The following is a 123,179-nucleotide window of genomic DNA, read 5'->3' as shown; positions in this document are numbered from 1 at the left end:
GAGAGGAGATGGAGACAAGGGATGGGGCATGGTGGGTTTTTCTTTCTTTGTCTACTCATTACTGCAACCCCTGTCTTATCATCTTCACAGGACCTTGGAATCAGAGCTTTCAGAGTAGGTGAACCTGTGCCCAATTTGGACTGAGTCACTACAAGGCATTATTTTTAGTAATTCAAAAGCCAGAAAAGAGAATTAAGCTCAACAAGGTGAGTTTTTTATGTCCAGGGCCTTTCAGAGACCAGCCTCACCACCAGAAAATAACTGTATTAGTAAGAAAAATGGTGATGCAACAGAGTCAGTTGTAGTAAACATCTGAAAACATTCCTTAGGGTTTCTTACTTGTAAATTGTACCATATATTTGCCACCTTACATTCATCACCATTAAAATTGGTGGGCAAGCCTCCTCTTACCTTTGAACGAGCCAGTTGTGTTCTTCTGCAGAAGGAATAGCATTACAAGTTATGAAGCAGGGAATGAAAAGATTGTCTCAGAGAAGAAGAAAAAGAAACTTTTTTTGAAAAGTGTGCTAACACCACCATAAACAGCTGCTTGCTGGCTCCAATCTAACCTTTCCCAGGGAAGGCCTTTCATCTCTGATGTGTTCCACTGTTTTTCTTTGGAAAGGAAACTGCCATTAAAAAAAAAAAAATCTTGTTTGGTGAAACTGTATAGGTTTTATTTACAGGGAGCAAGGGGTTACAAACTTACGTTGGTCTTATGAACTCTGCAAAGGATGCGTTGCACTTGAAAGCTCGGTGTTCATGGTGGACACTTAGTGAGGCTTCATTTTCAACTGTGATGAAACCCACGTTCAGTGACTTAATTACAGCATTGTTAGTGCTAAGTGCTTTGGGACTTAAAAACAGCTCAGCAGACAGCCACGGCTATTACAGTCAGCAACGAAGAAGGAACAAGACTGGGGAAAGGACACAGGCGGTGTTACCAGGTGACGTTCCTGCTGATCCATGGACACGCTAAGCCCCAAACTGCAAGGAAGCAGAAAATGAGCTATGCTTGTTGTCATAAATTTTATGTGTTAGACCTACCTCTGATTAAACAAGATTATAAATTATGTGGAAAACCTGATTTTGCTTTTCAATTCTCTCTGAAAAGTATGTTAACGTGTAGAAAATTTTGTCTCTTGCGTCCTCGCTCCTGTTTTAACCTAACTTCTTTTCTGCTAATTCAGGACCAGGCACGTTCACCACTAAGATGCGCATGGTAAGAGACAACCAGCAAACAGGAGCAGGTTGCCTTGAGATCTTCACACGCCAGGATCATGTCATGGTTTGCAGTTAAATCTAGAGGGTGCTCTGTCCTTATAATCTTAGCTTGTCTTTTGCTGCTATTGAAATATTGGATGTGTACTGCATTTCGCAGCCAGTATAGGTCCCGCGTATGGAGAGGTCTATTCTGTAAGTGGGGTTTTTTTGTCATGGACAAATGATTAACAGATAAATCAATTGTGTCAAAGGTTGAGCAAGCCGTATCACGTAGGCACATCTTGGGTTCAGTCTGGGGCAGTCATCTGAAACAAAAAAAGAAGGCAAAAAAGGCAAACAAAAAGCTTTGCACAGCCTAAGCCATCTTTCCTAACAGTTTGTCCTCCATGTCTAGAGGGCATTTAATCATTGACTGTGTGTTCAGTAACTTTGGGTTAAAAAACTGGCCACCTGAAATACAGTCTTTTTATTCAGAGCAGATTCCTACAAGGACTCAGTTAATGTGCTTCTCTGTGTGAAGTTGTTATCACCAAGCTGCTGAACTAGAAAGATGCAGCAGCCAGTTGCTTATTTTGCAGAGACGTGGCTCCACAGTCAGAATAATGTCATTTGTAAGGTAACTATGACACATTAAGAGGTGTAGCACTTGGCCAGGTAATGATGCTGAGGTTGTCAGGTTTGTTTTGTATTAGTGAATATGATTCATTTTATATATAGCGTCCATCATTCCCATAATGAGCAAATTAAAATTTACTTATTCTTTGTATCATCAAAGGACTCAGAGACTTATCCCAGGGTGAGAGACTGTGCTGCTAAAAGCCGTAGTTGTACACAGAGTGAGACTGCGCCTCTTCAAAGAACCTCGGCTTGTCCAGCAAGAGGAAGGGTGGGAAAACGCAAAGATATTCATAATTTTGTACGGGGAAACACAAATTCAGTGAACTTTTCTCCCTCTAAGGCACTCATTGTAGGTTAAGACTAATTAGGATAATGAAGGGAAAGACTGTTGTGTCTCAGGAATCCAAAAGCCATACCTGAAGTGAGAAGCGGCAGGACGTGAAGGCTCCCTCAACAGGCAACCGAAGAAAAATTCTGCAGTTTTGAAGATCCTGATCTGCCTTTGAAAGCCCAGCTGAACTGATGGGAATCAGCCCTTGGTAAGTTCTCTGCCCCAGTTAGGACCATTCAAGAGAGAGAATGACCCAACGTAGTAGCTAGAAAACACCGAGACATTTAATTTGATACCCTGACAGGTCTTGCTTCCATGGGCTCAAGACTTTGTGTATGTGGAGCAGAGAATCTCTAGGGAAGGGCCCAGCCAGGGCTGGGGCTCCTGTCTTCCCCTGCAGCATGAGCCCGAGCCTGAGCCCCGGTGAGAGACGGCAAAGGGCACGCACAGGGATGAAGGCTTTCCCTGAGCCTTGAGAATGACTGCTTATGCCTTGTGCCTGGCCTTCCTCTGGAAGACATGAGAAGCAGAAATAAATAAATGATTTTGCACTCTATTCCTAGAAAGCTGACTTCAGTTAACTTATTGCTTCCTTCTTGCCAAGACTCGAGTATGTTTCATTTGTTGAAATATTCATTTTTTCCCCGTCCCTTGAAAGGAGCATTACAAATGAAAGCGTAAATTGCTTCTAGACAGATCTTTGCTTCCTTCCCGCTTGCCTCCAGAAAGCTGTGTGCTAACATTTGCAAAGTTTACCTTGTGAATCTGCCAGGTAGTGGGTCATCTGGTGTTTACAGTGTGGAAAAACAACCCGGTAATTTATCTTGAGCGGTGGTGGTTTCAAATTGCTGATGGTACCTTGGAGCGATGAGCACAGCACGCACCGCGTTTGCTCCGTACCCCGTCAAACTGTTGCTGCTTTATGCCGTACTCGGCATCCTAACCGTTCATTGCTTTGGGTAAGTGAATGTTTCTGAAGCCATGTCCATGGGGTGGTATGACAAAGGGTGAAAATCAGTCCAGACTCTCTGCTTTCACATTGTATGGCACATAATTGCTGTCTTGAGCGATTTCTGTATTTCTAATGAATAGTGAAAGGCATCATTTTGAAGTTAACGTAGTGCAATGTGTCTGCCTTTAGAAAAGTAATCCTGTTTGATAATCTGAGATGACAAATTGCCACGGTCACGTTGTAATGTGGAATTCTGTTTGCAACATGCAACCTCCTCCCATGCTAGCTGCCCGACAGTGTGCTGGAAAGACAGGGTTTTGTTTTCTTTGAGTACCTAAATGGCAAGAATCTGGCTGATGGTTTTTCTTTCTCTGCTAGCTTAATAGATTTTGCTCTTTCGGAGGACTGTGGTCAATCAGTGACTGTAATCTTTCCAATCTAACTATATTTTTCCACTGTTCTCTGAACTTTGAGCTCTGATTTCATGCCTCAGTGAGCTGATGAGTTTTTGTAATTCCTTTATTCCATGTGATTTTTAATATGCAGTAGTAGGAGCCCCTGGCCAGGCACTAAATCATACTTAAAGCTTTAGCTGATTCTATTCCTTGTCTTGGTAGAAGAATTGGGAACACTGCTGTGGTAGTTTACTTGTCAAAGTGGTTATGAAAAGAAACTAATTGTCAATGTTTTACTAAAGCTTCCCACGTAGATTAGGTCCTACAAGGAAGCATTTGTCTGGGACGAGGATTTAATCAGAAATACTGAATCCGCCAAAAGAGTGGGCAGCATTTTAGTCGTGGTGTCGTGGAAACCCTGGAGACAGTTGTCATGTGAGGGGGTGAGAGAGGGACTGGGGGGAAGAGTAAAGGCTCACACTTGGGGTTCAGGTTCATTACTGGGATGAATGGGTTTAATGGTTAATGACTCTCTATTGTGAACCGAGAACAGAGTCTAAGACTAATGGGTTTGGCCGGCTTGAGGAAAAATAGGCTGCTTGGCAAAGGGAGGCACTTAAGCTCGGTTTTCAAAAATGCTGAGTGTGCGCCAGCCCTTACCATTGTGAGTGGTGTTTGTCGTGGAGGTGTCCGACCTTGGAGCTCTTGGTCGTGTACAACAGTGAGGTACGAAAGTGCTGCCCGTACACCAAGCACCAGGGAGTGATGGGACAAGGACAGCGACTGATGGTGCAGATTGTACTGCTGGCCACTTGGCCAGGTTATTTGGTAGGGCTTGCGCAGCTTGAGATGAAGCTCGGGTTGGTGGGACGTGGGTTGAGTTTCCCATGCTGGCTAGACCAAACGTGTGTCCTGCAGTCACCCCTCCTGAGTGCTCTGCAGACTTACTCTCATGGTAGTGGTGTAGGGGACTGCGTCTGTTCTGGGGCACTGAAGAGTGGGTCAGGTTTCATACCGAATCAACGCCAGTATGAAACGAGTACTGAAATCTGGAGGTTGCACGGAAGATTTGATGAGGTCTAACAAGTGTTAGTTCTCTTTGGCGTGTAGTTTTGCACAGGTATAGGCCAAGTTGCTCTGTCCTCACGGCTCAATGGTTTCACGCCCTGAAGCTCTCCTGTTGTTGAATGCAGTGGTGAAAAGGAGGCCCTTAACCTCAGCGGCACCAACGAGAGCGTGGCCAACGGCAGGCGTGCCCGGTCTGTGAGCAACCTGCCGCAGCCCCGCGACTGCACGCTCTCCGCCTGGTCCTCGTGGAGCAAGTGCGATCCCTGCCAAAAAAAAAGGGTGAGTGTTTGTGGTCTGGGCACAAAGTGTGAGAAACCGGGAGGCAGGACCTCTTCCAAGCCTTGTCTTTTGTGTCCGTGGGGTTGGGCAAACGGCGGGGAGCTGCCGAGGAAAGCCCTGTAGAGGTGAGACTGCGGGCTTTTGCTTCCAGGTGGCCTTTAGCTCTTCAGCTCGCCACCCACAGTAACTCCAGTGCTTTCCAGGCTGCTGCCTCGCTGTCCTGAGAAGGTGTAAGCCCAGGCTTGGTGAAAACACAGGCAGAAAGCCCAGGCTTTGCAGGGACTTTCTCTCCAACACAGTCCTCTTCTTCCAGCATCAGTGCGAGGCACCATCCCCGCTAATGGTGGAGACACTCGGTGCCTCTCAGGATTAAGATGCTTTTTCTTGTCTGTCAATAAGCATTTTCTACCCGAGAAGCCCCATCAAATGGAAGTAATGATCCCAATAGTGTGAAAAGCAAAAGCCCCGCTGCTTGCTAGAGGGACCTCTGCTAACGAGTTGGTGAAGCCATTCCCAGGCTTAAGCAGGAATAACCAGTGATGGGAGTTGGGAAGAGTGAAGCTTCGTATCAAAGAGTTAATCTTAAAAGCTGGGGAAAAAAAGGAGGGCTAACATATTGGATGGAGTAATTGACTGCTTCACAGCAGTGTTGTGGGCGGAAAAAAATCCCTAATGATACAGAGGGCCAAGTAAATACACTGACAGAAAATAACAAGGGATGTCGTTACCAGTGCTAATTGAAAGAGAGGAGATGTAACTGAATCCTTCCTTACTCTTGCAAATGCCCGCACTACCCTGTCAGGCTCATTTAAATAAACTGTCAAAGAAAAGCAAACTTTCCTTCATCCCTTCCAATCCTCAATCCTTCCTTAATGAAATTAAAACTGTCGCAGATCAGAAGCCTTTGAAATGAGGCACGTTACCAGCATCACACTTCTTTGCCTACACTTTTTTTTTTTTATATGACAGTACTCTTAGATCACGTCTCCCTGACGCAAAGTTTGTTTTTTAACTAGGGAAGCGTAAAATTCACAATTTCTATACACTTGAGTCAATATTTTTTATTTCATCACAGTACAGATTTGCCCGCCTGGAACAACCTTCTCAGTTCAATGGAGATCCCTGTGATTACTCTGACAAAGAAACCGAAGACTGTGTTACGAATAATCCTTGCAGGAATAAAGTTAGATGTGACGGGTTTGTGTGTGCAGTTACAGGTAAGGACTTTGGGAGTGAGAAGAGGTGGTGCTCAGACGGCATCTCCGACACCAGTACGCTGAACTGTCTGCTTCTACAAGAGTTTGCTGGGCCACAGGGATGTCAGGAGTTGACCCGGGTCCATCCACGCTTGTGTTGTATTTGCATCAGTGATTTTGAGTGAGTCTGTTAGCCAACGTCTGTCAGTCTAAAGCATGTCTTTAAAATCTCCAAATAGGAAATTAAAACCCAGTTATATCAGTAAAAGCTGTAGCACAAGTGGATCTGACAGCAACAGCAGAACGTGCTCTGGGCATCCTTGACACATGCCCAAGAGCACAGCAGGTTATGATAGTGGTCCTCATGACATTTCCCTCCATCCCCTATCAACGACTAATTAGTCAGGGACACTGTAAGCAGTATGGGGAAGCAAGGCAGCAGTTAGCTGTAGCCAAAATTTGAGCAGCCTCTGCTTTGCATCTGCACCCAGGCAGCGGAAAGGAAAGTGTGCAGGGAGCAGGGTGTCGGGGCAGAGGGGAGCTCGGCACTCTGATCTCTGTCCCCCAGGCTAGTGTTTTGGTGAGACTGAAAAACAACTCAGTAATTATGGACATGGGAAGGGGGGGGGAAATAATACCATACACAAGGTCTGCTGAAGAGTCTCCAGCATGTTTGTTTTCTCAAAACTAAAAAATTTTAGCAACAAAAAAAAATTCTATTCTTTTTTATACTTTTAGTTAAGGTGGGGGTGTTTTCTAGGTTGAACAAGGAATTTTAAGATTATGAAAGTTTTGAGCAAAACTGAGCAGATGGGAGTTTGGTGATCCATGCAGATAGAGAAGAAATATTTTCCAGCTATATTTGAATGATATGTTACAGGAGTCTTACTCTGTTTCTAGACTCTTGAGTCATGGAGTGTGATAATAGATTGGTTTACAACTAATTTACACCTTGCATCCTAGGGAGATGCATTGCACGGAGGCTGCTTTGTAATGGGGATGACGACTGTGGGGACCAGTCAGATGAAAAAAACTGCAAAAAAGCATTCAAAAAATGTGACCAGAAGATGGAGCAATACTGGGGAATAGAAAATCTGGCAAAAGGGTAAGTCAGTGACGTTCATGAGATGTTTTCTTACTTAAGGATAAGAATGATCTTACGTGGCTTCAGACATAAACTGAACGGAGAAAAGCTGTAGCAATTGCTGTATCCGGGAGTTAGTTAGGATCCGACAGCCTTTGGGGTCCTGATCCAAAGCCCAGTGGGAAAATCCTTATTGACTCCATGAGTCATTCGGAGAGAGGTGAGGTGAGTAAAAGTCCCAGATGTATACCCTGTGGAGATCATCAGCTCAGCTTGCAAATGTCCTGCAAGAGCCTGTGCATGCTCTTTGTGTTGCCAAAACTCGGTGAGTGAAGAGGGAAGTGTCAATACCAAACATTTCTCTAATGGCTACAGGTACTTGCACTTGAATTAATCAGTGGGAGAGTTCTGGTAATCCAATTATTTTGCACAGCTGTAAATAAAGTTAAACTTTGGCCTAATTCAGTCTGTGGGGAGCAGGAATGTCCTAGCCTTTAGGAACTGAGAGACTGCTTCAAGCTGTGCTTTCGAAAGAAAAGCAAAGGAAGGTTTGTTAAAATCTGAGGAAAATGTGATATCATTCTTTATAGAGTGACTTAAATCAGCATCCTGGACTGCCTAAAATCTGAACCTGCCTATGGATTTGTATTTTTGCACAGTGTATTGGTTTGGGGGGGGTCAAAATTTCTTGGATTTCTTCCATGACAGTGAGAGATGGTGGGATTTGCGTCCTTTGCGTGAGCGGGGTAGGATTAACCTGCATGCTAGGAAACTCCAACTTTGTGGGTATTAAAATACAAGTCTGAACTGATCCAGCTTTTACAGGCTAAGACTGTGGCAACTTTCAGTAAGATCAGACTGGGTGAAAAGAGTTTTTTCTCATTCTGCAGGAAAAAAATGCTTTTTATATAAAAAAAAAGGAAAAGAAAAAAATCATATTGAAAGGAAAAAATTATAATTTCCTCCTTATTCTCTGGAGACATGGCTGCTGCACATGTCATTGCTAATGCTTTGTACTTCTGAGTTTAATCAAAATTAAAAATAATGTTGGACAATTATAGGAACATGCTTCTCAACTCTTTGAAGCTACAATTGCTCAGTAATTTGCTTTTAGTGGACTTCCCTTCTTCTCAGATTGTTCTAAAATTAGAGTTAATATTTTACAGCTTCAGAGTCATTATCATGCAAGTCCCTCTCCCCAAAATAAGGAGAAGCAGATCTAACAGAAACCTGGAACGCTAATAGGGACACAACATGGACTATTAGCAATTTATCTTTTCTTTGGTGAAGTTTCATCTAATGACTCTTGTTACTATTTGAATATGAGTTTGTGGAGGTGAGTGCCATGTCCTCAGCTGTGTGCCACGAGGGTGATGTGAGGGTGTCGGGACAGTGAGCAACAGAAGGATTTTTACTGCAACAGATCCTACCAGCAGCAATAGGAAAAGTAAATGATGGGGTTTAATCACCTCATCTAAAAAGGTTGCAGTGCTACATCCTTTCTTAGAGCAGACAGGTTAAGATTACTGTCCATCATCCACTAAAACCAAAGGAAAACTTCCCAGTGATTGCAAGGATTAGTTGAACAATTGCTTGAGTACCTTTATTCTTGTTCCCTGACAGAGTGAAAACTGTCATCTACTCATCTCTAGTTGATCCTTGACCAACCTGGCAACGATTATGACTGATAAACCAGAACAAAGAAATGTGAATTAAAAATTAGCCTGGACTGATGTCATGGGTTGGCAAACCTGTTTTTGAAGATGCTGCTGCACTACTGCGGGCATGCTTGGGGTGGGCAGCCCTGGGGTGGGGGTTTGGCTGGTCCAGTTTGTTCTGCTCTTCCCAGAGATTTCCAGTAAAGGCTACAAAAGTTACCAGTGCTTGTGGCAGTAATGCTCTGGTGTCACTCGTAGCTGGGTGGTGAAAATTGCCCTTCGTATTCATCGAAGTGTCAAAATTTGACTTTGTCTTTTGCTTTCTTGTTAGTCAGGTTTTTCTGGAGCAACTGGGTTGGTTGGACAGTGAAAGAGGCAAAGCTTTCTTTGGGGGTTTCAAAATAAAGAAGTATGAAACAAAGCCTTCAGCCAAACAAAACAGTCTTTTGCCTTTCTCAGCCACAGCATTTGATGTTTACCTCTAAATTGATGATAAACTGAATACTTTGCTGTTATGCTTCATGTACAGGTTAAATATCTTCACAAACAACTTGGAAGGATTAGTTCTTGATCACAGATACTATGCTGGGGGATGTTCTCCCCATTATATCGTGGACACAAGATTCAGAAAGCCATACAATGTAGAAAGCTATATACCAGAGGTACGTGTCAGATTTGTCTGCAAATAAACTTACATACATATATTCCAATAAATTTAGTGCACAGTACTGGTAGAGCTTCATTACTAAATCATTTTATAAAGAACTACAAAATTTGTGTGACCAAATGGGATGAGACTGAATTTAACCCTGCTTCTAGAACACCATCATACCCCATGCATTCTATGAAGTTGGATATGTCCCCTTGGAATACCCACGTGCACTGGAATAGATGGCAATGTTCCCTTGGACCTTGTCATTGCAAAAACTGAGCCTAACCTTCCTGGTGCCATGTGTCCAAGAGGGCCCAAAAGCCACCGAGTGGGCATGGGGAGGTTAATTTTAGACAGGATTGTAGAGTGTCTTGAGAGCCAGGCTGGGAAAGCTGTCCTTGTGCAACAGCCTGGGATTTAGCAGCACACCATGTGCTTTGTGTGAAACCTTATTTCTGTGGTGCATCAAAGCTTTATTTCAAATATTATGTATCTGACCTTAATGCTCTTGAAGACGTAGCATATTTTGAGTGTTGCCCACTAGGAAACCTTTTCCTTTTAGAATTCATACTTTAATTGATGCCTGTTTTTAAGATTTCACCTTCTTTGCATAAGATTGACATATTAAGTAGAAGCCTGAGGTCCTTGCAGTATGGAGGAGATAGTAGCTTTCCTGCTGCTGTAAATCAAGTATTCTTCAAGTACCAGTGTTAATAATAATAGTGCTTTGCAATTATACAAGGCTTTTCATCTTCAAAGTGCAAGCATTAATTCACAAGTATATTTGTATCTGTATTCCTTCCCCACGCTTCAGGTATACAATCGCTATGCAGGAAATTAGACGTGTTGTTTTTGCTTTCTGTTTAGACCAAAGGCAAATATGAATTTACAATGACTGAATATGACTCCTACTCAAATTATGAAAGCAGTGTCCTGAAGGCAAAAGCTTCACAGTCTAGCTTCAGCTTTGGTATAAAAATACCAGGACTGTTTGAACTTGGTTACAATTCAAACGACAACAGGTTCAAGAAGTTCATTCAAAGGATGAAAAGATTTTCTTCAACGGTAAGCACTGCTCCACTTAATTCTCTGCTAACATGTTATCGGTATGTGTGTGTATATCGGTTTGATCCTCATCGTCAGGTCAGCAGCCATGACTAGGATCAATGAAATCTTTCCTCCCGATTGGGTTTTGCAGTTTGCATTGGTCAAGTGTTTACTAAGGCCACAATGCCTTCATTTGTGTTTACAGCACCCAGGAGCTTTTCCATTCACCATCAGCCAGGAACCGCACTGCCTAACCTCCAAAATCAGCCACAATTGTGTGCAGTCTGTCTAGTGTCCTGCTGGGCATCCACATTTGGATGTTCGTAGTGAGGACATTTAAAAAAATATGAAACTAAGTAGCCGGTTCAAATGGCCTCCCCTCCATACAGTGAACTCGGTAGTAGGAGATGTACAAGTGACACTCCTAACAGGGTCTCCATGCTTCACCCCAACCACGGGATGCTGTGCACCTTGCCCTGCCCTTAAAAAGTTCTTACCCCTGATGCCAAAGCAGTCTGGCAGGTGGGAGGTGAGTGGGTGCAACCAACAATGACTCCTCCAAGGGAATCTGCGCAGGTAGGATCGGGGTTTAGCTAATGAACCCAGGAGGGAAGAGTTCCCTCTGCCCCACACGTGAGTTAGGGTGACTAATAGAGAAATCTGGGGTTAAAGAAGGGCAAATAGGATTTTCTGCAGTTCCAGGAATTTCTGCACCTGTACACACAGTCCAGAAACTGGTCCGTGGTGTGGACGATCTGTGCGATCACTACAGAATATCATCTCACACGTGAAGTGCCATCCCTCTTTTAGGTGGGTTCAGCAAGGCAGGAGCTGTCACTTCGGTAAATGATAATGCAAAGAGCGAAGCCAAGCTGTTCAACTGTAGGGCAGCCTTGACAATAACGTAGAACAAATACTGCTAGCAGGCCTTCTGTGGGTTTAATTATAGACTAACACATGCCATTTTACTTCGGCTGCTGTGATCTATCTGCCGAGTACATCATTCACCAGATCAGGGGGCACACAACACAAAATACGGATGGTACAATCGCTTCCAGTCTTGTCTGTGGAGATTGGGCCGCAGCTGTGATCTGATGCACACTTTAAGCTGGTTGGAGATGCTTTAATCTATAACTCCTAGGACTGCTTTATGAGATTCAGTCTGAGGTAGAGTGCACCATCATTTGATTTCTTTTTTTCATCTGTTATTGCTGTAAACAAACCTAGCTCTTGTCAATGGTTTAATAGTATCACTGATCTATGTCTCTCCCCTCAGTATAAAGTGCACTCAAGAATGGCAGAGTATTCCTTGTTGCTATTAAACTTGCATTTGCTTCCTGCATAGAGGCATTTCCGATGACAAGATCAGGCGTATATGAGAAACATTTGCAATAGATATCCACAAAGAAACCCAATACTAAGTCTTGATTTTATTATTTAAGCTACAGAGTTCTGTATTGAACCCCCCCTGACGTGCTTGTCCTGCTGGCCCAATCAGCTGGACACTAAATCCTTTGAACATGACGAAAGATGACTTCTGTTCCTGACTTTTATGCCAGAAAGGGGAGATATGATATTTATCCATGTACACATCTCTGTACAGAGACTTACAAATACATGTGTGTGTGTGGGTGTTTGTGTTTTCTTATTTCCCTTGAGTTTTGTTAATGGCATGTTCTGTGGAATATAAATATTAATTTGGATCAGCCAGACAATTACCATTTCACATATAAATCATCATGACTTCAGATGTCAGAATTTTTCGGGAGAGAGCACGTGAGAGACAAAGGCTGGTCGACATTATTAAGGGTAGAGCAGTCTCATGGGATGCTGCATGGGTTCTGGGTCTGTCAGAGCAGAGCCTGGAGCCTGCCTTTCCCCATGTCCCAGTCGTGGCCTGAGCCATCACCTAACCTATAATGGGTGTCTGTCCCTCTTCCTTCTTCCCTCTCTAGTACCAGTCAGAATCCTGATTTTCAGAAACTTTATTACTAAAACTTTCAGGTTTGCTAAATTAAAAGATTTCCGGTTGCAAACTGTGAAATTGATAAATCCTGACCAGCGTCAATTGTTTAATAGCAAATAACTACACGTTGTCACAAGAATGACATCCCTCACTTCTTCAGGATTCTCACGTGTTTCTGCACTTCATGTAGTCCAGCAAATTCATTCACGCCCGTTCTGAGCTGGCTGTTGCCGTTTATAAGCTGAAGCCCCGAGCCCTGATGCTGCATTACGAGTTCCTGCAGAGACTCCATCAGCTCCCGTCAGAGTACAGCTACGGGGAGTACAGAGAGCTCTACAGAGACTACGGGACCCATTACATCACGGAGGCTACCATCGGTGGCATCTACGAATATACTTTAGTCATGAACAGCAATGAGCTCCAAAAGGCAGGTACGTGCATCTGATGGTTTTGAAAAAGCTTTGGGGCCAGCTTTTTGGTGGGAAAACCCCTCTGCAGGCACCCAGTGGTGGTTCAGGTCTGAGGTTAGAAAAGGGAGATGGTGGAAGAAGGAGTCAACAACATCTCAAGGAAAGCCTGCAGGAAATATGGGAGTAGAAGTGCTTTGTGGCAGTGAATAAAGAGCCTGGTTTTCAAAGCATGCTCAGCATCGTGGGCTTCGTCTAGCTCTCAAGCTGTGGGTGCTGCCAGTTCACAAAAAAGGGCCCTGTAGCAAGTATTTTAGACGACAGGGTTTGGAGGCTGACAAGATGTTGAGATGAATGAGAATCGTGTAGCTTAATGCTTTTGTTAGCTTTGAAAAACTTCACCTAGGTTCTTTTTCCATTGCCTTTCAAATGACAGTTTTGAAACACCTTTAGCCTCGAGAGCTTTTCCAGCATGTAGGAAACAGTAAATAATTTGCTGTGTGACTCCTGTGCCTGGCATTGCTCTTGCTCTTTGACTCTGGCTTCCTTTTTTGCGAGAAATGATGATTGTTGTGTAGGATAGAGCGAGCCGTGTGACATTAATCAATAGCTGCACTCTCTTATTTATTCATTGGCATAGGAGTGAGTAACTGCCTTCGCTGTCTATTTGCGAAAGCATTTAGTGGACTCTGCTGTGTGTGATGCTCAGTCTGTTTGCTCTTCTGCTGTCTAGGAAGGTGCTTATCCTGTAGTCAGATGCAGCCCGGAGGGACAGAATTTAGATTCAGGTTTCAGATATTCAAGACATTAGCACTGCCCAATTTCTCAGCCGTTGGTGTGGGCCCATCACAAGCCACGTTTGTTTGAACTAATGTGTATTATTGTTTGCATCAAAATGCTACCTGTTGGTGTCTGCTGACCTAGATCAGGATCCTGCAGTAGTACCAACATTTTCACACTGTCCCCAGTGCTGAGCTGGGCTGTAAGTTCTCACCAGGGTTTGGTAGGTCCAGTTGGAGAATTCAGGTTTTTCCCTTCGAATCCATCATTATGTTTGGACTGCCTGTGCTGGAAATCAGGTCTTCTTTTGCAGATCTCGTATCACACACCATGTCACGTGGGTGGTACTTGCACTGCTCACACGTATAATGCAATACGCCAGATGTGTCTGTGGTTCATGATTTGATACTTTCTGTGGGAAAGATGGCAGGAGAGAGGTGTGGATTGTGCCATACGAGGACGTCATAAAATAGTGGTTCCTGCCTTCAGATGCGTATGGGCTATAACATTAATAGGGGCCATGCTGCATCAACCCCAAACTCAGTGCATCCTCTTTCCTGATCTAGAAACTGGCCAATATCATGTGTATGAGAAGAGCATAAGAACAGGACAGCCATACAGTAATACTGGCGTTGTGAGCTCATGTAAACATTTGTATCATCAAGACATGAGTTTAACTAAAAAAGTAAAGAATTCAGGGAAACGTTGGGGGATTACAACAAAAAAGCAGAGAAAGAAAAGAGAGACTTCAGTATCATATCTGGTGTTTCACCATGATAACTGCTTAAATATTCTTGAGTGTCAGGGCAGCAAGGAGTTTGGAGAAGGACTTTGGGGAAAAACGTATGAAGGATTTGCAGATTTGTAGGGCAAATTCTTATATGCCAAGAAAAAAATGGAGAAACTTCCATGAAACAATTAAGGCTCTTCTGGCAGCAAAGAATTGGAGATGTGAGCTAGTAAAGGAAGGAGAAGCTACTTCATCTGTTACTCTTAAAAAGCCTGGCTCCTGATGATGGGGATGGGTGGTCGGCAGTCCTTTGTCAAAGACATTTGGTGTTTAAGTCACAGGCCAGGTTCCCACCCATTGCAGCTCTGCATAGCCCAGTACAGCTGAGTGGGTAATTAAAAGCCTCCTCTTCCAGCATTTACCTTGCATTTGCACTTGGTTTCAGAGTTCTGTAAAATGTAGAGATTTCATTTCATTTCATATGGAACTGTTAAATACCCCCCAAAAGGCTTCTGCATTTCATCTCCTTTTTTCCCAAAGGAAAAACATTTATCAACTCCCATTTTCTGTGTATATGGACATAAAACATGGAACAGTTGCATTAAAACGCTACAGTTTTTTGGTGTGTATTTAAGGTTATTCTCTGAGCGATGTCCAGAAATGTGCACAGCATGGCTTTAACATTGGTGCAAGTATTTGTGGTGTCTACGTGAAGCTTGGAATAACTGCAGCCGGCTGTAAATCCCTTTTAAAAGAGATTGGAGGTAAGCATGAAACATTTCTGCCATTTAATTTCTAGCCTTTGTCATAGTGAAAGGAAGATTTTGTGATCTTGCCTGCCTGAAATATTTCCCCACTCCCTTACAGCCACTTTTGAGTCTGCTGGCTAACCCTAGCCAAGCTTAACAGAGGTGTAACTGTCTCAAAGCTTGGTTTTTTGCAAGACTTTCTTTGCTGGGTAGAGAAGAAATATCTGCTTAATGTCCCAGGGAAAAACAGGGACAGATCAACCATTACCTCCCTGGCTGGTGCTGTGTTCCCAATCCACCCACCTCTCAGCAGGGCAGCCCAGCATGCCGCTTTTTGCACCCAAAAAAGCGCAAATGGAGAAAGGAGGGAGGTAATGGTGTTGTGGGAGCTGGGGGTGTTGCAGTGGGAGGAGGGTGCACCTGAAGATATGCCGAGGAGAACAGGCAATATTCATGGTGATGAGGAACATCGGGCTGTGGAAGGACCTGCAAGCTTATAACCGTAGGGAAGAAATTTCGGGGGAGAGGTACAGGGTGCGGGAGAGGAGGATGGGGCTATTGCTGCAAGGGAGCAAGAGGGGCACAGCAGCGTAGGAAACCGGGCTTCAGGTGTGAAACACGTGTGGCCTTTTTCCTTTGCCCTCTCCATGGGATGGGTCATATACAGGGGTGTTTTGCTGTTAGCTTATATCTCAACTCCAATCCACAAAGATATACCCGAGCAGAGTTGGCCACTTTCTGAATGCATTTTTGCAGACAGCACCTCCAAAAAACAGTATGTGGAAGATTTCATCGTCCTTGTTCGTGGCGGAACAAGCGAACACATTACCACATTGGCTTACAAAGACCTGCCGACGGCTACGCTCATGCAGGAGTGGGGAGATGCTGTACAGTACAACCCTGAAATCATAAAGCTAAAGGTACTGTATCGGTCACTTCTTTCAGCCTCGCTTAGCTGAGCTCCTTGGAGAACTCTGTGTTTAAATAAACAGGACTTAAAAAAAACCCTCAGGGAAATTTCTAGGGCAAATAATAGACCTGTATTGTGCAGCATAGATTCTCTAAGACTGGCTATTCAGAAAATCAAAGGTGTGACGTGTTAAAAAGGGTGGTGTGGTTGGAAGTATGTGAAGTAAACAGCTTTAACCCTTCTAACTTGGCTGTGCAGATGTGATCGCTTGCTGCCTACCAAGTAGATCAGACGATCCGCCTTCTGTTTTACCAATGTATCACTTCTCAAAAATACATCTGGCAGCATATATTTTATAAGGACATTTTTTTTCTTGAAATTTCTCCTGTCTTCTGTGAGCACCAGTGGCTATTTAGCAACAATTCGCTCTGGTTCAGAAGGTCAAGTAGTTCACCATGCTTGCCTGGATGTTTGTGCAGCTTAGCTAAACCTTAAAAATATGAGTTAGGTTTTGAAGAGCCAAGGGGTTTTGATCCTGAAGAGTTTTAGAAATGCAAGGCACTGTAGAAGTAAAAAATGAGCAGGAGTATGTAGCAATTCCTGCCTCATCATTTTTAATGTCAAAGTAAGTTCTCTCTGAGTGAATAGTACAAAGGTGCAAGAGAACATCCTTTTAAACAGGAGTTTGGACTAGTAGTGGTGGAAGTTGATTTTATTATTATATAATCGGTTTTCATTGTAAAATTTAATTTTAGGCAAAAATATTTATTTTTGTAAAAGGTATTTTTTTCTCATTGAAAATTCTGACTTTTGATTTTAAAAAAAGAGGGGAATTCTAAAAAATACGAAGCAAAGCAAAAATCAGTAATTTGGAAATACGGCCAGTGCCTGTCCGGTGCTCACTGCAGCGGAGGTGCCTTTCCCAAGCCCCCGGTTCACTGTGGATTGACCTTCCAGAAACGCGCTGGGAGGTCTCTGGGCAGGAGACAACAGAAATGCAACTCTCTGCCCTAGATCCCACCTACAGAAAATTCTCCCACAAGAAATTGCGACGTTCTTTGTCTTGCCTGGCATCAGTGACCAGGCTGCTCAGTGAAAAAAACCCAGATGGATGTAATTTGGATTTGGTATCTATAATCCTTCATTTCCATACCGATATCCCTGTGGGGCTTGAAGATCAAAAGTACCAGCAGAGTGTGACTAAATGTCAGCACAAGAATGCTTAGTTAGGGAAAACTAAAGCAAATCAGTTCATAAATCATCTGCTGAAGGGGCTTGGCAGGTCACTCTTAGTGTGTTTCCTCATTTGTACGATCTGAATTCAAAAAGCGAAGTATGGATCACAGATAATTGATGAAGAGTGGATGTGCAGCAGCAGGAAATGAGCATTTTTTTATTGAAACATTCTTCTATTTCTTGTAGCTTGAGCCTGTGATAGCAGTAGGGTGATCTTTCATGCCTACTGTATTGCCATGGCCTGTAAGGCAAGCATCTCTATAGCAAAGATGGGAATTTGGGATGGATCCTCTGATGACATGTGCCAATGTCATCCCACTGGCACTAGTGGGTGACTGGCCATATTGAGACCACACTTTAACTTTCCCTTGTTCTCAGGAAAAAACTTAATGAGTGGGTCCGAGTCTCCTTGGTCCCTATTGCACGTTCACTGTGTTGTGCACCCCTTTATCTTCCCCCACTGACCCCATCTGCAGATGAAGATCACAACCCTCTCCCTACTGAAGGCAGTGGAAATCCTCATCTTTGCTTCATAAAGAGAGAAATCAGCCTTGAAATGCAGAAGTGGTTAAGGTGAAAGTGCAAATTTGAATGCATGTGACCGCATGCCTCTGGCCGTGCTGTGGGGCTGGAGGAGGAATGAGGGAGATTTTTGTGGGTGGGTTTTGGGGGGACCTTTTTTAAATCGGAGTAAGAAAGCAGTCAGGAAACATAAGTTCAAGAAAATCTCATCTAAAAATGTCAATATCAAGAAAATGGATGAGAAGGGACTTAATGAAACTTTGCCCATTTGTCAACTACCGGTATGGCTGTTGTATTTTGTTATGCATTTGCAGCTGCTTTGGTGTTGTAAACCAAGGGGAGGATCCCTGTAAGTATTCCTCACATCGCTGCCTTGTTCACGAGGTTTAAGGAAATACTAAGGGGAAACCTGGAGCCCATACCACGAGGCCTTCGTTTCCCTCTCCAGCTGTGCCACCACTGAGCCCTGTGATGCTCACACCATCTTGAACTTGGAAACAAATGCAGTTTCTTCCCTCCCTTTAGGCAGAGCCTCTGTATCAGCTGGTGACTCCAACTGATTTTGCTAATGCAGTCACAATAAAAGAAAATCTGCGACGGGCTCTTGATGAGTTTCAGCTGGAGACCAGTTCTTGTCGCTGTGCTCCCTGCCACGGCAATGGCATCCCCTTTCTGCAAGGTAGAAGGATTTTGCACCTCTTCTCTACCCTCTTAAGAGAAGTGAGCTGGGAATTTGTGGGGGGTGAGGAAGCATGGCAAGTAATCTGCTCTTTAGTTTCTCCTGTCATTTCTTTTTCAGGTAGTTTATTTTTTTTAAAGTTGGTCTATTTGTAGAGTGCTACCGGTAAGTAAAGATAGTAAAGTCAAGGGATGTGTCTTCTTAATGGGAGTGACCATCTGTATCAGTTTTGTGGAAAAATTTGTTCCTTCTCGATTATGCATTACAAAAAAACCTTGACATCTTTAGGTCTCCTCCTTTGCTTTTAAGATTGCTGCCAGCCTCCTAGAGAAGTGACTACTGTCTCAGCATTAATTAGTGTTTGTAAAAGTGTTTTGAAGATGAAAAGCACCATATAAGTGCCAAGCACAGTTATCACCGTCACCTCCCCCCATTTCTAATAGAAGCTGTCCTCCTTTGTAAGCAGGCTGTGATTTAAAAAATGAAGGGGAAAAATAATCAAATTGAATGAAAACTGCACTGCCTAAACAGAGATCTATGATGTGATGAGAGCTTCTAACAAAGGGACCATTTTGTCAAGTGCCTAATTCCAATCTGCATCTGCAAAAGTCCTGATGAGAATCGTTATCATCTAAATGTATCTAATGCAGAAACCATGGCTTCAGGTACCAGCTAGTTGATTGTAGCACTTAAAGGACTCGTCTCATGATTACCCTTGTTTAAATAACTTTTTAGGAGCTGAGGCAGGTTAGCGTTTCATTTAGGATCTTCTCAACAAGAGGTTTTAAATGACCGTTTATTTTCCGAAGCGGGAGCTCTCCTCCGGGGTCCTGCCGTGGGATGCACACCGCAGTCCTGGGCAGCCAGAGCAGGGTTACGTGGACTTTTTCCTCTGCCCCAAAGCCAAGCTGGGATGCTCCTGTCCCGGGTGCTCATTCCTGCTGCTGCAGTTTGCTCCCTCTCAGCTATACCAAGATATCTGCTTTGGAAAGGAGCAGGGGGACTGCGCGGTACCCTGGCTTGCTGAATTACTGCACCGGTGCAGCTGGGATCGAGCTGCAGTGCCGCAGCAGGAACAAATGGCCAGGGAGGCGAGAGGGGCGGCAGGGTAGTCACAGCTCCTCTGCTTTATTGCTATTTTATACTTTCACCATCGGAGAAAAATGCTGATACCATTTCACCTGCTGTCCCTTCCTCGCAGAAGATGAAGCACTGAAAAGAAATGGGTGTCTGCAGGGAAATGTGACTTGAAGTCTCTAATCCCACCATCTCTGCTTACTTGCAGGAACCAAGTGCGAATGCTTATGTCCCCTTGGCTACAGTGGCACTGCCTGTGAGATCAGCAAGAGGAAAGGTAAGAGGGACCCCAAGTCCGAGGAGACAGTCCTAGCTGTATTTAGGAGCGTCCGGGGATGGCAGCTGATGGAGTAATGCCCAGCGCTGGCTGTCCCCACTCTGCCCAGCCCAATGCACGAGGGGTTAGGGTCCTGCAAAGCTGACAGATATGCTTTGCCTGCCCTCTTCTACGTTTCTTTGCGCTCACGAGGAGGTGACTTTACTTTTGCAGTTCAAAGCTGCATAAACTCGCCTTGCAATTGTATCAAAATACGAACTCCTACCTAATTTACAATCCATGACAAGCCTCAGGTCTCCTCTAACAGCTCTGTTTCCTAAGTTTTTCCCTTTGATACAGCCAGTGTGTTGCCAACTGTTTTCTCCCAGATATGCTACCATGCATTTTAATCTTAAAATCTTATTATGTTGTTTCGAAGCATTTACTAATGCTTCTTGGTCACTTTATATCGCTGCTGTCTCTTGACTGATGTTCTTAACTCCTTCTAGTTTAGGATGATCTGTGAATTTAATCATTTTGTTTACTTCTTCCAGCTCATTAATTTAGATGCTAAATAATACCAGATCTCAAGCACCCAGAGCTCTGGCACCATCCCACAATTTAATGCACTGCATTTATCACAGCGCTTTGTTTACAGTCTTTTATCCGGTTCTCATTCTGCGTGACTGTGTCCTAACTAAGCCAGGCTGAAATACATTTTAAGCCAAGATTTCACCAAGCAGAGGGTCAATTTTGTAGGTGTTTCTGAGCAAGTCCACGGAGCCTTAAACTGTGGAGTCACTTACACCTTGTTCCAGTCTGCTTACCGCACACGTAATCGCATCTGACCCTCCCAAAGACTCACATCCATCCACTTGTCAACATGCAGCTTCCTTTCTCACTCTCCTTTCTTCCTTTTATGTATTGCTCCCATGTTCGGCTCCATGATTCTCAGGATTTTGAATTTATGTCACTCACGTGCTCAGGGTCCAGAAGAAACAGTGTAATAGGAAAAGCAATGGATAGAAAGCTGAATATTCAAGCTGTTGTTCATTGAAGAAGAACATGAACATTTCCCCTAGCACCTCAAAATGTGGCTGACATGAGTTTAGTTGCTGTTTTTCTTACCTAGGCTTGGACTAAGACAGTGAGAGAAACGCCCTACAAGCAAATATAAAGCTAATTGATTTTTTTTTTTCTTGTCCTTGCTGCATAAAATGTAGTTCGAACAAACACCAGAAATGCTGAACAGAGAATTAATATCTTTAAAACAATCACTCATTGTTAATGACTCAAGTATATTGTTAGTGGTATGGACAGGGACAGAGCTGTTTGTGTTTAAATATGATTCATGGAAGCTGACAGCTCTTCCCATGGAAAGAGCTGCTTTATTCTGACAGTCCTTTCTGGCTTTGGGTTTTTTTTCCAGATGCTGCTATTAATGGAAACTGGGATTGCTGGGCCAGCTGGTCTCCGTGTTCAGGAGGTCAACGAACAAGGAGACGACAGTGCAACAACCCTGCCCCACAAAATGGTGGTTCGTCATGCTCAGGGCCAGATACTGAGACAGTTACTTGCTAGAGGGAATTGTTAGGAACTTCCACAAAACCGATGAGCAGTTTGCAAACTGAGTGGGAAGATGTTACCTGACTGCTTGCTAAGTTGCCTTCGCTCTGCTTATGGGTCTCATCCAAGTGCATTGATGTTGGAAACATTTCAGAAGGCGTTGGGAGCTGGGTGTGTGTTATGAAGCACACCTTCGGACATGCTTTGCAATTGTCCCATGGGATTGAATGTGCTTACTGTTCTTAATATTTTGACTTTTCACTGTCTTTATTGCAATGGGCTAATTGAGACAAGCTTTATCTCCTGCCTTATTTGGTAGCTGCATGATTTTAAGTTTTACTGTCTTGTTTTGGAAGGTTCCTTTGAGATAAGAAAAGACCGTTTGATCTTACGTGCACCAGAATGTGCGCTAATATGCAGCTTCTGTGAAGACAGCTGTGTCACGTGGAGCAAAATACAGCATATTAAAGTCTAAATCTCAATGAGCACAATAGTATCCAATGTGACATTTAAAGCCGCTGTGCCTCGCTACTCCAGTTTCCCAATTTATCCTATTTAACTTAAATTGTCTGTTGTATTAGAAATTGTCTTGAAGGAGTGAAAACCAAATTGTGAAGAACAGTCTGGTGACGCCAAAGCGTTGTTGGACTATATAGCACTTGTACTTCTGCCACAGCGATGGGCTTCCTCCTGTGCGTTTCTGAAGTAGAACAGATACAGCGAGAGTATCGGGTACGCCCCGGTACGCTCAGATACACGCGTGCTCTGGTTCCTTGGGAAGGGGGAGGAAGGACAGAGGGATGCTACTGGGATGGGGAATTGGAAAGCAGCTTCTGCTTCTTCTGCTGCTTGGGGGTATTGGAAGGCAGGAGAGATGGCTACACTTGCAGGAGAGCCTGCACCCTGACTAGGGCTGTCACTCCAGGCTGCCAGGACCCTCCACTGGAGTAGGATGAGCAGCCAGCTTTTCTGTCATGGGCAGAAGAAACGGAACATTTTGGAACAAACATCTTTGCGCGTCCCCTGAGGTCTTCTGCCCTTAGTAGTCACCTCTGCCCCAAACAGGTTCTGGTTCATCGGTTTGATCCCGTGAAAGCCTGCATTTCAGCGGCTGCATTGCTAGTCCACTCAGGTTAGGACATCTGAGATGGAGAGAATTTGCTATGAAAAGAGCCAAAGCAAAGTGAGTGGTTTGCCCTTTTGTTACTGTCCCTGGGGCCATGCATCACAATCCAGGTCAAACAAAAGAGGAACTTGTAATATTGTGCACCATTTCATGACTGACCTGAGCCTGGATCATTCCAGGGACTTGCCTCCTGCAGCTTTGTTGGTGGTTAATGATTATTGCAAAGACATGTGGTGGGGCGTGCCGTAAAATAACTAGCAATAGCTTTGCTCCAGAAAAACGCTTCCACCAGTGCAAAGTTGTTCGTAAGTGTTGTGAGTCTTCTGACATCTGCAAGGTCAAACATTCTTCCAAGGGTTTTTAGCAATGCTGGTGATGATGGGTTGGTATCACCAGTTTCTCTCCATTCAGACTGACGTTGTCTAAATGTAATTCTCGGAAGAATGACTCAGGCTCTCTGACATCTGAACAATGGAACATGCATTTAGTTGTAGCCCTCATGCCGCCTCCACACTTATTGACAAGGTTTCTGTGACAGCTTTAAGAAAGGAAGAGCACATTGCATATGTAAAAGAAGAGTGCTCTGTACTCATTATGGGCTTCGTAATTGAGCTGCCAACCCAAAACATTGTCGTTATCCACTGTGTAACTGTGATATCTTTTGTGTGATAGAAATTTGCCAAGAGATTCATTTTGGGTCATGGTCAAAGAGGTCACTGCTTATGTGAGGTATGATATTCTTCAGAGCTTTTTCAAAGACACTGTAGAAGCTGTGCAGCAGAGGACCCTGATCATGGTCCGTGGGTGCCTGTGAGGACATGTACTGCAGTGCGGTTGCCTGCCCTTCTTAAGCAGCATCGATGTAATCTGATTAAGGAACTTTCTCAGATGGGTCGAGTGGCTTTTGTAAATTTGACCACCTTTCCTGACTATCAAGCTGGAGTAAGCACTCTGACACGTAGCCACGGTGCGTCTATCCACTGCTGCGGCAAGCAGAGCCAAACGTAGCAACCTGAATTTGGACTGTCGTTCCCAAATCAGAAAAGTCCAGGTTTTTTTAAGTGACAGTGCCTGGGTTTGGATATTTGGGGTTTTTTTGAGGAATTGAGGAGAGATTTGACAATCTTCAAGATCAGCAGGATAGTCTTAACTCAAGCATGATTTCAGTAGTGGTTGAATATTGAGCCTATAGGCTTAGAAGCCTCCCATAAAGGACATAACTTTATCTTGTCCTTGTGATTTTGTGCTTTGATTCAACTAACTAATGATTTATTATGACCTGGAGGGTAATAAAAAATACTATGCTGAAGCTTTTATTGTTTCATTTTGGTATGCATTAAATTTTGGTACTATCTTTTACTGGTGTTTCTAACTTCCACTTTCTGTGTAAGTTTAGATTAATAACCCACGTATGAAAACTCGGGAAGGCTGCAGGCAGGTTGTGTGCATGTTCAGCGCTGGTTGCGCTGCTCTAGCCCATTTCTCTGGTTAAGACACTTGTCTCAATGGGCTTTACTACATCCCATATTATATTTTCACCAGCAGTTTGCTTGTGAAAAAAAGAAACTCAATAAACATGGAGAAGCTGTATTTTCTCTGCCTCCCTGCTTGAAGACATTGCTGCTGTGATGTGTGCTGGATCCGGTCAACATGGCTTAGGAATCTCCCAAAAGGGTGTTTTAGGTAAGTCGTAATTGTCGCATCCAGCTTTCCCAGGACAAAACCAGCTTGACTCTTGTAGTCCCTAACATCTCCATCAGGAATGGGTAAATCCGACCGGTTTCCAGCCTGGATTCACTTGCTCCTTGTCTTTTCATATCACGTAGACACTTTACGTTTACGTGTGAGGCTGGAACGTGGTCTAAGCTGTGGCTGGGCACTTGCAAACCCTGTGGTTGCTGTAGTATTGCTAAATTACTTTACCGTGCTCCTCTTTTTCCTGCTATCAGATGGATATAGTTTTTCCTTCCCAGGTTCTCTCCCAGACAGAGAGATGTTGTTGAAAGCGACCCAGTGAGTCCATGCAGAGGTGTTAATGGTCCCTGGATTTCCAGCTCCTGGTTCTTCTACCTCGATGGCTAAAAAGCCCAGCGAGCACCCAAGACAACTGCCAGATTTCAGGTCAAATTATGCCTGCAGATTTGTCTTCCTTTTATATCCTATTTTAACACCGCCCTGCTTCTGTAAATCAACAAAACTAGAGATGAAGACAGTGATTATTACCATTATGAACATCTTTTTTTTTTCTTATTTGTAGTGCAGCACTAAGAGTCCTGCTGTGCTGGGCATGGTAGAGCAGCACAGCAAATGCCAGTCCCTCCCCAAACTCTCCAGGATCTGGTATTTCTTTTGTTTCAGGTTTTTGGGGCTAGGATAAAATGTTTTGTATCTTCCTGTGCCTCTGCATTACACTGTATAAAAAGGCAGGCAGTAATTTTTGAGCTGCTCCTGCTGGGGAATTTTTGTCTGCTCTAAAATGGCAGGCTCACAGGGACGCCGGCGTGCGGATAGTCGGCGTGACATTGACCCCGAGGTAGAAAACAGCTCTGTCTCAAGCACTGCCCTTATCTACTCTTCTGTTAGCTGGTTATCTGGAGTCTGCACCTTGCAACCTCAGGTGTATTGTCATCAATCATTTGCTATTTTCTTTTGCGTACTGGTTCCTCTCTGCCCTTCCTTTGTTAATAACCCAGTTTGCCTATATCCATAAAAATATCTGATTGTGATACCATTTATCCAAAGCACCATACATCCATCATGTACTTATGAGCGAGATAAACAAGGTCTCCTGGGAAATATGCCGCAAGAAATATATAGGATAAATAACTATATCAAATGTATGTCAGTGTGCAAGAGGGGAAAATCCATTCATTAAAGCCAGGGTGGAACTGCAGTGTTTTATTGTACCCTCTAAGCTTTTAGTTTAAGTAAGAAACGTACATTTTTGCTGCTTATCTCATCTAGCACAACTCTCATGCTGGCCACTTCAGCATGAGATATATTAGCTTCTTTAACTGGCATTGTAAATGTGTAATTGCTCATAATCTTTTTTTTTCCAGACCTTACAGGCAGCTTCTTCCTTTCTTTTGACTTCAGCTTCGCTGCTCCGAGTTTCAGCCGTGCGGATGTCTGAGCCCTGGCTGCGGCGCAGGATTGGAATGGGAGGAGAGGGGCCGCTACCGAGCTGCCTTCGGCATTTGAAGGAAACCCTTGGGTCTGTATTTCATTGCGCTGGATTGCAGGGTGAACGATGGAACTCCGCCCTGCGCGTATCCTCGCTTTCATTTCTGTACTCCAACACTGCGATGTTCAACGTGGAGAGTGAACAACTGCAGGCAAATGCCAGCTTTTTTGCTCTTATTTATATGTGCTTCATGGTGGTATTTCACAGGCGGTTTCTTTAATCACTTGGATTTATTCTTTTTTTTTGCGGTTCTCCAGTCTGTGATCTGTCCTTCTAGAAATGGCTCTAAAAGCGGAGGATGCAGGTTGCCTTCCTGCAGGCCCCATCCCTCCTCTGCCCCCAAGGCATCAGATCTTTCTGTTCATTATTTCTTCCCTCTGGTCACAAAAGAAGCATACTTGGCTTTCTAACTAAGGTGACTTTATACTCATTTACTTTCAGGCATTTTCCTGAGTCCTAAGCAGTCGGTGTAAAAGTAAGAATCACCTATGAGCCAAACTAGTCCTTAGTGTAAGAGCACTGTCTCCTGCTTCTGCATAACCTGCCAGCCCAACACCAAACAGTATTGATGAAACCATTGATGGGAAAACTTGTTTTCATCCTACATTTCACATTCTTTTGGGATGTCTAAATCATACCAATATATGGGTGCTTCATGCTGCTGCATTTTCCCAACATAGAAGGCATCAGATTCAAGCCCTTGGGAGCAAATTCATCTCTGGGTGAATGTCACCTCTACCTGGAAAAGCAAAGTTGGCAAAAAGGCTACAGCTTTACCGCTCATCATAGGGACTTTTCACAAAACAATTACATCTCAGTGTTTGAGACAACACGATTTGTTGTTTTCATATACAAAACCAGCCTGTAGTTTCATTTTCAAGCAAAAGAGAAGTGGTGAAAAAATTGTCCTTTTGCAAACACGCGCACAAAAGAAAATATGGGGCCATATCTTCAGGTAGTATAAATCAGCTGCAGCAAGGAGCGACACTGATTTACATCAGCTAAGTGTCAGACTCTAAATCACCACTGACACGCTGTTGAAAAACAAGCATTTCCAAGAATCAGAGCTATAGCTGAGCAATTTCTTTCACTAAACCATGATTCCTTTCTACTCCCTCTTTCCATTCAAATGTATATAGAAGTGCTCCTTTGTGCTTTGAGGTTTTGTTGCTGTTGTTGCTTTTCATAATGACCGATTCCTTCTCAGGGCTTTTTTTTCTTCTTCTTCTCCCCTTGTAATGAAAAGCACAGTAAAATGAAGTGCCATTCGCCTTCCGTCCACCCCAGGTTTTTGCGGCAGTTCATTAAGAAGAGGGAGCTGCGGGCTCTCGCCGTGGTCTCTGGACACAGTTCAATTCTGTGTGTATTCTTGTGCCGAGATTTACGTCTTACATTCAAAAAAGCCCCTTAAATCAAGCAGCCTGTTAGCATCTTCTCCAGCTCTGGGTGCCTGGGAGATAAAGCGCCTGCGTGCTAATAGTCAATTCATCACTGATCTCAAAGAGGAGTAACCTTTGCATGTGTGTGAACATCCTCTGCAGGATGGTTGTGTTCGAGCGTATCTGTTTATTATTTTATTTATTTATTTAGGAGTCTTCGTCAGTTTACGTTCACGTTTCGCAATGATGCTTCAGTGTCTTTAGGCTTAAGCTTCCTCCCATGCAGAGCAGCATATGGCTTTGCTGCAAATGCGGCTCTGGCCAATATGCTGGACTTAAAAATCTGACAGTGCCAACTTATAAAAGTTTCATGCTACATATGTCAATACCAACTGCATAAAAATGCAAGGATCATGAGCTTTTAATGTGTTTTCCAAAGGCAAATATAAAAATTTCTGCGAGTCAAGCTTACTTATGTAAACACTTTTAGTAAATTTATTTCGTGACGCGTTATAGCCCCATGGTCACCCAGCAGCAAAGCCACCCGTGTGGATTCTCCACCGTCTCCCGTATCGCAGCCGTGCCGCTGTGAACTGGTGGGGCTCCCATCACGTCTTGCGGTGTGAGGGCGAGGGGACAGCCGGGCGTGCGTTCAATCAGCGGGAGCAATTGCTCTGGACAGGGGTCGGGTTTTATACAGCGAATCCAGCACGTCTCCATAGGTATGGAAATGCAATGCTTCACGATTATTTCTCCCCAGCGTAATTCCGTTGCAGGATTATGCCCGGAGTATTTTTAGCCTAGCGCAGACTCCAAGCGGCTCTCGACCACGTACCTGTGGGGAGCGGTGCCGTCCCGTGGGTTTTTAGCAGGCTTTGCTCTGCAGGTCCTTCCCCGCGCAGGGCTCCCCGCCGCGCTGCGGGGCCGGGTTGGTGCACTGCCGGCTGCGCCGCGTTCTGCCCGACTGGCAGGGAGCCCAGGGGGACCAGCAGCTCCAGCGCCCGTTCGTCTCGCCGCCTGTAAACATATTAAAAAAAGAAAAAAGAGGGGGAAAAAAAAAAAGTGTTTAGGTCTGAAGTGCTACATAGGGCCTGACTGCAGCGGCATACTTTGGGTGGGAGCAGGAGAGGAAGGTTGAGCTGAATGCCACCAGCGGTTTGTGACTTTGGCTCTGGCTGTAACCTCTGCTGCGAGCGGGACAAGCTGGTCCGTCCCAGCCGTGACCAGCACGCAGACGGCTGTTGAGATCAAGGTGCTTTGAAGCCAGGGGAGATGAAGCAGCATCACATTCTTCAGACACCAATAGCTGTTTCTTTTTCCTTCTCTGCTCGTTCAAAAGGCTGCGGCTTGGCTTTCCTTTCCCAAAGGGCAGCTGACAGCTCTCCCTGCACTAACTTTCTCCCCTCCGACCAAGGCAGAGGGACAAAAGTCTCCTACCATCGTGGAGGTGTTTTGAAAAGTCTGCCCGTTCCTTTGGAGATGGGTCATTTCAAGGCTTTTTCATTACAGTACAGACTAAGTTGTCAGGAGCGTTCGATACTATGGATTATGGCAGCGCTCCTGAATGATGGGAATGCTTGATGGCTGTCATTTACTGTCGTTTTTTATTTACTCAACTGGCCTTCATGCCTGGCTTGGGCACTTTATTAATCCAGACAGCACAAATGGATGTGTGTGCTCTTACTTAGTGCTGGGTGGAAAGCTGGCTTTCCCGTCTGCTGAAACATGGTGCTTTAAAAAAACAGGGTTTAGTCTTAAATGAGTTTTGGAACTCAAAATTTGAAACTAAAAATTGCCCATGAGTTGGAAGTGTGTCTGTCCCCACTGTTGCTGAAGATAGGGAGCACAGGGGCTGGCCAGTTCGGTGGGTTGCTTTGGGGCCAGGTCCTGACCTTTCCAAGCTCCTCATTTAAAGCAGATTCCTTGGATTTGGAGACAACTCGAAGAACCTGAGATTTTTAAAGAAACCCACTTTTCAGTCACTGAAGCAATGCTTTTGAGTTCAGCTTCATAAACCGTCTACCCAGCTCTGCTCTAACTCCTTATCTCATCACAGCTTTGATTTTCCAGCGGTGAGACCCTAGTTATGAGCACACAGTTGAAGGCCTGGAGCGTTGCCTGGTGGAACTGCTCTGAAGACAGATTTTTCTGCCAGCTTCATGTGTTGAGATTTGGATTTTTTTTGTCATCGCAAATCGGGACAAAAATATCCAGAAAGAACTGTGACATTTTTTGAAATAAAGGATTATGTTCCAAAGTTGGCTTTTTTTGCCACCCATTTAATTTTTTAAGATAGTATATAAAGTGATAAAGAAAACATAAATAAAAGCCTGTCACTTTGGAAAAAACACATTTTTTCTCTCCCAAAATAGATACTTCCCTCTAGTTAAAATATTTCCCTATGGCGGGGGTGGCGGGGCAGGGAATCTGGCAACGTGGCAATTTTTTACTAAAACAGCATTTTTAGTGGCACGCTGCTTGAGCACCACTTTCCCGTCGCTTAACCTGACCCTTTCAGCCTGCCTTCCCTCCCTGCCTGTCGAGGTCTCGGCTCTCACTCTTGTAGCAGGCATCCTTAGCGGGATGCCGCAAGCGCTCCGGAGAATCGCCATCCCAAGAATGTGACGTGCCGGTCAGTGAGGACCAGATGACGGTCTCGTTTACAGTAACGAGCTGTGTCCATAGAGCACCACAGGCAGGCAGAGCCCACCCCTTGGTGGGCAATGTGGGCAGCCGGGCTTTGCCAGGGGGCTGCCACCACACCCCAGCTCTTTTACAACGTCAGTAAATCTCCAGCTATTACACACATCCTCATTTCCACTAATTTCTTTATCATAATCACCTGAGCTGCTAATTTAAGTCTCTTGCAGGGCTGCTTAGGATAGCGTCGCAACAAAAGCGACACAGAAGCGAAGGCTTGATTGATGCGTGGATGCCAAGAACTGTTGGTTAACCACGTGGAGAGGAAAACCCCGTCCCTTCGCTGCCTTTTCACCCTCCCCTGCTGCAGGTACACGCCGGGGTCTTACCTCGGCGCTTCGTCTGCTCGCAGGCAGCACCTCCGTAACCTGATCGACACTGGCAGAAACACGTGTCTCCCACCAAAATGGGTTCACCGTTGTTCTGGCACGGTCGGCAGCGGCAGGGGTGGAACTCCAACAAATAATCGTCCAAAGCCCGTTTCAGATTTTGCCGTTTGGTTTCCATGTTGCCAAGGTTGCTTCTGCGGAGAATTTCGTGGATGGGCTGCAGCTGCGTAGGATGGAGATGAATAGCATGGAGACAATTTCAGCTGGGCATCAACTGAGATGCTACCACACCGCAGTCAGAGAGCTGTGACATTGCTGGATAAACTCAGGGCTCAGAAAAAACTCATTTGTCTTTCTCGACAGCTCCATGTACATCATGCAAATGTTTACCACGACTGATGGGCCCCAGTGAGAAACCACCCTTCCAAAACCTTCCTCATCTTAGAGGTTTGTGTGGGATTGGCTTTTCTGGCCATGCTTTGGAGTTTCAGTGTGGATTCAAATGATAAATTAAAACACCCCAGTAAGCCCATTTTTTGACTGATTTCTTAGTGCTGTCATGATCTCAGAGATTCTTGCATGCTTTTTGCCTTTTTGAACATAAATGTTTTGGTAAGAGCTTTGGACGGTGGGTATCATCAAAAACTTAATCTGGTCACTTAATGGTGACCAGATTGTGAACCATCCAGTAAATGCTGACCGTGGAGAATTTTACCTACCTACTTTTTGCCCTTTGATGCAGTGAAATAATATTGTGCCATCTACAGTTTTGAGAATATAACATGCTCATAATATTTCCAGTAGCAAAATCCAGTTCCTATATACCATTCAGCAAAAATAGTCCAGTTTGGGCAATTGTAATTATAACTTGCCCAACTGAATATTAATATTCAACTGAATATTAAAGCTAAAAGCTCAGGGCTGGTTTGAGGACACATATTTACATTTATCCATCCATGCATCTGTGCAAATGCTGCATGTCTTGGCTGGGAATCAGTGGAAACCAGGCCCAGAGAAGAGCTGGGCATCATCTCATTGCACAAGGTGCACTGAGAACGATTCATGGGGAGGATCAGCCAAGTTTTGGGAACAGCTCTTAGACAAATTTGCACAAGCCTGTTTAACAAACGAGAGGGAGCTGCAGATAAGAACTGCTGAAGTGGACATGAGCACTTATCAGCAGCTCTGGTTGCACAGTGACTGCTGAGCTCCGGAACAGCCAACAGAGAGGTCAGCGCATGGTTTACTGGAAAATTGCAATCAATTTTGCCCTGAATTGATGGGAACTTGTGCAGAAAGGTGAATAACCTGCAGCTGGAACGCTTCTATCTTATCAGGGCTTTCTGCTGCCAGGGTGCTGCCCAGGAAGGTTTGCAGATTCTTTCTTGCCCTACCAATAACGTAGCTAATTCCTGATTCCATTTTGCCTTCTCCCACCCTGTGTCAGAACCAGGAGCAGGTGTGCTTTCAAGTGAAGATGAGAGGGATGGAGTGGCAGTGTGTCCCTGCCATGACTGAGGTCCTTCCCCGACACCCCACAGCTGCACTCCCGGACCAGCGACCGTAGCATCTCGGGGTAGATGTGGTGCTCCTGACCGCAGCCGAGGAGGTGTGCTCACCTCCTCGCGCCCCTGCCGTCTCTGGCTCTGGATTATTTGTTCGTAGGGTTGCTCTTCTCTCTCCCTTTCCATCCCCTCTGCTTGCAGCCGTCTCCTCCCCATCTCTGAAGCCCTGTAGGATGCTTCAGTGATTTTTCCATTTTATGGGGCATCCGATAAAACAGAAGGGAGTAGAGCTTGGCTGATTTTTATGGCCACGGACCCTCTTTTCAGAGCATGGCGAAAGACAGGACCCACCTGACAAAGCAGCCAGGATCGCCCTGCTCTAAAAACTCCGGGAAGCGCTCACAGCTATACCCATCGCGGTCTGCAGAGGTTAGGCATAGCTACTGCGGCTCTGAGGCAGGTGAAAAGCGGGGGGGGGTCGATGCAGAGCCTTTGCTGGGGAGGCAAGACTCCTTCCCCAGCCCCTCGTGAGTCCCCTGCTTATACGGGCGGGCGGACAGCGTCGGGGAGAATAATAGGGATGAATGCCGCCGCGGAGAGCCATTCATCGGGAAGCTGTTTGGGGACACATCAAAAACTTAACTCGGCACTAATCCAGCATTAAGCTCCTTGTCCATCTCCCTGCGGATGCAGTCGGTGGGAGATGTACTCCCCATTGTGAAATGAATAAGAGGTTACCAGATCAGTGGCCCATTACATTTAATCTTGTTCTGTGATGGGATCACAATAAAAATACGAAATGATCTGCTCGACTACACTTTCATTCCTTATAGCAGCAGAGTTTCTTCAACTGCAGAAAAGCCTTACCTCAAAATCAATAACAGCAGGATTATATTTTAATGACCTTCCCCAGTGACGATATATATTGCCATCCCAACTGTTTAAGAGCCCTCCGCTGTAACTGGTATCTCCACCTCTAATCCGGGGAATAATGTCTTCCACAACTGCACTGTTGCTCTCAGCATCTGAAAAGTTGAATTACACCCATATTATTTAGTTACCGCTTCCACACATACACTAGAAACTGCTTAATGGAGGTGAGATCAATCGTGCAAGGGGCTATCAGTGAGCGGCACTGATGCTGCCTCTGAAATCGATGGCAGCTCAGCGTCCCCTGCTCGCGGGGCGAGCCCTGCCACGTTATCACAAGGCAGTCGGTGACAAGTTGAGCATCCCAAATGCTCTAAGCTGGTAAGACCTGAAGAGCCTGCACGCCTCCAGCCTTGGTTTCTAGTTAGCACGTGGGCAGTAGATCACGCTGTCTATAGCCGGTTAAGTGATTTACAAATCTGGGGCTTCCTAGCCTCTTTGAGTACTTTTTATAGTCAGTTTTGACTTTAATAGTTGCCACGTTGCCCTCGCCATCCATGCCCAGTCTGTCGTGGCTATGGGGGCTGCAGCCTTCCAGCCACACCGCTGCCTCTATTTACGTGTGTTTCTAATCCAGGTATTGCTGCCTTAATTCCTGCTCTTTCAAGAGCGGTCGGTACTCCTGGAGACTTGGACCCAAAGTCACATTGGTCCCACAACTGGGCCTGAGCTATGGCTGGGGATGGCACCAGAGCTCCCTTCTCTGGTGACCCTACTTGAATCTTCATGCCCAAGTGATCAAAAGAAGTGATGCAAGATGCCTTACCAGACATCTGCCCTACTATCATACCAGTTTTCAGAAATCCTCTCTTCGCACAGTAAGAGGGTGACACAGATGCTTCCAAATGTAATTTACTCTCAGTGGCTGTGAGGCCAATTGAGTAGCCAATACAGGCACTTATCTCTTCAGCACTGACGTCTGCAAAACAGAAGGGAAACCGGTAAAATCAGTGACTTATGTGAGTAGAAGGATGTTCATTTTCCTACTTGTTTTTTTTTATCAACAAAGAAAACATTCCGTTATTTGTATGGCCTGTTTTTCAAAGTCGAGAGCTATTCTGGACAGAGGACAGCCTTTAGACTTGCAGTGGAAAAGCCAATATTTTATTGGGGTATATTGGGCCTATCACATAATAGGTGAATAGGGAAATGTCCTTACTGTAAAAGTTGTTTCCTTAGAAAGTATTAGAAGGAAGTAAAAATCTTAACACAAGGCTTCAGTCATTTATTTCCTTGTTTGGTCTATTTATTTAAAAAGACGACTTTTTTTTTTTACAGACTAACTCATAACTAGTGTAAAGTTGGAACAGCAGCAGGAATCAATAGATCCTCGCTAATTTTCCTAAACTCAGGATCTGACCCATGTATTAGTAGCTTAAGTAGCATCTTAAGTAGCAACTTGCAAAAGGTCTGTCTGCTGAGAGCTGCCAAAGCCTTGCTACCTGCTGCTGAGCTGCTGCTGCCAGCACCGCCACATACATCATGAAAATATGTAACTGGAGACCCATGAAGCGACTGCAGAGGGGAGAAGGGAACTAATGAGGTGGTTTCACCAAGGTAAGCAATGCGCATATTTCATACAGCCTGGTTTTATGTACACACTTCAGTGTACCGCAAATATAAGGCTGTCTTCTTTAATAGTTAAAAAATCCATTGATTTCAATAAATACGGGTATTGTAAGTAATAGGTAACTTTTCTATTGCTCTTTTTGTCAGAGGACCTTAAAGTGTTTTACAAAGCAGCCCAGCAATCAATACCGCGGTATTGAAAGGGAGGCACAGGGGTCAGCAGGATTTGTGCATCGGGGCTTAATGGTCTCAAGATTGAACCTCCGGCCGAACCCCAGCCCAGAGCGTTGTCTGCTGAACTGCCTCACCCCAGCCCCGGGGAGCAGTGGCTTGTCTTGCTTGTGTTTAAAATACTGGTAAAACACCCATCGCTCTGGTTTTGCTCCCTTCCGCACGCCCCGCAGGAGAGGCTCGCTGGAGCTGCGCGGGGCATGGATCGGCTTGGTGGGTCCCGAGCGGCGGAGGTGCTCGGCATCCTGCGAAAGGGGCTACAAGTCCTGGATTCGAACTGGTGAGAGCTGAAGCATGCTCAAGACTTCAGGGGGAATTACATCCCATTGCAAAACTGGGCCCTTGAGAAAGATTAAATGTGTAGCACTCAATTACTTCTACTAAACTGTTCAACAGTTGTAAACACAGTGGGTAAAGTTCATTCACCCAAAGCAACATGAGTGATTGCTTATCTTGGTGTTGGAGTGCCATAAAATTAAACTTGAGGAACACCCTGATTAATTGATTCGCCATGGTTCCTGTTGAGCAATTATGTTCAGCGAGGGTCTGTCAATACAATTCGCTATTGGTTGCAGCAAGATCGGTTCTTGATAAATGAAAAGTGGTTATCATTGCAAGAGGGTGGTCATAGAAAATATTGGCACTTGAGGGGGGAGCCCTGATAGGTTTTTTATATGATATAATTTGCGATAGTTAAATGTGCTCGAGTGATAAGATTTACTGCTGCATTTGGAATTAATCAGAATATATGAAGACTCTTTTTCATTTACTCTGTGCATAATGTTTCTCCCATAAATGTTCTTGTAATGTGTGAACACATTATACTGTTTTCTGCTAAATAATAGAACCATAACAATCTATTTTAAAAACAAGTAATGAAAAATATTGATGGCGGAGCAACAAGGGACCTTGTTCTGACGTACATATTTATTTCACTCATGACCACATCCATACAAGCCCTTGCAGGCTGAAAGCTAGAAAAGGGTCTGGCAGCAAAACTGCAGTCCTAAGCTCTGCACCAGCGAGTTGTGGTCTCGTCCTGGGTAGCTAAACCCAGAAGGTGACTTCATTATCAAAATTCAGGGTTCCTAGATGCTTAAAGTCCAGCTCATGCCTATGCCTAGCTAGAAGCTCAGTGACCACCCAAGCTGTCTCATTTAGGGAGGACTCAGCCTAGGGATCTTTTTCCTGGGCATGTGCTTTAGTCACTGGCCTAGAAAAAAGGAGTATTTTCTCTTCCAGAGCATTTAACCCGCAGCCTCATGGGCTAGGTGGCCTCTCAGGATGCAGCGGTTGATCCAAAGCAGATGCCCTGCCACTCAGCCCTGTGGGGACTCAGCGGTACATCACCAGGCATCTGCAGAGCTTCAAATTCATCTTCTGAAGCTCTAATTTTAAGACTTGAGTGCTTATATCCTGATCCTGATCATTCCTCAGGGAAGGTGGATAATCCTCTTGCAAACACAGCCTTCAAGCATGGCTGTGATCGCCATTAGAAAAAGCAGGGGGGTTTAGTAAATGCTTTTAGACAGTGACATATCAGCCACTGCAGGTGGGTCCTTCTGGGTCTACGTTGTGTGATGTAGAGCACTGCTGACTTGGTAAATGTGGACTTTCTAGCAGAGTTTGGGTTAGGTGAAAATTACAGAAGCGTGCTACATTAGAATGAAAATTAGATGTCTACTGGGGTACATTTTTGTCTTTTGCTGAACTTCAACATCCTTCTTTCCTAAGATAAGGCATCTCGTAGCAGTAAATCTCTTCCTTATATACACAGCAAGCGCAAGATAAAGCAAAATAATAGCCTTCCTCCACATGTTCTTGATGCATTCTTCCTCTAAAATTGGCAGCCTGCTTCCTGAAGACTTGCTTGCCAAAATCTTGTTCACTTCTGTATCACTCACTCTTCAAAGTGAAGAAATGATTTGAAGAGGCATCATGTTTCCAAACATTAGTAGTTCAGGAACTTGATGAAAATTCTCTCAATCGATAATTTCTCGTGGAAAAATTGACATAGTTAACAGTCAGTATGGAGTGCATAGTTATCCTTGTGCTGATGGTACCAAACCATTTCAGAACAGAGGCAGAATTTGGGGCAGAACCATGGAAATTAATGGAATTAAAGGAATTACAGCAATTTGCACCAACTGCAGCAATATGGACCTGTTGTCCAAGATCACAATTTTCTTTTGCATAAATGTCCAGCCTGGAGTTACCAAGGCAGTGTTACCCTCAGCAGAGCGGAGCGATGGTCCTCTGGGGAAATGGGATCTATTGCATTGTCAACACCTTTGCAAAAGTTGACAATCCATTTAGTGTGCTAAAGTACCATATTATTGTTCTGCATCTTATGTTTTTGATTAGGAAAAATGTTATGCTTTGGCTCGCCGGTAATGGCTATTCTTGTGCTCTAGACATTTGCAGTGGATATTTTATGTAACTTAGATTTAGAGGTATGGCTCTCCAGCCTCATACACTCTAATTTGTTGAGAACTGGAGCTAACAGAGGTCTCTCAGTCTTCAGATATGACACTAACCAGAGTAAAGTGGCAGAGGCATTGCCAAGTGCAATGCATTATTTCCTTTCACAGAAAATTGAAACCCTCACTATTAGGAGGCTAAACCATGAGTACGCTATCTTTCTTCACTCTGGATGAGTTTGCAGTCCTTGAGCGTTCACGAGAATGGCCAGAACAAAGACTATAAGAAATAGGAGAAGTTTAGAGAGGTCTAACAAGTGACACTGAAAGAAAGGGAGAAAAAGATGGTCAGGTTCCTTCCCAAACTACCAAAATCTCACTCAGATTCTTCTGAAATTAGATCAGGAAGCACATTTTGTGACACTCAGGCTTATCCCCTGCTATGCGGCCAGTAGTGCATGTGGATACCCCTACGCCATCCCCACTGTGCATTTTTGGGCTTGTGATGAGTGTGCGTCTATCATGTGATGGGACATACCAGCCAGCTCAGCAAAGAGGTGCTGATGAGCACCCACCCTCCCAGGGCCCAGGGCGATGATGACTGTGGGGACCAGACAGAGCCAGATGAATTATTCTGGTGGACTGGACCCACCCCACGGTCACCAGGTTGGAAATGCCTGGTTTAGAGCAGAAAGTTGTGAACAGAGAATATTTTCTAACCTTTTCTTCTCATTTCCTCCTTGTTAATGACAAAGATGTACTCAAAGATGCCTCCCATAGTGCCGGATGCCATGAAATGGGTGCCGTAGTTGTTGATGAATTTGGCATACATGCCATAGTTGTAGGTGTCCGGAAGCTCCTGCAGGGACAGCAGCACATCTTCATCCAAAACAATGTTGTCCCTTCTCATCTTGAAACGGGCTGTCTGCACCTTCGTCACACCTCTAATGAATGCAACCTCCTGCAGGTAAAGAAAAGAGGAGCTGCCACTCAACATTCATTTAAAAAAAAAAAGTAATTTCTAGTCTTTAGGTTTGCAGAGGAAAGCCTGAATCTCTGATTATCGGTGTATGTTGAAAGCATGAAAACAAGCCCGTGTTTAAATTAAATCGCTGGTGATTCTTTTTTTAAGTGTCTCTTTCTTGCGTGCCATGGGTTTGGATGCTATGGGGTTTTTACTGATGCGTGAATACAATCAGAATCAGGCTCCACGTGATTCCCCTCCACCCTCCGTTTCTGCTATTTCTTTTTTCTGGTTTCCTTTCCATGCTGTTTATTCCCTTTTGCTTTTTTCACAGCCTTGACCAGCGATGCAGGACAAGGGCTCAGGGCAAGCGCAGCCCAGCCCGGCAGTGGGAGAATACCCCGGCCAGGAAGGTGCTGCCGGGGGGAGGATTCCCTGGATATACCACCAGATCCACAACTCCTCTTCTAGATTAGCCATTGCCTCGGACAAGGCGCCGGTGCAACCAGAACAGCCCTTTAAATGATTCCTCCGATAATTGATCATCGTTTAGCTGCAAACATCGTGTGAGTCTAGACAAGGGCACAGTAAATACTATAATGGTGCCCATTTGAAACAGCTTTTAAGGGCATTTTAAGTCAGAACACCATCAAAGTAATTCTTCTTTATTGTTTTCTGTCAGCAGCCACGAGAGAAGTGGAGACGGGGCACGGTAAATGTGGGAAATACCAGCACTTGTGTTATTAGATTGGAAAGAGGTCATCACAGCTAGTCCATGATGAAAACCCACTGTGAGAAATACACCCTATTACTGGGTTCTCTTTTTTCAGTGCGGTATTTTAACCTCCCATAAAAAGTAGCATATTTCCCCATCATAAGGCAGCTTGTATTAATTTGAACAAGATATATTTGCTACCAGAGATCATTCCCTGAGGACAACTGTTTTGATCAACATCTTGATATTTCCTCCTCCCTCATCGTCACTTTAAGCATTTTTTTATTTATGTGCTTAATGTAGCCATGAAACAGGATGGGGTGAGATGACATGTGTTGTGGTACTTCGTAATTCAATTTTATTCCCACTCCCTGTTTGCTAAAACGTAATAAGAACAACAAACAGGATTACTAACGATCATACATTTGCAATTACATGAACAAATTAAGGTACAATTACTATGTGTTAAAAAATGCAATTGAGAGAATAAACTGACATAAGTTAGAGCCAGACCATGCGATGCACAGATGACATGACTGGAGCATGTGCATCACTGATTTTTTTTTTTTTTTTTTACCTTTGCAGTGTATTGCGTGAAATTCTTCAAGGATCCTTTGCCACCTGATAAAGTGAAGCCCAGGTTTAACTGGACAACTGATTTTTCAGGAATAATTCCAATGGTAAAGCCTGTTGTTCTGGTTTTATCACGTTTAAGGGCATCAAGCAGATCCTTTGAATCATCGTAAAACTCAAAAGTGAATCCAGAATCAGCATGAGCCTAAAGTGAAAGGAGCAGACATTAATTTTTCAGGTACTTCCCTTCCTTTTTAATCTCTATTTCTTTAAGGAGGTGATGGTGCCTCTGTTGAAGCCCATGATGCTCCTGACAGCACTGACATTGACTTCAATGAATGTGGAATAAAGAATTGTCATGTGCCGTTTCATTTGGAAATATGTGAAAAATGTGGATAGAGCCATGCGTTTTGCTTTATCCATCTCCAGGCAGGGGAAAGGTTTGTGTTTAGCCACTCAAAGCAGTACCATGACAGCCAGAGCTGGTAATGGTACCTATTAAGCTAGCTCGACACTTCCCATTATAAAACCCTCCTTCCAGTTCCTTACAGCTCTGCCAAATCCTAATGATTTGGGCTGAATTTCTTCTCTCCAGTCTGCTTCTGGATGAATTTATTTAGGAAAAAATTCAGCAGCAGTGATCCAGCCACTTGCGATGGCAACGCTAGAAAACAAACATTGTTTTGCCTGTGGTTTAGAGAAGTGACCTTTTCCTTGACAGCTCTACTTTGCTGGCACGTGGAATTGAGCAGCCTTGCTGAATCCAGGCTGTGCCGTTTGCCATCTCTATAAAAAGCCAGGTAAATTACCAACACTGAAAAAAAAAATCTCACATCATTGTGAGTGACTTCCTAGACCCCAGCAGGTAGACGCTCCTAAGTGAAGATGCATATGGAGCATGCTCAAGTGTCCCTCAGCACCTGAGCATGGTGCAGATGTCCTTCGGCTGCTAGCAGCAGATAAGAGGGAGAAAAAAACGTGGTCCGTGTGGTGGGTCTGTCTGGGTTCAAACTGGGGACTCAGGGGCACAGGAGACTCTGCCTGCTGGGAGGACGTGAAAGCCATTTGCATTGAGCCTGTGGCTGTAATATTCCCCTGGAATAACGTGGTTTTATTCATTCACGTCAAAAAGCGTGATAAATGTTTAACGGTGTGGCCAAGGCACCCGCTTACGATGTGGGAGACCCAGGCTGAATCCTTGCTCTACTTAGTTCAGTCTCCAACATCAGATGTGATCCCCCAGAGTACAGGCATTGCGATACGTGGTGATGGCTTTCAGGATCTCTGTCTCACTCAGAATTTGGATTTATGTCCCTTGTAGCCATACCATAGACTTAAAATGCTTTCAAAGATTGAACCGGTAGCATTGTTCCCATTTTACACATGGCCAACTTCATCCCTAGAGAGGCAAGTGGCTTGTGCGAGCTCTACAGCTCATTAATAGCAGAATTTAGAGAAAACCCACTTCTCTTGGCTCTGACTAGGCCAGAGTAAGCAGTGGCGATGCCTGGGTGATAAAGCACATTAGTTCCTTGATGTGCCATAAAACAGCATTTATATCAACAACAATTGCCTGTTGTCTTGGGGACAGCTGGAGAAAGGTACCTTGAAAGACAGCCTATAGTGAATGATAAAATGTACCTAATATCTTTATAAGAAGTTTGGCTTTTAGCTGGGAAAACATTGCTAAATTTGACCACCCGAAGTACTTACTAGGAATTGGTATATGTGAAAGTTGTAAGGTTTGCGGAAATACTTCTCATCGTCTCCGTAGTACAGATGTTCACATGCAGCATCGTACTTTAGCTCCCGCCACTCTCCGTTGTAGACATACTCACAGTGGCCTCCAAAAAAATTAGGATCATATATGTACTGGCTCTCTTCCTGTGTTAGGATATTGTATCTTGGAAAGAAGTAGCATTCAGAAAGTTATCCGTAGCTCCCATTTTATTTCCCCAACAGTCTCTGTCACTGTTTCTGTTCTCCTGACACTACAAGTTATCTATCCTCAGGTATCTGACTTTGAATTTGAATAGCACCTAAAATCTAAGGGTTGGGTTTGTTATCTCCTTGCTATCTCCTTCCCAAAGCTAACAGTAGACAAACAGCCATTTTATTTCCAAGACATTGGTTTGGACTTACGTGCTAGAAGTGGAAGAAATCAGTTAAATTGTCCAGTCAATCCCAGCAAGTACGGATATGAATGTCCCAAAGTCCTGGAATTCCTCCAGGTCCCCCATGAGCCTAATGCATCTCACTGTCACAGAGTGTTTCCTGGCATTCCCTGTAATTGTTTTCTATCTTAATTTCATCTCCTTCCTTTTAATAATGGTCCCATTTCTCAGGGGAGTTAGCATGCTCCTTAGACTTGCAGTCTGCTTGTGCTTTGCCAAGTCTCTCACTTCTTATTTCCTTACGCCTCTTTCTTCCTGCTCTCCAGCCATCACAGCTGCTCCCCTCCAAAATCCAACCTATTACTTAATATTCCCTGTAATTCCATGGCCCAAAGTGAAAGCGTTATTCAAACTACACAGCAGCATTGCTCCTCACAACGGGGAATCATCTTTAAGACTAAGATAGTAAATGCTATTGCTTTTGTGTGTTCTGCGAGAGGAATGCTTCGGAGAGCAGTATTAAATGGGGTGCTTGGTGAAAATTAATATACGTCTTGAAAAACTTTTGATGGACTCTCCCAGGCCCTGGGCCAGAGAACCATTTATCTTGCGGACTCCAGAAAGTGTTGGATTGAGATGATGGGAAAGTTATCTAATGGCTGACTACGTTCTCATACTGTAGCCCATGTTCTCCAAGTGAAACTAAGCAGAATCTTGGTTAAAACACAAGATTTAAAACAAGAATGTCACAACAGGCAGTTTGCCTTTAAACTCGTTCTGGATTCCTCTTTTCCATGTATTACCCAACCAAAATTTGAAACTGAATACAGTAAAATTTTTCATGGGTAGGTGTATTTGCCCCGCATATATTCATGTGGAGCTCAGGCTCTCTGCCTTGAATCTGCGCTCTGAAGTCCTGAATCCTGGAATTAAATCTTCTCCTTAAGGATGAACGCCACCAAGATTGATCTATCTCCGAAGTCTACTGTTTGCTTTAATATATTGCTTTTATCAATTGGAGAAAGTTGTAACATAACTGGACTCGGAGAACTGGAATATAGTTTTACTTGAGTATAAAAAGGACACTCTGAAGTGTCTCTGTACTAAAGCACAGAGTGACTGAGAGAGACCGAGGTCAGATAGTAAATTAAAGACAGAATTTGAAATAAAAGCTGGGATGAACCCTCCTGCCTCCCTTATTGCTACTCATGGTCAGATGGGACAGTAGCTCTCCTTTGAGGTTTGTACAGCACCCTATCAGTTCCTGGAGCACTGCTATTACTAAAGAAGAGCAATATGAAAACGCGAATCCAGTTTTGGTTGTCAGAGTAGCGGCTATTGATTAATTACTCACCCTTGGGCTGCTTTTTCAGACCCTGGGATTGGGAACAGATGTTCACAAGGGCTTTCAATAGCTTCATCGTCACAGTTATCCTCATCAGACCCATCTCTGCAGTCTCGCTCTCCGTTGCACACAAGATGCCGTTTAATACAGCGACCTAAAGCGCACAGGTACAGGCCATCGCTTAGCCACCCCTCAGAAAAACTTTTTGTCAGCTTGCACTGATCGTGCTCTTTTCCACCCGTATCTTGGGGCCACAAGAAGTCACGCTGGGTGTTAAACACAGCGCTCTTCTGTTGGGAGCTTGCTTTTCCCAGCTTCTTGGGGGGGAAGCTTTCCTTTGCAACCTGGAGCGAGCACAGCTCAGAATCCAAGCTGGCCATTCCCTTGGGCTCCCATGGGATGGGAATCAAGTAGAGGTCACCTCACTGGCCTGATTTTATTATCTACCGTCATGCTTTTGGAAGGGAGCTACAGGAAGCAATAACTTCTCTACTTGGCTTGGGGAAGTCAGCTCTGTCTGGTTAAAGTGCGGTTTTGTCTCTTCCCAGTGCAGGAGGTATTTGGGGAGTTTCTTGCAATAATTATAGCTCAAGAGTGGATGTTTGCAGGAAGGGCAACTTGAAAGTGCTTTTGCTTCTGGGAGTGAGGAGAAAGCCTTGACATGACGTTCTTGGCAGGAGGGAACTGGTACTGCTGCACTTGCCTCAATGGAGTGACGATGACCTCCTCCAGCTGATGAGCTGGTCACAGAGCTGGTGCCTATTTCTAAATTTCAATAGGATTTTCATTAAATGCTCAAGACAGGAGTTTGAGCCATTTGTGTAAAAACAAAAATCTGTCAAGGCTAGTCAAACTTTCAGAGAACAGCCGTATTATATCCCAATCCTCAGAGCTGGGGATGGCTAAAAATAAATAAATCACCCCAACAGATTGCTAGTGGGATTCATGATTGAACTATGTCTCTTGCAGGGGGAGAAAGTGGAGTGTTGTGGGAGCGGTGGTACCCATGGAGGGGAGCGCGAGCGTGTAGCACAGCAGTTGGAGCAGATTATTTCTACTCTCTTTGTTCCAGTGAAAAATTAACCTTTTCCATGGCACACAGCCTTCTTTTCTAGCCGAATCTAAGCGTAACATGGACAGATTTCTGTAAAAGTGGGGAAAAAACCAAAGTTGGGGAAATTTCCTGCTTTCTCTTGCACCTTGTCACCATCCTGCTGGCTGGCTGGCAAAGCCCTGCCCGTGGCAGGGGACTGATATCACCCCGGGTCTGTCCACCCAGCACCAAAACCTCTTTGGCAGGAATTCGTGCCTGGTTCACCCACCTGTCTCCTCGCACCGAAAATCCTTCCCACAGTCGGGGGGGCCAGCGCACGTCGTCTCGGCACGGCAAGCTTGCTCGTCCCAGAGGTGCCCCGCGCATCGCTGCCCCGCGAACCCCGCCGGCTGCACCAGCCTCCGGTACCGGTGCTGAACGGCACAAGAGAGAAAAACGCCGCCAACACCTAACTTGTGTCCCCCAGAGACATCACCTCCACAGGCTATAAAGCGATTAAAACTATCGCTTATATCTATATCGTTATTTTTTTGTGTGGCCCAAAGACTTTGTACATGATAAATGGAGAAGGAGAGTCAGCAGAGGGGTGGGAGCTCAGGAGATTTGCTTGGAGTTCATACAAGCGAATTTAGGTGGGGGCTGGAATGACTGTTTTTAAAAATCTCTTCCCTATTTTATACCTTGGAAATAATATGGAATTTTTCCAGTTACACATGCTTTGCCCTGGAATGTAGCAGGCTCAGATGGACACAGACACTAATTACAACACTGATCCCGCAACATTTCTGATGGATTATTAATGAGAGTTGCTGCTCTTCAAATTAGGAAGAAAAAAAAAAACAGGAAAGAGGAAAGAGCCAAATCATTTACTGATTATAAGCAGAAGAACAAAGAATGCAGGGATATAAACTAAGTAGAAAGCAAAATTATGTCAGGTATTTGAAAATAAATTATTGAATTATGAAGACATATGTAAAATGGTATAAAAAATGTAAAATGAAAAAAAACCCCAGGAGCTGATGAATGAAGGCTGCTTCTAATTTCTTTTCATTGGAATATTTGCATTAAGAATCAGGGGATAGTTAATTATATCTGAGACAGAAAAGGAAGAAAGTCTTGGGCAAATATTCTGGCCTGATTCTTCCACCATTTGCCTTGATTTTACATTTTGCTGTTCTGCTGCCTTAAACGAATTTATTCCCCAGTTTACACCAGGGCAAGTAAGAGCCTCTCTAGTAGAGGAGCATCTCCATCATATTTGGATGAGTTTACTGGATGCTTCAGAATGATGAATATGTATAATATATATAATTAATGTGTGTACATCCTCATCACAGACACATCTGAAGATAAATGAATACATTACAGTGGAGTCTTACTTTTTTCTCTTGGCAAGGAAAGCAATCAGTCCATTCTGACCACTGGCTCAGCTGACAGTCGACAGGAGCCGGAAAATTAACATCTCTGCTGCTTCTTCTAAGAAGGGGAAGAGATAGCGGTCTAAGGTCTTTGAAGTTGCGTTTTAAGGAAGGCTGGAGGCTAGCAGGGAGAAAATTATCTGTGTGCATGTGGTTTTCCACCAGGAACTTATTTTGGAGGAAATGGGAAGCGTCCCTTAGCAGAGGTGGCTGTACTACCCGAGATGCCCCATCTAAGTATTTCACCATCAGAATTGGTCAGGGGCAGCAGGTACAGGACCTGAGGATTTTGTCTTGGGTTTCCTGCTCTCCCAAGAGATCCTAGCCCTTTCCAATAGGTAGATTGCAATAAAATATATGTACGCCATATATATAAGACCAAACACACTGAGTAAACAGAAGGAATGTCGAGAAGAGACAGGTTTTAAGTTTATCACCTTGGGCCTGTTCTGAAATCTATTGATTTCACTTTCTTTACGCTGTTGTGAACTCACGGTCAGTATTTTTCCAGACAAGTATGAAATCATGATTCCCACAGGTGGTGGGAATGGCTGCACCAAGAGTGCTGAGAAAGCCCTTGTATCAGACTCTGCACATACACTGAATATCACTATACAACGGCAAGAAAATACTTCTCTTGCTACCCAGCCCAGTCGTTGCGATCTCTATTTCTGTCCCTACTCCAACAATCTTTATTTGTATAATACATTTCTTTGTCTTGAGGAGCAATCTGTGGCGTGCTAATGCAACTCTGTGTTTGCCACAGCCTTCGAAGCATTTTGAGGGGTTATTCTGAGCCAAGACATTATTTTTATTATTTTGGTGATTAACTAATGAGCAGTCTGTTTTACTTACTAAACTGGAGTCCAAAGAGAAATATTGATAATTAGCAGAGGTACGGAGCACATTGGGGATTCATCAGAGGCTATAGAAGAGAGACTTACTAAATGAGAGCCACAACAGCTCAGCAAGGGAGCCCGTGGATGCAGATCAGCGTGTGAGATAAAAACCCACCGTGTCTCCGGGAAAACTACAGGAGACTGCAGACAAACACGGAGCGGGAGGACGCACATGTATTGATGCTTTTTTGCTCTGACAGGAGGATTTGTGGGCTGTATCCTTCAGCACTTCACAAAGTACTTAATTGGCTCACCTTCGATTGGATTTTACATTTACCTCTTCATTATTCTGCCTTGTTTGATAAGTTCATCAAACATCAAAAATCTCGTCTTTGTTCATTTTCAAAAGGGATTATCGGAATAAGCCTTCATAATTAAGTGTATCACTACCACATTTTTTTTCCTTTCCACCTTCTCCTTGTCTCCGTGTTCCAATTATCACCGATACCTTTTTTTTGATCCTTCTAAATCATATTTGCCTTTAGAACAAGCCTGAAATTAATAGCTGTAGAAAAAAAAAAATCCAACCATTTTCCTATCATGACACTATAGCTTTAGAAAGAAAGTAACTTGTTTATTCCCTTCCTTCAAAGCCTAAGTGACACTCGTATAGGTTAATAATATTGTTCAGGGAAAAAAATTGAGGTATGAGGATCTGGCTTAGATTGAAAATTGGGTTATTCACACGCACTTGTTAACTTTACATTGTCAAATGCAAAAATTATTATAATGAAATAGAATATGAAAAATATTCACTCGTAAATCATCCTGTACAGGGAATTCATTTTAAGTACCCAAACCCAGTATGGTAATTTTAGTAAGGAAGTTTAAGAAGGCTTAATAGTCATCTGTAAAAGAAAAACCATTGTGCAAACAGTTCATATAAGAAGGAATTACGATGCCTAGCTTGGGCTTTGGACAACTGCCAACATTTTTTTTTTCCTGGTAGCTGTTTACAGAGAGCACAGTGTGCACATGCCTCAAGTCAGGACAAAATTGATGGGCTGACTGACTTGCCCGTAATTTCTATATGTAAAGTTGCGGGGGGGAATGGACTTACCTCTGGGAAGGCAATGCCTCGAGCTCCCTGCGTGCTGTAGCCGTGGCCTGACGTGCCGTTAAAGCCAGCGAGCATATAGACAGAATCAAAGGAGAAAGCTGACACAGGCTCCACCGCATTGTTTCTCCATATGTAAATGTTTGCTATAGATCTGCTGCAAACAAAAGCTTTAGGCTTCAGGATGCCGTGGGGCAAGCACTGCTAGAAGGAGCACGGAGCCCACCAGACTCCAAAACACTGCCGTAAATCATTGACAACAGCACAGAGCAAATCACAGAGAATCAGGACACATCCAGGAGGCCTTTGCCCTTTTGGAGACAAATTCCCAGTTTTCTGGCAAGGGAATATATTAAACTGTGCAACTGTTTCCACATTAAAGTCAATCACGTCCTATTGCAGCAGTGTGTTTCTTGTCCAGCCTGCACTCTCCTTTTAATTTGAAGGAGGAGGAAAATCATTTTATTTCCCACAGTGACTTAACTGTAATCTTGGTGCATCTGGTTGCTGACCAGGGAAAAGCTTCCCAGTACAGCAAATTGAAGATTATCATAAAGTTGTGTTATGAGGAACATGTACCTTCCAGATAGGTCAAGGAAATGTCAGTTCAGCTTCTTCCCATTGCCATCCCCATAAGATAGTGTCCCATCTCCAAAGCTGATGTGAGTTATCAGCTGGCTTTTGGATGGCCCTACACAGTCACTGCAACACGAGAATCTAAATCTTTGTTTTCTAAAGTGATTTGGGCTGAGGAAGATGCGCCCTAAATCTGAAATTGTGCCTTACCCATATGCTGTGCAAACCCATCTGTTAGTGGTGGCTCTAATGCTTTTAGCTGGTTGGGATCTTAACATAGAAGTAGTGGATGTGCACAAGTATAAGAAAGCAATGCTAGAGAAAGCAAGAACACCATGGGTTATTTATTATTAAGATAATAGTCACAAGACTAGAGTATTTAGTTTTCATGTATTGGAAGAAAGAAAAAACAGCCATTGGAAAGACACTTGGTCATGCTATAGCCCGAGTTGCCCCATACCTGTTTCCTCGAGCTTACACATAGCCTGCAAAATTCCCCCCAAGGGCTCCTCTATAACTTCATTAGATATTAGTTTAAAGAAAGAGTAAGAGATCTATGGAGACTTTTGAGTTCAAACAAGGGTCTGTATGTCCCTGTTTTTTCTTCTGCGTAAGTGGGCTGAGATGCTTCATGCATAAATGAAGTGTTCCCAGCAGACAACTGGAAGCTTGAACCTCAGTAAATTCAAGAGAAAGTGTAATTATTGTAGGAAAATCTGGTCTTGGGCTATTACGGCTATTAAGCAGACAGTCAATTGTCCTCTGTCCACAAAAGACTGGGATAGAAGTGTCACTTTGTATATTTCCCAAATTAATTGCAAAGCTCATTTCAATAGCTGGTATTGTAAATTATCAAAATAAAAGGACTTCTTACCATGTTATTTTAATGTAATTAAAGTTCAGAATGACCCTGGGGCTCGTCTTTGCTAAACATGAAGAAATGTAGCACATGGGTAAACTCTGTAGTGAAATGAAATGAAAACTGCCTCTTTGTGACCTTCGAGAGTATGTTAATGTAATCCCTTACCTGCTAACACACTTCAGATGAGTTCAGAAAGTCCTTCTCCTTTCTTTGCCTACACCAGAAGAACTCAAAGAAGGGGTTTAATTTTTTTTTATATACTATTAAACCTAAATTGCTTTTGCCTGGGAGAAAGCAGGGGATTGAAACTGGCCTGAGGCGATCCCCACCGTCACCTCCCTGTTAGATATTACAGCCTCTCTGCACGTTGCTGCTAAGACAGAAGGACGTAAAAAGGTTTTAGCAATGCTTACAGAGGTCTGGTGGGGATGGACCCCACTGTCCCCATGGTGGGAGCCTCCCTGGCCCTCTGCCAAATCTGTCGTCTTCCAAATCTTCCAGACTTCTGCCATCCTTTGATATAAATGGCTGCTTTGCACAGTCAAGTGCCTCCTCAGCATCTAAGCAAGACTGTCAAAGCATTATATCTTTTCTTTTCTGATAGCGGCGTCAGAAACACCCCATATATATAATGAAAGTTATTTGTGGCACGTCTCCCAGGTAAAAGGCTGGGCTGGTTTGTGCAATCAGGCACGACAACAATTTCGCACCGATAGGTGAGGTCGTTTGGGGGGGAGGCGTGCGAGAGAGATTTAAGCGGCAAGCAAGGCACACCACATTAGAGGTGAAATTAAAGAACCTTTCTCAAAGGTGTTACATTCCAAAAGTGATATATATAAAAGTTATGGTTCCATTTATAACATTATGAATTGAACTTGTCTAAAATGTGTGTTGGATCCTTGCCTCTAAGCCTGAATTAACTCCCTGAACCTCTGGCTTGCAGTGCTAGCCATGCCGTCGATAGGGATGCAGTCACCTTCAGGATGACGAGCCGTGAAGTGATGTCTTGGGGCTCTTCGAGAGCATGGAAATACGGGCTGTGAGCGGGCTGGGCTGAGCAGCGAGCTCGCTGCAGCAAAGCCCGGGTAGGAGTTTGCATCCTCACTTTGGGACTATTCCCATCACAAAGCTCTTTTCCCCAACACTGAAGAACCCGTCACTGCCAGCCTGTAATTAGGAGACACGTAACTCCTCATTTACAACTCTTACGTATCTAAAATCAAGGGCAGATTAACTCAGTGTGAACAAACTTGGGCACCCACTTTTCCTCTCTGATAGCAATACAGGAATTTGTTCCACTTCAAAAAGTCTCCACTTCAAATGTCTTTGGCCCAACAAGGGGAATTAATTTCTGCCTGCAGAATGCATTGATCTTTTAAATAGCACCTGAACAGCACATTCAGTAATGTGGCTGTCTACACGAGCCTAGCTCCAGGGTGAAGTTATATTACGAGAGCTAACATAACGTTGTTGTTGTCCAGCAATTTGCATTTGTACTTTTGTTATATGTAGATTTTTATATTTAGTATATTCATATGGTTTTTGCTGCAGGGAATACAGTTACTTAAAAGAATTATCCTTTTCTTATGCCAATATTCTATATATAATTTTTTGTAGTACATTACTCATGCAATACTGTAGATCTGAATTTTGTTCCTGACTTGAAGACCACGAACAACTAATGACAGTCCTGTTCTTTTTTATTCTGCTCGATACACCATAACCTCAAAGTTGTATCCGAGCTTCTTGCTGTCGATGTGACTGACACCTGCCATGTGCTGTTTGTTCTCTTGTGGTTCCCCAGGGAAAAGTGCAGAGCAGACAGCCTTTCATTCAGGGGTAGGGTGGGGGTTTTTTTAAAAAATAGAAAGATTGTTGCTATGTACAGAGGTTATAGAGATGTTAGATATGGCAAGATGAAGAAATTGTGCCTAGCAATTGGAGCTCTGCCCTTGGAAAGTTCGCCGTTTCACACATGCTTTCACAGCACACATGGGCTTTCTCAGCTCATCCTCTGCAAGCGCTGGAGAGCTTTCTCTGCACGGGAGCATGGTAAAATAATTTCTGTTTTGCCAAGGAAACAAAGCAGGTTATCAAGGTCTTCATCTCTAAAATCAAAATCCCAGCACAGATACCTTCAAGAGAAGGGTTTAGATTGAGAAGATGGCTTTATATTGCATAGCAAAGAGAAGACAGGGGTAGAAGCATTAAAAAAGATAAGACAGACGTAATGAGTTTGCTACAGTTTATGCTGCGGAGCAGATGCTCTGCGCTAGATGATGTTTTGGCACTCTTGAAGGCCTCATGCCCTTGTGTGCTGCTTTACTACAGGGTGGAGAAAAGATGCCACAAGCTGTACCTGACCCTGGTCATCATCCTCCGTGTCAGTGGGGTCACTGTCACAGTGACGGTCCCACACCGCAGGTAGCGGTTGCGTCCTGAAAACAGGGCTGACCGGTCGCTGCAAACACCAACGCGTTTTTCCTCTGTGCACTGATTGTGCATCTCGTTTCCTGAGGTTCGGCTGTTCTTCATCCCCAACTTAAATTCTCCGGCCACTGAGCGCTCACGGTGAGATGGTGCGTTGTAAGGACCAACAAAGCTACGTGTCATTTATGTGCATGGGGCACACGTACCGGTGGTGAACCCAGTGGCTGCAGAGAGCTGTGGAAAAGGTCCACCTAAGGACCAGAAGACGACCACAGATCTAGTGCTGGACATGCCAGGCCTCATTTTGTGTCAATGAATACCAAACTGGTCTGATAACATACCTTCTACCAGAGCAAACAGCCTGAAACAACATGAGCAATTATCTGGGTTATATTGCTAAAAAAGAAGTATGCGCTTAAGCCTTTGTGGGATCAGGGCCCTACTGCAGAGGCAACCTCGTAGCTTGGCCAGATAAAAAAACCTGAAACACTGCAAGGCTTTTAAATTAATTTTCTCGAAAGCTACAGTGCTTCCATGGGGCCGATCTTAAAACTTCTGAAGGAGCCAGACGAGTACCTACGCTGGCTCCTCCTAAACAACACTTTGTCCTGGCCAGTAAAAGCAAGTGTTAGCTTTTTGAATGCAGGGATTAATAACACTGCATTTTCTTAAATTTCTCGTTAATGCCAGTAATGCAAGACAGAGCGAGCGGCTGGCTGGTGGAACAAGTGATCCTATCTCCCCCTCTGCTGGAAAACCACGATATGACCTCCTGGCAGAAAAAAGGTGAGATGTGCAGGGAACAGGGCTGGGGTGGCTGCTCTAGCCAGCCTGGGGACAGAATAAGGCATAAAAACTGAGCCGAAATCCTCCCCCTAGCACGAGGTTGTGCCCCGCTATCCACTTTTGCCCATTTTTCTGGGTTCTGAGGTGTTTTTTCAGATCTGTAGACCCTACTGTGTTGCGCCCAGGAGCAGCCGTTTCCCTCGCTCTGTGCCCCATCTCCTTCCCCCAGTGCTGTCCCACATGCGAGGCCAGTAGCTGTGACAAGGGAAAATAACTTGTCAGACCATCCCCAATCCATAATATTATTACACTGAGCTAACGTTATCACCAATTATGTCATCGGCAATACCTGAGCCTAGTTGTCGTCCAAAGAAGAGTGGACTGCCCCCAAATTTCCCTGGTCTTCACCAGCCACACTTCTAAAAGTGTGAAAGATTAGGAATAGATCACATTCCCAAGATCTGCTGTTGTTTCTGGTCTCTAATAACAGCTCAGTGAAATCAAAAAAAACCCCAAAATCCCAAATCTGTATAATATACCTGTAAGATAAGACAAATCCCACCAGTCACTAAGTAGCTGAAAAGAATAATGCAGGGAAAATAAGTTTGTTGAATGCTGTGCTTGCACCCCTTGGACTGACGTGTCTAGATAAGACACTAACTGCATCACTGCAAAAACCCCATCCAAATCATAAAATGTTAACTTTTTAAACAGGCTGAAATTGTTTGTTCTGAGGAGATTAGGCATGCTTAGGAAGTGTTTGGTGCTGGTGCTCTCAGTAGTGGTTTTATTCGAGTCGGGGCTGTACCTGGGAACTCCCGTTCTGGGTCGGTGCCTCTGATACACAAATCCAGACCAAAGCTCAAGCTCCTGCTCCAAACTGCTGCCTGTTTAATAGCGGCGGTGGACAAGGTGGTCATTGTGTTTTGCTGGGACGTTGCCGTTCACGGCAATTTGCAGCTTGGTGGGGACCGACGGGAGGCACCAGCACTGCAGGGAGAGGCGGGACAGGAGGGGAAGGGCGATCGGAGGGATTACCTGCCTTCCCTCCAGCATTTTGGAAAGGGTGTAAAGTCCTATTTTGTCACGTCCGGACTTATCTGTCTAGTTTCTCTAAGGAAATTGTGCCATGTGGCCCATTAAAAGGTGACTTACATAGAGCAGCGCCAGCTCTTTATCATCAGGCGTTCCCCAGAAAGGTCTGGAGCCAGAGGAAAAAGTCGGCTTCCACTTCTGCAGTGTTTGATCTATACAACACCATGGCTGCGCCGTGCTCCCCGTGCAGTTATTATAGCCCGGTGCAATTTATGGCAGCCCGGGGGCTGCTGTCAAGGGGAGGTGAGGCAAGTGGGATCCCACCAGGGCTAGCAATCACAAAATGCATGTTTTAAAGAAACTTTTGGCATTTTCTTTTTATTTTTAGAGCCCATATAGAGGAATCTGCCCTGTCCTTTTCCGCAGGACCACGGCTCTGAAGTCACAACCTCCCGATTCTCCAACAGTGCTTTAATTCACGGCCCGTGTTCATACCACTGGGCGGGTCATAAATCCTGCCCAGCTACCTGTACACAAAGCCGGCATTCATTTTCATCACGCTGTGACTCCAGCCCTGGTTTGGGGGACTTCCCTGCCAACTCCCGGCTCAGCAGGACCCCCCTTTCTTCTCTGAGACCACCACGCAGCAGCAGGGCTTTTCATGTGGCGAGGAATGAAACTCGCGCTTCGAGACGTGTCTCTGATGAATGAGATTTTTTTTTTTTTTTTCAATTTCTTTTCCTTTTTTTTTTTTCAGCTCTCCTCAAGCTTGGCTCTGGAAAGCAGGGTCAGGTTAGGCTGTGAGAGCATCAGTCCCACGCCAAAGGGCATTAAGGATGCTTGGGGCAAGGCTTTTCTCAATGCCCATGTGCAGAGGGGGGAACGTCCATCCGTAAGTCATGTATCGCACCCATTACCTTCAAATCAGTGGAGAGAAATCTGGGACACCTTCAAACAATCATATGCATATAGGTTGCTGGCAGATCCTACCCATCACAGACATGCTTTACCAGTCCCTTTTCCCCTAACCTCCAGGCCTGCTATTGCTGCAGGGTTTCTTTTCCAAGCAGCTCTTTGGGAATGAGATGTGCCGTGTCCTGGTATGTGGGATTAGGGGCAGCTGGTGATGGGTGAGTATTGTCGAGGCTGCCGATGGCTCCCTGCCCACCCAAACCCTATCGAGAGCCGCCTCGGAACACCACCGAGCACCTGGGCTCCGTGCAGCAGCCGTCTTTGCTCGAAGGAAAACATCAAGCGCTCCCGCAGAGAAAGATGAAATAATATTTGATCAGTTGTGGATGGAAAAAGAAAGTCCTGGGGCTCTCAGTTCTCTTCTTGCCAAGCTTACCAGCCTTGCTTTTCCTGGGAGACATGCTCTGCAAAAAAACATGGGCTCAATGTTTGGACAGATCCTTTCCGGCTGTTCTCCAGGGCAGAAATATCCAGTGATGGGAAAAGTCTTGTTTGCCCTAATTTAACTGGTTTGTCCTTAGGACTCTGAGAAACAGCTCACCATGAATAGGAGCTGCTTCACTAGGGAATATGTGTGGGCTTCAGCGAGGATGACCGTTTTTGCTGGGCTCTGCTGTCCAGAGACGAAGAAAACATTTGGTTCCTCTGGGGAAATGTCTGTTTTAATCACTCCGAGGTCTCTGGCTTCGGCTTGGAGAAGAGCCTTGTGCAGGCTGGGCTGATGCACTAGGGTGAGTGTCCCCCCATGGGGAGACCTGTGAAGAGGTGGGGTGAGGATTATCGCTGGGCATGGTGGGACTCGTCTGGTCTGCTCAGCTTTGCTTGCCCCAGGTGTGAGCAGGGACCCGAGACGTGCCATGTATATGCACACCCTATGGACACGGGTGCTGTAGGGGCACCCACGCCGAGGGCGAGCGCCGTTCTTTCCCTCAAAAAGCAAACCAAACCCGCTTCTTCCCTTTCTCAGCCCATCCAAAGCCTGCCGCGGTGTTGACGTTTGTGGTTCGGGGAACCCGTGAGTCAGGTCAGGGAAGCGGAGACGCGCAGGGCTGAGCCTGTGGGAGTGCAGCCCTGCCCAGGTGAGGTTCTCTCCGCCCCGGGGGCAGACCCATGCCTTGGCCCAGGTGTGTTTTTGGGCTCGCTCCGCCTCACCCGGTACTCTGGAGGTGGCAGGGACGGGCGACGGAGCGGGGAGAAGCCGGACCGGAGGCAGGGGCAGGGAAATATGCTGCCGGGCTGAACTGCTGGAGCCGGCACGGAGCAGCGAAGGGATGGAGGTGGTAACTGCCGGGGCACTGCCCCATTCCACCCTCACCGCAGCAATGGGCGGCTCGCTCTCCTCTGCCCTTGGCCCGGGTGAAATATTCGCTGCTTGATTTTTCTGCTGTTTATTCGTAGCTTGGGGCTGTTATCTCCATGAAGTGCTGGGAGCAGTTTAACCTCGGGGTTAGGTGCACGCTCTCATTGCTGCTTCTGCTCTGCACGGAAACCACAAAGGGACAGCTTTTCTGCCCCAAAGCTGGGGCTGAGGGGCTCCCGGTGCCGGGTTTCTTGCCCCCTTGCTCCGAGATGAGCTGTAATTGCTGCCTCTTAATTTAACAAAAAGTAGAGTGGATTTTTTTTTTTTTTTTTTTTTTCTGGGAGAAGCTGGCGGGTTAATGAGTAGATAGTATCTGCGGCGTGCTCTCGTCAGCGTGCCTGGGGTGCCTGGGCTCGGGTCCAGCCGCCCCGCTGCCGGGTAGAGGGCAACGCTGATTAAACATTTACCCACGGGAGCTCCCTTGGAAATTAAGATAAAGAACGCATGAAACCAGAAAAATTTCAGGAGGGGAACATGCAGTGCTTCTTCTCGGTTGTCCTGCGTGTCACGTCTTGAATGGGGTTTCTCTTCCGGTGTCAACTCGTTTTAGAAAAGCAACTGCAGAAAACTAATGAGAATTCAGATCCCTTTTGGTTAGTCCTTGGTATCAGCACAAACCTCCGGTTGCTGCTCTTTCTAAAAGGTATCCTTATCATAGGCTTAAGCTGAGCTTTAGTCTGCTTCCTAGAATGATATTAATGTTAGAAGAGCATTTAATTTATAGGGAGAAAATATGGAAAGTTTAGCTGTCCCCTGACTCCGTAATGCTCATAGCTTTCCGGCCAGTGGAAGTTTGTTTCCTCTTTATTCTCTCCCTCTCTCATCTTGCGTGGGCTTTTGCCAAATCTGTTATTATTCGCAGTGAATTATTTGGCCAGATGTAGCTGTAATACACATTGTGAGCTTTTGGCAGTCCTTTAAATTTATTAGCGTCTTCTCCCCACTTGTCAGCTGGTCTAATTTACAGGGGAGCACCTCTCCCCGCTGCACTGGACCCTCCCTGGGCTGGTGGGGCATTGGGGCTGGGATTTCCCGCGTGTCCTGCCTGCGACCCACTCGGCACCGCGTTTAGGCTGAGCATCTCCCTGAGCTAGCTTAAGGCGCGCGGGTTAAACCCGAGAGTTGCGCGGGTGGGTCTGCGGTTTGAAACAGTCCCGGCTCTGATGGAAAAACATCTCCGCAGAGACCGGGAGAACTCATTGCACCTCAGAGGGTCACGCTAAGCTCAGCTCTGTGCAAGGAAGCGGCAGTTGCGGGAGCTTTGTGGGGAAGGAGAGGGTTTCTGGCCGGGTGTGGGTGTACAGGAGGTGGCCGTGGGCTGCAATTTAACCCCATCCTCCCGGGAGGTTCGGTGTGCTTGGCCGGGGGCCGAACGTGTCCCTCCCGTGCCGGCTCTGCTCGTGGCATCGGTGTGAATATCCCAGCGGGCTGCAAACCGGGGGAAATGATATTCTAGCGAAGGGCACCGAGAGTGCATTAAGCGCAGATAATCTTCCGGTTAATTAGGCGAATTATTTGAAGCTGCCATTTCAAGGCAAGAGGAATAACAACTTGAGAGGGAAGAAGGGAGGCTTGTATCCATCCCTCTCTAATTAAAGGTAACGCCAAGCTAGTGACTGTCACAGCCGTTTCTGTCACAGCCAGTGCCAGGGAGAGGCCTGACCGAAAACCCGGTTTCGCACGAGTCCACCTCGCCTGTGGCACGTTGAGACACGCAGGTACTTTTTCTTTTCCGTTTTCTTTGTCTCCGAGGGCACTGGTGAGGAACTATGCGCTACGGTAAAGAAAATCAGTAAGGAGAGGTAAACAGCATTGAACTCTTCAACTGTTGCTGCAGCACGTGCAAAAACTCGGTGCAATTGCATTAGGGCACCTCGCTGCTTTATTTCCTGTCTGGCATCGCTGCAGGGATCTGGTACGTGTGGGATTATTTTTTTTTCCAAAATCTGATTCATCCTCCGTATGCTTCTGAAAACTCTCATTCCCATCGGCTCGCCGCTAGATCAGGCTGTCTGGGCAGCTTACACGGCATCATGCCGCTGACCACTAATATGAAATATAATTGGAGCAATTCAAACCTCTCCCCCAAGGGTTGGTTCTTTACATCATGCACTACCCTGTGAAAGTAATAAAGTCAGTGAAAGGGGTTATTCAAGAGAAATTGTCAGTGTTTAATAAATCGTGCAATTAAATGCAATAAAACCTCAGTATGCTATTCATCTGTTCTGCCTTAACACTTAAGGCTGGGGCTTTTTTCAGAATAACGAAGTTCTGTCCTAGATAATTTTTTCCAATTTCCTCATTAGACAGGTTCTCGTGAAGCCTTACAGTTCTCTGCACTGAACTAAGTAGTGCCAGAGTAGTGCACCTAATGTAATCATGGCATATAAAAAGTTATAGAGCAGTTCAAGGACTTAAGTAGCTCGTAAATTTTTTCTTCATGTTTTCTCCCTAGTTCAGTTCAGGGCTGAATTTAAGCCACGACATTGCAGGCAAAAATTGTGGCCCCCTTTTCTCCAGCATGGGACGGTGAGACACTTGGGGACAAAGGCCTGAAACAAAATGTTCTTTAAGTGCCCTTTTAAACTACGCTGTCACTGATTAGCTCTCCTTGGTCAAAATCATATGTAATCCGAGCTCTGGTAACTGTGCAGGGGAGGAATTGAGTAAGCCAGTATTTATCACCCGGACTGGGAGATGCTCTTGCTGTCATTGTGTGCTGTGTGTTTGGGTTGTATGTCCTCAGCTTCCTGAGGTGGGAATAACAGCAAGGGGAGAAGCATCCAAAGAGCCATGGGGATCCTGAGCTGAACCAACACAGTGGAGGAAGAAGCTTTTGTCCCAGGGGTCATTTGAAGCACCAAGGAGGGTGTTTGGTGCTTCTCTTCCCATGGTGGAGAGGACGGACTGGGGATCTCCGGAGCAGCACCAGCATCTCCCCGGGCTGGTGCTTGTGTACTGAAAATAGGTGCAGCTTTCCTACCCAGCAGGTGCATAAGCGTATCACACCACCTCTGCCAGGAAGCTCTGACGTTCATTTTAGTGTTTGCCAGGTTGTCCCGAGGGAGATTCTCCAACACTGGGTGATGTTGGGGACCAGGAGCCATCTCCGCTCGTCCCGCTGGCTCTGCTTGATTGTGTTTCCATGCTCTGCTTCTGTGTTTTCCCCCGTCTCAGCTCTGTTGCCTTTATCAGCAGTGATTTGTGAGCCTTCAGAGGATCCTCTGAATGTGCTAATTCTCCTCTCCTGCTTTAAAATTTTCACCAAGTTCTGCATATCCTTGGTGACCAGGGTGGAGTCTGTGGCCTCTTTCTCTCTGAAACAAGCACGATCATGTAAATTGCCTGTTGCCACCTCTGAAAGCAGGTATTTTGTGCTCTCCTCTTTTCCCCCACCCAGGAAGGTGTGACTGATTTCAGAGCCCTCCGAGCAAAATTTCAAAACGACTCCAACTTGGCCAACAAGCTGGTGCAGCCGCGCAAGAAGCCTCCCCCTGAAATCCCTCCCAAGCTGGGCTCCGGAGGGAATGCCGTGTCCAAGCCTCTGCCCCTGAGTAAGAAAGAAGTGGTAATACTAAAATCCAAGGATGAACCTGCCCATCCTGCCACCCAACCCTCCACACGCACCCAATGCAACCCCTTGGCGTGGCCTCGAGCCCAGCTGGGTTATGTGGAGCTGACGGAACACAACGAAGAGCACAAAGGCAACGTCTTGGAGAAAGGGCTGAGTTCTCCCAAGAACGGTCCAGAGAAGCCTCTGCCATCCTATTGCGCTGACTGGCAAGGATCAGCCCAAACATCTCCAGAGGGCCCTCCGCTCCCAAATTCTTTCCACCACGCCCTACAGATGTGGGAAAACGCTTTATCCCGCGGCGAGAAAGCAAGTGCAATGCTCCCAACCCAACGGGCAGCAAACTTATACGTGCACCCCTGCCCGGAGCAGAGGGTGATGCGTGCTCCTGCTGCGTTGGGCGGCAGAAGGATGCGACCGTCTGGAAGCGAGCCCACGCTGGACTTGCCTGCCCAGAAGAAGGGTGGTCTGCGCGGCAGCGGGTCGGCTCTTTCCCAGGCTCCCAGGAGCTCTGATGAAGCTGCTGCTGAGAGCGCGGCGGCAACTGTTTTCTGCCAGCCGGGTTATCGTGCACCAGAAGAGCAACCTCAGCGCCAGAAAGGTATAGTAAACTATACTCTTAACAATAAGCGTATATATATGCATATGAGCATAAATGTGTATAGGTGCTCTGAAAGTGCAGGATACAGCAGGTGGAGAGAAAAGCTGTTATGAGTTGGCACCCTTAAACAAGAGGCCAAAGTGGCCCGTTGGAGTGCTCCCTTCCTTCCCTGGAGGTCCTGGAGATAAAAAAAAGGGGTCTCAAACTGCTGCTGAGCTTGGGTAAAGGGAGGGGTCCCCATCTCCACCAAATTTTTAAAAATTCACTTCAAGAAATTGCCCAAATTTTGAAAGTAGGAAGGAGGGTGAAGTCAGGGGAATATCTTTAGTTTTGGTCTGCTTTGGCCTTTCTCAATTACAACGTAAATGTGACTACGCCCTGCTATTTGGTTTTCACACTGACATATAAAGGCTTGGCTTTTCTGCAAAGACAGTTTAGTTCAAATTAAAATGGCTTAAACTTGAAACCCCCCTCTGCACCCTTCCAGCTTTGCAAAAGGTCATATTTGACCTCAGAGAGCAGACACTCCTTGCAATATTTCTTACAGAAACCGGTGCTAGGAAACTCAAATGCCGTGAAGTTCCCCTTGCTAACGTCACGCCGAGTGACAGGGCACTGAAAAGATTAAGTCTTTGTTTACCCTGGAAAGCTACCTCTCTCAGACTGTGTATTGAAAACAGCTATGCCACTAAATCCTGGCAGATTAAAATGTTATCGGTACAGAAAATTAGGCTAGTATTTTATAATCTAGAGGAAGGGAGCTGTCGAGAGCTGAGGCCCCAACATGGTTAACTTTGTAAAAATCTGTAAAAACGGACATTTCCATTTATTTTTCCATTCTGGTAACATGGTAAGAGCCCTGCTGCGTAACGGGGATGCTGAAATTGGGAGGAAGCAGAGATGGTTAGAAATGTCCGTATAACAACTAACGATCCTACATGGATTTTTGCATAAATGAGGGCTAATTGCTGCCTGTCCTTGTGCTTCTCTGGAGCAGAATTGGAGCCTCCCTTCTGCCAGCCTGGAGCAGGAAAATGCTCTCACAGCCCCAGGAGCAAGTGGCCAAGAATTAAACCTCTCCCTTCAGTGGAATCCCTGGGTCCTGCCCCTGGGAAGCCTGCGAGACCCCCGAAGTTTGATCTCAGTGCTTTCCGAAGTGCCGTGCCTTTGGTCCACAGAGGAAATGAAACAAGTAAGAGATTTCTAGTCTCTCTGCCCAAAGCTGTTCTGCAGAAAATGAATAATAATTTGCAGTTTATTGACATCTATAACACCACGATTCCAAGCGCACGGAAGTAAGACGTTGTTACTTGTTTCTAACATCTTCCTCAAACATTGAAAAGAGCCCAACAGTTTCAGTGAGACTGATTTTTGCTCCAAATCTGGAAAAGGGGTCTGGTTTTCCAGGTTGGACGTCATACCCCATGCAGAAACCCGCTTTCCTCCCAACTGCAGCATGTTGTGAGCGGTTTACAGCTGGCTCTAAAGCAGCAGCAGCTGCGTATGAGGCGAGCTGATCTTTATCACTCCTCTTCAATGGGAAGTTCCTTGACTCTGGCGCACACAACTGTGGGAAGGCACAATAAAATCAGTAGAAACTGGTCTGCTAATCACCCCCCCTTCTGCTTTAAATACAACAGAGGGCAATGTCGTTAAATGTTCCAACATCAAGAAATGCAAAAGTTCAGTTTCCCATAATAAAACCCTATTGATGTTGCATAACGGAATATTCTGGACCACTTATTAAGCTGCTAAATAGTGTGTCTTTATAGTTACAGGCTTAATTATAGCCAGATCTTCAGGCACAACTTTTGCTCTATTCAAATGGAGCTGCTTTTCTAGGAAGGGCTCAGCTAAACTCTCTTTGGCTTTACGGTGCCAGTGCTTATTGATCTGCCCTGGCCTTGATAAGAATAAGACGGAAAGAGAGAGGTTTTCACTGAAAGTCTTTTCTAACCTACTTGCCTTTTCTAAATATATTAATTTGATGGAGGAAATTAGTTACATTTATATGTCATCGTCTCCATGCCCTCTCAATATTGCTCAATTATTGATCTCTAGAAAGCCTGAGGTTGTTGCCTGGAAACATAAAATAATGACATAGTAACATAGCCACATCCCCAGTTTCTGCTGGCAATCTTATTTCACGCCTTTCTTTGTGTTTGGCGTGCTGCCTCGAGGAAAGGCTGTCCCCATCACACCTCCCGGGCGCTGCTGCCGGTGTTCTGTAGGAGAGCAGTCTTGCCTTCAAACGCTAATCCTCTGTGTGTTTCTGTGCAGCTGCTGACGAAGAGGATTACTTGACCCCCGAAAGGTGAGCGTGTGGCTCCTAGGTGATGGGACCATCCCCATCCCGTGATGCTGAAGCATCCCCGTGCAGTCTGGAGGGAACGTCCCGCTCCCAAAGGCAGCAATTTGCTCCAGGGATTGTGCAAACCTACACGGGAAGCTCAAAGCTGGCTGGGATGACCTTCTGCTAAAGTAGAAAGCTTCATCCCTATTTTCTCCTCTGGGCTTTTCGAGCAGCATGGAGAACGCTACCCGTGTGTCGTTAGGTCTGGTTTAGCTGGTCGGAGGGAAAACACTGCCAGGGCTTTGGTGGCAAAGATCACTCAGCACCCGTGTGTTTCGCTTCCTGTTTTCCATGTACTCAACTCGGTGTTTTTAGAAAAGAAATGCTTTTGCAAACTGTTGCTGAAACAAAGCCCTGGCGTAACCAGCAAGGTGTTGGGGTTTTTTTTTGCCAGCAGCGGAGGAGCTTGCCCTCCTGTGTGTTTGTGCAGCCGGTACAGCTGGGGTAGAGGAGCCACTGCCTTCCCTCCCCATCCCCAGGACTTCAGCTGTCTCCAGATGCTGAAGTGAGTTTTTTATTGAGTGGTGGTCCAAAGTCACTGGAGAACATGAGCTGATGGGTTCAGCTTCTGATACCACAAATGTCTGAAACGGCTCAAAAATCTTACAGACACAATTGGTTTTGTATACGAGGGGAGTCTGACTTTTTCTGGTATGTCTCTGACTTGTCATGAGTGGCTGCATAGTGGTCCTGGTTCTGCACCACAAGAACAGCAAAAGTGGAGAAAAATATTCGTATACATGTTTTGCCTTAGCTGCATGAATATACAGCTGGGAAAATGAGAAACAGAATGGCTGAACCAAAGCAAAAAGAGATGAATTCTTAAAATACTTTCTGCACCCAAACAATGAACTCTTGCAGCTATCGACACAGCAAGTTGTGCTTTTCACATCATGAGATGTTCCTGCCAGCGTTGGCTGGTGTTTTGTTTAACTTTTAACCTGTACTTGTAAGAAGAGAACTGGTCAAAAAATAACCAGCTCCAAAGCTGTCATGCACCACAAGGAAGCTGTCCTAGTAATATATTGCAGCAAGATCAGCTGTCTTGCTCTAATACTTGTGATACGGTCTTTACAATAGGTCACTTGTTAAATATTAACCATGTGATAACTGGGGAAATGAATTAAATTAACTCCAGCATAAAAGCAAAATCATGGGGTTTTGGGGGCAGAAATTCCCCTCCTCGAAGCCTCACCTGTAATGAAGTCTGGTCGCTTAGAGACCCTGACGTAGTTGCTTGGGCTGACTAAACTTGAGCTCTGATTCCTTGTTTGGGAATAAACACTCTGCCTTCACTGATGCTAGTTAGGGATCCATCAGCCCAGCTGTATTTCAGGTCCGCTGTAGCACTGTGGTATATACAAAGAGCTGTCTGGTGTCCAGCCAAGCTCCCAGGATGCTATTTTATCCAGGGGTTGGGCTGGGGAAGTGAAAGCTCAGGGGTTTTCCTGGTCCTTTCTTCCTCAAGCGATGGCACTGGGGACAAAATATCTGCCTGCAGTATTAATGTAATATGTATATGTGTGTCCCCTTCAGTGGGACCTACGTGTCCAAAACATGCTGTGGGACCAGCGAGCTGGCAGGCACTGCCCCCAGTGCTGGGGGGCTGCAGCAGCCTTTGGCATTAGCACAAGCTTCTGCTCGACTTTAGGTGTCGTTTCTTACTCTGATTTCACTACTGTTAAAATGCACCTTGAGTTTCTTGTTCCTCTTGTTCTGGTTTGCAACAACTACTTAGTCTTTACTCTGTTGAAGCTGAGTTGTGACAGCAGGGTGATTCACGGAAAACCAAACCCTCCCTGAGGTTTATAATAGACTTACTGTTAAAAGATGGAAGTTCTCACTATAACTCTTCCTGGTGCTCTTTCACCACCCTACCCTGTCCCCCGCATGTGTTACAAGCTGCACCTTGTGCATTTGCCACTTCCCAGTACACTCCTGAGCTGCCAAAACCTCTGGCTGCCGTGGGCGGAGGGGAGGCCTTGGGGCTTTGCCTGGCTAATCCGGGAAGGCTTGGATTTCTCTCTGCACCTATTTCCAAATGACACTAGTTTGAATTTCCGGAGGAGGAAAGGAAAAAAGAAAATGAGGAGATGGGGACTGGGCTGGGAAGCCCAGTACTTGAGGCCGTGTGGTGCTGGGGCTGTGACGCCTTGCCTCCTCCCACGGCTGGCATATGCCACTCGCCGCGTCGGCATGGAGCGTGTGGCTTGATAAACTCGGGAGCAGGACCTTTAAATGTACACTCTGATAACTCTGCTTTCCCTTTCTTGTTTCCTTAAGTGACAAACAGCATGCCAGACAGTGCAACTGGGTTGTTATTAATTTTAAAGTAGCTGGAGTAGGTTTGAAAATTGCTGCACTCCGATATCCTTGGATGTTTTTGTTCTGTTTCTACTTGGGGGATTGCTGTAGGCAGAAGACCGTAATCCCAGTATGAAGTCCCTTGATGTGCTTTGAGCCCTAAAAACGCAGCCGGTCCTCCCAAAGGAAAAGCAGTGAGAGTGTGGAGTCGGGGGGAGGCTCGGCCGAGCCCTGCATCTGGCACGGGTCTCCTCTCCTCCAAGGAATTCCTTATTTCACTTTACTTTCTTGTAGGCTCAGTATCAAAGCGCTTGAGTTATTTGTAGAATATTTTTTTAAGAAGAATATTTTTTTTCAGACTTCTAAAAGGACCAGAAAAAAAAATCTCTTCTCTCTTTTCTTTCACCTTCTCAGTGCTGAACTTGAAGAGCAGCATAATTATGAAGAAACCCCGATGTACCTGAATCAGTCTGGGGACACTACAACCTTGTCTGTCATTGAAGGTACTTTGCAAGGCAAGACTGCTAGGTGAATTACATGCTATCTGGGATAGAGCCTTTAAAAAAGGAAATAATAGTTTCTTCAAGTTGAGAAAAGCAGCTGCGCATTAGTCCAGGTAACCAAAGATGACTGTCTGTATGTTCCCTCTGTGCACTGGCAGCGTGTGAGGACTTTGGGGCACAGACAAAAAAGAAGTTAGCATTTTGGTGGTGAAATGGTGCTTACAGTAAAGCTGCAGTGGGGAAAAAGTCATGAGACGCTATCTAGGTAGAAGAGAAAGAAAAGAAGATAGTGAGGCAAACCTCAGCATCTTTATGGGAACAGAAGGGTACAGGGTACAGAGCTTTTCTATCTCCATCACTACTTCTTCCCAATATAATTTTCTCTATCAATCAGAGTTGTCACTGCTCTGCTTTTACGTTTTTCAAAGTTGTCTCCTTTTGGAGTGGTTAGTTTCTGCCTTGTGCATTGGTTTTCTCTCCCATTGGAACAGGAGGCAAGCAACTTCCTCGGGGGGACCTGCCACAGCCCTCTTGGGTTTGCCCCTACGGCTATGAAAACTGTGGCCAGACAAGCTTGATGCTGCAGTTCTCTGAATGTAAGCCCATGCTAAATAGCAAATTGAAAGACCCTGGCCAGCAGGACATGGTGAATGTACCATGGTGAATGTGTGCCTGGATGCTGAGCTTTGGGCTGAATTTGTGTTTTGCAACTTAAAGTGCACTGACTTTAACGTGGACTAAAAAGTAATACGTATTCACAAATATCTTTTCTAGTACCTAAGGCAAAGCCTCGAGAACACAAGGTAAGTCTCATCACAGCCAGTTTTCATCTTTCAGGCTTGACTGTATCATACATACCATGCTTTCCTATCTTAGAAACTTTTAATATCTGTATTTCTTGTCTGCCAAGTATTTCTTTATGTATGTTGTCTGTGAAGACTCTCAAAAAATAAATAAGAAATTGCAGAGGGGACGTGAAGACTAATGAGGTTTCCAAACACACTAGGGGAGAGAGTCAGTTCCCTTGACCTCTGCTGCAAACATGTAAGGAAGCGGTAACACCATCTGGATGTTGGTGGTAGACCAAGTAAGTGTCAAGCACCGATATCAAGATCATGAATTCTTGGAGGAAAAATCCACTGAATTGTTCCAGAAGCTCCTGCCAAAGGCGAGCGGGTGCTGGTAATCCCTCTGTAAAGGCATAAAAGCAAAACTGAGCCAGGTTGCTTGTCGTGGCAGCACGCTTCAAGTTTTGGCTCATAAGCGAGGGCAACTGTTGTGGGCACGACTGTACGGGTTTTCATCCCCTGCTGCAGGGATATCTCTGCTGCAGACTACAACTTGACTCTTTCCATTTTACCCTGGCTGCAAAGGGGGTGGCAGTTCACCTTGGCAGTGGAGATACCCTGCAGCGAAGGCAGGATAGTGCATTGCACAGGGCAGGAATTGCTACAGCTCTCCCTAGAGAAGACCTGCTTGGCTGCATGGCCGAGCTCACGGTGGGTGGCTGGGCTGAGAGAACACGGCACCTCGTGCCAGGAGATGATCATGTACTGGATATCAGTTCTGGGTCTACTAAAAGAGGGGAAACTGCTCCTTGGAAAACGTCAAACTCTACTTTCAAGTCCTGACTTGCAAAGCAATCAAATTGTCCAGGAAATAGCACAGGTTTCCAAATGCACTTATCTGTGCATGATTTGCAGAGACGTTCTCTGGCTTGGCTGTAGTCCTATTTTATGGTAGGTTAGAAAGTCTTTTTTTTAATTAAAACAACCTTCCTCCTGTTCTGTAAGGTCTCCAACCTGTAATTGCTTTCATTCTGACCAGTAGCTTCATTGGCCTGATCCTTTGCACTGTTCTATTATCCCTACATAGTTTGTCAATGTGTGTATCCCCTGTCCTGCAAAGTAGAGGAAATATCCTTGTCTGATGACTATTCCAAACGTAAAATGCTTCTGGGCTTTCTAAAGAAATATTTCTTTAAATACTAGATGACAGTTGAGGCCTTGTATAAAAGCTTGACTCTTGAAAAAAGCACAGTGGCTGAAGGCTTTCCTCTTCTTTATTCCAGAAACAGAAGACTTTTCTCGTTGCCAAATCCAGGTAATTTCCTTTCCTTTCTCTCAAGCTTCTTCTAACCCCACAACTAACTCAGGTTAGGGTTAGAATATTGTAACACTCAGTAAACAGAAAGAAATTTCCTATATTTGAGGACAGGAGCAGGACAATGTAGACAATGATGCTCTTCTGTGTCAGCTCTCATGGTTTCTAAGATTGTTTTCATTCTAAAGCATATCTGGAGGGGAGATTTTCTTCTCTGCTCTGGCACACAAGAAAATACATTGTCTTTTCCTACTGAAACCTGAACTCTTTCAGTATAAGAAGGGAGAGGTAAGAGGCTCTCAAAGAGGGACACCCAGTTCCAGGTCCAAAGCTGTGTGGTAAGGCAAGGTCCACACTGAATTTCACCCTGTGAATGTCACGTTTCAATCTCCTTGCAGTGTTTAATTACTGTCACTGGCTCAAGACTTTTTTCAATGGGGATTGAAGATTCATGTGATAAAAGGGGGTCACTTCAGTGGGAAATGTTGCGATGCTGGGAAAAATGTAGCATGCTCTGCCTCCTGTTGCTGTATCTTCTTCCCTAAATTGCAATATAGTATGGTGAGAGGCAAGTCTTGTGAGACAGGTACCACCACTGGCAAATGGATCTAGCTTGTCCATTCCTGCTACTAGAAAACAATCATCTTTGTCTCTTCTCCAAGAGTGATTGCTATTACCCCAAGTAACCAGTGGCTTTTAGATTTGGATTTGCCCTTTTAGTACTGGCGGTCTTTTTGGCATCTACCTCATTCAAAAGGAAAATGAGCTGCTTATGTGGGCACAGTCATAAAGCAATCTGTCTCTCTGTGACTTTGCTAAAGTGTCTCTGTTCTCAGATCTCTCTCATTTCTGAAATTTTTAGTCCTGGAAGAGCTATAATAGAGGATGAAAAAGAGGAAAACCCAAGTCTTGAAGGAGGGAAACAGGAGGAAAAGAAAATTTTCAAGGTATCGTATCCTTGAGACTACTTTTAATAGTTATTGTAGGGTGTCTCTTCTCCTTCTGTCCTCCCTCTCAGCAGGAAACAGTTGAGATTTGAGTCCTTAATCACCTGGGGCTTGCTGCCTTCTCTTTTGCCTGCCCATTGCTCAACTGCTACTGTCTAAAAGACAGGTAGTGCTGCCAAGCAGCACTTACGTCTACCAGAAATCCCTGATGGAAAAGGGCATGAAACTGTTTTAAGTCCACAGAAAGATAACATATTCTTATAGACGTATATATGTAAGTTAAATTAACTTATATTAGAAAGCTGTTTCTAAAGACTGTATTGGCCAAACAAAATGTCTGATCTCAGACAGGTGGAAATGAATACGTGTCTCCCACTAGTCAAACCGAGGAAGATGGTAGACGTGGGATGAAGGTGCCGCAAGCGAAGCAGGATGTGACCGGTACCCAGACTGCAAAGCATCCTACCCCACAAGGGCTGGCAAAAGACAGCGCGGAGCTCTGTGAGTATCTCATTGTGCTGTTGAGTGTTTCCTCAATCCTCAGCCCCATCTGTTGCCCAAATGTCTCTTCCATATGGGAAATAACGTTAAATTTGGATGCAACTCTTGAACCAATTTAGTTAAACCAGGGCAAAAGGTTGCATGCGCATTTGTATTCTGGTCTGAATAATTTATTTTGGCTTTGCAAATAGCTTCCTAAGTTGGTTAACCATCTGCGTAACTCAAACCGAGGTGTTTGTTTTTCTAGCAGATTGCACTTATCCGAGAGCGCCGAAATCCATCTCCTCTGCTTCTCATAATTTATTGAGTCTCAGAAAAGGGTTTGGCTAAGGCTTGTGGGAGAAACGCACGTGAGCAGGATGAGAGCCTGAAGTCTCCCCATGTCCCTTATTAAGATGGATGATGGCTCCTTGCTCCATCTTCTTAGTAGTTCCACTGAGCCTTTTTTTGACTTTGGGCTCCTTCTGTCACGATGCTCTGAGATAGCATCCAGAGCTGATGATATGCACCTTAGCTGCACAATTAAACCCAGTCACGTCTCCTCTGTAAACACTGTTTTGCAACTTCAGGTATAAGCGTGCATGGGCTCTGTTCTGCAAAGGCTTACTCCTGCCTCTGCAAGCTGTTAGTATGATGTGGCAGCATTTCAAAGACGAGAGAAAAGTAGCTCTGTTGGGCTCTGTGGACAGACCAGGAGTGTGAAGGAGAAAGTGTAAATTGACTGCGGCTGTGGTTGTTGTTATTGGTGTGGTCCTCGTTTTTTTTAATAATTTTCAATCACTTCATAATAATTTTCTGGTTTGGTCGCCATCTGTTTTTGTAAGAAATCTTGCTGATTTGCTTGACCTTTGAACAGCTGGAGGTAATTTCTGTGGGGATTTTTTTTTAAAAGTACTCATGGTGAGCCTCCTGCTATTGCTTCATCAGAGAGGCTGATTTGGAGAATTGTTTGGTTCCCACCCCACCTCCTTTTCTTCTTCATGGGAGTTTGAATGTTTTGCAGAAATTTGGGCCATTAACTAGACCATATTGTGGTGGTGCATGTTTCTGGTGAGACCTACTGCATGCATCCATGTTCATTTAGAAACACTGTCTGCTTTTATTTGTGTGGCTGCATTTCTACATTACTCCAACTCTCTTAAATCGGTTTTAAGGATTTAATATTGCCACTTAACAGAGTCCTCCAGTAAGAATCTTTTTCTAACCTCATGAGGTGCAACTCTCATGCTTGGTTCCAGCCCTTGGTGAAATACATCTCTGGGATACTCGCCCTCCTCGTCTCCTTTCCTAGATGTTGATTTACAGGTGTATTCACAATGGACTGGCCCGTTGTTTGGATCTCAGCATCTCCACCAACCTTGCTAAGCTGTCCCTTCAATCAATCCTCTGAACATCCACGAATAGTCTCTTGGGATATCTTCTGGTGAGCAGCATTTGGATCAGAGCTGCCACAACTGAGAATCTTGATGGATGTTTTAATTTTTTTAAACCTAAAATATTTTAAAACTTTAAAATATTTTAAAGTTAAATGTTTTAAAACTTAACATCTTTTTAAATTCTTTGCTTTTCTTTCTCAAAGTGGCTCAGAGCAGAGACTTTCCCGGGCTCCTGGAATGGGAAGTATGTCTGTAGGCTCTTATTTGTTGTGGCATCAACTGTTACCCTCAGTAGTTGCCCTTGCCCTGAGAGAAGTTCCTCAGAAAAGCTTCTAAAGCAAAGGTCCTTTCTCATTTCCAGGGCAGTATGTGTATGTTGGCACTCCAAATCCAGGGGTAGAAAGAACAGCCTTGAACCTAAACACTTGGCAGTCTCTGCAGGCACCAGAGGAGATATACGATGATGTTGAAGAAATGCAAGATAGACTGTGAGTATGGACTGGGGCTCTTCGCAATGGCTGTGTCTATGAAATGTCTTTTAAAAACTACACTGCAGCACATCCCCATGTAATGCTTCTGTCTTCTAGCAGCCACGCGTCAGATGCCTCAGGTCCGTTTGCTTCAGCCAGCAGTAAGTGCAGCACGTGGGGAAGCTCGAATGGGAGCTGCTTTTAATTTGGGCTGGTCCCTGGGAGATGATGTGAATAGCTTCATTTAACTTTCAACATCTATAGTGTCTCCTTCTGGCCTGGTTGCTCTAAATTCCCATTAAAACCAGTGGGGAGCAGTACACGTGTCTAGCATGGAATTCATTTGAGCGACCTCAAAACCTGTAAGAGTAAAATGTAACGGCCTGGGTGCAATTTGTCCAGCAAACCTCACCTCATCGCTACTGAATGTGGTTTGTGATAATGGTATGCCTTGGTTTTAAGTTTCAGGAAACAGCTATGAAGAAACATATGAAGATGTTGAGATTGGGGGTGATAATCCAGCAAAAACAGAGTAAGTTGCAATTTCTTAGCCTGTATTTTGAAATACTGCCTTGATCTCCCATGCCAGGTACTGGCTGGAAGCCTTTTTTTCCTAATGCAACTGCAGAAAAATTGTTGTATGGGTGGGTTTCTTCCCCCTCGTCCTCCCGCTTTCCACTTTGGCTGATACTTAGGGAGGAAAAATAGTTACCAAAATTAAATCCCTGAGCAGTGAGGCCTTTCTGTTAGAGCTTGTAGCACTCTCCATCCATTGGAAGTACTCCCTTTACAGACCTCTTCTTGCATAAAACACACTGGACAGTATTGCTAGCCTTCTCTTGATCAAAAGTGTTGTTCAGCTGTAGCTGAGAAACGGCACCTTTTTTTGTGTGCCAAAAGAGGTAATGCTCAAAGGACAAAGGGGAACATTGTCCCCATAAAAAGGGACAAAACGCTCACATTTCAGATCACAGAGGGTTGGAAAGCTGAAAGGAGCCCAGGCTGACATGCTGTAACTAACTTGTAACCTGTTTTTTTTTTTATATAGCTTCTCAAGATATTTGCTTCCACAGGGTATGTTATAAAAGCAATGAGTTTTGCAGCCTCAGGTTTATAGGTTGCCTGAGCTTCCCAAATGGATTAAGAGGTGAAACGTGAAGTTAGTCGTGTTTTTACTTATTAGCTTTGTGTGGTTCCCTACCCTCGTGCAATAAAAGATTTCCTGCATCCCTTTGTAAGAAACAGAGACAGCCTTTGGGAATGGCATATGGGCTGGGGATGCTGCACACGATTGCTTCGAGTGCATCTGGTGGTTCTTTTCTAAGGAGCAGTGTGGGAGGACTAATAAGGTGATGCTGTACATCTGATTTTCCCTTACGGATGTGAGACTCATGCTGGCTTGCATCTGGATTCAAGTCTAGCTTATGCGTGCATGTAGAGCCTGGGTGGGTCAAGGAGGGGAAAAAGGCATGGGAAACCTGAAACCCTGGAGGTGACTGGGCAGTTATTAAAAGGCGAATTCTCTGCAAATTGTCCATGGGAGTTGTGTGGTGGAGGTGCATGAGCTTGTCCGGCCAGCGGGTAGCGTGCTGGCGTCTGCATCTGGCTCCCGGACCGAGCACCCGCTGGGAAGCGTCCCCACGCCTCTTTCTGCCCCTCTCTGCACATGGGTGCTGAACAGCAGCAGAAATTAAACTCTTTTGCTAATTCACAGGAGAACAGTGCATCTTGCTGGGTTTGCAAGGGAATTTCATGACAAAGCTAGAGGTGGGACCAAATTCACAGGGTTCAGAGGTCAGCGTCTTAATCCCCAAACCAGTCTTTATGTAATCTTTCTATTGATCCCACATGCAGAATTAGGTGTGCTGATACCCATAAAGTGTTTTTAATAGTACTTGTGCATGGGTAATGTCCCCCATGTGAGGATCTTGGTTGTTTGCAGATACTTTACTGGAAAACCGCTGTGTAGCTTTGCAACCCCCTGTAAGCTTCAGAGAGAAGTGTGTGTAGTGGAAAGTCCTTCTCAAAAGCATACACGACAGAAATGTGTGATGAAGGGTGGCACAGACAGATGCTCCTGATGTCCTCCTTTAATGTCCACTGCATGCTTCTGGGCAATTTTTGTCCCTTTCATCAGGAACTTTTTCTCCAAATAAACCTGGCTCATTCTGTAGTTATTGGGTCAGAGAATGACAACTTCAATTAACACAGAAAAGTTTATAGCTAAGCAAAGGTTTGAGCTTGGACTTCATAATTAAGCACATTTTGCTGTGCTGGTGCCTGTCCCATTGAATCCATCATTCATCCGCATGATGCTGTTAAGGCTTAAAGCTTGCTGCTGAGCTGAGGTCTAAGGTCTGCTGACCTCCCTTTACCTGCTTCAGGATCTCTGGGGCTACGAGTATTGCAACTCTCACATAGTTCAGCATGCAGTGCCTCTTTAATTTAAAATCTGTTTCTCTTTTGGACAGAACAGAAAAACAAAAGAGATTTGGAAACTTGTTTAAGATAGAAAAGTTGAAGCTGAAGAATACCAGGTTCAAGGAAAACTTAAGGTAAGAAAATGTTGGTTATCCAACCCCTTCCCTCTCCAAACCTGAGCATTCATATTTGCAATAGTTTGAGAGCAGGACGTCTAGGAGTAAGGAATACAGCTTTATTGGGAAAGATATGCCACAAGTGCTTCTATCAACCCTTTAGGACCTGCTGTGGCACATGTGGCCGATGGTCCATCTATGCAGCTTCTCTGAAGTCTCTGGCATGAGGAATCTACAGAAGCTTGTCCTACAGTCCAAGTTTTCATAGGCTTTCTGCTGCCTTTGGTACCTTTCTGATACCTCAGCATGACGCAGGTACACAAGGGAACATAGAAATGTGAAACCTGCTGCCTGGACCTGTGGGCCAGGATTAGCCAAAGGCTTGCTGATGTGGCTCTTAAGGGTTGAGGTTTATTATTCCAAGTACCATTTATAGTCAAGCTGGCAACAGCATCTGCTGAAAAAGTTTACTATTGAGTTTGTAGTCTAACAAGTTAGGATAGAGGATATTGTATAAGTTCCTATAGTGCCCTGTTGGGTACCCTTTCAATACCCTGGTTAAGGTTCCATGGAAACTGCCTTTTCCTCAAGTGCACACGAGCTGCCTGCAGAACCCGTCCTCCACCACTGCCAGCGTGTGCCTCACCCTGGGCACAGTGCCTGAAGTCCAGGAAAATGCTACTTATTTCTTTGGAAACTCCAGATTAACCCTTTCCTCTTTTATATGAGGAAGGTTCGGTTTACTTAAAAACCTTTTCACGCCAGGTGCTCTGCCACGTCAGTGGCTCCTTCCTGCATTACTGCTAAATACCTTTATAGGGAAGGAGCCACCAGGTTTCATGCCATTCTTTTGTTGCAAAGAACCCCTAAAGTTCCCGCAAACATCTTAGATACCTACCATTATTGTCACATTTAAATTCCTGGGCAACCCGTGATATTGGCAGACCACAAGGAGGGAATTACTACTGACTACAGTTACCAACTGTCCATCAACCCTCTAGCTATTGGGAAAGGGTGTAGGAGTGGGCAGGAGGAGGGTGCTTTTGCCGATTTGGACTGTTCTTTGGATGCAATGTAGGCCTTTCATAACACGCTTGGTGAACACATGGTTCTTGTTGCTGCCAGAGGATGGACATGCTTATTTAGCAAGGGACGTAACTCTGGCAAACATGGTTGGTGTCACAGAGTCCGTGCACCTAGACCTGGCTCTATCGCTTCAGCGGCAAGCGCTGCTAGTTTGTTGATGCTCGTGGCTTTTTGGGCGATGCTGATGTGCAGACTTGTTTCTAAGAGCCTCTTTCTATCCGCAGATTGTTTTCCATTTCGGTACCAAATTTAGGTAAGCAACATACATGTATCTGACTCTTGGGGATTCGTGTGTATGTATGAAAAGGCAAATGTATTGCACAATGGAAAATCAACTTTATGCATCATGCCATTCTGAAAATCATGTAATGTGGCAGCATTAACTTTGAAGACTTGATAGAGATTTGTGCTTCACTTGAGGGTGGGTTTTTTGCTCATTTTTGGATGTTTTTTCTTTGAAGAGGAGCATTCCTCCTGCAGATCTGAATACACTGAGGAAGGCAACGTGTGAAGCAGTCCACACTGAGCCACTGCTTCCAGGCTGGCAGTGGTGTTTAACAGTGAATTGTGCTCCAACAGCTCTCTGTAAAACTATTTATCGCTGCCTGCTGGAGGGACAAGTTCATGCCTTGCATAAATGGGGATGGACTCAAAACCTGTCCCCACTAATCAAGCCTTGAGAAGGTGCTGGAGTGAACGTACCCATGTCCTCGGGGTGGAAACCCTGCCTGGGCTGGCTACAGCACGAAGTTGGGGCTTTGCCGCTGCTCCTGTTCCTTCTCTGGAGCTGGATGGCCAAACCCGTCCAGAGAACTGCCCATAAACACAACTAACAAACCCAAGCGCCCTGCCTCGTGCCGGAGTTTTGCCTGGTTTTTGGAGCCCTGAGGATCTTCCTTTTGCGTTGCCTTGGCACCTTTGGGTCGAGCGACTAGCAGCAGCCCCAATTTGCCTCTGAGATACATTGTTTTGAGTACCAGGCTCAGAACGACATCTCCTAATAATTTTCTCTGTTGCATTTCGGTTGACAGCAGCTGTTTCCCAGGAGGACATGGTGTACGACGATGTCGAGGTGGGGCAGAGAGAGATGAGGTGAGGAAGGTGCCCTCTCCTGGGGCTGGCCCCGGGCCAAGGAGATGTTCCTCTTGGTGTAAACCTGTGCCCTGGGGAGCCTGCTGTACTGCAAGCCACTGAGGGTCATGAGCTGGTCGGGACTCAGTCCTCTGGAGACAGTCCAGGTGACCTCTCCATGTGTGTTTAATTTGGCAAGTAGCATCCCACAAAATGTTTCTTCAATGTTACCTAGTTAGCGCCAGAGATGTGAAAAGGAGAGAACCGCTCCCTGAAACGTGAAAATTCGGATAGTTTTCCTAAGGAAGGAAAACTCCGGCTCCCAGACCCGATAATCAGCCCCGTCCTGGCAAGCTCCTTGTCAGAAAAATTACTTTTAATAGGAACAGCATGGCTTGATGTCTTGCTGCCAGATGATTGTGGCAGCAGCGCGTGCTGGTATAAATCGCAGCAAGTGTTTGCATTTCAGTGGTGGTTGTGGGGGGAGACAGAGAGAAAAATCATGACTTTGTAGGTACACGGGTTTGGGGAGGGGACACGGTCTGCTGGAGAAAACTTGAATTTCTGTGTGGCTCTTTCCCCTCCTCTCAGAGAGAAGGACGACAAGTACAAAACCTGGATGCCAAAATTTCTGATGGCAAAAGAGGATAAGGACAAAAGAAAAAGCAGCAATGATGTGGAAAGGTCTTGATTTTCATTCTGTGTTTTCCCATGTTGTCTAACTTCGTATGTGCGCCTCTTGAGCCATTTGCAGGAGTGGGATGCCCCTGATTGTGCAAACATTTTGTGTTTGGTTGCTGCTCGAGGGTCCTTTCCCTTTGAACCCAGGTTTCAGGAAACTTTGCAGAAAATATCTCGAGGGCAAAACAAACTCTTGGATCTGAGCTGTATGCAATTGGGGGATACCCTGAGGGTCTCATCCTGAAGTTGTATCATGGAGTCCCACTTAGTCAACACAAAAAAGTGCTACTTGCTATATTTTTGGCTGCTTTTCTGCCCCGGTCAGTCCCATTCCTTCTTTAATTGTGCTTTGATTAAATATTTGATTTCTGTGGATCAGCTATTGCTATTGTGGCAAGAGCACTGTGTTTAGAAGCCCTGTACACAGCGTAGTAATTGCCTGTGCATTCCCCTTGCCCTTATTTTAAAGTATTGATTTCTTGGGTCTTCTTTTTCCACTTAGGTTTATTGCATTGCTTCTGGCTGCACCATTTGTGCATAAAAGCAAAAATAAAACTTTTTGTTACTGGTTCTGCAAAAATTCACATGGAAGTAGGAGTTTCCATTTCCCTTTTAGATCAGCAAAGTGTGCATTGCAATGAGCTTTTTTATGACCCAATACTTGGGACTTCAAACAAATGCAAATCAGAGATCTATTTTCTAGGTTCTCACCACAGAGCTCCTGCATGGGGTTGCTCAAACACTGCTTGTTGTTTTGTGCAAAGTCATGCGTATAATTTTACAGACTATCAGCAAGTCGATGCGATTTCAGCTGTTCCTTAGAGATCGCAGGTCCTGCAGGCTGAGACTGCCAAGGAGGAATCTCTTCACAGCATAGAAGTCCCAAATTTCAGCTCTTTTTCCCCTCCTCTTAATTTTAAGTGCGTGAAAGTTAGCCAGGGGTGAATAATTTATTGCAAGGGGGTATTTTTTGTTTCTTTGGTTGTTTTTTTTTTTCCTGTCTTAGTTTTAAAATGAATGCCATAGCTGGAATTTCATATGCAAACCAGAAAGAGCAGCATCTCCGTACTCAGGGAGTGCCCCAGCATGAACGGCCATTGCTCTTAAGCTGGTTGTGAGCTTGTTTTTCACTTTACAGTGCAGTATATATGTCTGCTTGGGTGACTTTCTCCTCCATGTGCTAAAAAAGCAACAAAAATCTGCAGAGCTGTGTCAAGCCCCACTTCCATAAATGACTCGGGATGAGAGTTATCTGGGGACCCTTTATGTGTGAATATAAATAAAACCAGAAGGAGACAAACCGCTGAGGGAAAAGTGAATTGTTGACTTCTATAAAAACATGGCTGATTTGAAACATTTGATGCTAGAGAGTTTGTTTATTCCCACGCTGCTTACAGAGAAAACAGTTGGTCCAAATGGAGATACAAAATGGCTCACCAACAGATTCGAGTTGTATATTCATCCTTTTATGAAAAATAGCGATGTGAACGGCATGCTTTGCTCTTCCATGAGTTCATTGCAGGCAAGGCTGGAGTTAGGCTCTGGGTTGAATTTCCCAGCGTGCCAGGGGTTATTTAAATGGAGCTTGGAAGTGTGTGTGCCTCCCTTTCTCAATGCAGAAATATCTTCAAAGTCAAGAAAAGTAATCCGGAAAAAAGCAAGAAGATGGAAAAAGAGGAGAAGTTTTTCAGAGAAACATTTATGGTATGTGTCTTTTTAGAGAGCTAGTTTTGTCGGAGGAGGAAAGCAGCTATGTATCATGCTTAAAAGATGCGTGGTGGAAAGTTGTTGGTCCTTAGCTATGCTGGGAGAGATGTCCCACTGACCTGCTGCCTTTTTCCCTAATCTGGGATCTTCATCAGGGATGTTGCTGGGGTTTTTTTCCCCCTCCTCAGCCCCAAACAAAGCCTCACAACCCATCCTGAAATCTCTTCTCTCTATCCCTCCCCACTGCCCTTAAAGACATTGTACACGAGTGTAGAATAACTTGTGGGTTTCTTTCTTTTCTGCAGTACAATAAGGAGATCAATGTCATCAACACAGCCATTGCCGAGTGCTCGGTCCCCAGTAAGCGGAGAGTTGATCTCCCGGTCACAGCTGGAGAACAGCTGGACGTTATTGATGTCACGGGGGGCAACGCAGTGATTTGCCGCAATTTGGAGGGCAGATGTAAGTTTGCAGAAAGTCTCTGGCACGGGTGGTCACTTCGCAATCCAGTTTTTGGGAGCAAGCAACAGTATGTTCTTTGTGCTTAGCTGCTGTGCCTTTATTTGCTCAGGAGTTTATTAATTTGCTTCTTTTTTTCCCCCTTCTCTCAGTTGGGTATGTTCTAGTGGAGCATTTGAACTTCAGGTAAATTCAGATTTTATTTATTATGATGCATATTTTCTTCTCCTTCCTGCGTATAGATATTTGAGATCTGGAGAAATGTACTTAAACTTCTGAAGGCAGGGGAAGGTTAATGTAAACAGCCAGTATTAAATATTAAATAAGTATTTCCAGTTTTAGTCTGCTATTCTGCTGTTATACAGGTTTTCAGTCCAACTGCAGTTAAAAAAAGCCCCGACCAGTCATGACTTGTATAAATTGGAGATTCTTGACTTGCCTTCAGATATGCCGTATTAATTCACATCTGCTGCAAACATGGGCCACTCGGTGTGCATCGCCTTGCCAAAACACACCCTTGAATTCCCTGCTGCAATATCATTTCCTTGCATGCTCATGCATAATTGATACAAATGAACCTCCTATTGCCCAGGTGCCCATTGCCGTGAAACTTTCTTTTTTTGAGACAGACAGTACTAACTGCCCCGAGAGCTGCTCTCCCCCCGGAGCATCCCTGAACGTCTCTTTTGTGCTTCCCGCATCCGTGAGAGCCCACGTCGGTCAACCGTGGAGTGATGATGCGAATGTAAATAAAGTTTTATTTTTTACACTTACACTGTTTAATGGGCAAGAGACGTTTCCTTTTTTTGTCTGCTATTTAGAGCATGTCTTCACTGATTATCTCAACATTAGTTATTTTCAGTATTTCTCACTTTTTGGAGTACCTTGTTGGTCAGCTCTGAAATAGCCATGACATTTCTGTGTTTGCATGAAAAAAATTGTGCAGTTTAGTTGCTCCATCTCGTTACTGTCTGGTTTAGGTGCAAGACTCCCCAAAAGACTTGCTCTTTAAAAAGCAAACCATATAAACTTGAACTGGTTTGGGGCTTGACAAAAGTATTGAGACAAGAAGTATGTACCGCCACTCTTGCTGGGTTAAATATATAAAATAGTGGAAAACTTGACTCATTTCTTTCCAAAAAACATTTAAAAAAGAGTAAATAAAGCATTCAGTCAAAATTTACTTTATTTTTGTAAGCTAACTTAGGCATCCCAGATATGTAAAGGCTGACTTCTGGCTCCCACCGACTCGCAGCAGCAGGCAGTTACCCAACAGTTGCCCCTGTGTTCGGGCTATTCTCTGCTGTGGGCCTGGAGGATGATTGCTTATTTTAAGAAAAATGCTCCTAAATGTAGGAAGAGAAATATAAATTGCTAATGGCTTCTCCTCAGTGTATCCAGTGGATACCTTTTCAAAAGCAGAAAAATGTGGATAGGGTTTTTACATCGCTTTGGAAGAAAAAAAACTTAAATATGACTATAGTGTACACCTTCTGCCCCTCCCTGCCACATTTTAAGAGCCCGTATCAGTTTGCTCATAAATATCCTAAAAATGTAGATGGTTTAATTAGAAATTATTAAATGTTCCAAGCTTATGAAAACAGAGCAAAATAAAAGCGCTGTTTGCCACACGGCCATTTCAAAGCTGGCATAGAAGACATCAGAAAAACAGAGCAAATATTTAACATTTACTTTTAAGTCCATACAGGCATTCTTATTTATTTTACCATGTGGTTACTATTAAGTGCGTTGGCCTGCATCCATCCTTGCAATAAAAAATAAATAAAACAAACCCCTGTAAGCATGCGCAGCTTTGCAGGCTTGCCAGCCCAAATATTTAGATTTCTCTAGTGGAGATGGAGAGTTCGGGGAGCTGAAGCGCGTGTTTGGCTTCAGAGCAGGCTGGGACCTGCGCTATGTCCTTCACCTACAGCCTTTGCAGGGAATTACCCCGATGGAAGTTGTGGAGACGGTTTACCTGGGGGGAGCTTTTTTCCATGGCAATGCTTAGGATTGATCCTGTGAAGAAAACACCCCCTTCCTCCACTCCTTCCTCATCCTTCTCTCCATCCAGCGCTAGCTCACAACTCCTGAAGTCTATTAATCACACACTTTGTAAGCACTATAGGCAAATCTTGTATTAGCCTCATGTGCTAGTTCTTTTTTGTCTCCTAAGGAAGTTATTTAATTTTTTTTTAAATTAAGTTTAAAAAAAAAAGTCATGTCCCCATAGATGCTGTGATATATGTGATCGGGCCCCAATTCCGGTGCAATTATGCACAAGCCTTGTGGGGTTGCGACCCAACTCGATGCGAAACACAAACTTCTGCACCGGTGTTGGCAGCTGACTTAATGCGAGGACGCCTTGCAATGCACTTAAAACTGTTTTTCTTCATGGACAGATTCCAATGCATGTACAGAAGGGAAGTGCTTGATTGATATGGGATGACTCAAGACAATACAAAAATGCTTTACATATAGCAACTTAGATTTCCTCAGTTAAACCACAGGTTGGCTATATTTAGGTCAAGATACTGGTCAGGAAATTAAATTCTTCCTTTTTTCTTGTATTGCCTTGCTGGTACATCCTAAATATATCAAAACTTGAAGTAATTCTCATGTGAATTTTAAATCCTGTTCCTCCACGTTCCTTCTCAAAATGGAGAGCATCAGGATAACTGTTCTGATTTGCTGAATCTGAGCAAGAACCGAAATTTCTTAGAAGCCAATTCTGTATCACATAAATTGTGTAAAAAGGAGAGTGTGGATAGGGACGAAGCTGGAGCACTCACTGCAGCTTTGTGCTTTAACTGGATTCACATCCCTCTGCATCACAGGCAGATAGGAACTAAAAGTCCCCAGTCCCGTGTCCCCCCCAAGGGCCTTTCCTGCAATGGAAGGTTATTTTTGCACAATATCTTTAAAATCCTTCTCTCCGTGCTTTTGCATAAGGAGCCGAGATCTGAGTCAGCACAGGTCCACCAGCTCTGCTGGATGCATGTTAATACAGAAGAAAAACTTTGGGCCTGGCTCCTGGCATGTGTTTTGGGTTGGGGAAGCTGTTTATGTTATTCATGTATATATTTTAATTCCCCTCCCTGCCCCTTCGCCCCCCCCAAGCCCTGGGGGAATCCGTGGCCCCACAGCCGGGGTGTGCTGGGAGCATCTCCAGAGGGAAACTCTACCAGCCAACCCCAGCCTGCAAAAAAGGACTTTGCAATAAGTAAGTTTTAAGGATTTGTTGCTTTTGTCTCTTTTCATCTCTGAGTTTATTAAAGTGCAAATGTCAACCATGGAGACAGCTATCGCATGCAGTGCAATACACCGAGAAACACTTTCCACACCATAAATGGAAGGTAAAAGGCTTCGTTGTGATTATCTAATGCACAGTTACTTGCACAAAGTACAAAACTGAACCTAGGCTCAGTACCCTTCCACAACAGCTAGCCCCAGAAAGTACTAAAGCAATTAATTTGAAAACAAAACTTTCTCCAGTCCATCAGCTGACAAAATAGAAAATACCAAGAAGGATGGAGTATTTATAGAGCTCAGGGTTTTTTCCTGAGCTTCATGTTAATTATATGTTTGAAGGGATGCTTATACTCAGAGCTTTTTAAAGTTTGGTATTTCAACCAAAAACCCTCATAAATACATAATATCATAAATCATAAATACTCCTTATAGTACGAAGAAAAAATTGCAATGGACTAGTCTGGTTCATCTCTCTCATAGAGCTGAGGTTTGTCTGCCCAAAGATGCTGGGCCATGGACACTACAGTTGTCCTGGGATTCAGTTTTGCTTTGTGCTCTAAAAGAAAAAAAAACAAATGCATTGAGGTACAAAACACGTGAATATAACATGATACAGAACACATGAACATGCTTTCAGCAACAAGAATAAATATTACCATGTCTACAGTATCTACTTCACAGCTTCGTGAGATGAGGATAAATAAACTATTTCAAAACTTGAAAAAAACCAGTGAGATGAGTCCTACAAATTAACTTTAATTTTTAAATTAAGGCAGCTTCAGCAGGAATTTCAAGGCTTCTGTTGAAAACGGACTTTTTGTAACACCAAAAGTGTACTCGTGCTTTGCAGATAGAGCTCTGATTTACCGTCCAGCTCGCCTAATTTTGATGATCAAAATGAGCAAAGATATGCGCACCGAATGCATGTAATAGCAGGTTTGCTCTCTGCAAAAGTCAGTGTTTGGTCAACAGGTATAGTGTGGGAATTCTGAAAACCGGTTCATCTCTCAGGCATGGGAATGAGGTACCTCTGAATGAATTGTTAACTCCATGTCCAAGAGGCAGACTGGAAATTCAGAATTATAGGAAGCTGTTGCGTTTTCTATAAGTGAATGATGAAAAGGAATATGTAAGGGAAGGGCTAAGGAAGCCAAAGGAAAGCACTAAATGGAAAGCCCATACCAAAGTAAGACCTTAAGAAAGGTGTCTCTAGTAGGTACATCACACACCTGAAACAAAACGGATCCTACAACTTTCCAGTAAAATACTGCAGGAGCTGGAGCAGGGATTTTTTTGGCTCATCCGAAGGGATGGATGTGCGATTCTTCTTCCCCCTCTTCTCTTGGCTAATAAAAGGGTGAAGCCAAATAATTGCACAACAAATGGTACTTCAAGTATTTAGAAACACGGCCTGCCATGTCTCACCGGTGGGATTCTGCATAAGCTGGGGGATTTGTGCACCTCCTGAAATAAAGCTGCGACTTCCAGCAGTCCTAATGTTATGTCGAAGGCACAAATTCATGTCCTGCGTATAGGTCTCTCTTCCTTCTATATGAGTGCACAGAAGATGACTGATGGTAAAGAGCAGTAAAATGAAAAGGAGTAGACAGAATGGTTATTTTGTTTGAACTTCATCTATTCCAATACGAATGGCATAATAATCACACCAAAAAAATGTATATACAACAGATACTAACCAGTTGCTTCATTTTTTACAACACTGCCCATATATACCCCTGTGCTTGTCCACACCTTATGAAATGCTAAATTGGACGCACACGCTGAAGATGCATTTCTGACCCGTTAAGAGAAAAAAAAAAAAAATCCCGCTGCCTTCACCTGCTCAGCTCTGACTCCTGAAGATAAAACTGCCCCAAACCCCTTTGGCACCAGGGCTTTGGCCGGGGAGGGTGGAAGGGCAGGATGCTCGCAGCTCCCGATGCCACCTTTGCTCCCTTCCCTGGCCGAGGCTGCACTAGGTCCGACGGGGTCAGCTAAGCTACTCATGGGCTTTACCTAGAAGAGGGTGTAAAAATATCATCCCCTTTCTCCAGGTCCTCTTGCATGCTGGGATTAGTGTGTGCGATGGCAGGTGTCCAGGGCACACACCTATCCTGCTGGGCAAATAAAACTGAGAGGCCAATGACAGGGATGCTACCTACTTTTTATATATATATATATATATATGTATACATATATCATATATACATAGATATATATTTGCCAACTAGTACAGTACAAGCTATTTCTGAATTAACTCATCCAGGAGCTGGAGGTTAATGCTGGAGCCTATCCAAACTCTATCATCTATGCATTTTGTCTCTTTCTCCCCATTGGGCTGAAGCAAAGTTTGGGTGAGTTTGTAGCTTGCAAAGCACAGCTGTCCAGTGGCTTCTGAAGAATTGCACTTGGAGTAATTCAAGTTTCTGTAGTTCAAATACATCTACCCTGCTTTTCCTGATGCTTGTGCATGTACCAGCATAACTGAAAAAACCTGACCACAGTGTAACAGTGTAAAAGTTAAAACTTTTCCTCTGGGAAACGTAACCGGAGGTCAGCAGCTTCTTTGCAGCTGGGAACCAGAAAACAGCCTATCTGAAGGTAAAATAAATTAAAAAAAAAAAAAAAAAAAAAGTGAAACTTCTCAGAATATTTCAAAATGCAGCATGGATTTGGGTAAGGCTGTAATGGACGGTTTAACCCGATGTGTTCATCACGGAAGTACTTCCATCAGTCCTGCTTGCTCCACTGCCTCTGCTGACATCGAGCAAGGAAATTGCTTCGTCTCTTTGCATCTCTCCATATGGAAAACTGAGCCACTCTTACAGCCTTTGAGGCAGGACTGGTTTTGCAGATCCATATATGAGTTAACGTCTGCATGGGTCCGATAAGATGCCAAGTGCCACAAGGGCTTATTCTACCACCTAGAAATCCCACTCGCCTCCAGGAAGCAAATATTTCCTCCTAAGGGCTTTTGCTGCTGCTTAGTACTATTAGTTCTGCTGGGTAGGAAATCCCAGAGGACAAGTGTCATTTTAAGGCAAGACATCTGTACATCTACCTGCTTCTGAACCACAGATTATATCTAACGCACCAGCCCCTTATCGACTGGGCTACAGGTGTTTCCAGGACAAGCGACTTGGCAAGATGCTCAGTTGTGAGTGACGATTTAAACAGCCTTTTACATTTCAAATACATTTCCCGGTGGGGGTATAGACACTCGCAGCTGTTTCCTGGATGGAAATGAATGTCTGTCCCTACGGCCGCCCAGCCGCCCTCTCCTGCTCCTTTCCAAAGGGGCTTATCTCCAGCACCCAAAACCATTTGGGGCTGTTTGCTCAGCATTTGCTCGTGTCTCAGCAGTGATCCGAAAGCTGCTAAAGAGCTGGGTGCTGCTCAGCTTTGGCTCTGGGGTGGGTTTTTTTGCATGCAGGAGTCTGGATTCTCCATCTTCGCCAGGTAGAACCCACTTACACCACAGCACTGGAGACGTGCATCATCTGATAGCCACCAGGCACAGTACCAAAGCCATCCTCCACCCCAGAGTATTTATTTAATAATGATAATATAATAAAAAGCTCGTTACAAAACCTAGGAGTACTACAAATCTTTCCAGTATTTCTTTTAAAAACAAAATTGTTCTGCTGCCCGGTTTATAATCCAGCCACTGCTGTGTTGGATTTAGCATATGAGAACTTAACAGCAAAACTTTTTTTTTTATTTTTTTGGAAGCTTTCTACTTTGTGCGGCTTCTGGGAAAATTGGAACTGTAAAGTCACATTAGTGAGCATCCAAGCATAATCTGTAACAAAAGTAAGGCAATTTTGTGTTTTTAAAAAAAAGGGACTTCAAGCTGAAAATGTCCATTTAACTGCCAGTAGATGGCAAAAATATACCGTATTTGTCTTCATTACCTAAAATGATTAGTACAAAAGGCTTAATGTGTCGGTCTCTTCCTTGTTTCTCATAGAAACTTGCAGAAAGTATAAATTAAAGTGCAACTGTACAAAAAAAACTTGCAAAAAACCTTGTTGGGTCATAAGAAGCTATCAAAAAGATGGATTAAATTTTTTTTAAAGTTGAATGACTGCATACCTGGGACCGGCAAAAGCTCTCCTTTGCTTTGTTTCTTAAAACAAAACAACAACAAAAAAAAACAAACCAAAAAACCCACCCAGGATTTTTTTGGTGAGGTTTTCATAAAGATAAAGCATTTGTTCCTCGACTGATTAGACTATTACATTCCTTCGCAATCAAGTAAATGGAATTAAATACCATAGCAAAGCCAAGCAGATGCCAACGCTGCCCATTAGATTAAGCCTATGTAATCAAAAATAATAATTCTTTTAAACAAAGAAGTCACACATGCATTAGAGTTCACCTTGAATAACGAGAATTTAACCTTAAAAATCCCCGTAGTTTGTCTTAAAAAATAAAATCCTGTCCTTCAGATAGCCAGTAGTAAAGAAACAGTAAAACTCTGAATTCAGATATCCCTGCCTTATCAGCGGAGTGGTGAAGGTCACAGTCCGGTGAGCAGCAGCGGGACAGGAGAGCCCTTCGGCATGAAAAGCGAGTCTCTGGCAGCGCGAAGCTGCGAGTGGGGAAGGCAGATTTTGGCAGTGATTTCAGAGTGGTGACAACTGGTGAAGAAGGATTCCTACGGGAAAGGTGAGAGGTAAATGCTTTGGAGCTGTGCGATGCTGCTGGCTCTCGCCCGGCAGTGATGATCCCCACCCTTGGGCGAAGTGTGGGCAAAGCGCTGGGTTTTCGGGGGCTTCATCAGCATCCTGCCCTCCGTCCATGGCTCATCGGAATCCTACTTGGGATTCGGCCCCTGGAGCTGGCGGTGCAGCAGGGGAGGGTGAGCAGGTTGGAGGAGGGGGCGACGGTTAAGGGCTGGAAAAAAGGCAAGCAGCCTTCACCTTTGAATGTGGTGAGCAGGTCAGTGCCGTCCAGGGCTCTCAGGAGGAGGAAATAAAGCACCTTATGGGACGCTCCTCTGCGAAGACTTGACACGTGGAGGCTTTCCCACAGCACGTTTGCAACAGGACCTTTGCACATCCCACCTTCCCTCCCCATCTTTAGCAAGGGAAAAAAAACAGAGGGGAGGGATAGCGTATTGCACTAGTGCAGAAGCGTCTAAGCAGCTGCTAGTTTTAGGAGGTAAGTGTTCCGAGAGGCCGGCAGCCCTGCCGGCACCCAGGTGCAGATGCTGCAGAGCTACTTCATTACCCCTCCGCTCTGTTTCGCGTGGCTCCTGGTCAACCCCTCTGACCTGGCTCAGCCCATCCCACCCCTGCTCTGCACAGCAAAGGGGATACAACATCAACCTCACTGCATGCTACCTACATCGCAGAAAGCTTGGCCGTGGCTCCATTAACTCGGGATGAACCAGGGGGAAGGCATTTTCCAAAAACTCAACGATACATTTGCTACTTTACAGCCATGCCAACATTTCCCATTCAGTTCACTAGGGAAAAAGGGGTATTGGATACATTTCACCATGGTATAATGAGTGAAATGAAGTTATTCTTAATTTCCTTAGTGCCTTGTTAGAGGGGAGTATGTTTTGGGTCTGGAATTGGCTCTGTGTCTCAGGCTATGGAGCGGTGAGGGGCGGAGGAGGAGGAACAAAGGAGCAGAAACAAGGAACGCACAAGTCAGACCAGATCCTCACAGTGCAATGCCGTGTGCGGAGGGACTGGTGCCTTGGTGAAGCCCGTCAGCGAGCCAGGGCCATGATCAGGCTGGCACACATCTCGAAGAAGTCCATGGTGTGGCTCCCCAGGCGCGGTGCCACCGAGGGGATGCTGCCGACGAAGGAGCCGCTGAGAGAGCCCATCAGCGACTGGCACTCGGTGGCCGCGGCGGCATCGATGCTCAGCCTCGGCCGGTGCAAGCCGGCAGCAGAGCAGGAGCGCTGCGGCGTGGACGAGCCGGACCTCTGCTCCATCACGTCGTCTTGAATATTAAAAAAAAAAAAAAAAAGAAAAAAGAAAAAGTGGCATTAGTTTGGCATCCGCAATGCATGTTTGGTAAGGAACTAGTAACAGTAGTGGAGACAAATGGATCAAAAGGTCTTCCGCTGACTTGAAACAGCTGCATAAGCATTTTGAAATGCAAAGAATGATTTAAAAATTTTTTTAAACCTCCAAACTTGCCATTTTATGTGTTTTACATCTCGTGTTGCACCATTTCCTGCTTACCATCGATGCTTTTGAAGTCCAAGAGATAGCTGCGGTTGTCAACCTGGTAGAGCTGCAGGCTCATCTTCACGTAATTGCCCGTCACTGGGTTCTTACGGCGCACTCTGAGATGGTAGGAGTTCACCACCTGCAACAGGAAACTTGCTTTCAGGAGTAAGATTCAAGGTAGCAAGAAGAACAGTTCTTTCCTTATTTTTTTCTAAATACTAACAAGACATCTTCTGAGAAAAACACAGTTTCTAGAAAGAACAATGCCTATAAAATTAAGCAAACGGCTTCATATCCTATTTCTTCCTATCTTTAAAAATGCTACTTAGGGCTCTGATTCACCAGCTGCTGGCAGACGAAGCTGCTGTGGCCTGTCTGCCAGGCATCAAACTGATGTTTGCTCCTCCCTCACCAGCAGCAATGGCCATATGAGCCAAAAAGGCCACTCGTGGACCTATGTACGAGGTCCATGCCTTTGAAACCTGGGAAGAGTAACCTCTCCCACCAGCACAGCTAAATTCAGTGTTCGTGAATCAGCCTTGAGCTGTGTATTTTCTCTTGCTGCTTCCCACCCCACAATCTGCTGCATCTCGTTTGCAATGAGATCTTTTCCCTGTGCTATATTTATGAAGCAATTACATGGATGGGAAAGTTATTTTGATGAAGAGTCACATCTGAAGTTATTCTTAGGGTGGGAAAGACTATTGTGAAACCTCCTCGTACAAAATAAGCTCCACCGCCTACATGAAGACGTTGGGCTGACTTGGTTTGTGAAGCTGTACCAGAAATACATCAGGTTTGTTCGCTCTCTGTAAAACCACGCAGCTAACAAATGTCTGGCTGGTGTAGGCATATGCATCTGGAGACGGTCCATCTCCTGGCTGGTGCAGTGAAATCAGGTTTTGGGGCGCTACTTGGCTTTAAATATGCAATATTATCAAAAATAAGAAGGAGATAGGAGGCTCTGATGAAGCTGCACAGTGACCTTCACACTGTACAACCCTTGGGAGGGGAGCAAGGAGGGTATCTCCTCTGGTGATGAAGATCTGGGCTGAAATTTTCCTTACCTTGCTCCCAATGACTGCACAAGGCTGCTGTGAAAGGCCATGAGTCAGGAGAGCTCAAGTCAGTGACTGCACCAATATTTAGGGAATAAGGCTCAGCAGAAAATATTAAGGGCTAACTTAGGGATTTATTAATTGGTCTCTGAAAAAGATTGTGACTAAATGCTGTACAGCTCTGAAGAAATATCAGAAGTGAGTACTGCCAACTAAAATGTCATCTGGGTTTAAATCAAGCTTCAACAAGCTGAGCCCTAAACCGGGGAAGCAGCAAGTGTCTGAAAGCACATCTGGTCCGCGAGCACCACTCTGTCTCTCCATCGAGGAAAATTCCACCACGTCAACGTCCAAACTCTGGTCCCCAACGCCCCCCCGCCCCTCATCTGTGCATCTTTTAAGCAGCATATCGTGCCATTTCAGCACACGCGACTGCTAGGACCGAAGCAGAAATAACGAGAGTTACTTTGCTCAGGAGCCCTCGAGATGACTTCGCAAGGAATTAGCCACTAAAATTAGGAATGTGACTAGCTCCTCTTATCCCCACAGCTAAACGAGGCAGAATCATCTTTCCAGTACAGAGGCTTAGAGAATTCAGAAAGAAAACTCTTATTTCATGGCACAAATAAACACCACAGATATTGAACCACAGCTAGCATCTTAATTCAGCGTGTTTGTATTAACAAGAAATAACAGGGATAATGGCAAGGTGCAGGCATTTATTTGGACACAGGTGAGGCTGTAACCATACTTATTAACCTCCCTGAGCAATTCAGCTCATGAGAAAAAGACCTTTGAAAACCGCTACGAAGCACCAGCACTCCCTACCTTCCACTCGAAGTCCAGCTGCTTCATAGCACGGTACACCTCGGCCATAATGTCATAGGGTTTGCTCTGGCTGCGGATTCCCAGGTGCCACTTGGCCTTTTTGACAGTCAGGGGTTTTGGCTTCGTGGTGTTGAGGGCATCCAAAGGACATCGCGCTTTGGGACTGTCCGCTATCAGCGGCGGCATCCGCTCGGGGTGCGGCTTCACCCCGGGAGGGATGTGCATGGCGCTGTCGTCCATGAAGGATCCGGTGGGGGGGCTGGAGGCGAGGTAGAACTCGCTGGCTTGGTTCATGATCCTCCGGTTGTCGATGACGAGGTGGTAAGCCACCGCCAGCTGGTCCTGAGGGTCACCGCTGTACAGGCTGTTCATCACCTCCGACTCCGTGCATTCAAACTTTTCACAAACTTCCCGAACCGCGTCGTCGTCAATGACGGTGGCATCATACGAAGGGTCCTCTGGGAACAGGTAACTGGGCAGCTCCTCCTTAAACCACTCGTGTTCCCTGGGGAAAGGCAGAGAGAAGCCACCGTGAGCTCTGTCCAAGGCAAGCTGGGGCAACCACTGCCACCAGTCCCCCGCTTGCTCTGGCTAAGACTCATCCTCAGCTGCAGATTGGGGAGCTCAACCCAGCCCTGCATGATCCCCCCGGTACTGCAACAGCGATGACACTTTCCAAGCACGGCTGCTTGCTCACTTGGCTTTGAAGTAAGACCTCAGTACTTACGAGATGCTCATGCTTTTTGATTATTATGGGTCTGATAGAGATACAGAGCATTGACGCTATCCAGGTGCCTGATTCCCACCCATTTACAATGAAGTCAATGATAATTAAGTGGCTAAATGCCATAGAGAGCCTCGTCTATAGGTTCTACATATCAACTCCTCTAATATGTAATTAAATCCTCTAGTCCTAAGGAATTAAAAAATAAAAAAGGCATTTTACTTGGTTTTACTTGAAGGGTGAAATTTAGGCCATCCATTGCAAATGCATTAAAAACCTGAGAACTGAAAGTCCTAGTTACATTTATGTATATGCTTAGCACACCAGCTAGATGTAATGATTATTATAAATTTCATAAAACACGTATCAGGCTCCAGTTTTACAAAATATTTCTAAAATGGCTCAGATAGATTGTGAGAATTTTGAAGTCCTACTACCAGCCATGAACTTTTAATGATCTCTGCAGGCACAAATAACTGCTGAAGAGCCCGATTGTTCCCTTTACCTTGAATTTCCAGAGTGATGCATGCAGATAAAAGGTTCATGGGCACTGCACTCATTGACTAGACAAGAAAACTATGCTGCATTTAAAGATGAACCATTTGCTCACATTTTAAACTATATCCAATATTTACGGATTAAGTTAGTAATTCCTGTGTTTCTCCTCCTTTTTTATTGGATAGACACTAAGTACAATGATTACCCTCTTATTCTGAACTGGTACCTGGAGGGAGGTGGTCTTGAAATAAAGTAATGAAAAATGGCTGGTGGATATTAAGTTCTTAGGATTATTGCATGATATAGCTGGTTTTGCTGAGCGCTATTAAGAGATTTTTGAGGCTATTTTATAATGCAATAAACCAGCATTTTTTATATACATACATAAAATATATATAAAATCATCACCCTTGTTCATCATCACCCACTGCCAGCCAGCAGCACCCACCTCTCCATCAGCACAGAAGGGTGCAGGAGTGCTCCTTGAATCACTTGGGACAAAAACCAGCTGGATTAGCTGATTACTCCTGTAAACCACCCTGCCCACCTGCCAGCAGGTGACCCCCAGGACAGCCACCACCCTCTGCCACCGACATGCCAGAGCCCCCCGAACCCAGCCAGCCCACCCCATCCCACCTGGGCTGACCTGATGTCCTTGATGGTTGCTCGCTTGAGGGGGTCAACCTGCAGCATGTGCATAAGGAGAGTGGCAACGGAGCGGTTGAGGTATTCGGGGATGTAAAACACACCTCCGCGGATCTTCTTGAAGAGGGTGGGGACGTGCTCGTCGTCGAAAGGCAGAGTGCCGCAGAGAAGGGCGTAGAGGATAACGCCGCAGCTCCAGATGTCCACCTCCGGGCCAGCGTACAGCCTGCGCGAAGGCAAGGGCAGGAGAAAGCTGTCACCACCCGGTCCTCCTCTCCTTAGTTGGGGTGCAGGACCCACCGGGCGAGCTGGGGACATGCTGCCAGCTCCACCGGGGCCGGAGCTGCAGCCCACCCCAGGGCTGCTCACGTGGGTGCCCCCAAGCAAACCTGCCGAAGCCAAAATCACTCAGGGGTGAGGGGAAATGACATGGCAGAGCTGGTGCTGGCTGCCCACTCTCCTCCGGATGGCCGTGTACATCCCTGCCTCCGCCAAACCCTCCAAAAAGCCAAACCCCACATTTCCAAGAGGTCTGCCAGGCTGTTTGCTCCTTCGCCCCAAGGGCTCAGCCAGCAATTTCTGTTCGTTCAGCGAGGCAGGTTAAACGGCAGCAGATACTATATCTGCGAGTGTTTATTTTCGGTTGAAGTTTGTGTGCTGGTATGCAAGCGCTCCCACTTCCGACAAGCTGCTAATGTGCTCCCTGGCATCACCGAGTCGGGACACCCCAAATATAAGGGTTTTGCTGCTACTGCTTGCTTGCTTGATTTGTTTATCTCTTTTTGCTACAACTGATGCTTTCTCAGAGATTTTGGGAGGCAGTGCTTACCCTTAGACTGTAAAACCCTACCAAAATACAGAGATTGAAATGGAAATACAGGAGTTTCTTCATGAAACCTCAGCATCCTGCACTTGCTCCTCCCGAAAAGCAGCGCCGCAGACACACCGGTGTCCAAAAAGCGCCGGTCATGCACGCAGCCATTCTCTGACCACCACCAAAACACTGGCTCTGCTTGTCCAAGGGTGAGACTTTCCCTGCTGAGGCCAGGGACAGCAGCAAAGTCATTTTGGAAATGCAGACAATTAGCTAGATGTCCCCTTGGTCTTGCCTCCATGCCCAATTCCAACAGATAGGAAGCCTGATTCTTTTGCTGATAACTGCATTGCTTGAACTGATGATTGGACTTTGAAGCCCAAATGAGATGCACTTTTATGATTCTGAAACTTGAGCTGGCACGCTCTGCTGCTTTTGTGTTCTACCCACAACCAGGAACCGGCTCACCCCAGCTCCGCACACCCACTGGGAAGGTATTCATCCCGCTGCAGGAACAGCACATCATGCCTCTCCCCCACAAATGCAGCTCTCGTATGCTGCTATAGCTTTGAGAAGAGGACAGCTTGGCATATTAATCAGGGGTAAAAAACTCAAGCCTCGCTGACACTGTAAGCGGTACTGAGGCGGGAGGGCTGCAGCTGTAGCCAGTGAAAAAGTGCAACATGTAGGCTTGATTTTGTTTTTCTTTCTTACTTCTGTTGTTAATAAGCTGTATTGCCTGTACCCTTGGAACGATCAGGCTCTGCATACAGGGGCTAAAGCCTTCTTGTTAACCTGCCATGTGCTTTGTCTCCTATACAAACTGAAAAAAATGTGCGTCCAGCCTTTACTGAAAAGGACATGGAAATAATATTAATACTTGTTTGGAAGGACAGTAGAGTTTCTGGCTTTGTCCCCCTCTTGACAATGAGGATTTACTTGCTTTCGCATGTAGAGCTGTAGTCACAACAGGGTTTTTGGATGCTGGTCTAATTCCTAGTATACTCTGCCAACACTTGCACTGGTGTAAACAGGGATAAAATAATCATAATCACAGCAAACACACTTTGAACAAAATGTTGTATTTAAAAGCTACAGTTATAGGCAAAAATACGCTGGATTAGGAAGACTAATGCTCATGCAAAGGGTGATTCAAAAACATGGGGCAGATAATGAGATGGGCAGTTTGAAGGACCATACAGAGGACTGAAAACTTGAAAATCTGTATTTGCAAGCCTTGCTATGCTATTATAGAAAGACTTAGGGAAATAAGTACATTCTATGTAACTTAGGTTCCTGACAGTAAAATATGGGAGGTAACACCTCTCTGTATCAACATCGTAAAGTCCAATTCAACCTTGCAGAGTGTGTTCAACATGCCATGTGTTGTACAGATGTTGCATGCTGAGAGATGCAACTACACTGGAGGTTTGTCAATTCAATTCATCAATTCAAAACAAAGTTATGATGGTTGAACCTACTGCCACGAACAAAACCCTAGCTTAAGGAACCAGAAGACAAGTATTTTCAATACAAGAGTTCAACAGTGTAGGGAAGTGATTAAAGATCTTCCTGATTCTTCTGTTAGTGAATAGTTTTACTCATTAACACTGTGTTTTATATTATAGGTGGGCAGGAGAGAAGGGAGTGGCCTGGAAAAGCCTTTCCAGCTGAAACCTCAGTATTTGCATCCAAAGAGTAATTTTCACCCTCTTTAATTAGCAATATAAACAGTCAACATCTGCTGTTAATAATTCCTCCAAAGTAAACATCTTTAGCAAAACATGGTTTGCTATTACAGCTATCGAGAAATGTTATAACCAAGAAAACTTTCAGAATTTTGCCAGTAGATTCACCCAAGCATAAAATACAGGCTGGAAGGATTCAGCTGCTTTTACTAGATGTGCAAAGCTGTTTCCAATCCCAAGGACAAATTTAAAGACGATGTGCTCACATAGGCTCTGATTAAAAGTGGAACATCCTACCTTCCTGAGATGACTTCAGGGGCTGCATAATTTGGGGAACCACAGCTGGTGCGTAGAAATTCGCCATCTGACATCATGTTGGACAATCCTAAAAACAAGATGTTTATTACATATTGATGTTTGATGTGAAGGTCCAGCCACAGAGGACTCCACGTCGCACAGAGGAGGAGAGGTATAGCAAGTGGAGGGGGAAATTTGGAGGGGAATTGTTGACATAATTTAGATAGACTCCTTTGAGCTGATTTGCAAATAATAATAATAATAATAGTTATTATTATCATGTTATCATTATTATCATTGTTGTTGTTGTTACGGTTATTTTCACATCCGGGGAATATCCACTCCAGGCTAATTTTGCTTCTCTAAGTTGCAAATCCCAGAGCACAGAGGAAAAGGGACATAATTCATGTCAGAGCACTTATTTTATATGGGAACTGTGTGGGGATGTGAAATTAGTAGATCTTCAAAAGGATTTATCATTGCTAGGAAGGCCTCACCAGGACTGAGCTGGTAGCCCAGCTATTTCAATCGGTAATGCCACTTAAAGACTCCTGTTACTGCTCATTTGTAAAATGAAGTGAGGCCAACAGCACATGGTCAAACATACGGAGAACACACATGAAAATAAATACACACAGCCAGCTCACCCTGGAGTTAACTGCACCAAGTCTGTCTTAAACATATATTAGCTAAATCTTTATATTAGGTGATTATATTAAAACATAGCAAAGATTTGCAAATTACTTTGCTGCTCCATTCTTAATGCCAGTACAGAAGCAGCGTACAATAAGTAATCCCTGCTTTTGCAACAAGGCCGGTGTTTATAACTGTGGGCTTTTCAGGTACAGCAACTGCTAGTGGTTAGGAAAACAGGCTCTGGGTTTTGTAAGGCGTGCTATACAGACACGCTCCAGCAAGCACCTCGGAGCTGGCTGCATTTCTGGAATGCTGCTGGGGTCACATACCAAAATCGGCTATCTTTGCATTCATGTGTGCGTCCAGCAGCACGTTCTCTGGTTTCAGGTCTCGGTGGACAACCATGTGTCTGTGGCAGTAATCCACCGCGGAGAGAATCTGCTGGAAAAGGCGTCGAGCTTCTGCCTCTTCAACCTACGGACGGACACAAGGGGAAATAGTCCTGAAGGTTGGTCTGCGTGCAGAGCTGGCAAGGGAAGGTTTGATTTAGCAAGGAGCCAAAATGTTCCAGGGTGCAAAGAGAAAATCACAGCGTGCTTGTGACCAGAAGCAGTAAATAAAGCAGATTGCCCGCCTTGCATTTTATAATGTGCTAGTGTTTGCAAATGATATAGCCCAGAGATGAAATCAGAAACCTAAATTTAGCTGAGCTATCAAGAAGAACTTACTGGTGGCACCTATGAAGCAATGGCCTGCTGTTCCAAGGGGACCAGTTCTGCTATACAGCACATGCAGATCGAGGCTAGACGAAACACGGCAGAGGATGCTGCAGGGAGCAATTCCTCCTGGACAGATGGCTTTGGGAAAAAATGCTGAAGGTGGAATATTGTGATGATTTTAATTACCTTTATAGCTCTATTAGCTATAAAGTTGTATGAGCTATATTAGAGAAATTATATTTAAACTGATGAGGAGACTGATTATTTTTACTGATGACTTCCTAAAGACTCTCTTCAAGAAAATTTTAGTTTCTGAATACAAGAGTTCAGAAAGGATCCAAATTAGTCACTGAAAAGATCCAGATGGGTAAAATGTGCTGGAAATCAGAACGGTACGTAGAAAAGTAAATGGAGTCAGCTCCATCGACCAGTGCACTAAGCTAAACCAATTTACTGTAAACGTATTGATTCTTGCAGTAGGGAGAGAAAACCTATGATGGGCTGATCCTTCACCTGAAGCCTTATTATGGATGTCCACTTCAGCCCATTTTTATCTCCTTGCCCTGCGATTGCTCCCTGCCTATGAGGATGTCCACAGGTCAGACACTAGTGAATTTTTTGGTAACCATAATATCACATTTCATAGGCTCAACCTACGCCTCAGGTGATTTATACCCAGCAGGATTACTGGCATTTGAAAATGTTGTTCAGATAAGCCACATCCTTAAAAAGTCTTCAAAAAACCTGACGTGGAGCCAAGGGGGAGTCTGGGGGAGGTGAATGACTGGGATGGAGACCACACCAAGTGGTCTTCCCCTCCAATGCTGTAAATCTGCTGCTGAACTGTGGGGGTTTTGACGGGCAACCCATAGCTAAAAATTATAAAAATATGCCAGTTTTCCAAATATTTGCACTAAGCAACACGTTACCTTGGATATTTTGGTTTGCGTATCGAAATACATCAGAGAACGTTGTAAAAAATTGCACGCAACTTTTGTGCAAGCTGGGTACAAGACAGTCCAGATGGGATTGCTGTGAAGCAACTTCTATTTTGGGCCTTAACCTTAACCGCGTTCCCTTTAGCAGTCACTTTGCTTCTAAACACCATCCTCTTCCCACACAAGTGTTTGGGCTGACACGGTACTGGCACTTACACGTCCGTGCTTACAGATGTAATCAAATAATTCACCGCCAGATACATATTCCATGACCATGAAGAAGTCTGTTGGCGTGCTGATGACCTGGTACCTTCAAAAACACAAGCGGATTTAGAAAAAAAAATAATTAAGAACAGGGAAAGGCTTTTAAACAGATTATTAGTTTCACATCAACCCTTAAAATAAGCATTTGTTTGGATCTCGCATTTATAATTGCTTTCCACTTCTGAAAAGCCATCTCTTATTTCAAGTATAATCTTTCACTTGTCTATGAAAGGATCTCTTTCACAGACCTACGGTTTTCCTTCAAGCTTTTAAATAATCCTCTGAAATCTCTGCCAGACAATCCTATCACATTTAGGACTGTCCTGACTTTCAAATTTCCATTTTGGCTGAGCTCTGCAACAACAGCTTTAGAAATGAAGGCTTCGTTAGCCGGGGGCAGGGAGTGGGTATATTTGGTTTCCCTCATGTCAAGGATAAAGAAGAACACTAGACACTAGAGGGAGCTTCTTTTGGAAAGGTATAGAAATGAAGATGAGCACCCCAAAAAGTTATTTTTCAAATATTAAATCCCTCTATATTCTAGAATGGGGGGAGGGGGGAGACTATCACCCTTAACTTGCAAATTTATTCTCCATTTTCATTCAAAATGATCCCTGAGCACTGCAAAGGCATTTCAGTGTCCCAGCTGGTATGAATCGCCAGTGATAAGCTGAGGTGGATGCAGCTACAGGAATTTATAGCAGCACCAGCTGAGACCCCCCTCTGTTTTATTTCAGATACATTGTTTGTTTGCTTTTTTTTTTACAGCTGAATTTCTGTGGGTTGTAATTTGAAACAAACAGACTTCAAACCGTTTTCAGAGATCAGCAAGTGAGCAGGTGATAGTCCCATATAGATCAATAGTATCAACCTAATTTTTCTGAAGTGCTTTGGACACAGACATCTAAGTTATTGTTAATTGTCCCACTGTTTCTTTTATATACGTGTAAAAAGCTACTGAAAGGGGAAGTTTATGTACCATGGACTCCTCCTCACCTCTTTTCTTTATCATTGTATTTCACGACTGCAGTATGTACCATAGGACACTGATACTGTTAAACTGAGTTTAATTTTTAGGCTTTAATACTTTGACAAATGTGTGAACAGGCCTTAAGTTGCAGGATGCTGGAAACACAGCTGAGGACTCTTGCTGGCTCTTTCGTGAAATAATACCAAGCTGTTCTCCAATAAATCCATGGAACTGTGAAGTTACTCTAAAGTCAACAGTTGCTGCATGGTTAGTTATTTAACTGTAGAGAGAATTTGTTTTCCCTTGCCTCTAAGCCCCAGGTATTTGCTATATCTCATGCCAGTTTTAAGGCTGACCTAAATGTCAACTTATCCTTGCAGTTACCATTCAACAGCTTTCTTTTATAGAAATGCCAAAGATATTATCGAGTGCCTCATTAATGTGGACTGGCTGCACAAACTGGGGATTGAGAAGGAATCCCAGAGGCTGGAGCGCAGGTGCTGATTTACAACTTAAATTCAGGTTCATCAGAGTGGCAACTTTGAAAACTTATGTCTGAAAAATAAATTAAAAAAAATGTTCCTTTAAGCTCTGGATAATCAGGCCATTAAAACATAAATCCTATTGACTTCAGGCCAAGGCTTTGCTCTACGAGCCTGACCGTGCTGCAATTCCTCAGGCACGATTCTCGGCAGCTTCAAGTCTGGAGGTATGAAGCCTAAAAAGGGTCATCACAAAAACTCCTAATAGCATCCCAATGCAGGAAAGCCCAGACCTTCTCTCTGCCCCCTTATAATGGCCTCTGCATGGAAGAAAGGACAGCTTGGACAGGTTTGGCTGAGCAAAACTTGATGCAGGGACATCGGTCTGTTGGCTGTTACAGTAACTCAGACTCCCAATGGAAGAAACATCTTCCGTCATTTCTCAAAGCATCAGCTGTGTCCCCCCATAAGTTAGTGGGAGACTCTCGAAAAGCAACGTTTGGCTCTAACATGCAAAAACTTGACCACATAGCTAACGTTTTCCACTGCTCTAAGCCATCTCCTGAAACCAAGTCAACTGTGTACGTGAAGTCTTTGCAGATGGAGGAGTAAGCTGAACACGTGGCAGAAAGGGTACTTACAGTTTGATAATATGAGGGTGCCGGAAGAGTTTAAGGTTTTGAATTTCTCGTTTGATCTTCCCAACCACATCCAGGCTGCGTATTTTCTGTCTGTTGAGTATTTTTACTGCTACTTTGTGCCCTGTCAGCTGGTGTTCGCCAACTATTAGAAAGAGAGCGTTGCAAAGTCACTAAGCAGTGTAGCAAGATTCATACAAGCAATTTAGGACACTGATTTATAAGCAAAAAGCAACTCTTGAAGGGAAAAAAACCAAAAGATGAGGGGGTGAACTATTTTAAACTTAGTTTTTGTCTCTTCACTTTATTGTTTTCCCAGTGGAGTCATGGAAGAGGGAAGAGAGGGGACTTACCTGCAAAAAACACTCAAGTAAATAAAACTGAGTGAGTTACTGGCGGAGGTCATACCCAAAGCTAATTTGCAATGATTTATAGCATGTAAAAGCTAGATCAATCAGGAACAGATATATTTAAATGGCAGAGGAGAATCTCCACCGTAACACACTGGTTGATTAAATCCCTAATAAACCCAGTCTTAAAACTAGACCATCACACTTCTTTTAAAGAATGACATAGGGATTTTCCCTGCCCAAAATAGGACTGCAGGATTTGCATTACTAAAATGAATTTCTATTTATACTTTCTCAAGCGTGCTTCTCGGTTTGATGACAAGCTGCAGGAACACTGCTGTACTGCAAGAGCAAATTCTGGTTTTAGAAAAGACACAAACTTCAATATGGGCTTGTGTAATATGCACTTGGTGCATTGAGATTCTCATGCTTATCTCCTGTGTACAGGGACAAACAGTAACCACAAACTGGGATTAGCACCACTGTCACTGGGGGAATTGCACTAACTTAACAATAACGTGAAATTAATTCAGCATTTGATCCATTTGTTATTGAAAAACAGACTATACAAAAAATAAAAAGCTCCGAGGAATCAAGACTTATATTGAAGTTAACAGCAGAAACTGCTTGAAAACTGTCAATTGGATATTTATATCTAAAAGGGTTCCCTGGCCTCAAGCTACCCCTTCTCAGTATTTTCTAATGTGATATTAAAAATGGTGACGTACGGATGGCTTTCTAAAGACTGCACAGAAAACCTGCTTACAGTAAATATTTGTGCTCTCTAATTATGAACGTTACCCTTCCAGCAATAACACAGAGCGCAAGGAGTTAATAATTATGAGCAAACCTTGTTATTACATTATTAGACTCTGTAATTTTGGAGGCTCTAATGAGCTGATGAGAAGCAAACGGCATAAGCAGACGGCATGAGAGGGGCAGGGCGGCAGTGCCGGCGCTGCTCAGGGCACGCCAGGTCACTATTATTAGCCACCAGATAAGACCTGCCGGAGATTCTTGCCTCAATAAGAGCATCCTAAAAATAAAACACTTTACTGCCCTTGAAAATTAAAGCACCACTTTGCATGTCCATTTTATTCCTCGCAATACTTAAAACTACTAGATGAGAAGAAAATAAACTAAGCTTTGCAGTATAGATGCAATTTAGGGATTAGCCGAGGGCTGAAGGAAGCAGATAATTCCTCTTGTGCGGTGCAAGGAGAGCACTGTAAATAGTCCGAGGAGGCATTTTCCCTGGTGCATCCCTGGGCAGAGGAGAGCAGGGCAGTGCTGGGCCTGCCCCATGGCAGGGAGCAAGAGTCTGCAAAGCAGCACGTGCGCAAGGGGTACAAAAGCAAGCTCAAGTTTTACTGGGGCTTGCAAGGGGGCCAGGGTACAGCCTCTTTGTTCGCTGCAAGAGATTCTCCCCAGGTCGTGCCAATAGTAGTCTTATAAAGGGCACTGGTCTCTCTTTGCCAAGGTTGTCATGGTATATGCATGGTCTATGTTACACCAAGGCTGGGGAAGGCACGACAGAGGGGTGTAAGACAACTTCAGCAGACGTCTTTGAGATCAAATCTTTCACCAGCAGCATTTGATTTGGTCAGCTACAGCACTGCGAGCTCTCTGCTCTCTCTTTCCTGGGAGCACAAGAAGCTGTACTTTGAAAGCTGCCCTTGATTCACTCAGCTCCGTTAAAGCATTATAACACGCTAAGCCATTAGTTGGGAAACTGAGGAACAGCAAAGTAAAGAGGTTTATGGCTGAACTAGGAAGAAAACCCTGATTTCTGCCATCCTTTGTTTCAAGACAACCCTTTCTGGCCTTATCCCAGTATATGCTTTGAAAAATTTTTATTATATGCTTGGGGAAAAAAAAAAAAAAGGCCATGCCCGGAATGAATAATTATTGTTTTTAATACCACTGCCGAATAGTTCATCTCCTTTCCATCCATGACAAACAATGTGTAACGCTGTGAAGGTTTGCTAGCTCAAACACATTAATAATTAAAAATAAACAGTCTATTTTGTAATCCATCTTTTGTTTACAGTAAGCATTAGATACAGAGATATTATTGTTTCAGTCCCCAGCGGCTTGTTAAGCCTACTTGAACGCCTTGAGAGATAGAGACAAAGAGAGAACATAATTTGCTGTGTGCTGGGAGACTTTTAAGCCTTTCAGGTCTCTCCGGCTGCAGCCTGTAGATGCAGGAATTTTGCCACGGGGCAGGAAGGACAGACAACCTCCCCCCTGCTCACGGAGTCACTGTCTCTGACCCCACGTGCTGGAGCACATTGGTGGGATGATCCAGCCCCAGGATGAGGAGCAGTGGCAGGTCCCATGCCTCCCACAGGCATGGAAGGGGATGCTCGTGCGGCTCATCTCGAACGGGTTTGTTCTCTCCTTGCCCCAAGGATGGGCAACGGTGGTCTCGGGTGGTGGTGAGGAAGCCTTCGCCTTCCCTCTCACTACTGCCCCGGATTAAAAGCCCGGGGGGAGGAGGGAGGGCTGAGCAGCAGTATTAGAAAGGGGATTTGAGCATATGTCTTGTCTTTCAGTGACAAGTACTCAGGTAAGCTCCACCGCAGCTTAAAACCAGCAACCAGGGCTCTGCTGGGGTAAGCAGGGGAGATGATGGATTTGACACTGAGATGAGGAACAGCATTGCAGACTCTGCCACAAAAAAATAACAGCCGTAAGGGTTAGGCAGTAACGCTGACCCTAAACTCCAAAAAACAGCACCAAACGGGACACAGTGTGAGTGTCCTTAGCTGCTACCCCATCTGCTTGCCCATCTGGGCACGAGAACCCTTCAGCATCAGATGCTATTAAGGGAAGAAGGGAAGAGATATAACAGAATTAGTTTCTGAAAGAAGAGCCTTCTAATTTAGTTATTTTTAGAAGAGAAAAAATGAGGAGGAATACTGTTTATCCTACAGTAAGTTGCGACAATCATTAAAACCGCTCGACAGCATGTTTTTTTACAGCAGGTACCAACGAAGCCTACCTCTGGGTGCGTGTTTGATGCAGCTCAGGTAACGCAAGCAGTTAACATTTTTGCAAAGGCTTCAGGGGAATGTACAAGTTTATGGAGGGGCGAGAAAACTCCTTTCCTGTCAGCTGTGCCGGCCCTTATCTTAGCCCAAAGTTAAAAATGAAATCCATCCAAAGCATATATTTAGCAACACTGTATTAATTCTGCCCCAGTGCCACTTGCTGGTATGGTATATCATCCTTCCTTTCCCTTTCCTTCATCTGTTCAGTCTCCTTTAGTTTATCATCTTCCCTCCAACGCAAGGTTTGTCCTTCAGCAGCAATGGTACAGCGCCTGGGAAAATGGGATCCAACCCCGACTCGAGCCCACGGAGGTGCCATTCGTAACCAATATAAACATAACCCAAGCACTGCCGGTCCTTGACGGACCACAAATTGATCACCTTGGTGGCCAACAAGTGTGGGTAAGAAACCACCAAGTGACCACCGGGGACGTCGTGCGTGGCACCACGTGGAAAAATATTTGTGTTACTCCGCTGGATTTTGATTTAAGCTCTCGTTGCGCGAGGGCTGTGGTCACAGGAGAGCTCTTCGGGGACCCACAGGGTGGGATATGCCCAGGACAAACACAGCGGCAATTTGCCTAATCTGTTCTTACCAACCACCAGCAGAGGAGATGCCACCTCCTTCCTTCATTGCTTCACTAAACTCAAAATCCAAGGTCATTTCCACAGTTGTATTTTCTGCAAATTAATCTTATCTTTGGCCTGGAGGACAGGGCAAATAACTATTACCAGCTCTCCCTGTATTTGGCATAATTCTAGAGAGTAATGTTGACCCTTGGCATGAGACCTCCTATCCATCCACCACATTCACACCCACCACGTTAACTCCTGCCACCTTCTTCTCTTCTAACAGATGGTGTATGTTCATCACCATTTCCAGCTGGAATTTCAGTATTATCACCAAAATCCTGCTCTCATCTGCCAACCCATTTCCTCCCCTCCTTGCCTTGTATGGCCTTTCTATACACAAGATCAAGGAACTGAATGAGCTTACAACTAACCACCTCTTGCAGCATTTGGCTAATTTTTAGGAGGATCGGTTCACCGATGACCCAGGCAGTGCTGAGCCAGAATGAACATCCCAACAGGGCAGCAGGGACTTTTCCTGCCGTATCTCTGGTTTCTGATGGCTCAAAGTGACTATTCAGCTCCAGCCACAAATTCAAGCCATTTATTTACTTCCTCAATAATTGTAAACCGTAACAATTCTAATTTATGATTTCTTAACCTTGAGGAGGGAGGCAGGAAAAAGTGCCTCTTATAAAGAAGTCTTGTGCAAGGCAGAGCTTGAAGAAAACACATGAGCAACAAGAAATGTCACCGATGGCACTGGCCTTCTTAGTGCAAAAGCAGTTATTATAGACAACATATACAAAGCTTGAACCAATCAGGCAAAAATCTCTTTGCTTTTCTCATGTTTCTTGCTAACCAGGGTGAATACAGGTTTTTCTAAAGCTCATTTGATTAAAATGCAATAATTCTGTATAAATAGGAGATCTAGTTTCTTCATCTCAGTTTCTAATCTCAAGTCCAAATTTCACCTGTCAGTTGTAGTCAAAAATATTAAGGAAAAAAAAAAAATGTATAAAGGGTGCTACTTACCCAGAAAGGATTTTGAGCTAGGAAATCTCTTTTATGTTATTTGAAATGTTTCTTTGGAAACTGGCAGTTTTTACCAAAGTTGGGTCATATGTGGGGTGAGGGGTATTTGCGCTAGTTACTCCTGAAAGGTAGTTAAGGAAAAAAGGCTATTGTTGGCAGGCTTAATTTGGTCCGCGAGAAAAAAAGTGCCTTTGGAGCACTTTTTGAGGTCTGCTGGTATACATGAGTGATTTAAATGGTCCTTACTGTTAGAAGTATTTATTCCGATAATTCTTTAGTCAGTAAATTTGTGGTTTGGGATTAAACACAGCAATATATTTTTAGGGGCCTGATTAATGGTCACAGGTGGATTTAGCTCCAGCGGTTGCGGTGGTTTCTTTCCCCTGCTGTCAATTTTGGTTTATTTTAAAACTCCAGGCGCTGAGAGCGGGCACATCACCCCTTCGACCAGCCGCAGCACTGTGGGTAACGTCCCGGCGGGGCAGGGGGACACAGCTGCTCCCCTGGCTGGAGCTAAACCCATTTCCAATGAGGAATCACAGCTAGCCTTTTTGCTTAGACGATAAATTTCGGTTGGGTTTTTTTTTTTTTCGTTATACCTTGATTCAAAGATAAAATTTGCCCATAATGGCAGAATTCACAGGAAAAAGAAACACAAATCTTTGCACATCTCACAAGCTGGTGCCTTGAAAAGGCGAGTTGACTGTTTTGGCGTGAATGACAGCGGAATGAATCCCAAGGGAGCGGCTAGCCCAAGGCTGACCCGACCCCTCCATCCCTGCCTTGCTGCAGGTCTCAGCCCCGCGGCACCCGCTTCCCAGGAAGGCTGATGGACAGAGGGGCAGCAGAAAACCAAAAAAACCACCTTTTTGCTCCCGGTTCCTCACGCTGCCACGCACTCCTCGCCCCTCGGGAAAGGCAGGGGCAGAAGGGACGGCAGCCTCGGCGCAGAAGGGGAAGGATGCCTGTCAGTGCCCGCTTTGCCGCCCAACCTTCCCATCACCTTCCTCCTAGCCGGGGAGGAAAGTTTTGGCGGGTCCTGCCGGCGCTGGGGGCTACAGCGGGCAACGGCACCCCACCGCCCCGCTCCCGAAGGCCGCGCTCCGCATCTCCCACCGGTGCCCGCGACCCTCCCCGGCCCTTTTCCCCCCGAGAAGGGGACACCCCCCTCCCAGCCCCTGCCCACCGGGGAGGCGCCGGGGTCCGTCCGCCCCCCCCCCCCCACCTCCCCGGGGATGCTGCGCGGGGGAGCCGCTGAGGGGAAGCCGCTGAGGGGAAGCGAGGCCCGCGTTAACGGGAGGGAGCCGAGGCGGGGAGCGGCGGGGGGGGGGGGGGTAACGCAGCCCGGTGAGCCCGGCCCCCTCTCCGCGATCGCGGTACTCAGCTCTTGACTTTGCCGAAGGTGCCGACCCCCAGCGTGTCTCCCAGCACGTAGTGACCGATCTTCACCCGCCCGTCGTGCTTCTGCTTCTCGGCCATATTCGCCCCCCGCCGACGGACCACAATGCACAGGGCCGGCCCGGCTCGGCTCGGCTCGGCGGGCGGGAGAGAGAGAGAGAGAGAGGGAGAGAGAGGAGAGGGAGAGACTGAGGCGGCAGCGGCGGGGCGTGCGCGGCGGGAAACGCCGGCCGGGCGGGCTGCGCGGCCGCGGGGGCGGGGAGGAGAGGGCCCGCCGCCGATGCCGAGGGATGGGGGGGGTTTGTGTGTGGGGAGGGGTGTGGGGGGGGTACAGCTCTTTGGGGTGCACCTGCGTGGGGGTGACAGAGTCCTTGGGGTGACGCTGTCCTGAGGGTACACCCTCCTTGGGGGGCGCCTGCGTGGGGGTGGCAGAGTCCTCGGGGTGACGCCGCTCTCGGGGTCACGGGCTCCTTGGGGTGCGCCTGCCTGATGAGGACACTCTCCGTGGGGTGCAGCCTCCTCATGGTGCACCTGGTTTGGGATGGCAGCTGTCAGGGGGGGCATCTGACGGCTGGTGGCACCCTCCTCGGAGTGACACCTGCCTGGGGGGGGGGTACAGCTGCCTAAGAGTGACGCTCCTTGGGATGCAGCCTGCTTGGGTTGAACCCTCCTTATGGTGCACCTTCTTCGGGGTGAACCCGCTCGGAGGTGATGCCCTCCGTGGAGAGCGTGTGCCTGAGAGTGACACCCTCCTCGGAGTGACACCCACCTGAGGGGGAGGCTCTCCTCGGGGAGCACCCTGCTTGGGATGCGCCTGTCTGTGGGGGAGGTCACGCCTGGCTGGGGATGCAGCCATCGGAGGGTGACACCGCCCTTGGGGTACGCCCTGCTTTCGGTACACCTTCCTCGGGTTGATCCCTCTTTTTGGCGACACTGTTCTTGGAGTGGCACCAGCCAGGGGAGATGCGTTAGGCCCGTAGAGCACATCCCCACCGGGAGGGATGCTGTGGGGTGGGAGGCATGGCCCCCCACACACACCCTGCGAGGCCCAGCTATACCTGGGGCTGGGAGACAAGGTGGGTGGGTAGAAGGGATCGGTGGTAATTAATTAACGTGGGCAGGTGGGGGAGGAGGGAGGAAGGGCTGGGGGCTTGCGTTGGGGTGGTTGGGTAGCGGGCTGGAGGGGGAGAAGGGAAGCGTCACGGAGAAGGGAAAGGTGGTTGTGGGGTGGAGGGGGGGTGTCAGGACCTACCTAGTTGGCCGGTGCCATGCCCCGGGTCCCGCATGCTGAGGAAGGGAGACGGCGCTTGTGGATGTCTCCTTGCTGCCCTTCACCCTGCACTGCAGGCTGGGAGAAGCGGAGACCCAGTGTGTGTGTAAGTAAAGTCACGAGTGGTTGCGCAGGGCTGAATTTGGGGTGATGGTGGTGCTGCCCGCTGCTAGCAGCTGCTGGGCGGTGCGTTGGGGTGTGATGGTGGATGAGCAGTTCTCACTTGGCAAAGCAGCTCCAGGAGCCTTCTTGCGGGTCAGTAGCTGTGTTAATACAAAGGAGCAAAACAGATGCACGGGGAAGGAAACAATAACATCAGCGGTCGGTGCAGCCAGCTGAAACCATCTCTGTATCTTGGCAGTGCTGTCAGGTGCTGTTTCTCATGAGCTAGCAACTCATCCTAATGATAGCATTATCCATTCCTTAGCATTTCAGCCCTGGGACAGCCTGCAGTCTGCTAGGGTAATGTTGTATATTAAACAAGAGCACAGCTGCTCTAAGTGGGCCGCTTCTTGCTAGAACTTCTCATTAGAAATGTACTTTGGGGGGAAGAAAACCCTATCCTGAAGAAACACCCATGTAGCAATCCCAACTCTTTTCTATGATGAAGCTTTCCCCTTTTATTCCTGAAGAAGACAACTGCAACCCAAAAAACCAGCAAGCCCTTGCCATGCTGCACAGTAACTGAGGCTGGCAAGCAGCTGACGCGGGTGTGTTTGCTGTAAGGTGAAGGACTCCCTGCTTTGCAGTCCCTGCTTTGCCTCTTGCCTGGGTGATGGGACCCCTGCGAGTGCTGTCCTGGGACCTCTGCATCTCCAGACCGGAGCTCAGGCAAAGCAGGAGCGGCTCCTCAGCTCAGAGAGCTGTGCTAGGGGATGGTGTTTGCCGTTTGTGTAGAAGCTCAGATCCATTTCTCCTTCAAGCAATCACCCGATGGACAGTTTCGGCTGAAAGTCCAAAAAGTTTCCTAAGGAAAGCAGGATGTTCTCCCTCATCTCCTAAGTAGGATGTAAACTTTGTCTAGACCACGTCAATAGTTCACATTAAAAAAAACATGCATGCTTGTCCAGAGTAGGTAGCATGGCTGAACACTGAAATTGGTCTAGCGTATTTGAGGAGTAGTTCTGCTATGTTTTAATAGTGTTAATTCTGACCTCTCTGTTTCTTATTCAGCCACAAGAAGTAGCAGAAGGCAATCACATATACAATCCATGCTCTGAAGTAGTAAAGAGCTATTTGGGAAGGTGTGTAAGCAAAGGATACCTGATAAAATAATGACGAGACTACACAACTGTACTATCATAAATAATAAAATGACAACGTAATTCAACAAATCTAAAAATATATATGTAGTATAATGAAACCATATCTGTTCAATCAGAACAACAGATGTACATGAAGGCATAAGAGAAATGGTATTTGCAAATGACAAACTTTAGATAAGATGGTAATAATACTATCTCCTGGAAAGCCTGAGAAAACTCTGTCTTCTTCAGGCAGCTGCAAAATTGTCAGTCTGTGCAAGTCTTTACCTTGCAAGCTCTCAGCAGCTCTCTTCTGTCTTTGCTCTCAAGAGCACGTGGGGTTTGTTTGATCTCTGCTTCCAGTCTTGGCAAGCCCTGACTCTGCCTGAATGAAGCACCACAACAAATAAGTGAGATCTTGAATGGTATTTTTTTTTAATGGCTAAACTAATATGTTTAACAGGAGCTGCTGTATGTAGATGTATTACTTTGCTGTCTTGTTTCCTAAAAGTTGGTAACTAACTCTCAGAGCAAACTGATGCGTCATGAGTGTTTCCACAGCCTGTTATACACACAGAAGCTGTTTACTAGAAATATTGAATTAATATTAATCAGGTTTTTAATTTACAGGATATATTTGGGGGGCTTAAGATTTACAGGAAACTTACAGAATGCCCTTTGCTCGGCAGCAGGTATGTCACCAGGTGGCTGAGCACCTTCCACCCCCAGCAGTGTTGGTGAGAGCTGAGAGCAGTCGTTCTTGCAGAGCCTGGTGTGCTCCTGGAAAGAAGTGCTGGGGCTCAGGCTTAAGGATATTTGCTTAATTTTCCTCTGGCTTTTAAACACATATGTGTATGTGTGCATACATATATGTATGTGTGTCTGTGTCATGCATATCTCATTCACTCGTGCTGGGAACAAGCTGTGCTTATAGGCAGGAGCTGAAGGGTCTTGAGTAAAATGCTGGGTGGGGAGGTGTTGCTAGGAGATGGAGCCTCCAGTGTCTGGCAAAGTGTCATTTTTATTTTTGGTGTAGATCACACAAACTGGTATTTGACTGTGAAGCTGGATAGAAATCTCTTCCTCTGCTTCCGTTCATCTCTGAATGATCTATCTGTGCCTAGTAGTGTTGCAGCTTATTTAAAACGGAAATCAAATGTAGACTGGGTGCTGTTCAGTCCAGCTGGAGGCTGGGTGGTTTGCAATCTCCAAGCTTTTTATTTTTTTTTTCCCTTTTTCTTTTTTTCCCCCACTCATTGAGAAATCCCTTGTTTGAGCAGCAGGATGTTTGTCTCTGTTTAGGGGAGGGCATCCTCGCATGCCTTTGGTTCCTTTGTGGCCAGTTGTCTCTGCTTTTTCAGACACTGTGTGTTAGCAGTCAGTGTTTCTGGGTTTGGGCTTATTAAATACATCCCGCCAGGGCTTGTTCTCTTTTGTTTTGCTGCTTGTGCCCCTTGTTGCACCCCAGTGCCAACCGGCAGCCAGCCCCCCCCATCTGAACTGGCTGCACCTCCACCCTCCCTGCGGCTGGGGACTACGTGATGGCACGGGCAAAGCTGCCGTGGGATGCGCAGCCCTTCACTTGCGGCACTCGGCTCTCCCTGATGTGCTACCACGGTTGGATTTACTGTAGAAATTAGGATTGAATGCTAAAACACGGGGGGGGTTTGCACCCCTTTTTGGGGTGCTGGAGTCCTGGGCAGAAACATGGGCCCCTTGCAGCTCTCACAGAGGCTCATGCCATGTGCTCGCATTTTGCTGATGCTCCTGTTGGGTACCAAACTCCTTTCTCTCAATATGCAAGGGGTGCTTTTGGCAATGTGGGGCTAAACAGCAGGATGCTGAAGGGTTGGGAGGGCACCCGGCCAAACCTGGGTGCTGCCTGTTGCAGCACTGGCTTCGGTTGCCATCATGAAACTGCAGAAGGGCTTGTAGCTGAACGTCTCGAGCCACATCTGACCTGTCAAAGGACTTCAGTTCAGCATCCTGAACCTCTTGGCCCATTTGGGAAGAGGTTAGGATGCTGTATTTTTCCAGCTCAGTGTGACCAAAAAAGACCAGCAACGCTGTGCATCTGTTTATACAAAAGCTCAGGTTCTGGGGCATACCATCCAACCCTTGTAAGTGCCCTAAATCTGTGGATTTTCAGTAGGATTTGCTTTCCCAGTCTGTTTTTAGAGGAGATGATAGATTGTTAATGAGATAATGCAGCAATGGGTAAACTGTGACATGTGAAATGGTTTGGGTTTTTTTTGAATGTTAGAGAAACTACATGCATCAGAGGCTTATGCACATTAGATTTGTAACCAAGCAATTCCCATTTATATTATGTAACTGATGTTATTTATCAAACCCCATGTACTGGCCAAGAGCAGATGTTGAGCTGTTGTGCTACAGTGTTGGAAATTAACTTTTCTGGGGGTTAGTTATTCAAAAACAATCGCGTGATTAGCTCATTGTAATATGATGTTAACAACATGCAATATGGAAGTATTATTCCAAAAACAGTGCATATGGGTCCAAAGTCTATTATGGTCTCTTTTTGGTATTGAGTGAAAATCTGAACTGTATGGCAACATATGATGCTCTGGTGGGAATGTGTGCTGAAAACCCTCCCTGAGTCAGAGTGGGGAAGGAATGTGGTGTTTCTTACATTGAAAATAAAACACTTTAAGCATGCAACATGATAAACATTCATTTAATGAGGAGGCTGCTGAAAAGAAACTGCTTGCATATGCAAGCATTGGTGCATACACATTCTAACCAGCAGTTAGAGAAGGACACGTTTTCTGAGTGGTTTACTCCTTCTACATGAGAGTGAGACTTCTGGATAAGGTTTTTTTAAGGGCACAAATGAGTAACTAGATTCCTCGTCCCATTAGAAGTTAATAGTAATGAATTCCTGTCATTTTTTTAATATGCTCTGTGATTAGGGTGATGGTTTATTTGGGGATTTGGGGGGTCATTTTTAAAGCAGATAGGTACACTAGTCCTTTTTCTGCAATCATGGAATCAATCTTTTAGGCTTTATCCAGAAATGTGAAGCACAATGCGGTTATGAAGTGAGCTATATGGGAAAGTGGGAGGTATTTTTTATTTCCATGCAGTCTTACCCTCCTTTACAAGTTGTGGGCAATACAATTCCTACAGAAACTTTGTAGCCTGGAGCTCAGCAGCAAATCCTGAAAGATAACTTCTAGCGGTGTGGAGTAAAAAGCAGTGACTGTGTGAGATGCTTATAGCATTTGTTTCAGTGGCTTGCCAAGTATGTTTTCTTTTAGGGCACAATCTGCGAGAGCTGGCAGACCGTCTCTTGGCTTTGCCTAATTAGCTGAGCTGGGAAGGCACTTGCTGGTGAGGAGTTTGAAGTTTATCCTCACCCTTCGGTTTGGACCCATGAGCACCTATTCCAGGGACGGACTGAGGAAGAGTTTAGGGTTTGGTCTGCTGCCTGTACAGTAGGTCCAGCCTTTTTTGACCTTGATATGAAATGCTATTTAAAGATCCATGACCTTGCAGAATCAGTCCACTATTTCCTTGCCCCATCTGTCTTGCTGCTCTGTATCAGAACATTACTGCAAACAGGGTGGAACAGCATGTTCTCCACATCCACAATGTCCAGGACAAGAATAGGGCTAAAATTAAACCACACGCAGATGGTATGAAATGGAGAAATACTTAAAGTGAGGCTTGTTGAAGCATCAGAATCTGTTATTTGGACAGGACTGTGGAGTGCAGATGTTCCTGCCTGGGGTGGAGGGATGCTGCGAGGTCAGTCCCTGCACATCAAGCGTCTGGTTCATGTCTCGACCAGGACCTCAGGATTTGGGTTCAGCCCCTGTGGGATGCCGGGCAAGCTGTCAAGGGTTACATGCAGTTAAGGGTTGAAGTGCCCAAAGTAGGAGAGATGGTGCTGAGCTGAAGTCGAAAAATCCCCATCCAAACCTTCCACTTGGCTGCTGCCAAGCCCTAATGTTTAAGTGGCTTTTATTTTATTTTTACTTTTAAGCTCCCCGCCTGGGAATCTGCCAAAAGTTAGAACTCTCTTATTAACCCAAACTGCTCCATTTTTAACAGTGCTGAGCTGCGAAGCCACTAAGCCCAGAACAACCCAAGGTACAGGTATTCCCCTGCACATTAGCGGCTGCATCTGAGGAGCATCTTTAGTGCTTTGTGGTACCCGCAGTTCAGGACAAAGCTTTGCTTGGGGGAAATCAGGAGTTCTAGTTCCCATTTCCAGTTGTGTCGGTGTATCATCTTCAATCACCAATTCTGAAGTAACTCTAGATTTTTTTTTTTTTTTTTTTATTGAGCCCTCAATCTTTCTATGTTTCAGTTCCCCATCCTCATAACTCATTCCTTCTCCCTGCCTGTGTCTGAGTGGGCATTTTAGACTGGAAACTCTCAGACCTGTCCTGAAAAATGTATGTATTTATGGCAGGACGTTACACTTCATGGCAGGCTGCTAGTATGATGGGTTGGCTGCACCTTTGAGAGATTTGTCCCCGCTGTTGTCTTTGCCGGGTCTGAGCGTCCCGTGGCCGGGCTGCAACACATAGTCCTATTTGTGTGAATGTTTTTAATAAGCGTGTTGTTTCAACTGAAATGCCTCTTTCTGGGGCTGGCGCGCTCGGAGAATCGCTCTTGCCCTCTCTCATCTCAGTGGCAAACTGAGAAAGGTTTCCTTTAGTCAGCTGGGGGAGAGGGGGAGGATTTATGAATCGGAGAAACGCATTCCTGATGCGGAATAGGTACATTCCCTATTCCCCCCCCCGCCCCCGCTGCTCAATAAAAGCACCATTTGTGTGGCAAATAGCCAAGGGTTTTATGAATACAGCTCTTACTTTATCCAGCTGCTAGAAACCTTTCTCAAATATGAATTAAAATAAAAAGCCTTGCTAGACACTTTTAGCGCTCATAATTTTGCTATTTTTGGTCTGTGGTGTGGAGTTCTTGCATCAGAAATCTTGCTTTGAGAGGCTTGAGTGGCTTCTTTCAAATATTATGAAATTGAAAAAAAACCCTGAAAGTTGTATGACTTTAAATAATCTCTCACACTATCGGGATCATCAGGAACTCCATGTGATTATGTCCCTAGATTTGATGCTTCCCTAGCTGTTATGGCTTTGAAATCTTGTCTTTGATATTTTATATAGGCTTGCCCTTCATTCAGAAGCCATTGGGGTGTGTTCTTGAGAAACTGGCACAGTTGGGATTAGGTATTTTTAATAAATCAGCTACTGGGGGAGAAAAAAAGATCGGGGCTGCAATCCATGCATAGGAATCTCTTACAGGTTTTAAGAAAAGCATTTTAGGTTACATTGCGGGGATGAGCTTTGGTAAGAGACCTGGGAAACCATGGTAACGTTAGGAAGATGGTTGAACTGTGAGTTTGCAGTTTGCAGTTTACGTAGCGGAGTGTGAGCGGGGAGAGAGACGTCTCGGGGATTTGTCAGGAAGACAGGGAGATGTGCTCGCTCGGCTGCACGCTCGGCGGAACACGAAGGAAAGGGAGTGCTTTTCCCACGGGGGATGGATTTGGACGGTTTGCAGGTGTTAGTGATTTTCTGCAAATATCAGCCCTGTATTAGCTGTGCATTTGTGCAGGGATTTTTTGGATACTTCCCTGCTAAATGGGACTCGTGCCTTGTTCAGAGTCACTCGGGAGGGTTATCCCGAGCAGGGAGCACAGCGTGGTACCACCTGAGCAGTAACTGCAGTGGGGCACGGGGCATCTTTTCCCTGCCGCGTTTATAATCCTGTAAGAAACCTCACCTATCTCTCTGAACCAAAGCTGGGTGAATTAGGAGTTTGTAAGTAAAGCAAGCAGGCTAGAAGTAGCGTGTGCATTTAAAAAAAAAAAAAATTTAAAAAATACATTTCTGACAGAGCATAAATCGTGCTTTCTCCCCCCGACTCCCATTGCAAACATCCTTTTGAGAGGGCAGCCAGAGTCATTTTGGATATCCAGAGTCAGCAGTGATGGAGGGATTGCTTTCCTGGAGGAAGGGACTCGCACAGTGCCTGCGTGGCCACGGGCACATCAGGACCCTCCCAGCCATTTTGTGCATCTGTATTCAAGCGATGTGACAGCCAGCAGGGAGAGGAAAAAATCTGGACAAATGTAAAATCTCACCCACTCAGATTTTGAAGGTGAATCAAGAAAATGTGTCAGGGTGTGGTGGTGGGGGAAATCTAGTTATATGTAGGTTGTGGTGCCATTAAGATGGAGTGGATGTAAATTGCAGACATTCATTGAATGATCTCTCATGTCTTCCCAGACCTATGCACAGCAAGGAGAGGTGAAACTGAGAGCAAATCTCGCCTTATGAATTTGTATGACATGGCAACAGGATGGCTCAATTTATTTGCAAGAGCAGTAGAGATTTTTCACTTTTGTTGCATTAGCCTGAATCCCAATGAGATCAGAGATAAATAACAGAGCCTCCTAGAGATGGAAAATTAGCCCAAGGGCAGTCAATGCCTTTGCATCTGGATCTACACTCAGAAATTCAGATTTTTGCTGGCTGGGAGGAAAAAGTGAGTATTCCCCGCATTGTGCACCTCAATCCTGGTGGGATCATCTTCCGGGAGGAAAAGTTCAGTGTCTGTAATGGTTGTGCCAAGGCTGCCACAAAATGGATGCTCAGGGGTAATTACACGACCGGCATTTTTGAGTGTCTGTGAGATGGAGGCTTGTCCGAGGCTGCAGCAGCATTGTTCGTGTAGGTCACCAAGCTTAACAAGGCAGCAGTGGGAAACGTGCACGAACTGTTGCACTCATTTGGAGAGAGGACTTAATTATCTAGAGGCTTTGATGAGAAATAATTTCTAAAGGCTTTAATACGAGTTGCCATTGTCAAAGAAGTTGTTGTCCCTTGGCTGCTCCGCAGGAACTTCATGTGCCCAGGCTTACCCTGGCATCGATGGAGCAAGCTGTCTGGAGTTATCTTGCTTGCATACAAGGGTAAGACATCTTACATGGGCAGTAACTATCCATCAACCAAAGTGGACTAACACTTTACAGTGCAGCAACCTGCTTGTGTGTCAAAGCCCTTAAAACATGCGTGTAAACTCTGACTTGCAGCACTCGTAAGTCGTATTCCTCTCCAGCCTGCGAGTCTTACTGCTATGTAAGAAATCTTAATGAATTAGGGCCTCACCAAAGGGATGTTATTCATATTTTACTGATCAGAAGATAAACCACAAATCGCACATAATAAAGGGTGTTTTCCCTGATTCCCAGGCTTCTGAATTAACCTCTATACAATGCTTTCTTTAATAACTCAGCAGTGTATTGCAAAAATAAACCTAAATTTGACCATCCATGTTAAAAACAAACAACCCAAAACCTCTTTAATGAGAAATAACAATCTTTTGGCTATATTTTGTGTATGTAAGTAACTGCCTCATAACACACTGATCACGCCCACTGGATGTATGCAGCAGTATTACTAGGTAGCTAGGGATATAATTTTTTGCTTAGGCTGTATTGCATGTTAGTGCATCAATTTAATTTTACAGTCTGCTTGATATGACTGCTTTTATAAACAGGGGTATCATTTTACTTGTGTCCTATTGCAAGTTTGAGCATTAGAGTAATTTTCCAGTTTGTTCCAAAGCATGCTGAAAGCAGTAAGCTTTTTCCCATGGACTTCAGTGTATGTTGTATCAGGAATTTCCTGATGAATTTGAGAAATGATATATTGTAATAATCCCGCAGATGTTTTCTGACCGGCTCGTGTGATACAGAACTTCATCCTGCAGTAGCATTTTTGGCCCATTCTTGTGCGTTGTGTAAATGAAAGTGATTTTCACAGCTGGCCTTCCCATCAGTTCTTCCTCCTGCCTAGAGATTAGATCTCCTAATCTGGTTTTATCATTTCTTTGAATCAGCCATACTGGTTTCAACCACTCTGCTCTGCTAAGGCCGTGGAGTGCTTCCAGTCTGAGGATGCCCTCTCAGACGTGAGCCTTGGGGCTAGCCTGACCGTGGGAGCCGCGCTCGCATCCTCTGCAGAAATCTTTGGAGACCTGCTCTCAGATGCGAACCTTAGTTTTTCACAACCCACTTAAGTAGAAATCAAAATGTTTTTGCCAAGTTTGCTGGGCTGGGAGGAAAACTCTGGAATACGCGGATGTAGGTGGAATCTCATGAGCTTCCCTGCAGAGCTCTACACCAGCATGTATCGCTGTGCAACCCAGCGATTGCGGTGGCAAAGCTTAATCAGCAACAAAATGAGTTCTCGTTACGTCCATTGTTGTCATAGCTGGACTGGGCTGGGGGGTCTAACAAGTAGGAAACAACAAATGACTTTGGGTCTTGTAAGTCGGCGTGTGGAAATGGAGCCCCGCTACGTTTCACGACCATCTGAGTCGCACATGTTCAGTGAAGGCGCTTGCGATTTGGCTGTTATCTCTGTAGGGGGAAAAGTGGAAGACAAATCTGAAGGTTTTTCCAGACAAAAGGAACTTATCGAGTAATACTGAAAACAGACGGCGCAGAGCCAAGCTTGGATTTGGCCCTTATTTTGAGCTGAGTAGAAAGAAACTGTGGCCAAGGATCAGCTGGAAAACCATTTAACCCTCTTTAAGACTGAACAGCAGCTTTGCTGAGAAAGTCTAATTTGGAATACAAGCATGAGAAAAATCAAGAGCGCAATGATTTATACAGTGATTGACAACATGTCATGTAGGGGCAAGCTGCAAACTCACCTCCTGAAGGTTATACCGTGCATGATCATGTACTCTGATGAGGTGGAGCTGTAAAATACAAGAAGTTATAGAGGAAAAAATGCTGCTTCTGATCCTTTTCACCTCTTCCGATGTGCCTTTCCCTTACCCTGCCTGTGTCTCAAATTCTGTTTCAGGCACCAACTCTGTTAGGGCAAATGAAAGTAGAGGGATTAGCTCAACAAATTCATGCATCCTAATATCGAGGGCTTTTTAATTTGTGGAATTCCTCAACGTTTGTTGCATCTTGGTTCTCTGACCTCTACCTCATGCTCTTTGTTCCTTCACTTGACCATACTTTCTGTGAGTCTTTATTCTCAGTTTTCTTTATAGAGTGCCCAGTCTGACTCTTTCTTTTTCTTTGTTTTTTAACCTCTCTCTTATCTTCTCTGATCCCATTGCCCCTCTCACCTCCCTTTCCCTTCTTAGGACTTTTTTTCCCCCATTGCTCCTTTCCTTTCCCTTCGTCTTCCCCTTCCCTTCTTCTGGAGACCAGCCCTGCAGAAAGGGACCTGGGGTTGCTGGTGGACAGCAGGCTCAATGTGAGTCAGCAGTGTGTCCTGGCAGCCAAGAGGGCAAACCGCATCCTGGGGTGCATTAAATACGGCATGACCAGCCGGTCAAAAGAGGTGATTGATTATGCCACTGTATTCAGCGTTGGCGTGGCCTCACCTTGAGTGCTGGGTGCAGTTCTGGGCTCCACAGTTTAGGAAGGATGTAAAGGTCCTTGGATGCATCCAGAGAAGGGCAACAAAGCTGGTGACAGGGCTGGAAGGAGTGTCCTGTGAGGAGTGGGTAAGGACTTTGGGCTTGTCTAGTTTGGAGAAAAGGAGGCTGAGGGGCAACCTCATTGCTCTCTACACCTTCCTGAGGAGGGGACGTGGGGAGGGAAGTGCTGAGCTCTTCTCCCTGATACCCAGTGACAGGACACATGGGAATGGTTCAAAGCTGCGCCAGGGGAGGTTTAGACTGGACGTGAGGAAGCATTTCTTTACCAAGAGGGTGCTCAAACACTGGAACAGGCTTCCTAGAGAGGTGGTCGATGCCTCCAGCCTGTCAGTGTTTAAGAGACATTTGGACAATGCCCTTAACAACTTGCTTTAGCTTTTGGTCAGCCCTGAAGTGACCGGGCAGTTGGACTAGATGATCGTTGTAGGTTCCTTCCAACTGAAATAGTCTAGTCTAGTCTATTCTGTTTCTCTGAAGGACAGCCCCAGACTGTTCTCGTGCCTTGCCTTTATCCCTCTAACTTTGTTTCCTTTTCCTCCCAATGTATTCCCTTCCTTTGATCTCTCAAATCCAAGAAAAAATCAATTACAACTGTTTATTCTTACAAGTAGTTTTGGCCTTCAGCTCCTATTCCTGCTTTTTTGATATCACGAAGTCTCAGGTGGATTCCTTCCACTTGCAAGGATATTTTCTGCTGAGTGGCCTCCTACTCTGGCCCACATCCCCAGCTTATATGAGGAAGACCTGGGACAGTCCTCTCTGGTGCTGGGCATCTTTTGGGGAGGACGAGTGTGAGAAGTGTGGCCATAAGTGCCTCTCAAAGATGTATTGGGGAGGGGATGGAAAGGAACAAGGAGAAAGTAATTTGAATTTCTTGGTAGTTAGGCTATCACACTTTTCCTCTCTCTCTCTCTCTCGATCTCAATGTAAAGGCAGAGTCTTGTTGGCTCTGAATTCCACCTCTCTCCAGTCTGTAGTAACCAGCCCCTTTACACAGGGTCACGATGCAGGGATGCTCTTGGATCTCCATGTGAAGTAGAGGCAATTTTTACTCTTAAGGAAGTCCTGGTGCTTCTTGAGCCCTGGTGATGGAAGCATGTGGGTTTTTTGTGGTACTCATAACTGAAAGTCCTGAGTCCTTGCTGCTTCTTCTTCATTTGGAGTCCAATGCTAGCTTTCCCATTTTTATGAAGGACGAGACTGGTGACTGTAGGTTTGCTACAGAGTTGTTGTGGGACTTCTAAGAAAAAAACCCACAAGAACTAACCTCAAATCCGATTCTACTCCAGCTGCAAAGCAGAGGTTTTTGTCTGCCTTCTTTAACATAAACACTGAGCAGTGTCTGTTAGGACGGCTTTCCAAAATAAAAACCCTATCAAAACAGAAGGCATTGCATACGCTATTTCCAGTGGCAAAAGTGAGACTCGTCACTTAATGCATGATGGGAAGACATTTCAGTATTCAAGATATGCAAACCTGTGGGACATGTACTTATGATTGTTTGATATTTCCCAGTTATTTTTAACTGATGTATCATCTGATGCACATCTCTGTCTGTAAAATCCAGAGCAGCTCAAAGAATAGAGCTCTTAAAATCTTGGTTCAAGCAGCATTTCATCAACCTTAGGAATTCAGTGACAAATAAGAAAAACTTAAGGATCTGTTTCAGAGAAATTGGAGATGTAAACATCTGCTAGGCTGCCTTTTGCATCCTGAAGGGAGTTTGTAAGCTTTTTATAGCAGCTCTTGTCTTTGCATAGCACCTAACGCGGGGTGGGGGGGGGGTTGAGCGATTGCTTGGGATCCCTTGGCACTGTTGCACAGCAGTTAGTTAATAAGAAGACATTGTTCCCTGTAATGTAATGCTATTATTATTTCAAATATTCTGTTAAAGTTCTTTAATCTCTCCTTGTGATCATTCCCTTCCACATTTTTAATTATCAGTGTTTTAAATGAAGAAATGCTGAAGTATGAAAGATTAGATAAGGAAACATTCAACATCAAGAAGCTCTTTGCTCAGAGGGGCTTTGAACAGGACTGTTGTATTGATTTGTTAAACCAGAGCTTGTGTTTTATCAGCAAAGCATAAATCAAATGGCATCGTGCACAACAAATGTACTTACAGTTAATGGGAAAAGAGACCCCATTCAGTGAGGTGCTTCTGCTAGATGTGAGAGAACGAAAAGAGGTTGGTTTTTGGTTTTTTTTTTAAATGGGGAATGATGGAGTAGGTCTGTAAGAAAAAGATTCAGCTCATTTCAAATGCGAGGGAAGCCAGTTTGCTCCTGATTCACAGTGATTCATGAGCTGTCATGCATCAGAGACAGATCCAGCCCGGCTCTGACAATATGCATGACCTGAGCGGTCTTCTAAAACAGCAGTGCCACCGGGCAGGGTGATGCAGAAAGGACCAGGAGGGGAAGCTGGACTGCAGCTCCGGGAGGGGACAGCCCGTTGCATTGCTGCGTAGCAGCGGCAGCAAAGTGTTTGTCTCGGGGAAAAAATCAAAGGAGCAAGTAACTGAGGCTGTTGGCATGCGGGTTATTCAATGCTTGATCCAGCGTGGTCTCCTCAGCCACGCCGAGAGAGGAGAGGGCATCACCAAGGGCTCTGCGGGCTGCCTTGGGACCACGTTCAAAGGGGGAGCTACGTCTGGAGAGTAGGTCCAGCTAGAACAACCTTAAGCTCTCCTCCTGTGCCCTCAGGCTGAGGATTTCATCCATGCCCTATAGAGACTATATTTACATTCAGATATAACTGGTGAGACTGGCTCTGTTCTTGCCCTGTTATTTTCCTGCCCAGCGCGGCTGTGCAGACACACTGCTCAGAGTACAAAGGACAGCAAGCTGTGGTGTTTCTTTCTCACGGGTTTTGCCTCATTTTATCATAAAACAACACCTAATCAATTTAAGCCAAGCTTTACTATGACAGGTCTAAACCAAAATAAAGTCCCGCTACCCTTCTGTACACGTTCACCTTCTGTTCAACTTTGGCAGTTGTCCCAAGTGCAGGCTCTCCTGTTCCTGATGTGTTGAATGACGTTGGGCAGCGTCTACCAGCATCTCCAGCTGGGCAGGAGCCCTGTTCTCCCTTAGACCTACATCTAGCCGTGCATTTTGGGCCTCTTTTAACTTCTTTCTGTCCTGCAGAATAACAGTGTTGAAACAAGGGAGGAAAGGGTATGCATAGGACTATTTGGAACGTGTTGAAGAAACCAGGTGAGGTGTAAATAATAGAATCTTTGATCAACCTTTGAGCTGCTCAGGAAGCCCAACACAAACAGCCCTCCTCCGGGTGGAAGGATGCGGCAGCCCCCTGCCTTGCGTCCTGCTGGCTGTCTGTCCGTGCAGCACACTCTCCAGCTACTCTTTCTCGCCTCAGGCCAGGGGTAATTGCAGTTATTTCACAGGCAGCACCCTCCAATAGATGTTCTTAAATACACAGCAGGGATGGGCCTGATCTGACTCAGATCAGTTGAGTAGGTACGTTCTTCCCACATTAAAGCCAATTAACTTTGGATGGGTATGAGTGAGAGCAAAATTTAGCCCAGTTTGTCTTCTCTGTGAATTGGTTCATGTTGGCTGAGATTGAGTCTCACTTCTTTCCTTGAGGCAGAGGCTCCTGTACGCATGAAGGCCAGGACTTACATGGAGCCATTAGAGCAGGGGAAGGGCTTTGATCTCAAAATTGCACCATTTGAAATTGCAGTTGAAATAAAGGAATTAATAAAGCAGCAAGCAAGCCTGCAAGTGAATAATTTTAGCTTCTCCCAGAGCAGGCTCAGTCCCAGTGGGAGCACGACTCCGGCAGGAGCCATGCGTTACCCCAAGGGTACTGAGATGCAACGCTCCTGATGGCCTCGTTGCAGCAAGAGCGAGGACGTGCCACCACCGGGAAGGGGAGATGCCGGCGGAGGCAGAGGAAAGCAGGATTAGCTGTGGATGGGAGTGCAGCACGGCCCTCGGAGAGCAGTGGCGATGGGGAGCTGGGAGCCAGAGCAGGAGGCTTCGGAGGAGCAGGTCTGCGCAGCCTTCACCACTTTCGCCCCATGCTGGATGCGTGCTGTAGAGCCATTTCGGCGTGGCGCGGTGCCCAGGCAAATTCGGCTCACTTTGCGCTGTAACGCCGCTCTGCAGCTTCCAAACCAGACCTGACTTGCACCCTGCCAGCTCCGAGCAGGAGCGGAGCAGCCTGAGCTCGGTGAATAGACGTGCCCTGAGGATATGTCTACATTGCAGTGCAGAGGTGAGACCTGGGCTTGGTGAGACAGACCTGAGCTAGTTCTTGGGAGCCGCGGGGCTGTGATGCACCGGGGGCACGTGGGGTGGGTGTCCCTGGGCTCTGGGAGGAGGAGGAGGGAAGTTTCCAGTCTCGGTGGGTCTCATGACATGTTTGAGGACTGAGGCTGGGTGACAGAAGGACCTTATGGGCTGGCATGTGCTCTGCTCACTGGTGGGATGGCCGTTCCCTAGAGAAAAATCCCTAGGAAAATCATGCCCAGCAGCACTGGGAAGTGGACAAAGTGGTAGTGCTGGAGTTTGGGTAAAATACATTGCCATCCTCCTGAGGCTACACGAATCTCGGGGTTGTACTGAGGATCCTCAGCCCTGTACCCTGGCACTGGGACAAGCTCCAGCCGTTCAGTTGGGTGGTTCATCTCCTGGAAACCAAAACTATCTCTGCAGGGTGCGAGAGGAGACAAGGGGTGCAGCGTTCACTGGGTGCCCAGCTGTGGGGTAGTGGTGCGTGGGCATGTGTGACAGGCCAACTGAAGCGCCTGTGGCTGCAGGTTGAGCTTATGCTCTAAGCTCTGTATGCATGAGGACATATAGCAAGAAAAGAATAAAAATAGTAGAAACAAGTAAAACTAGCTTCTGGTGAGAAGAATACGAAGAGTTTGGTTGAAAGAAGTTGCAAGGCATGTGAAATTTTAGGGTTATTTTTCCTTCTGCATTCCTTATATTCTGGTTGCAAGTCGTATTTCTTAAGTGCCAGGCTATTTTCTACCTGTTTTCCCTCTAGCCCCGCTGCACCTCGTACAATCCGTGAAGAAAGTTCTTATGTTTGAATTCACCATGTTGGCTCACGAAAACCTACCCAAGGTTTCCCTCAAAAGCAGGACAGCCCTGCCTGGAATCTATGCTGCCCACTGAAGAGGTGGCTGTAAACATATGAGCCATTTTGGTTCACTTTACAGTCAAATGAAGAGAAGTAGGCACTTCCCACCCTATGGCAGCCTTCTCTTATAAATCTGATAGACTGGCACTTCAAGGAAACATTTTTTTTCCACTGATTGGAAACAGATTTTAGATGGCTCCAGCAGACTTTATGCTTTGTAGGAGTCCCACCTCCTCAGTCTGCGCTGCCATATCTTTGCTTATTCCCGAAATGATACAATATTACAAAGACAAAAAAAAAAAAGAGGTAGACGGAAATGGTTGGAAGAGGCTTTATCACAGGTGATTTTTCAGCCCGATCTTGGGAAATAAAGTCTGGTGTGAGCAAGCAGCTTAAAGCCAGAAGGGTGGCTGCAGCCCCTGGAAGAAGAGTGGAGATGATTTCCCTCCCAGCACCTGCGAGGCTCCTCCACTCTCAGCACTGAGCACTAGATGGCATCCAAGGGGGGAATTTGGGCGCTCGAATGCAGTCCTGGGCTCCGAAATGATAATTGCAGCTGGATCCAAAAATGAGGATGCCATCTGGATGGGGAAAAAACCAAAAGGGCCAAGGAGGTGGACTTTTTCCAGCTCCTGCTGCCATCCCGTTAGGGTACAACTCGGTCCAAGGTCTGCTCCACAGTCTCAGCCGAGTGCTGGGCCACGGGGGCTGGAAAATAATGTGATGGGATGAAGAGCAGAGGCGTCGTGCACAAGTCAAGGTGAATTAAAGCCTGCATGGGTGCATTCACCCACGTCCTCTTTTTTCCCCCGAATGCTGCCAGCCTCATGGGTGCTTGGATGTGCAGCACGCTGCATACGTTGCTGTCTGTTCATGTGCTGTCCCTTGGTGTCCCCTAAGGTGTGCAGTCTGGGGACAGCTGCAGGTGACTGGAAATGCAGCTGCTGTGAGCTGGAAAACATTTCTTAATGGGGGAATTACCTTTGCTTTGTCCACCTTGTTTTCTAAATAAGCCAAGTTGTCCCTAGGCCATTAATGAGCTTTGGAAGAAAGCAGAAGCACCACAAGAAATGGCTTTTGCCCAGGTGATTTTTTTGCTCCTTTTTACCCCAAAGGTGTCTTTCTGCTGGCGTGGGATGAGGAGGGGGAGTGTTCAGCATCTCTCCCTGTCCTACGTCTGTGTCCTCCTGGGAGGGAGCGTTCATCTTCAGCTCCAGGCAGGATTAGACCCCCAGTTGGGGTATTAAAATCTTTGCTTTTATCATCTCTCAAATAAGCAGCGACCATGAACAAGCTCCTCGGGAACGGCAGCTGTGCTTGGCCCCATGGCTCAGCCCTGATTTGGTACGTGGGGGCGGGAGCCAGCACCCAAGCTGGGGCTCGAAGGCACCGATATGTTCGGCATGGAAGCGCACGCAAAGGTGCGAGGAGCCAGACGGGATGCCAAAATGAGTAAGTGGCCGTGGGTGGCTGCCTGGGGGTGCAGGAGCCATGGGAGGGCCACGACGCTCCCTCCCCGCCTTGTTTCCATGCTGCAGGTGACCTTGAGTTTAACAACTTAATGAGCGCTGTGCAATTACAGGCATCATTTGCATGTGCCCTGTTCCTGGTTAGGAGGATGCTGAGCTACAGGTCCCAGCACATGCTGGAGGTGACTTTACGGTTGTCTCTCCCGAGGCTTTTCAGTCTCTCTCTAGACGAGCAAAGGAGTCTCGGGGCTGCAGCATCCCACCCGGCTGCCCGCAGAGCCCTCCTGCCCTGCCTGCGCAGGCAGCAGCCAGGCAGCCCGCAGGAGCTGCCCTGACCTTATCGGCGAGCGAGTATCTGCTGTGTGCAGCACCCC

The 123,179-nt window shown here is 45.4% G+C and overlaps 4 protein-coding genes across 15 annotated transcripts; 2 read left to right on the top strand and 2 right to left on the bottom strand.

Annotated features, from left to right (window-relative positions):
• Positions 1-1,697: 1,697 nt before the first annotated feature.
• C8B (complement C8 beta chain) lies at positions 1,698-21,873 on the top strand. Of its 3 annotated transcripts, none has more exons than XM_052801178.1 (14): positions 1,698-1,840; positions 2,242-2,381; positions 2,946-3,132; positions 4,714-4,867; positions 5,943-6,084; positions 7,027-7,168; positions 9,335-9,467; positions 10,325-10,522; positions 12,661-12,901; positions 15,023-15,151; positions 15,893-16,056; positions 18,330-18,483; positions 19,769-19,837; positions 21,246-21,873. In XM_052801178.1, the coding sequence occupies exons 3-14, from the start codon at positions 3,041-3,043 to the stop codon at positions 21,395-21,397; spliced, it is 1,770 nt and encodes a 589-aa protein (XP_052657138.1). In that variant the 5' UTR covers positions 1,698-1,840; positions 2,242-2,381; positions 2,946-3,040; the 3' UTR covers positions 21,398-21,873. The 3 variants fall into 3 exon arrangements, with proteins under 3 accessions (XP_052657138.1, XP_052657137.1, XP_052657136.1); XM_052801177.1 differs by having other exon boundaries at positions 2,183-2,381; positions 2,971-3,132; XM_052801176.1 differs by having other exon boundaries at positions 2,183-2,381.
• A 5,601-nt stretch (positions 21,874-27,474) lies between these two features.
• On the bottom strand, positions 27,475-47,143 carry C8A (complement C8 alpha chain). Its single transcript, XM_052801175.1, has 11 exons — positions 46,898-47,143; positions 44,900-44,996; positions 43,789-43,933; positions 42,476-42,620; positions 40,721-40,910; positions 39,012-39,212; positions 37,476-37,716; positions 33,326-33,454; positions 32,473-32,630; positions 30,101-30,323; positions 27,475-28,088 (listed from the first exon to the last, which is right to left on the bottom strand). Exons 1-11 carry the CDS (start codon positions 47,014-47,016, stop codon positions 27,937-27,939), a joined length of 1,800 nt encoding a protein of 599 aa, XP_052657135.1. The 5' UTR covers positions 47,017-47,143; the 3' UTR covers positions 27,475-27,936.
• Positions 47,144-54,713: 7,570 nt separating this feature from the next.
• On the top strand, positions 54,714-77,958 carry FYB2 (FYN binding protein 2). Of its 7 annotated transcripts, none has more exons than XM_052802390.1 (20): positions 54,714-54,835; positions 58,316-59,087; positions 60,085-60,279; positions 61,368-61,401; positions 64,159-64,247; positions 65,022-65,050; positions 66,319-66,350; positions 67,213-67,297; positions 67,645-67,798; positions 69,536-69,662; positions 69,762-69,805; positions 70,107-70,176; positions 72,116-72,199; positions 73,492-73,520; positions 74,299-74,359; positions 74,930-75,022; positions 76,639-76,723; positions 77,032-77,188; positions 77,338-77,371; positions 77,815-77,958. In XM_052802390.1, the coding sequence occupies exons 1-20, from the start codon at positions 54,827-54,829 to the stop codon at positions 77,822-77,824; spliced, it is 2,193 nt and encodes a 730-aa protein (XP_052658350.1). In that variant the 5' UTR covers positions 54,714-54,826; the 3' UTR covers positions 77,825-77,958. The 7 variants fall into 7 exon arrangements, 6 of the variants coding, with proteins under 6 accessions (XP_052658350.1, XP_052658349.1, XP_052658347.1 ...); XM_052802389.1 differs by having other exon boundaries at positions 77,778-77,958; XR_008237297.1 differs by having other exon boundaries at positions 77,032-77,371; positions 77,778-77,958.
• A 2,451-nt stretch (positions 77,959-80,409) lies between these two features.
• On the bottom strand, positions 80,410-104,380 carry PRKAA2 (protein kinase AMP-activated catalytic subunit alpha 2). Of its 4 annotated transcripts, none has more exons than XM_052802392.1 (9): positions 104,230-104,380; positions 97,837-97,978; positions 95,696-95,789; positions 94,152-94,296; positions 93,187-93,274; positions 90,389-90,613; positions 88,521-89,025; positions 86,647-86,773; positions 80,410-86,401 (listed from the first exon to the last, which is right to left on the bottom strand). In XM_052802392.1, the coding sequence occupies exons 1-9, from the start codon at positions 104,321-104,323 to the stop codon at positions 86,163-86,165; spliced, it is 1,659 nt and encodes a 552-aa protein (XP_052658352.1). In that variant the 5' UTR covers positions 104,324-104,380; the 3' UTR covers positions 80,410-86,162. The 4 variants fall into 4 exon arrangements, with proteins under 4 accessions (XP_052658352.1, XP_052658355.1, XP_052658353.1 ...); XM_052802395.1 differs by having other exon boundaries at positions 104,255-104,380; XM_052802393.1 differs by lacking the exon at positions 104,230-104,380 and adding an exon at positions 103,710-103,954.
• Positions 104,381-123,179: the final 18,799 nt, after the last annotated feature.

The sequence above is a fragment of the Harpia harpyja genome, chromosome 11 (assembly GCF_026419915.1).
Source record: "Harpia harpyja isolate bHarHar1 chromosome 11, bHarHar1 primary haplotype, whole genome shotgun sequence".
NCBI classification, from domain to species: domain Eukaryota; kingdom Metazoa; phylum Chordata; class Aves; order Accipitriformes; family Accipitridae; genus Harpia; species Harpia harpyja.
The sequence above is the reverse complement of the archived record's forward strand: the minus strand, read 5'-3'. Positions and strand labels throughout refer to the sequence as shown.

What these genes read in the sequence shown, in the direction of transcription:
- C8A (XM_052801175.1), bottom strand. Translation starts at nt 47,016, where the DNA reads ATGCGGTGGAGCCTGTGTCAGCTTTCTCCTTTGATTCTGTCTATATGC. An exon ending in TTCCTTGCCAAGAGAAAAAA is followed by an intron (nt 43,934 to 44,899) that starts GTAAGACTCCAC and finishes TGTGCCGTTCAG; the next exon opens with CACCGGTACCGGAGGCTGGT. An exon ending in CGAGCAGACGAAGCGCCGAG is followed by an intron (nt 28,089 to 30,100) that starts GTAAGACCCCGG and finishes ATATGTTTACAG; the next exon opens with GCGGCGAGACGAACGGGCGC.
- PRKAA2 (XM_052802392.1), bottom strand. Translation starts at nt 104,323, where the DNA reads ATGGCCGAGAAGCAGAAGCACGACGGGCGGGTGAAGATCGGTCACTAC. An exon ending in ACATCTGTAAGCACGGACGT is followed by an intron (nt 94,297 to 95,695) that starts GTAAGTGCCAGT and finishes GTCCGTCCGTAG; the next exon opens with GTTGAAGAGGCAGAAGCTCG. An exon ending in AGCTGGACTTCGAGTGGAAG is followed by an intron (nt 86,774 to 88,520) that starts GTAGGGAGTGCT and finishes TTCCTGTTGCAG; the next exon opens with GTGGTGAACTCCTACCATCT.
- C8B (XM_052801178.1), top strand. Translation starts at nt 3,041, where the DNA reads ATGAGCACAGCACGCACCGCGTTTGCTCCGTACCCCGTCAAACTGTTG. An exon ending in ATAGAAAATCTGGCAAAAGG is followed by an intron (nt 7,169 to 9,334) that starts GTAAGTCAGTGA and finishes CTTCATGTACAG; the next exon opens with GTTAAATATCTTCACAAACA. An exon ending in TGGCATCCCCTTTCTGCAAG is followed by an intron (nt 18,484 to 19,768) that starts GTAGAAGGATTT and finishes GCTTACTTGCAG; the next exon opens with GAACCAAGTGCGAATGCTTA.
- FYB2 (XM_052802384.1), top strand. An exon ending in CCACAGAGGAAATGAAACAA is followed by an intron (nt 60,280 to 61,367) that starts GTAAGAGATTTC and finishes GTTTCTGTGCAG; the next exon opens with CTGCTGACGAAGAGGATTAC. An exon ending in TTTTCAGAGAAACATTTATG is followed by an intron (nt 76,724 to 77,031) that starts GTATGTGTCTTT and finishes TCTTTTCTGCAG; the next exon opens with TACAATAAGGAGATCAATGT.